At 42.3% G+C, this 144,179-nt stretch overlaps 2 protein-coding genes across 48 annotated transcripts in view; both read left to right on the plus strand.

Moving 5' to 3' along the window:
• Nucleotides 1-1,276: 1,276 nt before the first annotated feature.
• On the plus strand, nt 1,277-86,149 carry NFYC (nuclear transcription factor Y subunit gamma). 46 transcript variants are annotated; one of them, XM_074305273.1, is made up of 15 exons: nt 20,255-20,395; nt 21,190-21,251; nt 21,844-22,091; nt 22,572-22,733; nt 24,421-24,479; nt 48,721-48,887; nt 49,635-49,747; nt 63,168-63,239; nt 65,673-65,786; nt 68,275-68,370; nt 73,916-74,092; nt 77,974-78,132; nt 81,944-82,051; nt 83,929-83,988; nt 85,291-86,149. In XM_074305273.1, the coding sequence occupies exons 7-15, from the start codon at nt 49,643-49,645 to the stop codon at nt 85,408-85,410; spliced, it is 1,011 nt and encodes a 336-aa protein (XP_074161374.1). In that variant the 5' UTR covers nt 20,255-20,395; nt 21,190-21,251; nt 21,844-22,091; nt 22,572-22,733; nt 24,421-24,479; nt 48,721-48,887; nt 49,635-49,642; the 3' UTR covers nt 85,411-86,149. The 46 variants fall into 46 exon arrangements, with proteins under 46 accessions (XP_074161367.1, XP_074161412.1, XP_074161392.1 ...); XM_074305276.1 differs by having other exon boundaries at nt 22,583-22,733; XM_074305279.1 differs by having other exon boundaries at nt 21,844-22,078.
• A 16,758-nt stretch (nt 86,150-102,907) lies between these two features.
• The window catches only part of KCNQ4 (potassium voltage-gated channel subfamily Q member 4), a 73,750-nt gene continuing 32,478 nt past the window's right edge, over nt 102,908-144,179 (plus strand). The window contains exon 1 of one of the 2 annotated variants that reach the window (XM_074305258.1): nt 102,908-103,676. In XM_074305258.1, the coding sequence (XP_074161359.1) occupies nt 103,351-103,676 (326 nt within the window). In that variant the 5' untranslated portion in view covers nt 102,908-103,350. The remainder of the gene's footprint in view (nt 103,677-144,179) is intronic. The other variant, XM_074305259.1, reaches the window with a different exon arrangement.

Consider the following 144,179-nt stretch of genomic DNA (forward strand, 5'->3'; position numbering starts at 1 on the left):
CCTGGGGATGTGAGACAAGAAACAGGAAAGCGGCCAGGGCAGGGAGAGAACTAAGGAGCCGTCTATCAGACCCCGGTGCAGGTGAGGAGCAGGGCCCGGCACTGGGAGGAAGGAGACTGTGACCAGATCAGAGCACTCCAGAGCTCCTAAGCACGGAGGCGGGACCTTTGTGCGTGACCACGGATAGGACCAAGGGGAGGTGGAAGGATGGAGCACAGGAAGGGAGTAGGTGAGGAGGGAGCTTAGAGTGCTGGAGGGAGTATCAACATGTGTGCGGTTTCTAGAGTGAAGTTAGGAGCTGGGGGGTCACATACAAAATCCCGTTTGCCTTTCAGGTCTTTTAACATCTGGAGTTCTCCCTCCTCCACCCCCGTTTTCCTCACCACACTCTGGCCCTCCTTGCCAGGGTTTCCTGACTCCAGACATTTCCTCTGGGAGTGCCTGGAAAGCATTCCCTGGCTTCCTTCAAATCGCAGTTAACACACGTGTTTAAGGAAGTGTTCCCAATTTTTTTTAATTCTAGTGCCTTCTCTCTGGTTCCAGGGCATCCTGTGCGCAGCTTCTTGGTCTGTACTGGGGGTTAGATTGCGAGCTCCTTGCAGGGAGTGTGTGATGCGCCTCCTCCCAGATGCCCAGCGCTTAGCACAGTGCTTAGCACACGTTACTGATTGACAGGGGAGAACAGACTGTGATCCAAGTAAGGAACTCACGGAACTAGTGCAGAGAGAATCTTGGGAGATCTGGATTGCGGGTGAGCTAATCTTAATCTATTTCTTCGTCTGTAACATAAGGTAATTGTTAACAACTTTTATGAATTGCATTATTATGTAATTAGCACGAGTGGCACCTATACAACACATGGAAGGTTATAGAACTATTATAATTGCTGTAAGTTCTAACACGAGCAGGGTGGCTGGGAAGGCGCACCCTCGTGTCCGGTTTTAGGATCACAGGGCGGCGGGGTGACCCTGGACAGGTCTTTGCTACATTCCAGAGAGGGAATTTCCCCAGAAGACCTCAAACAATCCAGTTTCAGTGATTTGATTTCTAAGCATGTCACGTCCCCAGTTCTAGTAATGAAAAGGGAACAGACCGGTTCAAAAGCCTCGGATCCCAAAAGGGAAAAAAGGGAAACAAGGAAAAGGCGGAGAACAGTTCGCCAGGCCCCGCCCCACGACTTCCGTGAAAGGGGCGGAGCCTTAAACATATCTCGCCCCGCCCGCTGCCCCGGATCTCTGCACGCCCCCCCCCAACATCTCGCGAGACTTGATTGCCCGCTTCTGCGTACTACGTCCCTCCAGCAACCAAGGCGCCAAAGGCGGGGGGGAGGAGGGGGGAAAAGGGGAAAGTTGGGGGGGCCGAAGGGGGAGACGGTGCGAACGGCGCGGCCGCCATCTTGTTTGTGCCCCCGCTCCGCGCTCTCTCCGTTCTCCGTCACTCATACACTACCCCCCCCCCCCCGACCCCAAGCCGGACTTCTCCACGGCACCGGGACACGCCGGCGGTCTGAGTCCTCTTCCCGGGCAGCCAACGGCGTGGCGAGTGAGTAACGGGGGAGCGGCGGCGGCGGGCGGGCTAGGTGTGAAGGCGGCAAGAGGACAGGCCTGAAGGGAGGAGGGGGACCCGCCACGGCTCCCGGGGCTCCCAGACTTGGCCTCGAAGGTCCGGCCGTCCCGCTTCCTTCCTCCCCCCTCCCCCGCGCCGCGCGGTGGTTCGGTCCGGCCCCGTCCCGCTACTCCGCGCCGCGCCGCCATGTTGTGTCCTCGCGGGGCGCCGCCGCCTGCGCTCGCGGTGTCCGCGCGCCTTTCGCCGGCCCGCGGGCCCTCTCCCATTGGCGGAGGGGCCGGCGGCGGCGGCGGCGGCGGCGGGGGAGGAAAGGGGGAGCCTCGATCGTGATTGGTCGGTGGGGAGGAGGCCGCGGACCTGGCGCCTTATTGGTCGCGACGGCTCCGGACTGGAGGGGGAGGGGGCTTTAGGGAAGTGATGAATACTGGGGGTTCAAGTTTGCTCTTCCACCCTCTTTGGCTTGGGGCTGTCCTATAGCGGGGAGAGGCCCCCACGGCGCAGGCTTGGGGGAGGCCTTCTGGGGTGAGGGGGAGCTCTAGCGCTAGACATGGGGAGTCTGCAAGCTTTATTGCTTCTGGGATATCCACTCTTGAGGGTGCTGGGGTGAGTGCCAGGCATAGAAAGGTATGGAGTAGGGTGCTCCAAAAGGCAGGCGTGGTCGGGAGAGGCAGAGTGAGAAAGATGCCGGCCTTGTATTGTGGAGGAGGCCGCAGTAACGGGCGGGTACGTGGGCGGCGGGGGGGGGGGGGTTATTGGGTTTTCCAGGCACAGGAAAGTCTCAGTTTGAAAGTTGGTTGGGCCTGCCTAGGCGTCGGGGTATGGGGGGGAGACAGCTGCTGGGGCGGTGCACATCATACCAGGTCTGCAGGCAGCAAGAGCGGAGTTCCAGTTTTGCCTGACTCACGTGGGTGACCTGGGGTCTCGGAACTGGTGTTTGTTGCGGGAATATTAATACCCACCTCATTGGACGTGGCAGATCTTGTAGGGCACTTGACCTGGATCTGGCGGCTTTCAGTGCGTTTCCGAGCACTGGCTTCCCAGACCTGGTTGAGTGTCTAGGAGGCTTTAAGGGGGCTGCTAGGGCTGGGAAAGGTGGGGAATCAGGAAAGCAGGGAGACCTCCACTGGTGAAGAAACACCTGGACTGTTATTTACTACAGGGAGTGAGACTGGGTCTTACAAGAAAAAGCTGCCTATCCAACGAGGCTTAAAGGGAGCCTGTCTCTGAATGGGGCTGGGGTGTAGCATGGGAATGTCCAAGCACCCCAGACTGGGGACTGTGCAGCTTGAAAAGCCATGATAACCAGAAAGACAGAGCAGAGGACCAGCACCTAGCTCTTTGGTTTTCCTTTTTGACAGTCTTGAGCTCTTCCTCCCTCCCTCCCTCCTTCCTTCCCTCCTTCCTTCCTTCCTTCCTTCCTTCCTTTTCCTCCCTTCCTCCCTCCCAGGCAATTGGGATTAAGTGGCTTGCCCAGGATCACACAGCCAGGAAGTGTTAAGTGTCTGAGATCGGATTTGAACCCAGGTCCTCCTGATTTAAGGGCTGGTGCTTTATTCACTTCACCACCTAGCTACCCTTTTTTCTTTGTTTTTAAAAATACAGCCTTAGGAACGAAAATAACCTGACACATAACTTCTCTTCCTTACATAAGAACACTTGACAACAGTTTCTGGTTCATATTTCATGATGAAATATGACTCTCCTCTTCTTCCAGTCCAAAGTTTTAAAACATGGAGCAGGGGGCACATTCCAGCTGCACTGAATCATACCGGCTCAGGTCGATTTCAGAGGACTCATAATAAGCCACAGGGACAGGTCAAAACACATTTGCACCCAACTCGTGAGTTCCACAGGACAGCATTTACTGGGTGGTGCTTTTTCTTCCAGAACAGTTGTAAATACCTGTGCTTTTAGTCCATTTTCAGATGAGATTTCCAGTCTTTGGGTTAACATAAATACACCTGGAATCTGGGAAGGAAAAGGGAATGGGAACTGCAGTACAGTAATAAGATTATTTTATTTTATTTTTGCTCTTTGCTAAGGCAGTTGGGGTTAAGTGACTTGCCCAGAGTCACACAGCTAGGAAGTGTTAAGTGAAGTCATATTTGAACTCAGGTCCCTCCTGACTGGTGCTCTATCCACTTCCGCACCTCCATGCCCCCAGGACAGTAATAAGATTGTATGGATTGGGTCTGTTTCAAGTTTTGCACATGGATTTTACTAAAGGCTGTGTTTTTTTCATGTTTGAGTCTTCTATATGAGAGCATTTTAGAGTTGAACATAATTAAAATTTATAAATTCAGAAAATGTCAATTAAGAGCTTACTATATACTTTGCTCCTTTTAGGAAGAGAGATACTGCTTACAGTATTTCTACCAACAAGCATATGTATGGGAGAAAGGTGCACACAAAAATATTCTATGAGGAGAGGAAACAGGCATTTGATTGGGGTTCCAGAGGGTGAGATTTAATAAGTAAAGGGGGGGGGAATACCATAAGCATAGATAATAACAAAGACAGGGAATTGAAAACATAGGGCATTCATGTGGTGTATTGGTAAATACTGGATCTTTTATGTTTGAGCTGCATTATTAACATTTCCTTCATTGCTTTCTTAAGTCTGGAAAATAAAATAACAAATTCAAATCACGATTTGTACCATTTTTATATTTCCAAGCTTATAATTCTCACTCTGAAAATTTAGTGGTAGTCTCAGGAGCATGTATGAGCTGGCTCTTGTGGTTTTGAACCATTATGGATTCTAAACTGACCCTAGCACCCTGTGTGTGTTCTAAGGACAGAGAATTGGTCTAGGCTGCCTGATACTCTGTGTAACTTAGTGTCCTAGGAAAGGTCAATTGGGAACACATTTAGGAGACCTGGAATCCCTAGCAAAGGAGTTTGAACTTTAGTCAGAGTACACAATAGAAGACAATTCATAAGAAGGCAGAATATAATGGAAAAGCATTTGGTTTGAAGTCGAGACCCCAGTTCCAGCACTTATCCACAGTGTGTCATTGGGCTAGTCATTTCTGAATGTACAAGCTTACAACTGTTTTGATAATTTTTGGAATATCTTGTACTTGCGTAAACAAATATATGTGGATTGAGGCAGCTAGGTGGTGAAGGTGATAAGATTGCTCAGCCTAGAGCCAGAGAGATCTGAGTTTAGATATGACCCTAGAAACTGTGACTTTGGCAAGTGACAATCTCTGCTTTAGTTTCCTCAGCTGTAAAGTATATAATGGAAACCTGGTAGAGTTGTTGTTAGATGAAGTAATAATTGTAAAGCTCTTAATATAGGGGTCAGGCACATAGGCAATACTATATAAATGTTAGCTATAATTTTCATTAAAGGTAGTATGGCAAAGTGAATAAGGGCTGGCCTTGCGTTTGGTAAGATAGGTTCCCCCTGAGGATGGTTATGCATTCTTGGACAAGTCACTTAGCCTCTCAATCCAACTTTCGAAAGATTCTGGATCCCAGACTGATGTTTGTTGACAGAACTTTCCATATTGAAAGCTCCCTACAGTAATGAAATGAAATGACAGATACACATTTCCTTCTTAACCTTAAAAAAAAAAAAAAAAAAAAAGACCATTAATGAAGACATGCTCTAAGAGGAGGTAACCCAACTAAATCTGTTGATTAAAAAAACGTTGGATTGGAAGGAACTGGGCAGGTCCATTATGCAAGTGACTACTGTTGTGACTGATTCCAGAGGGGGCCATAAAGAGAATTTCTAATAAGTAAGAAATAAATACCAGCTGCTTGTAAAATATGCTGATGAAATAGAATTTTTAGGATTTGGGAAGTTAGAGAATACCACTTCCAGAAGCTTGAAGATCAGTAGTGATTCCACTTTCAAAAATTGTGAATTCAAGAAAAGGAACAGTTAGTTTAGGGAAAGAAATAATTAACTTGGTTCTGAGAATGCTGTTTGAGTTCTAGGTAAAAAGATTATAAGATCAGAGCTTCTAGAGCTGGAATAAATCTCAGAGGTTATTAGGATCAACCTCCTTATTTTAAAAATCAGGAAACTAGGTTCACAAAACTAGCGAGGATCCTGCTTAGTGTAGGCTTAGAATGCAGGTTTCTGGATATCCTATCCTTTAGGCAGAGGAAAATTCAGGATTAGAGAAAGATCTGGTAATTATTTATAAAGAAGTAACAGTTCAATGCAGGAGGAAAAATTATTAAGGGACAAAATCTTACAAAGGAAAAAACTTTCAGAATATCCAATTTCAAGGTCAGAAAGAAAATTAACTAAACAGATAATCATAAAAGTAAATAGAGAACCAAGAGAGCTAATATCTCTAAAATCAGAGGAAAGAAACTGGTAGTATCAAAGATACAGAAGCATCACAAAGGATTGGAAAAAATGATTTTTGATAATTTTAATAAATTTGTGGGTGGGATGGAAGCAAGCAGCTAAGATAGAAATGATGAAGTGAATATATGTTAGGAAAATACGTTTGGCAGTGAATGGGAAACAGGTTATATTTTGGTTGGTTTAGAAAGCCTTTTATAGAATTAGGGGAAATCTTAATCCTAAAAAAACATGTTGTCCAGATGGTAATATTGAGATCATGTATAAGATGGAAGTTTATAACTGGTTTTATAAGCTAGTAACTTGGTTTTGGAGGAATCCAAGAAGTCTTGTCTTAGGGCACTAGAGGGATTGAAATAATTGCCTTTAGGGCTTCCTAAAGGCATGGTATGAATTACTAGTTTCTTCATTTTCCTGAACAGGTTGAGTTTACTTTTGAGCTAATACTGAACTCACTCCATCCAACATTTCTTTAAGTGGCCACTTTGTGCAAGGCTGGGCAGCACTTTTTTTTTTTTTCCCTTTTCTTTTCTTTTTCTTTCTTTCTTTTTTTTTTTAATTAATTTTATAATTATAACATTTTTTGACAGTACATATGCATAGGTAATTTTTTACAACATTATCCCTTGTACTCCCTTCTGTTCCGAATTTTTCCCCTCCTTCCCTCCACCCTCTCCCCTAGATGGCAGGCATTCCCATACATATTAAATATGTTATAGTATATCCTAGGTACAATATATATGTGCAGAACCGAATTTTGTTGTTGTTGTTGTTGCAAAGGAAGAATTGGATTCAGAAGGTAAAAATAACCTGGGGAGAAAAATAAAAAATGCTAACAGTTTACACTCATTTCCCAGTGTTCCTTCTCTGGGTGTAGCTGATTCTGTCCATCATTGATCAATTGGAATTGGATTAATTCTTCTCTATGTTGAAGATATCCACTTCCATCAGAATACATCCTCATATAGTAGTGTTGTTGAAGTGTATAATGATCTCCTAGTTCTGCTCATTTCACTCAGCATCAGTTGATGTAAGTCTTTTTAAGCCTCATTCTTTTTTTTTTTTTAAATAATTTTTTATTATATATTTTTTTATAATATTATCCCTTGTATTCATTTTTCCAAATTATCCCCCCCTCCCTCTACTCCCTCCCCCCCAATGACAGGCAATCCCATACATTTTACATGTGTTACAATATAACCTAGATACAATACATGTGTGTAAATACCATTTTATTGTTTCACAATAAGCATTAGATTCCGAAGGTACATGTAACCTGGGCAGACAGATATTAGTGCTAACAATTTACATTCACTTCCCAGTGTTTCTTCTCTGGGTGTAGCTACCTCTGTCCATCATTGATCAACTGGAAGTGAGTTGGCTCTTCTTTATGTTGAAGATTTCCACTACCATCAGAATATATCCTCATACAGTATTGTTGTTGAAGTGTACAGTGATCTTCTGGTTCTGCTCATTTCACTCAGCATCAGTTGATGTAAGTCTCTCCAGGCCTCGCTGTATTCCTCCTGCTGGTCATTTCTTACCGAGCAATAATATTCCATAACCTTCATATACCATAATTTACCCAACCATTCTCCAACTGATGGACATCCATTCATCTTCCAGTTTTTAGCTAAAACAAAAAGAGCTGCCACAAACATTTTGGCACATATATATCTCTTTCCGCTCTTTAGTATTTCTTTGGGATATAAGCCCAGTAGTAGCACTGCTGGGTCAAAGGGTATGCACATTTTGATAACTTTTTGGGCATAGTTCCAAATTGCTCTCCAGAATGGCTGGATTCTCTCACAACTCCACCAGCAACGTATTAGTGTCCCAGTTTTCCCACATCCCCTCCAACATTCATCATTATTTGTTCCTGTCATCTTAGCCAATCTGACAGGTGTGTAGTGGTATCTCAGAGTTGTCTTAATTTGCATTTCTCTGATCAGTAGTGATTTGGAACACTCATGTGAGTGGATATAGTTTCAATTTCTTCATCTGAGAATTGTCTGTTCATATCCTTTGACCATTTATCAATTGGAGAATGGTTCGGTTTCTTATAAATTAGGGTCAGTTCTCTATATATTTTGGAAATGAGACCTTTGTCAGAACCTTTGCTTTTAAAAATATTTTCCCAATTTGTTACTTTCCTTCTAATCTTGTTTGCATTAGTATTGTTTGTACAGAAACTTTTTAGTTTGATGTAATCAAAATCTTCTATTTTGTGATCCAAGCCTCATTCTGTTGGTCATTTCTTTACAGAACAATAATATTCCATAACATTAATATACCATAATTTACCCAACCATTCTCCAATTGATGGACATCCATTCATCTTCCAGTTTCTAGCCACTACGAAAAGAGCTGCTACAAACATTTTGGCATACACAGGTCCCTTTCCCCTGGTTAACATTCACTCTTGCAAAATCTTTTGTGTTCCAATTTTTTTCCCCTTCCTCCTCTCCTAGACAGCAAGCAATCTAATGTAGGTTAAACATGTGCAATTCTTCTAAGCATATTTCCTCACTTATACTGCACAAGAAAAATCAGATCAAAAGGGAGAAAAAATGAGAAAGAAAAATTAAGCACCCAAACAACATCAAAAAAGGTGAAAATACTATTTTTTGATTCACATTCAGTCTCCATAGTTCTCTTTCTGGATATGGATCATCACAAGTCTATTGGAGTTGCTGAAAAGAGCTAAATCCAGGTGATTGTATTTCAAAAAGGAAATAAGGCAATGCTGTAATCTCATCATACTAGAGTTCTCTCTTTGGATTTTTGAACTTTTTGTATAGTTAATTATTGTTTTAGCTTGTAGCCAAAGGGCAGGAAACATGTTTCTTTTCAAACAAATACAAGACCCTGGTGTTGTAGGAGGCAAAGCTTTTAAATTGGCAATTATTAGGTAGACAGAAGATTGTTATTTATGGTGTTATTTAAACTGACTTGTTTCAGTAATACTGAATTAGAGGACTTAAATCCTATTATCCATCCATCATACTGTAATTTGTAGACATCTATGTATACACACGTGTATATGAATATATGCACATATATGTAATATGTGTGTACACACAGACATATGCATATACACGGTGCTTTTGCTTTGCTTCTTCCTATGAGTGTATGATTTGAAGATCTTTTTCCTCATTCATTCAATGAAAGCAGAGGTCACATCTAACAGAAAATTCCAGTTCAGTTCCTAACTCTTAGCCCTTGTTAGAATTATTATAACCTTATATGAGCCTCAGTGTCCTCATTTATAAAAATAATTAATAATACTCACATTCCCTTCACAGGTATTTCTAAGGCTCAAATCTCATGAAATACTACATAAAAGTTAACAAATATAATAATTTGACAAGTGAATGTCTGGCAATGTATTGTACTCCTTGTAAAATCTATTCTTTGGAACAATGACTATTTTGAGAACATAAGTTTCTCTGTCTAAATATTCCTTTCAGAGTTACTTTGGGAGGCTATATATTAAAAACAGCAAAAGTAGTTTAACATTTTTATGATACTCTAAGGTTTTAAAAATATTTTTTCACTACATCCCCATGAGATAGGTAGTTCAAGTATTATTGTCTTCATGTTACAGATGAGCAAACTGAGGCTCAGAGAAGTAAAGTGACTGACTGGCCCATAGCTGTGAGAGAGCTACTCCATTCTCCAAATCCAGGACAAGGGTTTTTTTGGGGAACCCCCCCCCCAATTATTGCTTTAGCTATGCTGCCAGCACACAGAAAATTTTGGGAATGTCTCCACTTGAGAAATTGCTTTCAGACACTGTGATCCTTTTTGCACCTCTGGAATTGCCTTCAGAAGCAGAGGGTGCTCTCCCCACTTCTGGAATCACTTTCAGAGTCTAGGGTACTTGGATATTCTTAAAGGGCGAATTTAATTTTTTGTGAAAGGATCACAAGTCTGATAAATTAGGTGGTGGATGAAACTGGGAAATCCTGTTTTTAAAAAAGCTGTGGCACATGAATTGTCACTGAAGGAATTCCAAGAAAGGAGTTCAGAGACAGAGGTATAAGTATTGACATTGTTGGAATAATTGCCTAGTCTTCACTTCCCCAAAGACCTAATGTTAATCCATCTCAACTAAGTGATTTGTTTGTTTATTTTATGGAGCAGAAGGCACTTAGTTACATAGGAGTACCTGCCATTTGGGAGGAAAGTCTCTATTCATGGTAGCCCAATCATCAGTCTGTATCAGAGTGCTCACTTTAGAGCCTTTAGAAACCTGAAACTATATTATTTTTATAATGGCAGTACTGACTTCTCCCTTCTGGGCCTCAGAAACCGGGTACTTTCTACTGGTGGTTCTTCTAAGAGCACTCAGCCCTAGGTTCTATCACCAGCTTCAGCTGTATTAAACAGTGCTGACAACAAACCGTGGGAACTCATGGAAAAGGCTGCCTTTTTCTGAGGGTTTCATGGTTTTGAGTCTTTTTACAGACTGCCTTAAAGTGGCTGAACTGTTCTGTTGGTTAGAGGGCTGGGCTGGGGGTCAGGAAGACTGTGTGTGAGTGATTTGGGTAACTCAGGCTTGCAGTATGCAGTATGGATCGGGACCAAACAGCCCAACCAGAAACAATTCTGAAGAGTCTGTGCTTTGTAGTCACAACTCTGCCTCCTACACGGGGTATCCCCAAAGTTTTCATTCAGTTTCAAACTACAAGGAACTTTTATGCCCAAGGGAATCTTGTGTAGGTAGTATTGTAATAACCTGTATATTGGTTGCCACAGAGGAACAAGTAAAGTTTTATAAGACCGTATAAATACATAGCCTTCACAGGTCAGATGCAGGTGAAGATAGTTTGTTTATTATTATTATTATTATTATTATTATTATTATTATTATTATATTTTTAAATTTTTAAAAATTTTTAATTTAATTTAATTTTTTTTTTTTGCTGAGGCAAGTAGGGTTAAGTGACTTACCCAGGATCACAAAGTTTGCCAAACAATTTACAGAATTATCTCATTTAAGCCTACAATCCTGTGCGGTAGGTTCTATGGGCATTATTACTCATTTCACAGGGGGAAGAAACTAAGGTTTAATACACAAGTGACTTGTTTAAGGAAGGTTACATAGGAATCAGAAGAGATCAAACTAAAATCCAGGTCTGTCACCTTCAAGACCAGGCTTTTCCCTTTAGACTTGTGTAGGGCTTGTAAATAGGGCACATCCAACAGGCAACTAATGTAATGTTCAGGTTGTATTTTCCAAACAAAGGAGGCAGGGAAAGATGCATCATGTTTGAAGGCACATACAGCGGATGGTGTCTTTGGAGACTTCTTGTGACCCTTGAATGCTACGTTGTGTCAAGGACATTTTCCGGAAGAGGAGCTACAATTATCCAGGAAGGTGGGGCCCTTGAGGACTGGCCAGAAAGATTTGATTGGGGGTAGGGGGAAGGCCAGTTGGAATTGCTAAGATCCCTTAATGGATTCTTGGTCCTTATCAGTGGGAGTCTGGTCCCAGGAGTGAAAGAGATAAGATAATGAGTTAGAAAACAATTGGTTAAGTACTTTCTAGGTGCCAGGCCTTTGAGCTAAGTACTGGGGATACTGTGAGGTAAAATGTAGCACCCATTCTCTAGGAACTTAAGAGTCTTTAGACTACATAAACAACCCTGTACTGATATATAGGATTAATGGGAGAAAATCACCTGAGAGACTATTAAAAGAAATCAGGAAAGGCTTCTTGTAAGATGCGCAATTGTAGCTGACACTTGGAAGAAGCCAGGAAGCTGAGATGAATCTAGACTGGGAGACAGCAAATAAAAATATCTGGAGTCAGGAGAAGTAGTGTCTCATGTAAAGAAAATTAGGAAGGGAAAGGTTATAAAGGATTGTAAAAGCCAAACAGAATCTTGGAAATAATAATGACTTGGTTGAATAATGGTCAAACTTTGACTTTAAGTTCAGTTTGGCAATTGGGTAGAGCTTGCATTGGAGTGAGGAGAGACTTGGGTGGGATGGAGCTGACAAGCATTTACTAAGCACCTACTGTTTGCCAGGCATTGTGCTGATTGCTTTACAAATATCTCATTTGATACTCAAGAACCGAGGTAGATGCTATTATTATTCCCATCTTGCAAATGGAGGAGACTGGTTAAGACTTGCCTAGGATCACACTGATAGGAAATATCTTTGGCTGGAAATGAATTCAGGTCTTCCTGATTCCAGGCCCAGTGTTTCCAATGATTCCAGTGATTACAGGCACTGCATGAGTTGACACCAGTCAGTAGACTATTGCAGCAGTTCAGGCCTGAGGTGATAGGGTCTACACTAGGTTATCATTATCAGAGGAAAGAAGCAGGCAGTCAGCGCGCGCGCACACACACACACACACACACACACACACACACACACGATGAATGGTGCAATTTGAATTCAGGAATAATTTGACTTACTGTTCCACCATTAGCACTTGCTTTTACATTTGTACATATCTTCAAGTATAGACATGTATACAAGGAATATTCACTAAAATTTAATTTGTGCTTTTCTTTAAAATTGTTAAAAATGAATAACAATTAGCATGATTCTTTTTGTGAAATACTGAGGGGAAGCAAATCAGTAAAATACTGGCATGTTTTAGATGCTGAAAAGCATGGTTGGGAGAAGATGTTTGGAAATTTGGCAAATCCTAGTAGCTCTTGGGGGTAGAGAGTGGAGGGAGGAGTTCAGATTTTTTACTTTGGAAATTAGTAGGTAGTAAATGTGCAGTTGTTTTGCCCCCTTCTCTCTAATACCCTTTGATAAAGAGGAGAATTAAAACCTATATTCAAAATGAATGATGTGATAAGGACTGAATACTTTGTGTTCTAAATTTTTCTCCCTCTCATCTCCCTCTCCCCAAGACCAAAGGCAATCTGATATAAGTTAAATATGTGCAATCCTTTTAAACATATTTTCATAGTTGTGCAAGAAAAATCAGATTGAAAGAGGAAAAAAACATGAGAAAGAAAAAACAAACAAGCAAAAAAGGTGAAAATACCATGCCTTGATCCATTTTCAGTCTCCATAGTTCTTTCTCTGGATACAGATGGTATTTTCCACACCAAATCTATTGGAGTTGTCTTGAACATTGTTGAGAAATCCATGTCCATCACAGTTGATCTTATAACATAATCTTGCTGTTCCTGTGTACAATGTTCTCTTGTTTCTACTCACTTCATTTAGCATCAGTTCATTTAAGTCTTTCTGAAATCATCCTGCTGATCGTTTCTTACAGAACAATAATATTCCAGAATATACATATACCACAACTTATTCAGCCATTCTCCAACTGATGGGCATCCACTCCATTTACATTTCATTGCCACCATAGGAAGAGCTGCTGCAAACACTATTGCACATGATCCTTTATGATCTCTCTGGGATGTAGGCCCAATAGTGAGACTGCTGGATCAAAGGGTATGCACAGTTTGCTAGCCTTTTGGACATAGTTGCAGATTGTTTTCCACAGTGATTGGATCAGTTCACGACTCCACCAACAATACATTAGTGTCCCAGTGGAAATATATTTTTAAACAAAAATAAATTTAGTCTTTGTAGGAAGCATGCACACATAACTGATAAAAAAATAAACCCTTTGGTAGCATGCAAAACAAAATGCTTTGTGAGGTCATAGCAGAGACTTCCTTGGACAGTATTTCAGTTGGATTTTTAAAGCACGGTTAGCATTCCTTTGGGAAAAAAGAGAAAAAGAAGACTGTGGTTGAGCAGCAGAGGCATAAAAGTATAGGGTGTATGTTTGTTGGTAACTCATGGAAGGTGGAGTGGGCTAGGCCTGGAAAGCAGGGGACCCCTGCTGAGTGCAGAAACATTAGGAAGCTTAGAAGTCCAATAAGGAAAAAAATGGCATGGTCAGTTCTGTCCTTTAAGAAGAGTAGTTTTTTATTGTGTAAAGGGATAAATTTTGGCTTCAGATTACGGAGATTGAATGCCATTGTTGGAACTGATGTAGTCAGAGTGAAGTTTGGAAGGGCAGGTAGAAATAATAAATTTTATTTTGGAGTAGTTGAGTTTCAGGCTCAGTAGGACATCCAGGTAGAGTATGTCTAGTAGGAGTGTTGATTAGTTTAATATGGAGAGGTGGCCTGAAGATGGTTGAATGAGCCTGGCTCTGGAGTCAGAGGACTAAGCCTCAGACCCCACTTCTTAGGCTTATACCCTGGGTGATCTGCAGTAAGTCAGTGTAATTCTCTGAGCTTCAGTTTCCTCCTCTGTAAAATCAGGAGGTTGGACTGAATACTCTCTGAGATCCCCTCCACAACTGTGATCCTATATACATCCACCTTCTGACAGTCCAGATTCTGTGGGCTTTGGTGAGGAGAGGATGTTGAAGGAAGTAATAGCCAAGTCCAGTTTTTAATGCTTATTTAGTATGGAAATTAATAATGTTTGTAACTAGCGCTTTGTTTTTTTTTTTTATTCTCTCCCTAGTCATCCTAGTTAGTAATATTTTCTCTTCTTTGAAATTACTTTGAATGTATTATGTACTTGTTAAATTTAATTTCTCATTTGACTCCTTACAACAATGCTTTGAGACCAATTAAGTTACCCTAATTTCACAGATGAGAAAACTGAGGTTCACAAAAATGAAATGATTCCACAGATAAGAAGCTAGCTGAGTCAAAACCTAGCTTAGTCCAGGACCAGAAATTTCTTTAATCCAGCACAGCTACTTCATGGTGAGTGTCCTTTCTAAATCCCTATTTTGTTATTGTGAATAACAAAATTAAGACTGATGATAGCACATGTGATCTAAAATTTGTTAACACCATTCATTTATTCCTTTTCCCTGGCTAAGTGATTTAACCTCTTTCTGCCTCTGTTCCCTCATCTGTGAAGTAGGGATAATAATACCTCCTGAAGTTGTTGTGATGATGAGATATTTGTAAAGTGCTTTGCAGTCCTTAAAGTACTATATAAATGCTGGCTACAATAGTAATATAATTATCACTCTTTAAAGTAGATACTTTTGTTGCTATTTTTTATTCTTTATAAAGCTGTTAGCAAGGTATCTTAGAATCATAGACTTTTTTAAAAATAAAATTTTGTTGATGTCTTTTGTTCATACATTGCCTGAGTTATGAGTTACTCCTGAGAGCCATTTCATACAACACACACACACACAGATATATATATGTACATAAACACACTCAAAAAAGTAGAAGAAAAAATAAGTCAGCAAAAATAATCAATACATTGACAAAGGCTGAAAATACACATCATATTTCATGCCCACTTTTGCAGAGGAATAAGGAAAAGGGTTTTTTAAAATAGCTCTTCTTAAACTACATCACAATAACTATAAGAATCACAGAACAATTCAAAGTGAATATTGCAGAATACCATAGAATAAGTACAGTGAAAAAGAACATAGTCTCTTCATAATTGGAAAGAGTACGAGAACTGACCCACTTCTCATCTAATGCAAGAATCCTTTCTTCCACATCCCTGCCCACTAGTCATCTAGCCACTGCCTGACCCCTTGACGGATCCTGCCCACTTTATTGTTAGGTAGCTCTCTTTTGGAATAAAAAATAATTGCCTCAGTGTGATGTCTACTCACTGTTCCTTGTTTTGTACTCTGCATCATGGAGAACAAGTCCTTTTTTCTATTGCAGACATTCCCGCATTGGGAATAGGGAATTTCATTCTTTGTATTTGTATCCCAAATTATGTATGAAACTTAGGTCTTTAATAAATCTTGGTGGTGCACTGGGTCTGGGGTCAGGAAAAGCTAGGTTCAGATCCAGCTCCAAGGCATCACCCAGCTGTGTGACCTTGGGAAAGTCACTTAATTTCTGTCTGCCTCAGTTTCCTTAATTGTAAAAGATGGATAATAGCACCTACCTCACAGGGTTGTTGCGGGGATTAAATGTGTTTAGCACAGTGCCTGATACCTAGTAAGTGCTTAATAAATGTTCCCTTTCCCTTGCTGTAATATTTGAAGACTGATCCTATCTCCTCTAAATCTTCTCTTTAGTATAAATATTCCTCATTACTTCAGCTGATCCTTATGTGACCTGGTTTTCAGTCCTTTCACCATAATAACTCAAATTCCTATAGAAATTTTGAATTTAACAAAGTACTTTATTCACAACAAACCTATACGATTCCCATTTTGTAGATGAGGAAACTCAAAGAAGTGAAACAATGTGCTTAGGTTCCCAATAGCTGGAAAGTGTCAAATATCAGTGTTGGACTAGAATCCACTTATTCTTAATCCTAGTACTATTTCCGCTATATCATACTTCTCAAAAAAAAAAAAAAAAAAGAGTTAAGAGAAAAATATCATTTTTATGATTTGAATGATTCTTTAAAATTTACATTCCATGATTAAGGAAGTGCTTTATTCTAACCTGTTTGCTTTTCCTGTTCTCTCCCTTTCTTTCTCTCTCTCCGTCTGTTCCTGCCTTTCTCCTTCCCTCTCTATCTTCCTCTGCCCTTCCTTTATCCCCCCTTTCTCTTTCCCTCTCTTTCTCTGTCCACTTCCCTTTCTCCATCCTCTTTTCTCTCTTTGTCATCTTCTATCCCCCCCTCATTTTCCCTCTCCTTCTGTCTCTTTCTCCCCACCCTCTCCCCTTCTTCCTCTGTCCCCTCTCCCCCAAGACTCATGGAAGTTCTATTCTAATGTACTTTGCTTATGAACATTTTAAAAAATAAATTTGAATTTTAGTTTTATTAAGCATTTCATTTTTCTCTTTTCTGTGGAGATAGAAAGGGAGAGGGATAGATAGGAGAGAGAGAATAATAAAATTCTTGTAACTCGCAGAATCAAGCAAAAATAAATTCCCATATTGACCATGTTCAATAATGTGTCTCATGTATATTGGTCCATCATTTTTCTTCTATCAGGTGCCCTCTGGAATCATTATGGATCATTTCACTGAAAAATTTTTTTAAGTCTTCAAAACTGCTTATTGTTGTTTTAACAACATTGATCTTAGCCTATAAATGGTTCTCCTAGTTATTGTCTCTCTCTTCACTTTATATCAATTTAACATTACAGAAAATAGTATTATATATCTCTTGCTTAATGAGTAGTAATTGTTTAACAAGACACTTGAGAATTTCGTTTTCTGGGTTAAGGTTGTGGGTGGGTGAAACAACACAGAAGAGGCCGTGAAGTGGTCAGTCCATCAGCTTGTCTTTGTTTCAATGCTGCCTTGATCTTTTAAGAGACTGAGGATGGCATTTTCTGGGGGATTTCCCTAAGAGTCTGGGCTTTTTCAGTCAGATGACTACCTAGTGTAGTTTGTACTTCTTTTATCTCCCACCCCTGGGATGGCCAAACAGCCACAGTCACTTTTACTCTTAGCACATTCCACTTAGAATTTGATTGGAGGCAACTCGGGGAGTGGTTAATGGCTTCTACTGCTAGAGAGATGTCAAGGTTCCCTAGAAACATTAGTGGAATTCTATACAGCCGAAGGGGTTTTTGTTTAATTTAGGCATCTTGACTTGAACCATATTGAAGCATCACCCAGATCCCCCAAATCTATTATCGCTTCTAAAGCTTGAGTAGTTACAGACTGCCTAGGACTGACTATACCTGAAATGTGCACCAAAGCAAGTCAGAGAAGTCTGGCTATCAAATAAATCATCCCCCCCAAACCAGTCTTGCTGCTTCCATTTACAAGTTTGTGGAGAAGTCTTAAATAAAGCTTTAAAAACTAATCAATAACATTTTATAGTGCTCTCTTTTAGATATATATGTATGCACATATATGTGTGTGTATATCTATATCTATATATATGTATCTATCTATCTATCTACATAAATATATATAATCCATCAAAATTTAATGTACTTTTCATGGTGCATTTATATGATTTAGTTCTGTTCTATGGACTTAAAGCAGTGCTGTCATTTATTGAAGCCCCTTTCCCTTGTTTTGTCCTCTTTTTTTTTTTGGCTCTTACAAGGAGTCATGGGATGATGGATTTGGAAATGATCTCATATATCATATAATCCAGTCCATTTTTTTTTTTTTTTATATTAAAGTCCCTGTTTTACTGATGAGGATGGTGAATCTTAGTTTACCAAGGTCTTATAGCTCAAAATTGATGAAGACAGAACTCAAGTGAAACACTTCTCACTCCAAGTAAACCCATTGACTTTCCCCACTATGCCATATTGTTTCAGTGTTCCTACTCTGATAGTTTTGTGGTAGTACTTAAGAGTAAATAGTCATTACATATAGTTTCCAATTATTGTCACAAATAGAGCAGCTTTGAATATTTTTATATAGAAAGGATATCTTTTTCCCCTTTAAATGGTATTTTGGGAATAATATCAATGGAATTGATGAGCCAAAAGGTTTGTGACTGTGTATACTGCTGTATGGTTATTCAAAAAATTTACACAACCCTGCAGCCCTATCAATTGAGTATTCCTGTGTCTCTTTCCTCGTGACTCACCACCTTTGGACTTTTTTATTTTTAAAAAATATAGTTGCTATTATTATAGGTATAAGGGTGATAGCTTAAGATAATCATAATTTGTATTTGTACTTTAAACAAGAACAAAGCCAATTCATTTATTTGTAATTGTTTACACTTAAAAATGAATATCAATGTGTCCATAAAAGCTTATTACTCTGTGTCTGTCTTTTGTCAATCTCTGTGTCTATTTTTTCTTTTATATAATTATAGTGTACAGACTGTCCTTGTTCTGTATTCTTTTCACATTACTTAATATAAGTCCACATTTTTTTATGGGCCTTGTAGTCATCCTGTTTAATGGCACAAAGTGGAACTGTTCTCTGTCCGGATGAGACCACACAAGAGGATATGAACAGGTTAGACTCTGCTCAGAGGAAGGCAGTACAGGGAAAGATTGCTGCAAGGATTGGAACTAGCAGTGTGTTTAACTTAGAAGATTTAGGAGGATTGTGATCCTTGTTTGTAAGTATTTAAAAGTCTGATAATCTGAATTAGATTTAACATGCTTCTTCCCTCCCTTCCCCAATGTCAGTAAAGATCATTTCCCCCCCTCTTCTTGTGGGATTCATAGCTCCCTTCAGAACTCAATTTAGGACACTTCCTCTCCAGTTTTCCACCTATACTAAAATAACTGTATATTTTGTATTTATTTAGCCTGTAGAATGCATGCTCTTTGGAACTAAGAACTATTTTCTTCTTTTGTATCCTGGCTTGTAGTTAGATAGTATAGGTACTTTTGCCTGTTGGATTGTTTGGCCTCTGAGGGGAGTCGTGGAGTGGACATTGCCTAGAGCCAGGCTTAGGTTGGATCTAAAGAATTCTATCCAACGATTAAAACTAGATTTAGTGCTTTGAGCGACTTTCCCTTTATTGGAAATAAAACTTTTAGCAAAAGTTGGATGACTACTTGAATATTTGTTTTATTAGGAATTCTGTTAAGTACAGATGTGATTCTTTGATATACCAGTTTATTAAATTGTTCAGTTGTTGGATATTTAGGTTGTTTATAGCTTTATGATATCAAATAATGTTAGATGTCTTTTCAACATTTCCCCCCCTTTATAATATTATTTGGATGTCCGAGTAAGATTGCTTTTATATTCTGTTGCATACTGAAAAATTGCTCTCAAAAATTGGATCAGTTTTCAGTTCTACTAGTACAGGATTTGTTTCTTTACAGCCCCTTAAATTTTATTACCTTTAATTATTATTGCCATTTTGATGATAGCGGACTAGCATTTTGGCTATTTATTTATTTATTTTATTGCTTTATTCATAAGACCGAATACTTTGTTTACAAAGTCCTATTTTGTACGTTTGTTCGCATCCTTTGAAAAATGAGTTAACATGTAAAGGATTTTTATAAACCTTAAAATGCTTCGTAAATGCTAGTTTGTCAGTTTTATTATTATTAGCCACTTTTTGGGAACAGAATATGCATATGTGTTTCAGTTCCTTCTTGATTTTAGACGTTTTAAGTTTTAGGCGCTGCCTCTTTGGGAACCTCGGTAGGTCTATGTAAAGCAGCTTTGGGCACTCCAGGAGCTGTTGATCCTCCTCATCCCAGGGGGCGGCCAAGCGGGTCGGAGGCAGCCCGGTGCTTCTGCGGGGTCTCTCGGGCTCTCCAGAGTTTTCCTTCTCCAGTCTGGCGTTTAAACTGCGAGCGTAGTTCCCACTGTAACTTTCCAAGGAGAGCTTGCTGGATTCTTGCATAAACTACCCGAAGAGACAGTAATGTTGTCATACAGACGTCTTTGGCAACCAATCAGAAGCAGCGAAATTATCTTCAATTTTTTAAATGGAACTCTGACGACCAATGAGCGGCGCCCGGGCTGGGTGAGGTGCCCACCCCGCTGTATAATTACGAGAAAAGCTTTGCCGCGGCCTGTGTAGCCCCTCGGGGCCGTGCCCGGGGGCTACGGCGCCCGTGCTGGGGTGCTTAGCCAGCAGCCTCGCGGCGCCGCCTGGGGCCTCTCGGCCGGGCCTCCGCCACTGACCCCTGCTCTGCTTCTCAAGGTAACTTTAAAACAGGAAGTGTCCGAAGGAGGGCCCTGATGACGCGCAGGAGCCAATGGCGACGGCGCGGCCGTCTCCGGGAGGGTGGCGCGGCCAATGAGGCGGCCGGAGGCGAGGCTCGGTGTCAAATAGCAGGATAGATTGAATGCCTTTGCCTGTTAAAGTGGAAGGAGGCTGCAGGGCTCCGGCGGAGGCCGCCTCGGAGTTTTTCACTGAGGCAGGGGTCAGCTGAAAGACAAAGAAAAATGGCGAATAGTTTGGTGGGGGGGCCGCCGTTCGCCCTCGCCCCGGAGTGGACCTTCCCGGCTCCTGGCTCGGCATCTCCTGCGCCTTTTGTTTCCTCCGTCCTTGGGGGGGGAGGGCTAGCAGTGACTTAATTTCTCCCTGTCCGAGGAGAGATATAAATAGCTCCATGTAAAATTAATGCAGTTCCCGGTAAGTTTCCTTCTTTGTTTTCTGTTGAAATGATCGAAACTGTTTTGGCCTCGCCGAGTGTAGACAAGTTGCACTGTTTCAGAAAATGGCCCCTTTGCATTCCGTGCATACTTCCCGGCGCACCTCCTGCCCCTGGCTCCTCAGTGGAGCTCCTGCATGCCCTTCAGGAAGGGGAGGGGGGGAGGTGAGATGGTGGGGGGGGTTTAAAAATTTTTTTTGCCTAGTTCAGTGTGAAGAGTAGATCCCTGAAGAAAGATTAATCATTTCCCAAGGAAGCAGCAGTCAAACACTTAACTCTGTGCATTGGGCAAACCAAGAATTAGCTGAACTATTTTCCAAATAATGTTCCTTTGTTTCAGTGTGAGGAAGCTGTGTATATACCATAGAATATCCCGGACTGTCCAGAAGGGCTTTACTGGAGGTGAGGTGTTCTAGAGCTCTGCAAGCCTATAGTTTTCAAACTGGGAAGGGGCTGTTCTGAATTTTTTGGGGGAAAAAATGAGTATTCCTACTTAAGCTTCTGGGTGTCACGGTGAAGGCCTTGAATTCACCCAGAGAAAATCTTTCGGAACTTTGTTTTAACCCACCTGTCCCTTGTTCTTAAAGACACTAGTAAATCTAAGTGGCCGAATTTCCTATTTTACACACATTGACGCTTAGACACATACAGTTCTCTGCTGTATCTTTCCAGTAACTGAATTTGATACATTTCTTTCATATCTTCTTTCCCTCCCCCTCCCCTTTTAAAAAATTTCCCAGAAAGGTTTGTTATACCGCACTAAATAGATTCTGTGATTTTTCTGGTGACTTGGAAAGTTGAGTCTAGGCAACTCAGTCTCTTGTCCTTGCAGAAGCTGATAGATTTTTGCCTGTGAGGGGATGTGAAGCCAGTGCGAGTTGCTAAATCTCACCAGCTAGGTGGATAATGAAATCTTCCATTCTTTGTATAAACCTCCACAAAATGCTTGACAAATATAAGCAACCCGTTGTTTTGTTTCTTATTTGCAAATAAGGAATGAAGGTCACTGGAACATGCCTGCAGTAGAGCAAGCATTACAAGAAGCTGAATACCAGCAAGGACAGTCCCAGGAGAGGAAAAGAGCAGAACTATGCAATTGTCTGGGCCCGAAGAGGGCATTCCCCCTCCTTAAAGTCCGGGACTTAGGACTTAGCCAGAAGGAAAGACCTGGGTTTGTATTTGGGCATCTGTGATTGGAACAGCAGTGCCATCAAAGTTACTGGAAGCAGGCCTCAGACGTTAGTAAGAGTGACCTTGAAATACTGCTGCTGGAGTTAAAGCATGAAGGACAAAGTTTGTTTATACAGCTTTGGATTGAAAAGCTGGATCAAAGATGAAAAGAGAGAGGGGACTTGGGGTGTTTGGATGGAAGGGTCAGTAGGAACAGATTATAGATTCAAATTAGAATTCCAAGTCAGACAGTCATTATGCTTTCAATCTTTTTTCACTTCTCTTTCCCTACCTTCATTACAAAGTCTAAAACTGTTAGATAGGATATTTGAGTGGGCTGCGTAACATAGATTTATTCTTAGTCTATAGAAGTTTGGCCCTGAGTGGTATTTTAAGAGTTCAGAATAGTTTGGTTTATCAAACTTCTTTTGGAGAGTTGGAATGCTTATCTTCACATAAGAAAATGGCCATTCTGGGAAATTAAGTAGGCACTTGGAAACAAGTAGATTTTACCAGGGAGATCTGAAAGGGGTTTTTTTTTTTTTTTTTCAGGGGAGTCGAAGTCTGAAGGTGAAGGAGGGCTTTGGAGTGGGGTGTATTCTAACTCCTTCCAGCAGAAGTCCAGGACTGTTCAGGGGAGTCGAAGTCGAAGGTGAAGGAGGGGACAACGAGAGAGGCCTAGACAAAGCAGCCTACGGGGACCCAAAACTTTGGGTAAGCACCAAAAGATATTCAGTAAGCCTTGTGGGGGAAAGAGTTAGCATTTGGACTTTGTGGTCACTAAAAATCCTTTCCATTATATTTGATAGGCAGAAACCTTTTAAAGAGGGTTCTTTCAACACTCTTGGCAGTCTTTTCCAGACATATAGATAATCTCTCAGGGAACCAGAGCTTGCAGTGGGAGTGAGACTGCCTCCAGAGTCTTTGGAGAGATGGAAGAATTTGTTGTTTGATTTTGACTCTAGCTAGGCCAGGCAGATCTAGTTATTGGAGGTTAAAAGTGTAATTATAGTAGATGTGACTAGATCCAGGCATTTCTCCCAAGGAATCAGGGGAAATCTGGCTGAATTTGAATTCTTTTAAAAGTTTATTAGAATTGGGATTGCTCTTCTTCTCTCCCTCCCCCCAATTCCTATACATCATCACTGGAAAGAGAACAGAGACAATATAGTTTTCAATTCTGTTTATACAGATGTTTCCTCATACTTTTAATTTGAGTTTGCATAGACTACATACTGTGTAAGCAGTTTCCCCTTGAACCATACTGATCTGCCCTTGATAAAAATGAGGGCCGTGTAGTGTAGTAGAAAGAGTTTGGAGTGTAAGCACAATCTGAGCTTGTCTCTCACCGACTTTGCCACATATTGGTGCTCAGGACACCTTGGACATGTTTTTCTCTTTGGTCCTGTCTCTTTTTTTCAAAAGAGGATTCTACAAAATCCCCTCTAAGGACCTTCCCCTACTCTAAATCTAATGATTCTGTGAATAGAAGGGGTTGGGTTTGATGTTGTTTGACCTTGGTTAGTTGTATTATAAACCTCAAGAATTTTTCAGAGGGTGATTGTGAAGAAAGCTTTTTGTAAACCATTAAACACTACGAAAATGCTATTTTGTTGAGGTTTGTAGATCTCGTGGCTCTTGTTTCAGTAGTTAAAGGTATTGTTATATTTTCTACATTCAGACCAAGTGTGGGTGTTTTTTGTTTAGTTTCATTTCAGTCCCTGTATTTATGAGCTTATTTGAGCCAAGTTTAGGATACAGTAGCTATCACTTCTTTGGTTAATGAGGAAACGAACTTTTTAAAGTTGGTTTCTCTTTAGGACCTGAGTATTCTCCCAAATACCTCATCTGCCTAGAACTATGTATCAGAGTAATATGATGAAGATCTGTGTATATATTTTTTAAAAGGAATTTTGCTATTTGTTCTTGGAGTCAGGGGTAGGAGAGTGGTTTATGATGTATTTCACTTCCTGTCCTATTAAGCCACTTCCTATAAAGGCTGGTCAGCTCAGATACCTCCATTCCTTGGCTGGAAATAACTGTTAGGCTGCATGCCTTTTGGTGAGACTTGCATGGGCCTCTCTATAAATTAAAACCCTTTGGATAAAATGGGTTGGGTTAGCTTGGAAATATGTTTTATAAAACAAGATAGAAAGGAGCCTTATTCTCTTTGGAACATTCTGGCATTTGGATCTTGCTCCTGCTATGGGGAGAATGCTACTTCTGTTTACCCTCACTTATCCTGAGAGTGAGTCCAGCTTCCTCATTGTTTCCAGGAGTGATGTCTGTCCAGATAAAGGAGTAAAAACCATTTTTACACAGCTCACATTGAGAAAGTGCTTCCCTCAGAATAAACCCATGAGATACACACTACAAGTCTTATGTCATCTCTGTTTTACAGATGGGGAAGCTGATGACGCTGAGGCTCAGAGATTAAGTGACTTCCCCAAGGTCACCCAAGTAAGTGTCCAAGCCAGTACTGGAAGCCAACCCTCTGCCTTCTCATGGCCCCACCCTGCCCCGCCTCTCAGCCTAGGCATTAAGGAATGGTTGTCCTGGAAAGGGGCCATCCACCACCTGTAAGGCAGCTCTTGTTGGAGGGAATGGGACTGGTCCTTTGTCACAGAACTAACTAGGCTAGCAATCTGGGCCTCTGGAGTTCCTCAGCCTCCTTCTTCAGGAAGCCTTTCCCAGTCTGTCTTCATTCTAGTATCTATGTTGAATATTTCACTGTCATCTTGTCGGGGTATAGCTGTTTGAGCAGGAGCTGTCTTTTGTCTCTCTTTATATCCCCAGTACTTAAGCACCGGGAGTGATCCATAGGAAACAATAAAGCTGATTGACCACACAGGTTTGCTTCCAGTTGTTATACTTGTCATCCACAACTAAAGAATATGCCTGACTTTATTATTTAGGATTTAGGCCTGGAGCCTAGTCACTTTACAGAAGAAACATCTGAGATTTACACCGGGGAAGGAACTTGGTTGAATTTGTGGAAGCCAGGGTCTGAACCAGATTCTAAATGTGATGAAGTTTTACAGAATGCTTTACTGGTGTTCCCATATCAATCTCCCAGCAACCTTGTGATACAGATTGTATTGTAGGTATAATTACTCTCATTTTACAGATTAGAAAAGTTTTGCAGACTTCAAAAAGACAAATGACTTCTTTGGTATTGCAGGGTTGATGAATGATGGGCAATCCAGGAATGTTGACTCCAAGATATGGTTTAGATTTGTAGTATTTAGTTCCATCGACTTATACATGGAAACACTAATAATAATGATGTTAATAATATGCCCATGTTATGTAGGGGTTTTTCAAGTATTTTTCTTATAGTCTGTGAGGTAGGTGATGTAAGGGACAAGATCCTCATTTTACAGTAAGAAAACTGAAGATGATTTCTAAGTGCTTTGTAGGCTGGTTATGTATTGAGAAGGGTGGTGGCTTCCTAAGTCACCTTCCTTCGTCTGGGCTGTTTGTTTCTTCACCCTGACCCCAACTTTTTTTAAGTACAGTTGAACAATGTTGCCTTTTAACTTCTAGGGCATGTGAACAGATGGGAGAATGCAATTAGTAGAAAGATCTCAAGTGCAAGAATCTGTATATTCTCTTGTTAACCTATTCCTGAGGGCAGCTCAGAGTAGTGGGGGATGGCTTGGGAGATCAGGTATGGCATTTGCTGTGTGATACATGGCATCTCCTTTCTTAGCGTCAGCCTCCTCCACTGTAGCACGGGGGCAATGATGTTGGAACTGCTCACAGTGATATTTTAGGGAAGGTTTTGTCAGCTTTAGAGCACTAGAGAAATGGTGAGGTGGAAGGTGGTGAGAAAGAGATGAGATATGGGAAGTGTGTTGTAGAATTCGGGAGGCCTAGACTTAAAACTTGGTACTTCTGTTTGGACTGGGTACTGGAGTTCTGCCTCAATTTCTCATTCTGTAAAATGGAGGTGAAAATATTTGCATTATTTATCTCAGAGCTATTGGGAGAATCTAATGTCAAAATGAATAAGAAGTGCTCCATGAAATATAATTGTGGTTGTTACTAAAATTCTTTTAGATAGCAAAACTCCCCTTCTCCCTCATTTGGGAGTATCCTGGGTTTTAGTTATTTCTTCTAAAATCAGCATAGAGACTAATGGTGACCACCTGGCTGAGATAGCCCAGATGCTGGACAACCTTCTTCCCACCCCCCACTCCCTACCACCACCACTACTCCCCTCCCTCCTTAGAAGGAAGTAGAAAATTTGTGCTTAGGACACCTGTATGGGAATCAAGCTTTATGAATAACACAGTTGTCAGGGAAACTCGTTTGCAAAATCCCTCCTTAAAATAGTCTAATACTGTGAGGCAATAAAAAATTACAATTCTTTTAATTCATTCTTTTATAAAAAAAATGGAGATTTTATTTAGGGAGAGAGCAAGTGCCAAGTACCAATCCCGATAAAGCCCTCTTGAATTGCCCTAGTGAAAAAAACCTTGGGTTTGGAATTGAAAGGACCTAAATCAAAATCCTGACTGATGGGAACATGTCATTCCATCTTTGGAGGCTTCAAGTCTTTAGCATCACTTGTTCTGTTCTTTGGCTTTTCAGAGTAGCTTTGTCTAAAAGTTTCAATTTCTGGTTACTAGAACCTTGAAAGGTCTAGTAACAATTTTATTTATGAAATATTGAATTACTAGTTTGGAGAGCCAGAGTGGCAGAGAGACCAAGAGGCTTATTGTGGAATTCAAAAGACCTAAGTCCAGACTTAACTTCAGCATTAGTAGATATGTGACTTTGTACAGATTGCTTCAGTCTGAGGCTCTTTTTCCTAATTGGTCAAATGAGGGAATTGCAGAGAGGAGGTGGTATGAGTTGACGTAGATGATTTTTGAGATTCCTTGACCATATGGTCTCTAATGCTCCTTTGAGTTTTGTGAAGTGTGTAAACATTGTAAATGTCTGCATCCAACTGTGGTTGTTGAGAACTTAGTGGTATGTCCACAGTTTCCAGAAATTCAATTTGTTTCGCAGTCAATTATTTCAGCTTTCCACTGAGTGTGAATTCTAATTTTTAGAACTTCTGTAGTTTTGTAGTTACAATTTATTCATTTGGTCACTTTCCACTGGTGGTATTCTTATATCTCCTGTTTCTTATGTTTCACCCTTTAAAATCCTGTGATACTTCTGTGGTGCTCGATGGAGTGGTTTTTTTTTTTTTTTTTTTTTTTTTTTTTTTTTTTAATGAAAAGAGTTTGCTGTGAATGCTTGTTATGATTCTGCCCTTAGGAAAAGGGAGATCTGAAGGAGGAGTGGAGGGAGGGAGGCCCTCTCTAGGGTAAAGGAAAGGTAAAATGAAAAAAGCTTGGTAAATGTTTAACTTTTAAAAAGTAATGTAACTTAGCCTCTGACCTTGTACTGCTTGGTTCAAAGGAAGAAAGGAGACTGAAGTGACCAGAGCAAAGAGCATGGGGTTATAGAATGTTGGGACTAGAAAGAATCATATAATGCATTACATACTCAGAGGTGGAAAGGACTTTAAAGATCCATTAGATTCCTTTTTTCTTGGCAGTAATGCTTTCTGTGGTCACATTTCCACAGACACAGTTACCTAAATAAATAATACAGGGAGAAACCATTCTCTGTGCTGAAATATTCAGATTAAGCAGCCAGTTTTCACTGAGAACTGGGGTTGTGTTATATAGTTCTGAGCATGGAGTTACTACTAAATTTGGGCATTTATGTATATAAAGGATTGAGTGCTGAATGCAGAGAAGTGTCAGTTATGTCCCATGTCATGATTCTCCTTTGCAACCAAAGCCTTCCAAATTTCACTTCTCAGGAGAGGTTAGACAGTTTTCCCCTGAGTTTAGAATTAGAGAAGTTTCTCTATACACATCTCTGACTTACAAAGACCCAGCTTTGGGGCTGGCTTGCTTTGAATTCCTGCTATGCTGAGTTGGGGCTGACACTACCTAGGTTAGTCTTCCAAAGCCCCAAACCATAACACTGCACATAAAAATACCTAAAACAGACCACAGGCAGTAATTTCACCACAAATCCTCAGCAAGTAATTTATAGTCCCATGAACAGGCAAACACGAAAGAGTGGCAGGCACATACAGATAGTAAATTACTGGAAACTGGAGGGTTGGTTCCATCCAGGGGATTTAGCAGGGCTTTCAACACGAAGGACTATATTTAGATTCAGAGAAGAACATAGTGCTCATAATATTAATTTCTAGGCTAAGCATTTCATAATTATCCTCAACATCAAATCTGAAATAAGGACAACAGCAGGCTGATGACAGAACAGTGGTGCTCAACTTCAAGCCATGTTATCTGATTGCAGTGACCAAGGCTGCATGACTGTTTCTTCCTCATTAGCTAATGGAACATGCCCATTAATGAAAGCTCTCAGAAAAGGTTGGTTAACCAATATGAGAGAAACAGTCCTAGCTTTGTCTCGGTCCTGCCTCAAAAAACTCAACTAGAAATGGAAGTGGAAGGTATCTTGGGACCATCCAATCTAGTCCACACCCTTCATTTTGAACAGGGAAACCAAGAGCCAGAGGAAAAGGGATTTACCCAGAATTACTCAGCAGAATAGTACAGTGTGCTGCACAGAATGCTAACCTGGAGTTGGAAGACCTGGTTTTTAGTTCCCTTTGTCCTACATACTTTGTAACCTTGGGAAAACTCTTTTCCTTCTGGGACTCTAGGGTGTCGTATCTAGGCCACCATCCTGGAGTCAGGGAGACCCGAGTTCAAATTTGGCTTTAGACTCTTACTTGCTGTACAATGCTTCAATTTATTTCTGTCCACCTTAATTTCTTCAACTGTAAAGTGTAGTTAAAAATAGTACTTACTTTCCAGTGTTGTTGTGAAGTTTTTTTTTTTTTTTAATTTTAATTTTATTTTATAATTATAACATTTTTTTGACAGTACATATGCATGGGTAATTTTTTACAACATTATCCCTTGCACTTACTTCTATTCAGATTTTTTCCCTTCCTCCCCCAACCCCCTCCCCCAGATGGCAAGCAGTCTTATATATGTTAAATATATTACAGTATATTCTAGATACAATATATGTGTGTAGAACCGAATTTTTTGTTGCACAGGAAGAATTGGATTCAGAAGGTAAAAATAACAGTTTACATTCATTTCCCAGTGTTCCTTTTCTGGATGTAGCTGGTTCTGTCCATCATTAATCAATTGGAATTGGATTAGCTCTTCTCTATGTTGAAGAAATCCACTTCCATCAGCATACATCCTCGTACAGTATCATTGTTGAAGTGTATAATGATCTTCTGGTTCTGCTCGTTTCACTCAGCATCAGTTGATGTAAGTCTCTCCAAGCCTCTCTGTATTTCTTCTGTTGGTCATTTCTTATAGAACAATAATATTCCATAACATTCATATACCATAGTTTACCCAACCATTCTCCAATTGATGGACATCCATTCATCTTCCAGCTTCTAGCCACTATGAAAAGGGCTGCCACAAACATTTTGGCACATGTTGTGAAGTTTAAATGAAATAATATTTATAAAGTATTCAGCATAGTACCTAATGCACAGTAAGTATATAATGTTTGTTTCCTTTCTCTCTTCTTGGTCCCCTTTTTCTTATCTATAAAATTAATAGGTTGGTTCAGCTAATGTTTCAGTTACACATCCTGGTAGTTGAAGACTTTGTCTTTGATATGCATATGGTACCTCCCCACTGAATTCAGCCTCATAGGTTGTAGCTAGATTTATAGGGGTTTTGCTGCAGCTCTTCCATTGCAGGTAAATTATTAACTAGTCATAGTACCAAAGCCTATATTTTCTTCAGCTCCCTTGCCACTCCTTTTGATGAGGTGGGCTGCCTGATATAGTGTCTATGTAGACTTTGGAAATTGTCATCTGTTTTATATAAGGGGATTCTGAATCTCATTGGTTTGGTTACTCTTTTAATTGGGCCCATTTATGATTTGTTATCCATTTCTTTCTGTAAATTCTCCCTCCCTCTCCTAGGACCTGAAGGACTTCCTCTAGTTTTTGTGAGTAACTGGCATGATACCTTTTATGCCATATCATTTTTTGCAATTTGTTATAGTTGACTTACTACTACTTTGTATCTTTCTGTTGACCTTTGGGTTAACATATTTTGGTTCTTGGGTTTAAGACAATAATAATAGCTTTTTCATATGCATTCCTTCAGTAAGCATTTAAGTATTGTCCTGTATTCCATACATTTTGTGAGGCACTAAGGTGTAAAGACAAAAACAGTTCTTGCTTTCAAAAAGCTTACATTCTGTTAGGACCAGGGAGAGGGGGAAACATGGACATAGATAAATCAGTACAAAATCTAGATAAAGTATAGATGAAGTAATGTTTTAGGGAGATGGAGAACACTGGTAATTGGGGTAATCGGCCTGTGCAAAGACAGGAAGATGGGAGATAGAGAACATTGTGTCCAGGGAACCTCACTCATGTTGGACATTTTGGCTAAAATGTAGACTTTGTGAAGTGGGGTCATTTGAAACCAGTCTGGAAAGATAGGTTGGAGCCAGAACATGATGGGCTTTAAGTGTCCTGCAGAGAAGTTTGTTGTTGATTCTTGAGGTGATCCAGGAACTCTTAAAGCTTTTTTATTTTTCTTCAATAGTATTTTATTTTTCTAAATATATGTAAAATTAGTTTTTAGCATTCCTTTTTTTGGTAAAACTTTTGTGTTCCAAAATTTTTCCCCTCCCTTCTTTACCTTCCCCTTCCCTAAGACAGCAAATAATTTGATAATAGGTTATACAGTACATTCTTTTCAAACATATTTCCCTATTTGTAATGTGCAAGAAAAATCATACCAGAAAGGGGGAAAAAAACACAAGAAAATACTATCCTTCAATCCATATTCAGTTTTCATAGTGCTCTCTCTGAATGCAGATGGCATTTTTTCATCTTAAGCTTATTGGAATTGCCTTGAAAATCACCACATTGTTGAGAAGAGCCAAGTTCTTCACAGTTAATCATCACATAATCTTGTTACTGGGTACACTATTCCCCTGTTTCTGATCACTTCATTTAACATCAGTTACTGTATGCTTTTCCTGGCTTTTCTGAAATCACCCTATTTATCTTTTGTTGTTGTTGTTGTTGTTGTTGAGGCAATTGGGGTTAAGTGACGTGGCCAGGGTCACACAACTAGAAAGTATTAAGTGTCTGAGGCCAGATTTGAACTCAATTCCTCCTGATTTCAGGGCTGGTGCTCTTATCCACTGTACCACCTAGCTGCCCCTGTTTATCATTTCTTAAAGAATAATAATATTCCATTTCCGTCATATAACATAACTTACTCAGCCATTCCCCATCTAATGGATATCCATTCAATTGTTGTTACAAAAAGAGCTGCAACATAGGTGCTGCCACAAACATTTTTGCACATAGGGGTCTTTTCCACTTTATGATCTCTTTGAGATACAGATTCAGGCGTGAGACTGCTGGATCAAAGGGTTTGCACAGTCTTATAGCTCTTTGTGCATAGTTCTAGATTGTTCTCCAGAATGGTTATATTATTTTCAACTCACCAACAATGCATTAGTGTCCCAGTTTTCCCACATCCTCTCCAACATTTATCATTATCTTTTTCTGTCATTCTTGTCAGAGAAGTGTGAGATGATGGTTCCTGAGTTGTTTTAATTTGCATTTCCTTAATTAGTAATGATTTAGAACATTTTTTCATGTGACTGTAGATGGCTTTAATTTTTTCATCTGAAAATTGTTCATATCCCTTGACCATTTGTCAATTGGGGAATGACTTGTATTCTTATAAATTTAAGGCAGTTCTCTATACATTTAAAAAATGAGGCCTTTATCAGAAACACTGTAAAAATTGTTTTACAGCTTTCTGCTTCCCTTCTAATCTTGGCATTGTTTCGTTTGTACAAAAACGGTTTAAATTAATGTATTCAAAATCTTTTTTGCAATTCATGATGTTCTCTAGTGCTTCTTTGGCCATAAATTCCTCCATTTTCTACAGATCTGATAGGTAGACTATCCCTTGCTCTTCTGATTTGCTTATAAATTAATCTTTTATGTCTAAATCACAAACCCATTTCAACCTTATCTTGGTTTAAGATATTAGATATTGGTCAGTGCCTATTTTCCATTTTTTCTACCAATTTTTTCAAATGGTGAATTCTTATCCCAGAAGCTTGAGTCTTTTAGTTTATCAAACACCAAATTACTATAGTCATGTTTTGTGTACCTATTTGATTGATTCACTACTCTTATTTCTTAGCCAGTACCAAATAATTTCTGAAGTTTCTTGAGATGAACAATCATCTCTGCCCTGTGTTTTAGAAAATAGAACTCTATAGTATTTTTAAGGTATTAAAAATATTGTTCTTGCAACATTATATGAGATACTTTTCTCTCTGTTTTACAGCTAAGGAAATTGAGGCTTAGAGCAGTGAAATAATTTTCCAAGGGGTACAGCTAATAAATAAATGTCAGAGTAAGGATTTACATGTTGACCTTCTGACTCTGAAGTCCTATGCACTTTCTACCTCACCTTGTAGCAATGTCATTAACATTATAGCATGCCAGTGGCTGTGATTTCAATTAATTGTGGAGAATTTCGATTGATGGTCCTTCCTGTGGTGTGCAATTATGGGACTAAGTTGGGTCAAGAGCTTTCTCTGAAGCCTCCTATGAAAATTAAGTGTTGCTTTTCCTTTCCAGGCCCTCTAAGGAGTGAATATGACATATCACATAGCATTAATATCACATAGCTAACTCCTAATCATACCATATCTATCATATAGCTAATCTCCTAGTCAGTGATGCAGAGAGCTTCTTGGCTTTTTGGAAATGTTTTGGAAACAATGTAGTATTGTTTTTTCCAGTACTTCTTGCAGCCTTCTCACTCCAGATTAAGCCCATTTGAAATCTGTAAGAAACATTATCAGAAAATCTCAAGGTATTTAAAGAATTTTACCAACTAGATAATCAGGAAAATCCAATACTCGTGTATGGTACTTGAACATGTTAGATTGGATCTTAGTGATCACATAGTCCAAATTCCTCCTTTTACAGAACTGAAGTTTAAAGGCTGCTTTGATTTGTGTTCCAGGCTGAGCAAAAACTTGAAAGTTGTTATTTTTAGATTACATTCATATGAGAATGGATTGGCCTTTTAGTAGAAGGTAGCACTATATGAGGGGCAAGAATGTTGTGTTCAGTCCTCTCTGACTCCAGATGATCCCATTTGAAGTTTTCTTGTCAAAGATACTGAAATGGTGGCTTGCCATTTCTTTCTCTAGTTCATTGATGAGGAAACTGAGGCATACAAGATTAAATGAGTTGCCAGGGTCATACAGCTAGCTAGTAAAAAGTTTTGGGAACTAGATTTCAAGGCATGAAGATGAATCTTCTTGACTCCAGGGCTTGGGCTCTATTTACTCTGCCACCTAGTGCCCCAAGGGAAGATTACCTACCTGGTTAAAAGACTGTTCTTGCTTGAGTTTGGCCTTAGACTTGATTGTGATTTGAGACAAGTAGAATGTTAGCTTCTTAAGGGCAAGACCTGCAATATGGACACAATAAATTGAAAATATAACTTCCCAAGAATTTGTTTTCTTACCTGGAAAATGGAGATAATAAATATTGCTCTATAGATTCTTAAGTCAGTTAAAAATACCTAAGAAGATATAAAATGTTATACAAATTATATTTATTAGAACTAGAAGGAATCTATAGAGATTATCTTGTCCAACTCTTTCATTATATGTAAATGAGTATAACTCCTTGGTCTTGGAGTCATTTATCATTATTACTGCCTAGTATCTATATGTAACAAGCTTTTTTAGAGTAGTCACTTTAGTTCAGGCATTTATTTGGCTTCTGCTATGTACAAGATCTGGTTGATTTTGGAGATGAAGGAGGATGGGGAGAAGAAACAGTCCTTTAGGGGCTTATATTCATTTAGGGGATATAGCATTTGACTATGCTGATTTTGAGGAGTAAGAGGGAATCAAAAAAGGTGTTAGGAAAGGTGATACCTAAAACTGAGTTTTTAAGGAATTGAAAGATTCTGTGAATTAGCTTATACATTGGAGGGATTTCTTATAGAATAAAAATTTTTATAACTTGGCAGGAGTTTCTGGTTGTCAGTAAATTAAAAACATGGAGAGAGAGAATACTCATTTACATCATTTACTTCTTACTCTATCCATGTTTTCAACTGAGCCCTAACTTTAACAAAGCAAAGTTCTAATACCACAGCAATTTTAGGTAGATATGTTACCCAATTGGCAGAATCCACCATTTTAAAATAGTCCCCTATGAAATTAAACTAGATTGGTGATTTTGTTCTGTAAGGTGGTGGATGGGAGTGGGTGATGGGGAGTTAGGCAGTGGCAAAGAGCAGCTTGCAAAGGAGTGATGAGTAGTTTTATGTTATTACACACCTAAGCTATTATATTTTTCTTTTTTGTTATTTTTATTTTCAGTTTCAAATTCTCCCTCCCTCAAGTTCCTTTTCTATCATTGCTTGTGTTTGTGCTATTTAACTCCATGAGGATAGGAATGTTATTTTTGCTTATCTCCATATGAGAAGGAAGGGATTTCAGCAGACTCCTGAAAAAGAGCCTTTGTCCAGTTAAGCATATGAGTGAACTAATGGGTTTTACTCTTTGTTGTCACATTACAACTGAAGCAAGCTTCTTAAAGAGTTGACACCTGTATAGTTCCAGAAATTTTCATCACATGTTTCATGTGAATAGTCAGGAAACTTCTTTCACACTGTCTGAGGAGCTTGAGTCTTTTAAAACTCTTGAGTGAGCCCCAAAATGGAATATCTTTTTGTCATTTCCCTTGAGGCTGCTATCTCTGGATTCTGCCTCTTCCTACTTCCTCCTACCTCCTCCCACATAGCTAAGAATCCAATTTTTAATGCCACTGAGGGTGAAAGGTCAGAGGGAAAAACAATGGTTTTTATTTCTGCACAAATTAGCTAATTTGATTCTCAACAATCCTTGAGATAGAAAGGTATGGGATTATTATTCCCATTTGATACAAAAGTACACAGAGACTACTAGAGACCTAAGGTCATCTAGTTCAGAACCAGGCATTTGCATAGCTCTCCTGGCTCCATATCTAGTTCTTCCCACTACATTATAGCTGTTTTCACAAATAACAGTACAAGAATTATGTCTGTGGTGATCTTGAGACAACTGGTTAATCACTGTAGCATCCCATTTTGTAGTGTTTTATGTTCTAGGTACTTCTGCCTAGTGTTTTCTACACCATTTATTTTAAATTCCTATGTTTAAATTTTAAAAAATTAAAGTGATAGAGAAATAATTTTGTTTATAATTCAGGGAAAACCCATTTATGTTGTAATATACATTATTTCCATGGGATACAGTCCTCTCCCTGCCTGTACTCTCCTTATTTCCATTAGTTAATGACATCTAAGATAAAGAAGCTAGTTGTGGTGGCCAGAAACTGGAAACTAAGTGGATGCCCATCAATTAGAGAATGGCTGAGTAAATTGTGGTATATGAATACTATGGAATATTATTGTTTCTGGCCACTACAAAGAGGGCTGCCACAAACATTTTTGCACATACAGGTCCCTTTCCCTTCTTTAAGATCTCTTTGGGATATAAGCCCAGTCATAACACTGCTGGATCAAAGGGTATGCACAGTTTGATAACTTTTTGAGCATTCTTCCAAATTGCTCTCCAGAATGGCTGGATATATTCACAATTCCACCAACAATGTATCAGTGTCCCTGTTTTCCCACATCTCCTCCAACATTATCTTTCCCTGTCATTCTAGCTAATTTGACAGGTGTATAGTGGTGTCTCAGAGTTGTCTTAATTTGCATTTCTCTGATTAATAATGACTTGGTATCTTTTCATATGGCTAGAAATAGTTTCAATTTCTTCATCTGAGAATTGTTTGTTCATATCCTTTGACCACTTATCAATTGGAGAATGGCTTGATTTTTTATAAATTAGAATCAATACTCTATATATTTTGGAAATGAGGCCTTTATCAGAAATGTTTTCCCAGTTTATTACTTCCCTTCTAATTTTGTCTGCATTAGTTTTGTTTGTACAAAACCTTTTCAATTTGATATAATCAAAATTTTCTATTTTGTGATCAATAATGATCTCTAGTTCTTCTTTGGTCGTAAATTCCTTCCTTTTCCATAGGTCTGAGAGGTAAACTATCCTATGTTCTTCTAATTTATTTATAATCTCATTCTTTATGCCTAGGTCATAAGCCCATTTTGACCTTATCTTGGTGTATGGTGTTAAGTGTGGGTCAATGCCTAGTTTCTGCCATACTAATTTCTAATTTTCCCAGCAGTTTTTGTCAAACAGTGAGTTCTTATCCCAAAAGCTGGGGTCTTTGGGTTTGTCAAACACTAGATTATTAGTTATTGATTATTTTGTCCTTTGAATCTAACCTACTCCACTGATCAATTAGTCTTATTTCTTAGCCAATACCAAATAGTTTTGGTAACCGCTGCTTTATAATATAATTTTAGGTCTGGTATAGCTAGACCACATTCATTTTGATTTTTTTTTTTTTTTCATCAGTTCCCTTGAAATTCTTAACCTTTTGTTTTTCCTTATGAACTTTGTTATTTTTTCTAGGTCATTAAAATAGTTTTTTTGGGAATCTGATTGGTATAGCATTAAATAGATTAGTTTAGGTAGTATTGTCATCTTTATTATATTTGCTCACCCTATCCAAGAGCATTTAATATTTTTCGAATTGGTTAGATCTGACTTTATTTGTGTGGAAAGTGTTTTGTAGTTTTGCTCATATAGTTCTTGATTTTCCCTTGCCAGATATATTCCTAAATATTTTCTACTATCGGTAGTTACTTTAAATGGAATTGACAGAATGAGTTTTTAACAATAAAAAGCATTTATCAGTTGTGATAAATGGTGAAAGGTATCCCACTAGGTAGTCCCTGCCCTTGTGGAACCTTTTTTAATTTTTTAAAATTAATTTTATAATTATAATTTTTTTTTGACACTACATATGCATGGGTAATTTTTTTTTACAACATTATCCCTTGTATTCACTTTTCCAAATTTTTCCCTCCCTCCCTCTACTCCCTCCTCTAGATGACAGGCAATCCCATACATATAAAATGTGTTACAGTATATTCTAGATACAATATATGTGTGTAAAACCAAATTTCTTGTTGCACGGTAAGAATTGGATTCTGAAGGTATAAGTAACCTGGGTAGAAAGACAATAGTGCAAACATTTTACATTCAATTCCCAGTGTTCCTTTTCTGGGTGTAGCTGTTTCTATCCATCATTGATCAACTGGAACTGAATTAGATCTTCTTTATGTTGAAGATATCCACTTCAATCAGAATATATCTTCATACAGTATTGTTGTTGAAGTGTATAGTGATCTCCTGGTTCTGCTCATTTCACTCAGCTTTAGTTCATGTAAGTCTCTCCAGGCCTCTCTGAAATCATCCGTTGGTCATTTCTTACAGAGCAGTAATATTCCATAACCTTCATATACCATAATTTACCCAACCATTCTCCAATTGATGGACATCCATTCATTTTCCAGTTTCTAGCCACTACAAAAAGGGCTGCCACAAACATTTTGGCACATACAGGTCCCTTTCCCTTCTTTAGTATTTCTTTGGGATATAAGCCCAATAGTATCACTGCTAGATCAAAAGGTATGCACAGTTTGATAACTTTTTGGAGCCTATTTTTTGTAAGGGGGTAATCTGAAGGGTGTTCCAAAAGTCTTAGTGCAGTTTCAAGCTATTAAAGCTTGAACACATAGATACAAATAAGTCAGTCAAATAGAGATGATCAGAAGAGTGGCACCTGAGTTAAGCCTTGAATAAAGAGAAGGATTACCAGAGGGAGAGGAGGCAGTAGACAAGGCAAACATCTGAGAAGGTGGGGACACAGGATGCAGAGTTCAGAGAATAGATGCTCATCCAGTTAGTTGCAGCCTCTTGTGAGTGAAGGGGGATAATAGAAAGTAAATCTAAAAAGGTAGATTGCGAACAAATTTGGGAGTTTTCAGGTGACCCAGGTCTCTTGAATCCAGATCTAGTAGTCTTTTTAACTGAGTATACCTGACTGAGGCAGGCATAAAAGAAGGAAGAAAAGGATGGCCTGGGGGGGGGGGGAGCATGAGAAAGGAAAAATAGGAAGGAGGAAGAGAAGGTGTGCCCCTATTAAAAATTAGCTGTATCACTAATCCTGGCTTTCTATAGCTGAATCACACTGCCCCAGTTGTAGATGCAAATGGGAATTGTGGGCTCAACTGCTTTTTGTAGCTTAAGGACAGGGTTTCTATGTAGAAGATGCCAACTGAGAGTTGGTTGTCCCCCGAATAATGACGAATTTGTACTTCAGAGATAGGTTCTTAAATTTAAGTTTTCCTTTTTAGGCTGCTCTGTTTTCCCTTTTCTTTGGGTTGCCTTTTCTCAGCAGCTGGGGGTTGGGTGAAATCTAGATCCTGTTGTAGTACTCTAAAGCATTTTGCATCTTGGCTTCCCAGAACTATGAAGCTTAAATAAACTTGTAGGAGGAATGGAGAATAATTCATCTTTCTGGCCACTTGCTCTCTGTAAAGCACAAGTCCTGACTCCAGCAAAAATAATAGCACTACCTGTGCCTATAGTTTAAATAGGCTTTCTATGCATATAGAAAGTCACTTTGCTCTTTGATTCCCCAGAAAGTTTCTAGAGTCTAGAGACTTCTTGCCCAATTTTTGTCAGTATCTTGTTGGTCTGTACATTTGCATTTGAACTGATGGTACTTGGTATGATGATGCTACCCTTTCAAAGAATGTGGCGCTTCTACAAGCCTATTCTCCTTCCTTTCCAGTTGGCCTACTCCAGTTTCATTAGTTCTACTAGTTGTGGTGTATTTATTTTTACTAGCTTGATCACAATGGTATGGTTTGGCATAGAGCCCAAAGATGGCAATGGTGAGGATAGTAAGTGGAATACATTTGATGCTTAGGCATTTTTTTTTTTTTTTCTTGTAAAGGTAGGTCAATTGCCAGTTTGAAATTTTATATGCCCTTATGAGCCAATCCTAAACAGAGCAGTGGACTGCAAGCTCAGGCCCTTAGTCTTTGGGGAAGCAGTTTTTAGACCTTAGGAACTTAGGAATGGTTTCCCAGAAGGCAATTTGAAAAGCTAGTTCACATTTAGCTCCTGGGATTGGAGTTGGGTATAGTCTCACATAGAATAAGTGGCATTGATCAGTGACTGAGGAATTAGTCTCCAATAGAATTAAGTTACACAGACACTCTAATGGGTTCTCAGAAAGTGTGGGGAGGTTGTTCTCAGCCATATAATGGTTTGAAAGTAAAAAGGTTTCTGACAATAAGCTTAGCTTTCTTTTGCTTGGTTCAGCAGAAATCTTAACCATCTTTAATTAAAAGCTCACTGAGCTACTGTGTTTAATTCCTCCCTCCTCCCTTTTATTTTTATCAAGTGTCACTGCTTTCCCCTAGCCAATCCTTAGTCTTAGAGTACTCAGGAATCAACTTTCTCTACTAGAGGGCACTTCTTTCCCTTTGGCCTATATGATGAATACAGTTCCTAGGGGAGGCTAAGAGATTTTTGGTAAGTTCCAGAATTCCGAATTGAATCTATGCTTAGAATTTAGTTTGAAAATACCAAATCCAGCCTTGGTTTTATTTTGGAAAAGTTATCCTAGGACAGTGAATTAATGGTTCCTTTCCCAAACCCTTTTATTGGAAGGATCTGACCAAGATTCACATTGTCGTTGTTGTCGGGGAGGGGGAAGAGATTGATTAGGGATCAGATAGATGTTTGAGGCAATGAATGTCCCCAAGACTTGTTGCTCCAATCCCATCTCAGACAGTTACTTACTGTGTGACCTTGGATAAACTTGGATTTGTCTAACTGTAAGAAGCTGATTATCCTAGTCTCCTCCCTTACCTCACAGGGTCACACAGTCACAGGGAGTGCTGGTATTCTTGTAAAGATTCTACCTTTCATTTTTGTAATGCTTCACATCTTTCTTATCATCAGTAATACCCACACATAGAAAGGGCTTTGGGGTTGACAAAGTTTTTTTCACAGCAGCCCTGTGAGGTGAGCTTTAGAAAGGTTATTGACTCTTGTTTTATAGGCTCAAGGCTGACAGAGCCTCAGGGTGCAGCCCAGCCAGGCCAGCATCTTTTCCTTTGGATGAGGGAAGTGGAGGCCCATATAGAGGCTGACTTGCTCATGATTGTGTAGCGGTTACTGATGGAGCAGCTGGGCTCTAGGTCCTCCAACTCCTGCTCACTCAGGTGCCATGTCTGCCCTGTCCAGCTCCAGAGGGACCCGAGATCCGAGAAAGAAGAGTCTTGGCAGAGAAGGAAGAGACAGCATCAGAATTGAGCCCTGAAGGACAGAAAGGATTTCCACAGGCAGAGGGACAAAAACAGTGCTGGTGGTGGCAGATTCTGGGCCTTTGACTTTCTGTATACAGTCTGGAAAATAGTCTCCAAGTGGCCTGGATAGCTGTGGCACTGTGATATGCTCTGTCTCTCCCTTTTCTTTTCTGCTCCACCTGACCTCCTTCTTTTGCTCCTCTTCTTTCTGATGATTAATCTCCTCAATTATCTAAGCCTTTGACACAAGAGGAGTATCTCAGGCAGGCAGTAGTATTCATGGCACATCAGTCTGTCTCATTGGAGCACTTTTTTTGACAACTACTTTTGTTCTTTTTGGTTTGGAGGTATTTGGAATTTGGTGGGAGATCTGTGCATCTCAGAGAGCTAGAGTCCCAGGGTCATAGTATTTGATCTAGAATCATAGTATGTAGATTTGGAAAGGGCTTTTATTGATTATCTAGTTCCTTGTAGTTCTGATTTTAGATGAGGAAACTCTTAAGGTCTTTGGTGCCAAGGTCAACACATAGCTAAGTGGCAGGATGGGGGTTCCAAGTGAGGTTCCAGGAATCTGTGCTTTTGATTGAATATAATATATTTGTGGTGTTTTCTTTCTTTTTTTTTTTAATTTTAATTTTATTTTATAATTATAACATTTTTTTGACAGTACATATGCATGGGTAATTTTTTACAACATTATCCCTTGCACTTACTTCTATTCAGATTTTTTTCCCTTCCTCCCCCAACTCCCTCCCCCAGATGGCAAGCAGTCTTATATATGTTAAATATATTACAGTATATTCTAGATACAATATATGTGTGTAGAACCGAATTTTTTGTTGCACAGGAAGAATTGGATTCAGAAGGTAAAAATAACAGTTTACATTCATTTCCCAGTGTTCCTTTTCTGGATGTAGTTGGTTCTGTCCATCATTAATCAATTGGAATTGGATTAGCTCTTCTCTATGTTGAAGAAATCCACTTCCATCAGCATACATCCTCGTACAGTATCATTGTTGAAGTGTATAATGATCTTCTGGTTCTGCTCGTTTCACTCAGCATCAGTTGATGTAAGTCTCTCCAAGCCTCTCTATATTTCTCCTGTTGGTCATTTCTTATAGAACAATAATATTCCATAACATTCATATACCATAGTTTACCCAACCATTCTCCAATTGATGGACATCCATTCATCTTCCAGCTTCTAGCCACTATGAAAAGGGCTGCCACAAACATTTTGGCACATACAGGTCCCTTTCCCTTCTTTAGTAGTTTCTTGGGGTATAAGCCCAGTAGTAGTATGGCTGGGTCAAGTGGTGTTTTCTTAGAAAGGAAGTGAAGGAAATAGAGTTCGTTCAAGAGTCATCTTCCCAAAAAAGGAAGGAGAAAAAAGAATCTCCTTGCCATCATGGGATGACAGAGCCAAGGTATCGTTTGGTGAAGAGAGAAGAAATGAGCTCAGAGTGAGATTGTGTCCTTGCAGGGGTCCCAGAGGAGACCCTGGGCTTACAATTGGAAGGTTTGAGTTTGGGGGCAGGTTCTGCAGGTGGGAAGCTGTGTGACTTTGGGCAAGTCCCACTCTTTTTCTGAGTCTCAGGCTTCTCACGTTTCAATCGAGGGTATCGGAATGGATGGTCTCTCAGTTCTGGAACTCAGGATGGGAACAACTGGAAAACTTGGGGTCAGTCTCATGCCCTGCTTAGACATTGCTCAGATCTCAAAGGTGCTTCTCAGGAAGGAGCAGTCTGTGTTGTGAGAATTTTGGATACAGCTTAGGCTTGGTGCTCTGACATGGAAAAACATTGTGTGGGTTGGTAGGTGGTGAGGGATCAAGAGAGACAGATCTAAACTGGCTTTTTAAAAATGTCAAAACTGTTCCACATGTGATGGAACAGGGGCATGGGTGGGAACCACCTTCTCTGAGATGTAGAGCAAGTAGTTCATTTCAAGGAATAGAGTATCGTGAAAGTTTAAACTTAACTATTTGTACAATAATTATATTTCTATACAAATCACAGATGGATAGGATATTATATAACCATCTCCTCATTTTTATTGACTTTCTTGATGCAGCAGGCAATGGAAAGCGAAAAGTTTTTAAAAGGGCTCATTAACATTGGCTTTTGGTAGAGAATCCTTTAGATTTATCAAATCTTTCAGAGTTCTGCATTTGTTAGAAACCCTTCTTACTTTTCTATCTTAACTTTGGATGGGCAATTGACTGGGAGGAGAGAATGAATTGGTACTTCTAGACAAGGAAGATTTATCCATCATCCCTCCCCAAAAAAGTCATTTTCTCATCATGACCTTCTCATTACTTTATAAAAACTATTATCATATTGGGCCTGAGTTAGCTAAAAGACATTGGCATGAAAAGGTTATGGCTAGGGCTGGAATGTTTATAGAATCCAGGTACTATAATGTGTATGACTTTTGGTACATCTTTTTGGTGTCTGGGCATGTTAGCATTATGGAGGATTTGATGAGCCTGGAACCTGTCAAAAGCAAAAGCTTCAGAAGTTTCCAAGGGAATCTTTAAAAACTGAAACACTTAACTGCTGATGTGTTTTTAAAATGACAGTTTTAAAGGACAGTCCATGTGTAGTTTGATAAAGTGTTAACTGGTTTGATTTTTGACAGCCAGATCTCCTTCTCTTTCTTTCTCTTGGACTGTTTAAATCACCCCATGTCAAAAGTTCTGTTTCCCTGTCATTTTTTTCCTTCACATTTTCCTGTAAAGGAAGTGTTAAGTAAGATCAGGGGATTAATAGATGAACTGTACCATAAAGATCTCATAGTACAATCCCTTAGTTCTACTGAAGACATAGCGCAGTGGTCCTCAAACTTTTTAAACAGGGGGCCATTTCACTGTCCCTCAGACTGTGGGAGGGCCTGACTATAGTAAAAACAAAAGCTCATATTCTGTCTCTGCCCCTCAGCCCATTTGCCATAACCTGGTGGGTCGCATAAATGTCCTCAGCTGTTGCATCTGGCTCTTGGGCCGTAGTTTTGAGCCCTGACATAGAGGATACTAGAGTCAGAAGACTTGGCTCTAACACTTAGTGATTGTATGACCATGGGCAAGTCCCTTAATATTTATGACTCTCAAGATTCTTGTAAAATGGCAGCAGTGACATTTGTGCTATAGGGTCAGAGGGTTAGGATGAAGCATTTGATAAATCTGTAAAGTGCTTTATAAGTATGACAATAGTGGTAATTATTATAATTACAGAAGATGCATTGGAGGCCAGAGGGTGTAAGGGACTTTCATTGTAACTCAGGTGCTAATAGAATTAGTTGGATCCAGATCCTTTGAATCCAAATTCATTGCCCAGTGTTCTGCTAACCTTCCTTAAAGGAATAAAATGTGGGTCGTCTTCATACTATGGGCTTAGTAGTGGGTGCCAGAGATGATACTGCTTTAAGAAATCCAGCACTAGTGGAAGGAAGTTTGCTTGTTTCTACCCAGAATCATTGTTCCTAAAGAAAGTTCCTGGGACTGCCTCTTTCTGAATATTTATTTCCTCTCTTCTTTCCCAAAAAAGAGGCATATTTTAAGATCTTGCTTCTGCAACGAGCTCATTCCACTCACTCCCCCCGGCATTTTGGCCTCTTGGGAATCTGTGTGTTAGATGCATATCCTGCTAACTTTGACTATCTGAAATGGGAACAGGACTTGAACCCAAGCACTCAAACCAGACAATGCTAGGCTGTTGCTATTACTCTTTAAGATGATCATTCCAGAAGGATATTAACCTATCTCTCTCTTTTTAAAAAGGATTTGTGATTTCATTGCTATAGGAAACTCCCTGTACTAATGTCTGCTGCCACTTGCTCTGCCACTTAAGTCTTAGAAAATTGTCTGAGGCACAAAAAGGGGGTAGGAGACTTGGCAGTGGCCATATAACCAGATGTCAGAGAAAAAAAAGGAATCTAGATTTTTTTTCTTTCTACTATGCCAGTCTGCCTACTACCTCTTTATTTTAAACTTAAGAGAAATATAATATTTTTCTTAATTTTTTTTGCCACTTTTTTTTGTTGTTGCTAAATATTTTAAGAGTTTTATAAATGAAAAAAATTTAAAAAAAACCCATTTTTTAGACAGCTAGGTAGCTAGGTAGAATACTGGATCTGGAGTCAGAAAGTTATGAGTTCAAAACTAACCTTAAATGCTTATTAAATGGATGACCTGAGGCAAGTTACTTAATCTCAATTTCCTCAGGTTTGAAATGAGTATAATAAGAGCATCTCCTTCCCTGTATTGTTGTGATGATCAAATGAAATATTTGCAAAGCTCTTTCTAAACTTTAAAGTGCTTTATACTAATTATTACCATCCCCTCTTTTTTCCCCTTTAAAAAAAAAAAACAAAAACCCTCATAACAAGTATGTGTTGTCCAGCTAAGCAAATTCATACATTAACCATTTCTAAAGTTGCATGTCTTATTCTGGATTTTTTAGTTCATTACCTATCTGTCAGGAGGTTTAAGGGGTGGTCTTTCATTTTTAGTCCTGGAATTGTGGCTCGTCATTGCACTGATGGAAGTTCTAAAATCTTTCAAAATTGTTTGTTATTTTGTTTTCATTGTATGAGCTCTCCTAGAACCATTTGCACCCAGAGAGAGGACTGTGGGGAAGGAGTGTGGATCACAACATAGTATTTTCACTCTTTGTTTCTTGCATTTTTGTTGTTTTTTCCCCTTTTTATTTGATTTTTTTTTTTTTTTTTTTTTTTTGTGCACCATGATAATTGTGGAAATATGTATAGAAGAATTGCACATGTTTAACGTATTGAATTACTTGCTATCTAGGGGAGTGGGTGAGGGGAAGAGAAAGGAAAAAAAATTTGCATACAAGATTTTGCAAGAGTGAATGTTGAAAATTATCTATGCATATGTTTTAAAAATATAAAAGCTTTAGTTTAAAAAAATTAATAAAAACATTAACTAGAAAAAATTTCCAGTTCTCTTCACTTGGTATCTGTTTATAGAATGCTTCCCCGTTTTCCTCTGAAGCTGCCCATTTTTTCATTTCTTATGGTACAATGATATGAACCACAATTTATTTAGTCATTCCATGTAGAAGAAGATTCCGGAGAAGTGAAAATAAAAAGCTTTGAGGTTTGTGAAACATTTTCCTTAGACATAACCTTGTGAAGTAGATAGCATGAATATTATTTCTGTTTGACAGATGAGGATACTGAGTCACAGCAAGGGAAGTAACGTCTAATTGTTGACGAACTTCCAAGCAGGGACTTAGACCTATGCCCTCCTGATGTTGGGGTTAGTGTTTTCTCCACTCCACCAGGATGCCACCACAAAACATCATTTGTGGGATGTCTTTGGCTGTTTCTTTCTGTTAACAAGACACATATGGTTTCCCAGAGCACATGTCTCAAGTGAAAATGTCTTTGTGTGCTTGAAGTTCTGACATACCTTCCTAATCTTTATTTATTTTTTTTTTTTTGAGAGGCAATTGTCCAGAGTCACATAGTAAGCATTTACTAGCACATTACTAGTAGCTAGTAAACATTTAATGTTTGAGGTTGGATTTGAACTCAGGTTCTCCTGACTCCAGAGTGTGCTTGGTCCAGAGATCCACTGTGCCATTTAGCTGCCTCTATACCTTCCTGTCTCCAAAAAGATTTGGTAACTTTGGCCTCTTGTGTGACCCATTTTGCAATAGTGTGTGGCTCTAAGCCAACTGGTTTAGAGTAGTTTATGGCTTCTGAGACTCTCCCACACGTTTTTATGCCATCAGATCCCCTCCAACACATGGAAAACATGGCAGAACACGGAGGAGGTAAAGCGACAGCCTAGGTAGCAGCTGGCCAGACAGGACCAGCAGTGTGTTAGCTCTTATTGAGTGTGGCGATGCCTTTGTTAGATTCCATTGGCCAGAGGGCAGGTTAGAACCTCTTATCAACATCTTCCTCAAAGATTCCATAATCAGAATGTTGTTGGAAACAGTTGTGGGCTATATTTGGTATCCATGAACTGAATGAGAGATCTGAAATAGGCTTTTGTAGAGGTTACTGCTGTTGAATTCATCTTCAAATTCTGGATCCTTTGATAACAGTTGGTATAGGATGCTAGAATTTTTCTTAAAGGCTCAATTTAAGTACCTCAAAACCTAAGGTGGAGGATCTCTTCCCAAATTTTCCTGGGATATTTTCCCAGATTCTCTTACCCCTTTTGCATTCTTCCTTTTGTATTTTTTTTGTGACTTTGCCAATGTAAGCTCTTGGAAGGTCAGTTTCTTCTGTTTTCTGTCCTCTGCATATACTAGACAACTTAGTGTTTTGAGTTATGGGTTGGAAAGCACAAGAGTGGGACCATCTTCCTGACTTTGCTATTAGCCTCTCATAAACTGAATTGGTTACATCATCTTCATCTTCCCTGGCTTTAATATCACAGGTTCAAAGCTGAAATTCAAGTGTGGTTCAAGTTACTAATCTGAGGCACTGTCAGCTAACTTTTCTGATACTACTTCAGTGGTGTATCTTGCACCCATGTGGATGAGAGGCACCCCCACAAGAAAGATCTTGGGCACTGCTTCCTCCTTGAGAATGCTTTTGTTTCAGATTAGGCAAAAGGATGGTTCTTTCCCCACTAGTTGGTTTTGCTGTCTCTTAGAAAGTTACCGAGGAGAAATTTGGTCACACTGCTCAGTCTCCAAGAGTTTTTTGAAATCCAGTCCAGTTTAGAGTAATATTTAAACAGTGTAAATGATAAGTGAACATGCCATTTAGGGCCTTGGCCAGCCATGATCAGTGGTTAGGGCATATCATTATATCAGGAATACACATTTCAGACAAGAGTTGCACTAGGCTAAGAGATTGTCAGAGAACTTGGGTTTAGATTCAAGACATTCTACTTCCTTAATAGTGTGTTTTTGACAGCTTACTTTGGGATGCAATGCTGAGCCTTTTACAGATATCCTCTCATTTGATCCTTACAACAATCCAACTAGAGGTAGATGCTTTTCCTGTCCTTGTTTTCCCATTTGACAAAATTGAGGCAGACATGTTATGTGATTTGCCCAAAGTTACACAGTGTGTCTGAGGCCATATTTATTTGAAATTGGTATTCCTGACTCTAGGCCCAACTCTGTATCCACTGTATCACATAGCTGCCCCTTTGGGTTTCAGTTTCTTGTATAAAATGAGGGATTTGGATCAGGTGAACTCTTGCGGACTCTTTTAGCTCTAAATCCATGATATCTGAGGTCTTTTTTTGACTGGAATTTTGTAAATCAACGATTTTATTTTATTTTGTTTTCCTGAGGCTGGGGTTAAGTCACTTGCCCAGAGTCACACAGCTAGGAAGTGTTAAGTGTCTGAGATCAGATTTGAACTCAGGTCTTTCTGAATTCAAGGCTGGTGCTCTATCCACTGTGCCACCTAGCTGCCCCAAATCAAAGATTTCTTAAAGTGGGATGGAGTACTGTCCTCAGTGTTACCTATAAGGCCAGCTTTATTCACTTCCTACCAGGTATCTATCTCCCACAGACTTGAGGAACTATACTCCTTTACTTTTAACACCAGAAAATGGCTCAGTGGTTTTTCTTATTACATCACCACACACTAATGTCATTCTGTCTGTGCTGAAATTCTTTTAAATATTGGACATTTTCTTCTTTCCCAGTCTTAAACTTTGGGTGAATTAAAAAAAAAAATTGTTTAAGGAATTTAAAAATCAAAACTCATTACTCTCCCTCTATGCAGCATTTCTAGCATGACCCAAGTCAATACATGGCTGCTAATTGTCACTGTTTAATTCTGATTTTGACCCTTGCTGCCTTTCTCCTCCTCCCCCCTTTTTCTCTTCCTCTCCCCCCCAGGCTCTTTGTATTACCCCCCCCCCCCCGCCCCCTCTCTCCAAATGAGAAGGAATTTGCTCAGCATCTGTATCAGTACTTCCTGAGCCTGGAGAACAACAAGTTTGGTCATGTAGCATCCTGTTCTATATAAATACTCAATGCCTCACAAGCACAAGAACACATACCTCCTCTGAATTGAAGCACTTCTTATTAGCTCTTTGCCAGCAGCCTGTCACATATATGAAATCTTTCCAGAATTATTCCCAAATACAGGAACTTTTAGGCATAAATTTCTCTTTTATGTTTAATTAAATGCTATTTATTTATTTGTTTGTTTTTTGGCCATCTAAGTAAGCATTTGCCAGGTAAGCACTTAAACCACCTGGAGCTATTCATTTGTTTCTTAAATATTGCAAAACTTGACAGTCATGTGTACAGAGTGTAACTAATCCATGGCCTCTTGTTCATTTTTCCTTCTTCCAGACAAAAGCAATTGGCCTAGAAGGCTGTCTTTGGTCTTCTGCTGCTGCAACAATTCTCTATTATTTCTTGGTGATCTGAACCTTGAGCTGCTTTGGGATTCTGATACCTCAGTTGTTGGTGTTGGCTTGGTGCCATACAGCAAGATTCAGCTTGGGAAGAGTTTATAGGTTAGTGCCTTCCTCTACCCATTTTCTATTGATAATCCTCAGATCCATTTGATAAAATCTTGAAAATTACTCCATGCCTTAAAACATAAAATCCTTAACTCTAAAAGAGTTAGCCATAAAGTGTTCAGATAGACTTCTTCCATCAAACAAGAACTCTTTTTGAGGCTTTGATTTTTATTGCAGTTAGTTTTGACCAGAGAATGTCTAATGGATTCTTTCTGATTCTCTGGATTCTATGACCTGGTATGGGAGAAGCCCAGACTTCCTCAAGATGGTGGATAAGCCAGGGTAGATTTTTGATGTGATTTTTTTTTTTCCCCCTATAGATTAGAAACTAGAAACCCCAAAGTAATATTGTTTTTTTGGTTTTTTGAGGGGGAGGTAAAGTATTCTAGCTGATATAATACATGATACTTTGTGACTTAGAAGATACTTTATATGTATTCATTTGACCTTCAGCACAGTCCTATAAAGTGCATTATACAAGTATTAATATCCTTTTTTACAGATATAGAAAAGTTAAGCAATTTGCTTGAGAGAAATCTGGACTGTTACAGGGTTTATCTTGTCTGGAAGCCTTGCTTCCTTTGCATGGAAACATGTTTTCAATCTGAGCATATGAGTTAACAAATTCAAATATAACAAAGAAAGAGGAATTTTGGGACCTTATAGAACCTCTTAACAGCTTAATTTTTGCTGTATATTGCTCCTTATTTCTAATATCTTGGATGTATATTTATTCCATAGTTAACAGAATGTCCACAGATGGAGGATTTGGCAGTACCAGCAGCAGTGATGCTCAGCAGAGCCTACAGTCCTTTTGGCCTCGTGTCATGGAAGAAATCCGAAATTTGACAGTGGTAAGGAAGAACAGCAACTTTGTCTTGACAGACTAGAAAGCTAGACAAACTCTAGTGTGATGAAATTTAGCAAAGAGAAAATCCTTCACATGGATTTAAAAACAACAACAAAATTGTTTTACCTGTAAGTAAACGATAGGGCAGCAACTCATGAAAAAGATGGGGGAGATCTTAGTGAACTCTTTACATATTCAACAGCATAACACAGCAACCACAGAAAGGTGATATAATTGTATACTGCATTTTTAGAGATTCACTGTCCAGAAAAACTCAATAGATAGGTCTACTCTTCTCTGTTTTAGTAAGCAGAGCCTCTTTGAAACACTTTGCTGAATTTGAATAGTATGTTTTAGGAATTGACTGATAACCTGAATGGGTCTAAAGGAGAAGAATGTTTAGAATGATTGTAGTGTCTTTCTGTTATATGAAAGATGTTGGGAGGAATTGGAGATGTTTAAGTCCATGAGGGAAAGAAGATTTAGAGAAAGGATTTGATCTTTCTGTTTTCAAAAATTTGAAGTGCTGTACCATGGATTTATTCTGTTAGGCAGAACTAGGAAAAATGTATAGAAGTTGGCAAGAAGGTTGACTTTGGCTTAATGTAAAAAAAATAAAAATAAAAAGCTTCTTAACACATGGCATAGTTCTAAAATAAACTGATTTGATACATTGAGCTTCCTATCACTGGATGCTATTACATGGAAGTTAGGGGAGAATTGTGGATGGAATTCCTGTTCAGATACATTTGGGCCTAAATAGCTTCTGAGGTTCCTCTGAGATCCCATGATAAGTGTTAAAATGTGTATAGTGAGTAGCCTGAAAAAGTATCTTTTAATTTCAAATTTGTTTCCAAAGTATAGCACAAGATAAGAAAGAAAACAAACTATCTTCAACTCTTAACTTTTAGGTAGGAAAATCATAAGCTATTTTAAAGTAGCAAAACCTTTCTCACAATAACCCTGTCAGGTAAGATAATACAAATGTTTTTATCCCTGTTTTACCTATGGGGAAGGTGAGTTTCATACAGCTGAGAAGGGAAAACAATGGAAAAAAGTAATTTGTATGAATTGACCTTTTCCCACTGGAGTCACATGATTTAACAGGGATCATAGTGAATACCGTGGGAAGATTACTGGCTTGGCAGGGCAGAGATCTGGGCCTACATCTTAGTTAGAAAGATCTAGTTAAAATCCAGCTTTAGACATTTTCTAGCTATGTGACTGTGGGCAAGTCATCTAACCTATTTGCCTCAGTTTCCTCAACTGTAAAAAAAATCTTCACGGTTATTGTGAGGATCAAATGAGAATATTTGTAAAGCACTTAGCACAGTGCTGGCACATAATAAGTGCCATATAAATTCTGGGTGCTTTTCATTTTCATCTTAACCTTACCAACTATGTGAATTTGGGCAAGTTTCTTTACCCCCTGATTCTTAGTTCTCTCTTGTATTAAAAAAAAGGTAATAATACAGGGATTTCAAATAAGAATGGAGAGATGCATATGTAAGTCCTGGCTTTGGCTTTCTTTCTCTTCTGCTACTGTGATTAGTCCTTGTTTAGCCATGTTACCCAGGCTTTCCTTGTTTCTGAGAAGCACGTGTAGAAAAACAAATGTAAGTTGTGGAAGGCTCCTGAAGCAGTGTAAGACAGTGGTCATAGCCAGATCATTCATACTAGCTAAAGGATTCTGGCTTCCTTTGAATGATAATCATGGCTTAGATTTTTAGGGGGCTTGTTTCTTAATTTCTTTGCATTTCTTTACTTAGTGAAAAAGATTGGGCAGTTAAGCTCTCTTCCTCTCTGGATTTTTTTTTTTTTTTTTTAAATCTCACAGCTCTGTTTTTCTATTATAAGCAGGATTTACCTCAAGAGCCTCAAGTGATCCTGGATTTTCTTTTTCTTTCTTTCTTAATTCTTTTTTTTTTTTTTTTTTTTTCTGAGGCAATTGGGGTTAAGTGACTTGCCCAGGGGTCACACAGGTGGGAAGTGTTAAGTGTCTGAGGCCATATTTGAACTCAGGTCCTCCTGACTTCAGGGCCGGGACTCTATCCGCTGCACCAACTAGCTGCCCCTGGTCCTGAATTTTCAAAGGTTGCACCAACAAGTTTCAACTGATCTCTCTCCAGCCAGAAAAGCTTCCAGACCAATAAGAGATGCCTAACTCTATTAGGGATCCAAGAATCAGTCTAACAGAATTCAGAAAGACTCATTACCAAAAAGGTGGTGGCTACTGGAAGATAAATTTTTTCACTCAGAGGAACTTAAGATCATAACCATAATTGGACAGATATGTCCTAGTGAAGGGAATGCCCATATCCCAAAATCCCCCAACAAACATAGATGCTTGAAATATTTTAAAGTATAGTAGGCACAAAGAGAGAGAGAGAGAGAGAGATTGAGCACAAGTAGTATTAACCAATCTTATTTCCTTAACTCCTTAACTTGGACCTCGTTATTTTATCTGTGAAACAAAGGGGTAGAACTAAATGATTTTAGTATACCTTCCTACTCTATATGTGATATTGTGAACATTTTATGCCACTTGTGAAAAGATTTTGTTGAAGAAAATATTCCACATTGAATATTAAATTCCATACTTCAAAATCTATATGAAATATAAGTTCAGTCTAAAAATGAGCATTTTTTTAGTTTATTCCTATAATTTTTTTTTCCTTCAAGATCCTGTTTTTCGATGATTGACCTCTATATTCTGGTGAACTAAAAAGTTCTTCAGGACTTTAGATTTTAACTAAAAAGTTCTTCAGGACTTCAGATATCATGTCTATTGTACTTTGTGTTATAGCACTCATTTTCCCTTTCTATGTTTGAAATTGAAAAGGGGCTTAAGTGAAAGAAAGTGGGTTGGTTTTTTTCCTTTGAGATTATGTTCCGAACAAACTGTGAAGATAACTTTGGGTTTCTGAGTTGATGAACTCTGAAAGGAGTTCATCACTGTTACTGGAAACAACCAAGTTAAATTTTTTAGGTCAGATCCTCTGCATTCTTCTTGGTTCAGGATCCTGCTCAGACCTGAAATTATATACTTTGACAATCAGGAATAGGAAAGTGACCAGAGGAGCGTCAGTGTTCAAGCTCAACCCTTTGTTTTCTTCTCTAACTTCTGTCAAGTTTTGTTTGTCATATTGTTTATTTTTTCAAATTTGTTTGCTGAGAAAACATTTCAATATTAACATAGGATTGAGACAGTATGTTAGGTTAAGACTACTTTGGGACATCCTGTTTTTTTGGGGGGGGAGGAGGAGGATAACAGCAGGGGAAAGAGATAATATTTGAATAATTATCAATTGAAAAATGACTGAAATTTCCTTATAAAAGAGACTCCACCCTTAAGACATTCTTCTTTTTCACCTCAGACTCTGTTGCATTTCTAAATCCTTGGTGTGCTGTATTTTGGTAATGGGTATAGTCCAGAAAAGTCATATAAAATTGTTTCTCCTATCTCAAGAAAAATAGTGGTTCTCAGTGTTACCCATTACACTTTTGAGTGAGCTTTTGTTGATATGGGTTTTAACTATCCATATTGATTGCATTAGAAATTAAAACTGATAAATTAAAAAATATTTATCATAAATCATAATAAAACTTATTACATGTTAACATAATATTGTTTGTGAAAGCTATTTTCCAAACCAACAAAAATGTAGTGAAGAAGAGTGGCTGTATTTTTTCACATACTTGATTAAATCTTTTGAGTCTCTAGCTTCAGAAAAGACCTAAGGTCTTTCCTCCCTGCTTCTGCATGTTATCTCTTACAATATGTATTTTGGTTGAAATAGATGAAGAAAAAAAAAAAAAAACATGAAGAAAATCTGGTTTCAAATAGACAAATACTTGGAAAAGGGAGGAGTAAATTTTAAAAGCCTTTTCAAATGTTACATATATTTATATAAAACTCAATTGATACATGGCAAGGCTTTCAAGATTAGTTGCAAAGTGGCATCTGAAATCACATCAATGACCTTTTCCTGCTCTTTTTCCCATTAATATCCATTGATCTGTCATGTACTTTGAATGGTTTTTTAATCTATGCATGATTTTATAACATCATGCATTGATCATTTGGAAAATATTGATTCACTGAGTTTTGAAGTTCTTCTAATTGTTGGCATATTTCATTATATGATATGAAAAAATAGCATTGGGGGCAGCTAGATGGCACAGTATATAGAACACCCTAGAGTCGGGAAGTCCTGAATTCGAATTCAGACTCAGACACTTAACACTTCCTGGCTATATGACCTTGGGCAAGTCACTTAACCCCAACTGCCTTCCCCCCCCCAAAAAAAAATTAGCATTTGAATGTACCCCCTAATCATCAGAACAATTTTTCCAGTGTTTGGAAACTTTCAAGCTTATAGTGGTATGGATACAAGTTTTCCAAAATTCTAGTTTTCACTTGAAAGTTCTAATTTTATCAGTTGCAACAAAAGCTGTCAATGGTTTTCTTTTAGGTGCAAGGTTCATTTTGTTCATTTTCAAGAAAATGCCTGCCAAGTACTCAAATCTGAATAATGAGCGCAATTCCCTCAAGTAAAAATGATGTTCAGTGAAAAAACTGGCCTGTTCAGCTTACAACTCAGTCACCAACATATTTTTTTCCTCAAAACATAATCTTTATATCTTGGTATGCTCAAAAGTGCATATTTTCCATTTTGCCACACAGAATATTAAAAAGACATCCATTCAAGGAACAGACTTTAATAAAAATTAATAATTTTTATTGCTTCAAGGACATCCTTAAGTGAATCTGGTATTTTTTCCCTTTCAGTGGATGGCAGTAAAGACTATAGTGATTACTAGTACAATTTGGTATCATAGCCTGGATTTGTGCTAACACACCAGCTTATCTACTCACACTATCAATGGAATTATCAATAGTCATTCCAGGATAAACCATGAGATTCAGAAAAAAATTATTCAATACTTTGTTTCAGTACTGCTTGTGCTTGTTGCCAAGCATTCACATAAAAGATCTTTTACGATAATTGCTTGGTGGTGACACCAGAAGAATATAAGCACAACAGCAAGTCTCACCCATATCTTTAGATTCATCAATGTGTAAGTCAGAAGTACAGTTCTGCAGACTGAGCTGTTAATTCAGTCTTCATGTTTGCAGCCAAGTCTTTAATTCACAAATCATGTAGCTTCTATACACTAATGAGAAAACGAGAGTGAGAAGGTAAATGATAATCTTAGTATTATTATGAAAATCGTTTTGACTTCAAGGATATACCCTGGCAGGATCTTAAGGACCCTTGGAGATTTTAGGTCACACTTTGAGCACCACTGACTTAGAAGGTCTCCTTTGGAGTGTTTAGGGATCTGCTTTGGCCCTGTGTTGTTTGACATTATTACTAATAGCTTGGGGAAAAGCAGAGGTGAGATCTTTAGTGTGGATGGCTAAAATCAATTGTCTGAGTCAGAGCTAAGAAAGATGTCTGGCATTGGTCAGATAAATAAGGGATTAAATGCCTCACATCTGGGTTCAGAAAATCAGTTTCTCAAGTACAGAGTAGGGGTGGAGATGTCTAACTAGCAGTTCATCTGAAAAATAATTGGGAGTGTTAGTGGATCTCAAACTTTGCACAGATCAACAAAATGATGAGAGTGAAAAAAACTGACATGATCTTTGGCTGCATAAAGAAAGGTTTTCTATCTAGTCCTTGGAAGGAGGCAGCAGTAGTCTACTCTGCCTTGGTCAGACACCACATGGATTACTGTTTCTTTCTGGGAAACCGAGCACATTTGGCCAGAACGTTGGCAATCATAGCATCCAGGAGCTTCTTAGAATAATAAAGGGCCCTTGATCTCAGGCCATATGAGAGTGGATTTAAGGAACTAGGAATGTTTAGCCCAGAGAAGAGAGGATTCTAGTTTAAGGGCTGTTGTGTGTAGGAGAGGGATGAGATGTGTTCTGTTTGGCCCCAGAGGGCAGAAGCAGTAGGAGCAGTGGATAGAAGTTGTAACAAGACTACTAAAAGTAGAAGGGGCTACCTCACACTGTACTTTTCCCTTATCAGGTGTCTTCAAGTAAGGACTGCATGACTTTTTTTGATCTATTACAGGGGGAATTCTCATTCTGGGTATCTGTTAGAATCTCTTCCACTTCTGAGAGATGATAAATCCCCATTTCCCTTGTGCTTTAGGCTTACAAAGTGAGTCCTGTGAAATAGGAAGCACAAAGATCACTGTCCCTATTTTATAGATGAGGAAATCGGCTTAGAGGAAAAAAGCTCATACTCTTAGAAGAATGATCTTTAGAATAGGAGAGGACCTTTGTCTCCAGACCTAAGACATTTTCTCTGGCTGCCCCCCATGCTTAGGATTCTTTCCCTCCTCATTTCTGCTTCCTGACTTTACGACAAAAATCCCACTTTGTACAAGAAGCCCCATATGCTGGCATCTTCTTTTTGCTGCCTGCTTCATCCAGTCTGTAGCTTGTTTATCCATAACCGTCCTTGTTGTCTCTGCCTTAGATTGTGAGCTCCCTGAGGGAAGCTGTCTTCTGGTCCTTGTTTCATCCCCAGTACTTAACACAATGTTAGACATATAATAAGTACTTAATAAATACTTATTGACTGGCTTTAGGACTCTATCATTTAGAGATAGTCCAATCTGTACAATTTTATAGGTTCAGTAATGAAGGCCCAAGAAGTAGCTAACTTTCCTAAGATCATTTAGCCAATAAAGAGTAGTGGGATCCGGCCCCAGGTCCAGAACTACCAAGTTTATGCTCTCGTGCTGCATCTCTGTGTACAATTCGAGTCAAAGGCCTTTGACCTAGGTCTTCTCATTGCCTCCCTACCCCCCCCCCAAAAAAAAAAAATCAGACCTGCATTTATTAACATTTTCTCTTCTAAAGTATTTGAAATTGACAACAGGAAATGCTGATTCTGGTCACTAGGGCCAGAGTGTCCCCCAGAAGAGATTCAACTAGTTAGTCCCAGTTGGCTATCACTCTCCCTTCCCTCCTAACAGCTTTGTAATTGTCTTTAAATCCAGATGGCTTCTCATTTGAGTGGAAATTAGTTAAAAGCCACAGCACACCAAGATTGTAAAGCACTGTCCAGAGATAAGACACTGTATTCTTGCTTGGTTACTGAGAAGAATAATCAAGGGACCTCTTTTTGGAATTGAGCGTTCAGCTTCTTGGACCTCCTGGGACATAGAGAAAAAGGCCAGCTTTGCCCTCTTGTGATTGCTGTTAAAAGCTGAGTTACAAAAAGAAAACATTTCAGAATCTCATTCTTCTGCAGTCTGTCCCTGCCTCTCTCTTTCTCTCACTCTCTGTCTCCCCTTCTGTCTCCCCCTCTGTCTTACTTTTTCTCTCTTTCTCTGTCTCTCTCCCTCTATCTGTCTCTCCTCCTCTCTCATGCACACACACTGAGATATTATATCTTCACCTCCTAATAGATATTTCATTGAAATTGCCTTGCTGTTGCTGGAGTGACAGCTTTAAAGATTTGGTGGTAAGAGGTGGGAGGACCAGTTACCCTAAGGGCCCAGGCCCTTTCCTTAGTTTCTGGAGAAAATGAGTGGCAGTGTTAGAATAGGGATCTCTTAAAGAAAAGCCTTACATGTCTCATCACAATTTGATACTCAGAGGTATTTGAGCACAACTGGGACTAATTGACTTTTCTTTGGCTCATAACTCCCATTTGATTTCATCCAAAAGGTAGTGTCGTGTGTTTAAACTTTGTGAGACTCAGCAGTTTGCATCTCAGGAATGCCATGGCAGCTATTTTGTAGGGGGTGTTCAGATAAGAAAGAATTAACCCTATCTTTACTCCCATTCTCCATCTTTGCTGGCAATTCTTCCTTCTTGAAAACTAACATTAGAGCTTTTAGGTATCCTCAATAGATTAAAAAAGAAGCCCTGGTCTTCTCTGAGCTTGTATCAGAGATAAGGTACTATTGTGTTATAATAGCATTAGTCTTTGTCTTTGTAGACTATGGTCACAGAGATTGGGTGTACAGCATTGCAAACAGATTGACCACCTAAGACTTTAGAAACATCATGGATTAATATTTTGGCCTCGGTTAGGAGTCCTCAACCAACAGATCAGGATTTATCATGGAATGTGGGTTTTTTTGTTTTTTTTTTGCCATAGTCATTTCTCAATATTGCCTTCCCCACCTACCTTCAACACATGGAATAATTTAAAAGAGTACGGAATTTTTTTTTTGACAATTAATTTTAATTTTATTTTTTCTCAATTACTTGTAAACACAATTGTGGTGGTTTTTTGTTTTTTTGTTTTTTAATTTTGAGTTTCTAAATTCTTTCCATCCCCCTCTCTCCTCATTGGTGTAGGTATACAAGGGCAGTAATGCAAAACATTTCGATATTATGTTGTAAGAAAAAAAAATTACATAGACCTAAAAAACCCCTAAAAAAACTCCCAAGAATAATAAAGACAAAATTTTTTAAAAATATGCTTTTGTTTGCATTCAGACTCCATCAGCTCTTTCTCTGGGCATGTTACAGTGTTTTTTTTATCATAAGTCCTTCAAAATTATTTTGGATCATTGCTGAAAATAGCTAAGTCATTTCACAGTTTGTCTTCCTTACAATATTGCTATTACTATGTACAATGCTTTCCTGGCTCTGCTCATTTCACTTTGTATCAGAACATGTAAGACTCCATGTTTTTCTTAAATCATGCTTTTCATCATTTCTTTATAGCACAATAGTATTCCATCAGCGTCATATATAATGACTTATTCAGCCATTCCTTAATTTATGGGTATCTCTCAATTTCCAGTTCTTTGTCACCAAAAAAGAACTGCCATAAATATTTTTGTATATATAGATCTTTGTTCCTTTTTGTTTTTTATTTTTTTTTGAATATAGATTTTGTAGTGGTATTGCTGGTTCAAAGGGTATGCGCCATTTTGTAGTCATTGGGGCATAGTTCTAAATTGTTCTCCAGAATGGTCAGATCAGTTCACGACTCCACCATCATCAGTGCATTACTTACTGTCAATTTTTCAGTATCTACAACATTTGTCATTTTCTTGTTCTGTCCTTTTAACCACATTTTGATAGGTTATGAACTAGTGCTTCAGTGTTGTTTTAATTTGCATTTTTCTAATCAGTCATTATTCAGAAGGTTTTGAATTAGTATCTCAGATTTGTTTTTAACTTATATTTCTCTAATCAGTAGTTTTTGAGACCATTTTAAAAAAATATGACTGTAGATAGCTTTATAAATTAGGGAATGACTTGTATTATAAAATTTGACTCTATATTTGAGAAATGAAGCTTTTATCAGAGATACAGATTACTAGAAAATTCCAACTCCCCCCCCCCAAGTTTCTAGTTTACCTTTTGTAATGTTCTATATATGTAATTGGTCCTAAATTCTTTTCTCATCTATAGATTTGACAGGTAAACTATTCCATGCTTTTCTAATTTGCTTATGCTATCAACCTTTGTGTGTAAATCTTGTACCCACTTTGGCTTTATCTTGGTATACTGTGTAAGAGAGGTTGGTCTGTACTGTTCATGCCAAAATATTTTCCAGTTTTCCCAGAAGTTTTTGTCAAATAATGAATTTTTGTCCCAAAAGCTGGGTTTTTTGGATTTACCAAACACTAAGTTACTATGGTCATTTACTGCTATTTCTTATTTACTTAATGTACTCCACTGATCCACCACTCTATTTCTTAGCCAGTACAAAATTGTTTTGATGATTACTACTTTGTATAGCTTAGATAACCTTCCTTCACATTGTTTTTCTTTGATTCTTTTAATATTTTTTACCTTTTGTTCTTGCAGATGTATTTGTTCATATATTTTCTAGCTCTATAAAATAATTTTTAGTATTTTATTGGTATGACATTGATTAAATTAATTTTGGTAGTATTATCATTGCAATTATATTGGCTCGGCCTACCCCCTTGAGCAATTGATACACTTCCAGTTTTTAAATCTTACTTTGTGTGGGAAATATTTTATAATTGTATTCATATACTTCCTGGGTTTGTCTTGACTTGTAGATAAAATAAAAGTATTTTATATTATCTCCAGTTATTTTGAATGGAATTTTTGTCAAATATAGGATTCAAATTTTTTGAAATGGGTTTGAATTCTGGTTCTGTTGAGATGAATTTGGGCAAGTCATTTAGCATCTCTTTGACTCAGTTTTCTCACCTGTAAAATTGAGGTGGTTGAACATATACCTTGGAGGTCCTTTCTAGCTCCGAATCTGTGATCCTTAAAAAAAAAGAGTTAAGCAAAAGCAACTAATAGAATGATAGTATGTACCAACTGCAGAGACAGCCATGATTATAGTTGTGTATCTTTTTACCAAGAGACAGATTTCTATTCCCTAGGTTTCTCTTGTCTCTCTTCAGAAATCCACACTTTTTAACAGATTAAAAAAAAAAAAAATCGGGGACAGATAGAGCACCAGCCCTGAACTCATGAGGACCCGACTTCAAATCTGGTCTCAGACACTTAACACTTCCTAGCTGTGTGACCCTGGGCAAGTCACTTAACCCTAGCCTCAGGGGGAAAAAAAAAAGAAAGGAAAAAAAAAATCAATAAAGCCAATCAACACATTGGGGAAAATGTGGCATTATATGCAATATGCCACCCTTGTGGCCTGAGCCTCCCATTTGCAAAGAGGGAGAGGTTCTTCTTTGAGGCAAAGTTTACTCTAAATCTGTGTTTTATTTCTCATTAGTAATAACTGATGTTTATGTAGAATTTTGAGATTTTCTCTGGCCTTTACTGCAGTATTGTGAAATAACTACTTCAGTATCATCTCATTCTAGAAATGAAGAAACTTTGGGCATGTTAATGACTTCTTGTGTCATATGGTTGGCAGGTCCCACAGCTGGCATTCAAATCAGGGTGTCCCAACTTCAAAGCCTCATGCTCTTCCCTATGATCTTGAGTAAACCCTTTTCTATTTGTGGATCATTTTCCAATAATGTAAAATAAAAAACTTAGGGCTAGATGGCTTCTGTAATCTTCTCTTAGACACATGTCTCTGAGATATCCAGAACAGTTGCTGATGCAAGGAAGGAAAATAACACTATTGTGAAAATAATATCAAATAAAATAATAAAATGATTAGGTTTGACTTGCTATTAATAATCAGATTTAAGATATTATATAGTATTACACCTTTTAGAGCTGTAAACAAGCTTTAAAATCACCTGGTCCACCCCTTACCCCCCCCCCCCCCCCCCCCCACACACACACACACACACATTTTACATATGAAGAATTTTTGTTCTGGAGGACAGTACCAAGTAGTAGAGCCAGGTTTCAAATTCAGGTGCTGTGGTTTCAAATTTACACTCTTTCCAGGACTATGCTTAGGGTTTAAGAAGTCTTTGAAAAGTCTTCTATTCTTGTGAAAGTTTGACCACAGTATTCTGAGCTAAAGGAAATAATCTTTCTAGAATAGAATAGAAATACCTCTACCCCTACTCATGAGTAATTTTAGTTTTCTTTGTGGAATTACTTTATTGCATGACCAGTGAATGCCACAAAAATGGGAAGATCAATTATACTTTATTTCCGAGATAGATAATTGTTCTCTTCTCCCTTATCTCTCCTTCCAGATTGTCAGAAACTGCCCTTGAATGTATCTTGACAAACTTTGAGGACTAGTTAGAAAAGTCTCTATAGAAAATGTTTGGAACAAAAAAAGATGAGGAATTGCTGTTTACATTTTGTTCAGTTGGGTAGTCATTATATATTATTGTGTCTATCCCAAAGTTATACACAAGGTACAAAGATGTCAGGGGTTCTGGTATTGTATTATTAAATATTCTTCTGGAATCAAACTGATGAAATTGGATAACAATAGTGTAGTGTCTTTCTTTGATCCAAGTTCTGTTTTTTAGGGAGCTTGAAAATATACTCTTATCTGTGCTGGTTAATTATGCTGAGTTTTAGGCATTGGTACTACCCTTATGGGTTTGTGACAAGAATCCCCGAGCTAGCATATTGTGTTTTAATGAGTCACGTTTTTAGCCACTTATAGACCCAATCATTTGACACTTAGTCTCTGTGGAGATTCTGCTGATATTCACTAATCTGTAGCCTTGCTGTTCTTTTTCCCTTGCTGCTCCAAAATTCACAATTGATTTTTTTTTTTTTTTTGGTAGAATTGTATCTGTCACAGGCAAGTGTACAGATGTATATAATTTTTTTTTTAATGTTGTAACTTTAAATACTTGAATGATGCTTGTCAAAAAAGACCTGCTTACATGAATGTGGATACCCACATACGTATTCAGACCCATGCTTATAAACACAGGCACTCCTGAGTCCTTTTCATAAAGTGCAAAGTACCTTCTCCTCCTATTTCTCCTATTGTAAACCTATGGCTCCATACACTCCTTCCTACTTCACTCATCTGTCATCCAGTGCATCGGTAGATGCCCTATCCTTTTCCCTCCGAGTTGTTACCACTCCTTCTTCCACCTCATCCCTAGCAGTCTCCTTTGGCATAAAGGCTCCTCTTCCTCTGCTCTTTAGATCTTCCATTGCTAGGTGCATTCCTGAGGCTTTTCTGGATTGGGAATAGCTGCTAGAGCTGTCACTCTCCTGACAGAGCCTCCGAGAGCCCGGCTCCCAGTCACAAAGAGGCCGTGAGTGGTCCACACTTCACGTAGACTGATATAGTACCTACATTAGCTTAATAGGCAGTTTAACCCATTTGTATTCAGATAAGTCCTGGCCTAGAAGCTAGAACTAGCAATGTGCATCACATGGCATGTTTAACCTGAAGGTTAAGTGGCAGGACCTCCTGATTGACCCATGTGCCTGTTCCTTCCTCCCTTCCCCCCCCCCCAAAAAAAAAAAAAAAAGGAATCTGCAGAGCTGTGATACTTATTGTGGGATTGGATGAGGCAGAAATTAGCAGGAGTTCCTGAAGAACCTGGCCAAACAACCACCAGGCTATTGCAGATGGCCCTTGATACAGGAACTATGGCATCCCACTTGCCCCAAAGCTGAGAGCCATAAAGAAGGGGTAGTGTGGATGAGTATCTCCATCTGTAAATAAGTTGTCTTAGAAAGCTGGGATTTTGAGGGGGAGAATGCAAAAAGTTGTATCCCTTGGATGGGTACAGGGAGTGAAACTCACTACTTTCACACATATACAACCAAATACTTTCATTAGGAAACTGAAGAAAATTTGTCATGATATATATGAAATGTAAGGCTACTTCCAAGGCTTTATGGGTAAGAGGCCAAAGTGGAGTACCAAAGACTTACCTTTTTCTTTTTTTTTTTCTAAACCCCTTTCTCCACACTTTGCCCTTCTCCCCCTTTCCCCAACAGTTTAAACATATTTTGATATCTTCTTTTGTCCATAGTTTTTATAATAGTGTATGTGTGTGTATATATATATAGTCCTCTCTGCTTGTTTCAGAAAGATTTCCGCGTGCAAGAGCTTCCACTAGCTCGTATTAAGAAGATTATGAAACTGGATGAAGATGTAAAGGTAAATTTTTGCATCATGTCACTTCACTTATGACGCTGAACACTTCCCATGGGGGGGATGTATTGCTTCTTTCCCCAGAGTACAAGGTTTAATTAATAACAGTCTCAGATACATTTTTCTCAGTAAGGCTTACATTTTTGGAGTCAGAATGTGAGTTTGATTTATCCTAGCTTTTCTCTCAGGTCCTTTAATCTCATTGAACTTTACCTGCCTCCTGTACTGAGAGGGTTGGACTAAAGTGACTTGTAAGGTCTCTTCTTGCCCATAGTATTATGGCTGGTTCACAAATAGAAATGTCATGCGTCCTGAATTTGTTATGGTTTGAAAAGATGATGATGATAAATTATTTGCATTTGAAGCCTGTAAGATTACTGAGACCCTCAAAATTTGGACTTTTGAATATCCCCTTTCAAGTCAAGCGGTATGACCAGCATTGGGTATCATTTGATCACCTATTTGTTATCTCCAAGACATTGGCCTTGAGAATGATCACTTGGTGCATTGAAGACCCTGGGCAAGTATTTTAACCCCAATTGTCTCATAGAAAAAAAGAGAATGATCCATCATTAAGCATAATAAGCTCTTTATAGACTTCTGGACTAGTTTTTTGGAAGAGATGCCCTGTACTTGGGAGCTTTCTCAGGATTCCTTTCCAACCTAAAGGCCCCTTCCCTGCAGAGGTGGGAAGCTAATGGGAAGAACAATGTGTCTGAGACTCGAACCAAGCTCTTCCATTTATCAACTAGGGGAATTCAAGTATGTTGTTACCATTCTCTGGACATCACTTTCCTTATCTGTGAAATGAAGAGGTTTTAGTCAGTGATCTCTGTGGTCTCTTTTTGCCTTGCATACATTACAACTTTGCAACTCTTATTGGACTGGTCAGATTTCACCTGGAGCATCAAACTCTGTTCTAAACACTAAGCTATAGAATGTTGATAGGCTAGAGCAGTTCCAGTAGAGGAAGAGCACTGGAGATGCCTAAGGAAGAGGAGGCAAGATTGGTGGAACTAGAACTAAGTATATGAAGACTTACCAAGGAAGAAAGATGATTGGTTTTCCTTGTCCTTAGAAGGTACAACTAGAAGTAATGGACACAATTTGTTTAAAAAAAAAAAAAATTAGATTCCTGATTGTTGTGTTTTTATTTAAATTTAAAAAAAAAAAAGCTTCCTAACATTAAGAGTTAATTGGCTTTTTGGTAAGGTTGGTCTTCACAGGAAGCCTAAATGACTATCTCTTTTAAGGGATGTGGTAGGAAAGATTCCAGCTCAAATGCATTATTCTTTTCTAATTCTTTGACTCTAGTTGGAGCTCCGACTGCCATTGGTGGAAATTCTATTTCTCTTTCTACAATATCAGCAATATCAGTAAATCTTTAGACTATTATTGACTATTTCATCCAATTTTTTTTTTTCCTAGAGTAACTACTTAATAAGATTTTGTTGCTGTCCTTTATTGTTTGTTTTGTTTATAACATAGTCATTTCCCAGTATATCCCCCTATCCTTTGTAACAGAAAAAACAGTTAAGCAAAATTGACTGGTAGGGTATTTAACATTCCATACCTGTTATCCTCTGCTGCCCTACCCAGAAGGATGTGTGTGTGTTTCATCATCCTTGTTCTCTACAACCAAGATCAATCATTGTGATTAATCTAAGCTGTTTTTATTTACAATGTTGAAGACATTGTAATACTGATCTCTTGATTCTACTTTTTCATTCTGCATGAGTTCATATCTTCTCAAATTTCTCCAAATTCCTTGATCCATTACTTCTTGTAGTCCAGTAGTATCACATTCATATGCTACCATTTTGCTATAAATGGATAGTTACTTTATTTCATTTTTAAATGTAATTTAATTTTTTTCTTAGATTTTATAAAAAGTATCAGGGCTGGAATCCCTTCATTGCTAGGCTAAATATTTTTGTGCCATTTTGGTTTGGTTTGTCCTGGACTACATATGCTGGGAGCTCTGGAAAGCTTTAGAGTAGTGGCAGCATATTAGTTCTTACTATTTGTCTAGGAAGATCATGTTCTTGACCTACCTTCAGAAGGACATTGATTTTAGGTTGTGGTTTCTAGGAGACTCACTTTTGTTTGCATTTTTTTGCTATCACAGAAAGTATAATGTTACTATTTTTATTATCACATTTTCTACATTTTATTTCCTTATAGCCTCCTTCTTAGATTGGTAGAACCAAGACTTAATTTTCCTTTTACAGATGGGGAAATGGACACAGAAAGATGAATTGATTTTTTCACACTTAATTTCTACCACCCCCTTCCTCCCTTTGCTTCTCAATCACCTCTGCCTGTCCCCTCCCTCCTCTCTAGGCTCTAAATTTCTTCATTAGAGACAGGAGAGGAGGTAAATGGAGCATTAGGTATCCTAGCTATGAGACCTGCAGGGAACCCTGATTTCTCTTCCAGATGATAAGTGCTGAAGCCCCTGTGCTTTTTGCCAAGGCTGCCCAGATATTCATCACTGAATTGACATTACGGGCCTGGATTCACACAGAAGACAACAAACGTCGGACTCTTCAGGTAATTGGCAACTGCTTCTCTAGCCCTAGTGAAATCTGGTATCTTTCTTCCTCTAATCTGCTTAGCTTGTGTGGTTTTGGTCCAGAGGCAGGACATTATCTCTTCTCCTTCAAATCAGTCTTTTGTCACCTTCTTCCCAGGGAGAAGGATATAGTACTGTCAGTTTTCTTGGAAGAATGTTAATTGTTCCCTTTTGCATACTTACTATCATGTAATGACTGCAGCACCTTACCCTTTTTGCCCTTCAGCCAAACAAGGGCTCATAGGATAATAGAAATTCTTATCAAATCCTGGGCTGTCAGTGTTTTGGTGAACTGTCAGATCCATGTGAGTGAATAGCATAACATGGCAGCCAATACTACCATGCAGAACTCATATTTATAAAGCACTTCATGATTTGCAGAACTAGAAAATCTGATGATGATGATGATGATGATCTTAGGCTGCATTTTAAAAAATAACTCATGTCGAACCAGAGGAGTAGGAATCCTTTTGGTTTGTCACCTGTTATACTCCACCTGGAGCATCAAACTCTGTTTTAAGCACTAAGCCATAGAGTGTTGACAGGCTAGAGCAGATCCAGTAGAGGAAGAGCATTGGGGATGCCATTGTAGGGAGATTTCTTGGAGGAACTGCAATACCTAAGGCAGAGGAGGCAAGATTGGTGAAACTAGAACTAAGTATATGAAGACTTATCAAGAAAGAAAGATGATTGGTCCTCCTTGTCCTCGGAAAGGTACAACTAGAAGTAGTGGACACAATTTGTTTTAAAAAAAAAAAAAAGTACATTCCTGATTGTTGTAAAGAAAAGCTTCCTAACAGTTAAGAGTTAATTGGTTTTCTGGTAAGATTAATCTTCACAGGAAGCCTAAATGACTATCCCTTTTGAAAAAAAAAGGGGGGGGGATGTGGTAGGAAAGATTCCAGCTCAAATGCAATATTCCTTTCTAATTCTTTGACTCTAGTTGGAGCTCCGACTGCCTTTGGTGGAAATTCTATTAATCTTTTTCAGTAAGAGTGAAGACTTATTTCCCATCATCCCCAGGAACTAACAACCAGTATCAGTGCTTAATTGTACTACTTTTTAAAAAGCTACAGTCTAGATGTGGGCATCCTAATTTAAGCCACTGTCAGACTAATTCAATTACACCTTCATTTCCCAAGTGATCTAGAACATGTAGAGATAGTTCCTCTTCTTCCTGGTGCCCCCCCACCCCTTTTTTCCTATCTCCTCTTCCCAAATTGTATTTAGAGAGTTGGTGTCACCAAGAATGTGGCCCAGCACTTTCTTTTTACTGAACACTGACAAACACTGTCTGATGTGCTCTGCTTCAGCTTTGGAGAGTTTGTAGCCCACATTCTAGCAAACTGTTTTATCAAACTCACTGTTGGCAAAAGTGTTGGATTGGAGTTTTGCATTTTAGTGGCCTGGGGCCAATCACATTCGAGGGAAGGGAAAAACCCCCCAGAAATTTTCCATTCCCTCCCATCTAGTTAAGAGTCACTGCACCATTATAATGCTGAGCTTGAGGTCAGATGAGGTTTGGGATTCTGTTTTGCTTTTTAATAAGGATACCCAGAAAATGGGCACTTAACCACATGTCTCTAGCCAGATGGAGATTTAATCTACCTTCCAATTGGATGACCTCTCACTCCTGTATTCAGTATAACCTTAGACTTAGGTATTGTATTTACCAAAACCACATACTGTAAATTTAAAAAGTTTTTGTCCAGGTTGGTTGAATAGTTTATGGAAAACATAGAGTGTGGGGTGGTCATTGTGCTGGAATGAAAGGCAGGCAGGATCTGAACTCAAGTTCTTCCTGAGACATTTATTAACTATTGAACTGTAACCTAACTTCTGTGAGCCTCAGACAGTGCTCTGTCTACGGGACTACGGGACTATGGGAACTACGGGAAAGCTGGTGTCTCCATGGGGCGAGGGGCTGGGGGGGAGTTCTCTGCTTGTGACATCATGGGGGCCTGGAAGCTTTGACTTCTATAGACTCCAGAGAGGACTGAACTCTTGCCACAGGATTGTCACTGGTTAGAAGGTTCTCGAACTCGTAGTCCAATTCTTTACTTAGTTTCTAAAAAATGTGCTGGTTTCTTAAAAATATGCCAGTTTAATGTGGCCCATTTGAAGGACTACCTGGCACAAGGTATTTGTCTGATCAAAATGTTTTTGATCTTTTGCTCTTTGGGAGTGGTTTGGAAAACATATGCACCATAAGAATCCATTCCCACCTCACCGCCAAATGTGACTGATTATTTGAGGCTTTGAGTTTTTCACAGGTTAGGTAGTATAGAATAGCATAAAAATGTGGGGATACTTATGAAAACCATTAAACTATAACCTGGGATTGGGCCCTCACCAGTCATTTGTTCTCCAGGGATTCTGGCTCTGGGTATATGTTGGGTCAGTTTGTTCTTAGATTCATGTTTCATTTTCCTTTCCCTTCCCTCCCCTCTTTTCTCATTGTTGCAGAGAAATGACATTGCCATGGCCATTACAAAATTTGACCAGTTTGACTTTCTCATCGATATTGTTCCAAGAGATGAACTAAAACCTCCCAAGCGTCAGGTGAGCTGGAATAGAAAGCATGTCTTTATTGTCATGGGGGGTGTGAGGGGGGTCCAAAGTATTTTGAATTTTCTAACCAAGTAAATTTATTTCCTTCCGAGACCAATGTAGCTAATTGTATTTTTGCTTCTCTGTCCTAAACTGAAGTCACCTTGAAATTTTTTGCCTGTCCTTCTTGCTTTGTTCAGTGCCTGGGTGGTAACTGCAGGACAGAACAGGAGGGGAGAGAGAGAGGGAGGGAGGGAGGAATCAAAGAAATCCAAAAGAAGAATCTGAGGGGTCATTTTGCAAATAGAATATTTGGTATGATCCCATTGTAACAACTAGCTCACTGTTTTACAATTTGCAAAAGCACTTTCCTTAAAACAATTTTAGAAGGTAAGTGGAACTAGTAATATGATGATCCCCATTTGACAGATGTGAAAATTGAGGCTCAGAGAAAGATGAAGTGACTTGCCCAGTGTCACACATCTTAAAACAACTCTCATTTCCGAAGTGCTTTAGGGCTTGCAAACATTTCCCTCATAACAGTTCTTGTGAAAAGATAGTGTTGCTAGAACTATTATCCCCATTTCATAGATAAAGGGAACTGAGCTGTAGAGAATTTTAAGTAGCTTGCCTAGGGTCACATAATTAGGAAGTATCTAAGATGAAGATCCTTCTAAGGGGCTCCAAACACAACACCAAGACTATGGTGCTCCTCAGTGACACATCTCAGGGACTAGAGCTGTTAGGAACTCCTGAGGGGCAGCAAAGGCCCAGAGGGCAGAAGGATGCTTTCCTGTAATCCTAACTTCGGAGTGGGAGAGCAGCCACAGACCCACACCTTCTGACCCCCTTCTGGCTGCTGGGGACAGTGTGTGGCACCAGGCCCCGTCTTTGCAGCACCCCGGAGAACCTGGGCTTTTGCTCCAGAAGAGCTGCTCCCTAAACAATATCAAGAACCAGTGGGCCTACTTTCACTCCCACTCCTTCCTCTGCCCCTTACTAGCTTTTTACCCAAAGGACAGGCATCCTTCATCACCTACAGATCATTCCTTAATATGATTGGAAAGATGCTTTCTTCCTTTCATTTCAGGGGCATAGGAATTGCAGGAGACAGACAGCATGGTGCAATGGAAAGTGCTAGATTTGGAGGTTTAGGACATGGGTTCAAATCCTGCCTCTACAACTTAGTACTTTTGAGTAAATCATTCACTTCTCTGGCCTCAGGGCCTCCCTCGGGAAAATGAGGAGGTAGGACTGCCTCTTAGATCCCCTTAGTCTGTACCTTTGGGGTGAACAATGAAGAGAGACTCAGTGTAAAGAGGACCCAGGTCCTGGATTGGCTCTGTGACCTTGGGCATGTTTCTTTCCCTTCCTCTTGAAGACTCCTTCCCCATCTGTGAAAGAAGAGGCCTTGAGCTCCTTGGCTGGGGCTCTAAGCCTTGATTCTTCCTGTGTTTTTAATATAAAATATTAAGTGTTGGTGTTTAGTGACATGATGATCATGACTTCTGGTCACAGTCACGCTGAATCTGCCGTCTGTCTTAGCCAGTGAGAATAGCAGCCCTGAGTTGGGAGGTGGAGTGCAGAACCCTTCTGGTCTGATACGTCAGCGCCATTGGAACTGAAGGGGCTCTGTTACCCCCAGAGCGGCACTGCTGTGTTCCAGCTCTCTCTGGGCAGTCTTTGCCACTGTAAACATCCTTGACTGGAAGCTGTAAGGTGCTTGGAGGAGCTTTCAGTCGGATGTTTACAGCGGCAGGCTGCCACAGGCATCCCAGCCACAAGTAGGGTGGGAAGCAGTGCTGCCTCAAGGGGCATGGGCATGGGCTTCTCTGGCCCCACTCCCAGGGGACACCTGAAGTAGGTCAGAAACCTGTAGGAGGGGCTCAGTCCAGCTTTCCCATCTTGGGCAAATTAACCCACAGATTCTGCTTTGTTAGAATTTTTTTCTCCCTTTTATATGATAAATGCTTCCTTTTACAGAGAGGTGTGTGAGGACTTCTTTTCCTGCGTCTTTGCCTCTTTGCTCTTGTGGGGCTAGCAGAGTATTTCTTAGACTTTCTGCAGGGTCGTGTCATTCCCTCTTCGTATTTTTAGCTCTTTCCAATACATAGTTGGTGCCTCCTCCCAAGCACGAAGGCCCTGGAGAAGTCCTGGCTCAGGTTCTTTTTAAAGTGCATAGAGCTGAAACAGCTTCTTCCTGCTCAGGTCTAGCTCTTTGTAGCTAGTGGAGCAGTTGATTGGCTTCCCATCCAGGACAGCTGCTGTCTGGCCTTTGAAGGGTTGAGATTGTCGAAAGCTGGCCTGAAATTCCAAGATAGCACTTTTAATCCTCTATGGGCATGAAGCTCTCCTTTGCTCCAAATAGGCTGGCACCTCTTGAGCTACTTTAAAACAGCCAACTCTCCAAATCTTTCTTTCTGAAAGAGGCAGCAGTTTGCATTCTCCAGCAGTCCGGGAGCTGGCCATAGACTGCTGTGGCAGGAGGATGCTGGTGGACAGGCCTCCCCCATTGGCTTCTGAGAATTCAAAAGGGGAGGTCAAGAGCAAACAAAAGTTCCCTGACCTATGATCTTTTATGTGGCCTATGTTTATAAAGGTGAGTTGGAGGATGCTATCTATTGAAATCCCTGTTTTATCAGGCAATGATTTCTGGGGAGCAGTTTCTTCATCTCATTTTGTACATTCCCCCACCCCACATGCATTTACTCAATATTTTCCTCCTTCACCATGATCCAAATGTTTCCAATGCAAAGAAACCTCTGAGAATTCAGTGTTCTTATTTCTGATGCTTCACAACAACTTGGCCCAAGTCCTAAAATAATTCCAGGTAAGGGCTTCATCCTAGAGTGAGAGCAATTCGGGCCTCTCTCCTTGTCATCCTGCAGTCGTGAATGAGGGCCAGGGAAGTCTTTGGGTGGCTCAGGCAAGCCCTCTGCTCACCCCTTTGGGTCTGCCACACCAGAGGAGGCCCACCGCCAGCAGCTGCTTCTAGAAGGAGCTGATTGGGCTGTTTGGGATTATTCTGTCAGGTGCCGGTGCCCAGTGCTAATGAGATCTTTCAGAGGGAGAAGCCCCCCACATCTCTGCATTTCCCCCACAAAAGGCACGGGCTGCTTTCTCAGTGCAGTCCTCAGCTTTAGTGATTTGATGACAGAGTGAGTATAGTTTTTCTTGGTGGAAAAGCTACATGAAGCCTGTTTCAGCAGTGCTGCAAAAATATAGATCACACGGCTGTCTTTTGGCCAAGGCGAGACTTGGTATTTTATCTCTGCCTCCACACGGTCCCAGCTGACAGGTTAATGTCTGTTATTCTGGGGAGAAGGGGGCTAGAGGTGTCACTGTTATGTTGCTTTGGCAACAGAGGCCACAGAGTGGAAATAAAAGACTACACACCTCTCTCTCCCTGGGCCCCAGTATAAACAGGTTCAGGTTTAGAGTTGTTTCTGCCTGTCTGGAGCCTTGTGATACATTAACCTCAAAAGCCCACTTTATCAAGGCAGAAAGCTGCTTTCCTTTGGGTACAAGGGTGTGCTTTGGAATTGCAACTATCCCAGCAGGCTCTTCAGCTGTGGGCCGCCTCCAGCACAGGAGGGAGCAGCCTGCTCTGGGTTTGAAGCTGGTGTTCATGAGGCTGCAGCAGATTCTGTTGCCACAGATCGCCTCAGACCTATGAAGGACAAAGCAGGACAGCTCCTTTTCTGACAGCTGCCATCGTCCCCCAACTCAAAAATTCACTTGCCAGGAGAGGAAAAGGACAGCTTGGATCACATGTTAACCAGGCCAGCCTCTCAGGGTCAAAAGGTTCGTGGCCACCTCCAAATGGACCCTGACTTTGGAGAAAGGTGTGACTTTTCCCAGATTGTAGCTTTTCCTTGTGGGTCCCCTGGGACTCGGGCCCTGTCCTGGTTAGCAAGCACATAATCCATTGCTGAGTAGTACAGAGCCTTTCTTCTGGACAACTTCTGTCATTTGTCAAGTGGGTCCTCTCCCCTTCACCCCATGAAACACATCGGCAGGGAGGTGCTCATTCCACACTACATCTCCCAGTTCTGCATCAGAGCAGGATTTCCTGGAGCCTCTGCCTTGGGAGCAGAGGCAGAAGCAACCTTCAGGGAACCCCCCTCTGTTGCTGTACACCTTGTGTGACTATGTGCCAATCACTTTGTTTCTCTGGGCCTCTGTTTCTAACTTGTACAATGAAGGGGTTGGAATAGATGCTCTCTGAATCCTCAGATCTTCCAAGTTGTGGGAGCTGGCCTTTTATCGGCATCCTTCTTGGGATCCCAGTGTGCCCTCCATTTCAGTGACTCTTAAGGGGAGAAGAGCGGGAGAGGTGCATAGGATTAGAAAAAAAACCAATTAATTTGAAATAAGTTGTCTTTTCCTTAAATCACAGACCCGAGGTTAAGAATACTGGTCTAGAATAAGCTAGTGAATTAATGAGGCTAAAGTCTTTATCTAACAGATATCAGGTAAATAATTCTTTAGTTTGTGTATCTCTGTGATGCTTTTATTATTGCTCTTGTAGGGTCCAACATAGGGCCCCACCTCCCCAGGAGGTGGTGGGCTCTGTGCTCTCTTTTGTTTTCTCAGTGGCAAGGGCATCTCTGGACTCTTCGGGAGACAACCATGATGTAGTGTGTGTAAACATCCTACACTCTCAGCTGTGAGCTCAAGGTGGCTGGGAGAGGGCTGTTTACTCCTTCTGCCATGGAGAACCTCAGATGAACTTCGTAAGAAGACAGCTCTCCCTGTGGGAGGGGGTAGAAGGGCCTGTGCAGAAGTCCTACATGCCAGCAAGGGTGGGTCAGGCCCTGGATGGAAGGAAAGCCATTCAGCAGGTCCATGGGCAGTGCTTTCATGGTTCAATACAGTCCATTTAGTAAATACTTATTAAGTGCTTGCTCCACCATGCAAGCCCCTTTGCTGGAATCAGGAAAGAAATGTGGCTTGTGATTGCCACAGTTTAAAAAAAGTAGCCCAGAGAGTGCACTGCTGTGGGCTGGGCCCTGACCTTGGATTTGCAGAGCTTGGATGGCTGTATGATGGTGACATTGGAGCAGTGGGTGGCACCAGAGCAGTGGGGCTCTGCTATTTTTACTGCACCACATCAAGGCAACACTCTCCTTTGGAGAGAGGGGTAACATGGAGCAGAAGTACGAGGTCTCAGGGCCACGGGGCTTTGTTAGCCCCTCCCAATTAGAACTTTGCTCAGGGAAAGTCTACCTGGTGCATGGGGTTTAGCTGCAGTAATTATTTGCAACTCATCATGAAATGGGTGATTATTCTGTATTTCAGAAGTTTGGCTGGATGTTTTGTGGGGCCTCTGAAATCAGTTATTTTTAGTTTGATTTTAGCATAGCCAGGCTCTTGGAATTCCATTCTCTCTTGGCTTTAGATGTGGAGAGATCAGCATCAGGCAGGGGAATGTGCGAGCGTGTTGGGAAAAGAATGGAAATTCACCGAGGCGGCGGCCACTGCTCTGGCTCTTGCAATTGCTGTTTGCTGAGTATGTCCTTTTTTCCTCTTACCTGAGTGTGCTTCCGCTCTACAGGAGGAGGTGCGCCAATCTGTGACTCCTGCGGAGCCCGTCCAGTACTACTTCACGTTGGCCCAGCAGCCCGCGGCAGCCGTCCAGGTCCAGGGCCAGCAGACTGGCCAGCAGACCACCACCTCAACCACTACTATTCAGTCAGGACAGATTATCATTGCCCAGCCTCAGCAGGGCCAGGTCAGTGAGCAACCATATTTGCTTTGGTTTCCCCGGACTTTAAAGTTAATAGCTGCTATGTTGTTATGGTGGAAAGTGAGCAGAAAGGGAGAGGAAAGATTGGTTTCCCAGACACAAAAGTCACACTAAATCTCAAGTGCAGGAGCGGGGAGGCTTCAAAGGGCAGTTAGTTTAACCTTCTTCTGAGTAGGAATCCCCTCTTAGAAGGTCCCCAGGCCTGGAGAAACCACCCCCCTGGAGCAGTTCATTTTAGTTTTGACAGGAACTTCTCTTCTGCTGAGCTAAAATGTGCCTTTCTGCCTTTTTTACCCATCACTCCTGGTTCTGCTTTCTGGGGCCAAGCCAGTCTGACCCATCTTCCACATGATAATCTTTCAAATATTTGAAAACAGTAATCTTATCCCATGGGTTGCTCTCAGTCCTACCTACTCAGTTCCCCCCTGCCACCCTCTCTTCTTCAGTTTAGATCTGCAATTTAACTGATTCTTATTATGGGATTATTATCCTGCCCCCTCATGATTTTGGAGGCCTCCTCTGGATTGGCTCCAATTTCTTAATGGCCCTCCTAATGTGGTGTCCAGAATTCAGTAGAGGGCCCCAAATGGGATCAGAGAAGAGCAGATTGCATAGGCCTGGCAGGCAAGTTGGGAGGCCTGAGTTCCAATCCTAGCTTGACTACTAACGTTCTGCATGGGAAGAAACCGGGTTAGAAGATCTCTGAAAATATGATGAGGGCCCAGCCGTACTGGCTGTGTAGGAAAATTTAAATAGAAACCCTGTTTTGCTCTTTGGGAGCTTTCATTCTGGAACTGATTCCCAGGGCCAGCCTCCCTCCATTGCCTTGCCCCACTGGTGTCAGGCACTTGGCTTCCTGAGAGATGGCAAGAGGAGGTAGAAGAAATCCCCTCAGCTCCCTGAAGACAGACTCCTTCTGGAAGGAGTTGTTTATTTGGTCATGGAATCTACATGTTGATTTGTTTTTATTCATTTTAAGCTCTTTTTATCCCAGAAAACCTCAGTTCCCTCTAGTTAAAACCTAAGGCCCTGTAGTGGTTGGGGCTACAATTGCCTCTGTCCTTTCCCCAAAATAATTTGTTAAGGATTCTCTAAAGACTGATCTGATCATCCCAAGTAGCTTTCTCAGCAGTCAATTTGACTCAGGCACCAGCACATACTACATACCTAGTAGCAGAATTTACAGGAGATCTCATTTTCCCTCAATGATTTAGATATATGTCCCAAGGCTTCTGGAGAAATTACCATTGATAATAACCAGGCAGTGAGTAGGCAACCGATTGCCCATGGCCTCTACCCCTGATGGCTAAGTGGTTTAGCTTATTGATGGCTAAGGCCCAAAGAGGGTGTCCTCTCTGGGGACCGTTTCCGCTCCTCAGATCTGAGCTCCTTTGGACTTGTGGAAGTTGAACTGCAGGTCTTCTTAATGAACAAAGTAAATGTATTCCTATAGTATTAGAGGCAAATCATTATTAACCCATGTGGCATAGACTTTAAAGTTTACAAAATACTGTCTCTATAATAGCTATGTGATGTAAGTTTTGAGTCTTACCCATTTTATATAGGAAGAAACTGAGCCTCAGGGGAGCTGAATGCGTTTTTCAGGGTCACATGACAAGTCAGTGCACATTCAAGGTTTGAACTTGTTCTCTAAGGTTACTCCACATATACCACCTAAAATTTTAATAAAGCAAATCCAGTTTTCCTACAGTAAAATTAGAAATTATTTTATCTGCTGGAAAATGATCACAATGAATTTTCCCTCTGCCCTTGATGCCATATTTATAAGGTCTAGGACTTCTTTTCCCTTTTCTTGTTTGTGAGTGGGTGAATAAAGGCTCTAACCGCCCTCCAAGGAGAAAGTTTGCGTTATCTCCAGAGGAGGGAAGTACCTTTTGGCTTGTGATGACACTGGTGGAGGGCAATCATGGTAAGGAAAGTGCCTCTGCCACTAGGATGAGAACAACTAATGTTGACAGAACATGAAGAGACTGAACAACTTTCCCCAGGTCTCAGAGGCAGGACTGGAACCCAGGTTTTCTGGTTTCATAAATTTATTCTCTATGTCCCAAACTATGCTGCCTTCATAAGCACAAATACCTTAAAGAACTATGTCATTGTCATTGGCTTCAAAATACATACGACCCTTAAAAGTTCCCATCAAAAATTTTGTAGATCCCCATATCCAAATCCTCCTCTCACCTTACCTCTCGGGAAAGAGGTAGTAGGTTGTGGCATCCAGTGCATCACATGTATCCATGTGGGAATTCCTCACAGTTTATGAAGGCTATGGCAGTGTGGGGCAATGCCCTGGGCACTTGATCAAACTAGTTAACTTCTCCCACCTGTAATCTCTCTAGCTGTAAAATGAGGGAGTCATGCTTCTTAGAATCCTTGCTAGTTTTAAATCCATCATCCTCTGTTTTTGTCAAATCAATTTTGTTAAATGCTTTGCTTGAGAATCCAAGTCACAATTTCCTGAAATTTTGTTTAGTTGGGGCCCTGGATGCTTTGATCCAGAAGGAGCTTTGAAAGTCATATTCCTTCTCCCTCATTTTGCAGAGGAGGGAAAAGGTCTTAAGCTCTGTGCTGTTCACGTTTTATGCCGTCAGCTGTCCCATGAAAATCCAAAGGCAGGGGCCAGTCAGGGATCTAGCCTCTTCCTTTTGCTTCCTACCACATGCCCAAGCTAGAGAAAGCATTTGTGGTGGACTTAGTGGACGGGTGACATTTGGAGTCATTTCTGAGCCAAAGCAATTCTTTCATCCTCTTGGATGAAGTTATTTATGCATTTATAGAATTCTAAATTATCAAAGCTAGATGGGCCTGGGAGAGCATTTAGTCAAATCTCCTAGTTTTTATAGAGAAAGAAACCTTGACCCAGAGACAGGAAAGCAGTCGCTTAAGGCTATCAGGGCAAACAAACCCCAGCTGATTTTCACTGCACTACTATTTGTGCATTCGAGAAGGCCAGTAGATTCTTCTCATGTCCAGTGTTGGAACAAGAATGATATTTTCACTCATCTCAACAGTCAGTAACTCTTCGTTTCTGGGCATAGTTGAGCCCCTGATGTAATCTGGTTTTCCTGTCCTTTGATTCAGTCACTTGGATATTAAAGGAAGACCAAAGGAAAATGCTGTGACACCAGGGATCTGCACATAATAATAGGAATTATATAACAGCAGACATTTATTTAGACCTTCAGGGTCCAAAAGTTACTTTCATTATTTCCCTTGATCCTCCTGCTCAGTAAAATGTTGGCTGATGGCTTGAAATTAAAGGCACTTTTCAACCTAGGTTTAGCTCCCTTTCTTTGCCTGCCCAAGGTCTTATGTGTCCAATGGCATCTGTCACTTACCTTGTTTTTGCCCAAGGGTTCTTGAGCCAGGACAGGAGAAGGAGGACAAGATGCATTTAAAGGCTAAAGTGACTTTCTTTAGAATCTTGTGTTTGAAAGCCAGAATCACAGGTGAGGCAGCTGAGTCCCAGAGGAGCAGCGCCTTTCCTATGATTCCTCAGCTTTGAAGAGGGCAGAGCCATGGGCTAGAACCTGCATCGTCTGACTCTTGTTTCTTCGGTTTCATGTTAGAACGCTTTTCAATTGGGCTCTAGGAGTGGGACCACAAGGTTTAGCCCAGCCTGGAGAGCAGCACCACAGGCTACCTAGAAATTCCTGAGTTGATCTTCTCTGCGCTTCAGGCTAACCTTTCTCTTTAACTCTTTGTTTTTGACCCTTAGTGGCAAGTACCCCAGCAAGGAGAAATGCAATTTAACAAGGAGTGTCTCTCTCATGTTGTTGTTGTTAGCCTTTAGGCCATTTTTCTGGTCCCTCCAATTCAGCTCTTTTCCTGTCCTTTGCCACCAGACTACCCCAGTGACAATGCAGGTTGGAGAAGGCCAGCAAGTGCAGATCGTCCAGGCCCAGCCCCAGGGCCAGACACAGCAGGCACCAAGCAGCACAGGACAGACCATGCAAGTGATGCAACAGATCATCACCAACACAGGGGAAATCCAGCAAATTCCGGTAAGCCTGTCTGCCTTAGAGGCTTTGAGAGGACCAGCCTCCCAGCCATGGAGCTGGCCTGAGGCCGTACAGCCAGCCCTTTGCATTAGTCCTCTAGATGGGTTAGGGAGAGGTGTCTATGGAAGTCCATAAATACACTGGTTGCATATTCATGAGTCAGTTCCCAGTGGAATCCGCAGTAAAGTGTATTTTTGGCTTTCATTTAACCGATCCATTCTTTCAATGTGGACTGATTTTTTTTTTCCCCCCCTTGTGCCATGAGTATCTTATTTCTGAGGAGGATTGGCTTTTTGATTTGTCCTCTCTCTGCTCTTTCCCTTTCTTCCTGCCCTCCCCGCCCTTGTCCCCTTCTCCCTATTCTGTTTCTTTCCTCTCGTATTATTCTTTTTTCTCTCCCCTCTATTCTGCCTATCTTTTTCCCTCCCACCTCCTCCTTTCTCTCTCCTTTTCTCTCTTAACCTCTCTTTCTAACTTCCCCTATCTCCTAGGGTTTTCTTGTGATTTAAAAGTTCGTTGTGTTGCTCATTTTACTACTAAAGGCATTTCTCATAGCAGTGAGTGACTACCTGTAGGGGCTTTTCCGTTCCTTGCCCCTCCAGGAGGAAATAAAACTTATTTCACCATTTACATAGCATTATCCAGACTTTTCTGGTCTTTCATGATCATCTGAGGGTACAGAAATTGGTGACAGTTAAAGGAAAGAGAGAACAGAGAACTGTGGCAAGCCTGAATGAACGATCACCTTTCTTCTCTCTGCATACATGTGACATTTGTCTTGATCATGTTCATGTTAGAACACGTTTCAATTGGGCTCTAGGAGTGGGACCACAAGGTTTAGTCCAGCCTGGGCGTTGTGTGCACAAATGAAGATGAGTGAATGATGTGTTAGCACTTGGAACTTCTACAGTGAGTTTGGCTCCAAAGTGTCATAACCATCATAGATAAAGAGTGAAGTCTCCCGTGGAAGATGGAATGGTGTTTTGGAACAGGTCTCAGAAGGCATTTGATTCAACCCATCATATCTGATTGGCTATCCATCCTCCACTGAGAAATCTTCATTATTGGGAACTCATCTTCTCTTAGGGCAACCTTTTTCTTTTATTGTACAACTCCCCCAATAGGTGCCACTTCTGCTCATTGCTGCTAATCCCACTCTTGGGCGAAGCAGAAGGAGTCTCATCCTTCTTTCCTGTGACAGCTCTTCAAAGATTGGGAGGCTTGTGCTCCTCAGCCTTAGTGTCAGAGGATCCCTTCCAAAGCCCGCTTGTGTAAGCCAGTAGGAGTCATGGAGACACTGCCACCAAGGTGGTATTCAAGATGCTCAGAAAACATTCAGGGCCCAAGGGAAAGTTCAAAGAAGATGAGGCAAGAAGGAAAGCCATCCCACTTGTAGAACCAAGTGTTTCTTCCCTTTGGAGTAATTGAAGGAAACGTTGCCCTGATGGAGGATATAGGCAAGGGGCCTAAAGATTGGGAACATTCCTTTTAGGGAAGAAAATGAGATGGTTTAGACCAGTGGCTTTAATAACAGCCTGCAAAGTAGAAACCAAGAAGAAACTTTCCCTCCAAAGTTTTCAGTTAGAACTTTGTTACATTGGTCATTCTAAAATCACTTTTATCCCAGAATCTCAAAGCTGAAAGGAACCTCAGGACATCTAGTCCTGTACTTGAGCAAGATCCCTTCTTTAGGAACTCTGACACATAGTAGGCGCTTAATAAATGCCTGTTGACTAACTGACTTAAAGCATTCCTTCCCTAAAGGAGTCATTCCATCGACTTAAAGATTTTTAGTGAGGGAGAAATCTGTCTTCCTCAGGAGCCTTTTCCACAATCTTTGTGATAGCTTGAATATTTTGGAGATTTTTCCTTCTTATCAGGTTGGCCCCAATATTCTACACTTGTTGCTCCCACTTCTGTCACCAAGGTCCTCCACCTATAGCACTCTCAGTTATTTTAAGGCAGCTAGTGTTGTTTCTCTGCTTTCTCCTCCCCATTTCTTTAGTGGTCTTCCTATCTTAGGAACTAAAATCCCTTTTGGAGGTCTGTCTAGCCTTCTTCCTAGGGCCACAGCAGGACTTCCATATAATGACCTTATGAATCTTTTCTAATCTTTCATCCCTCATTGTGTGGCCATTCAGCAAGAGCCTAGAAGACCACCCTAACGAGCTGTGTTGCAGCAGGTGAGATTTGCTAAGCCTCCTCCCACTTTACCCATGACTGCAGGAAACATTGCCCTGTCATGATAGCATGCTGGGATTTGGGGTAGGATTTTAGCACTGTCAAGTTGCTGCCCCACAGAAAACCTCCATTCCTTAACCCCTGAAATTTCCTGCCATTGGGCACAGAATTAAGAGGAAGATGACTCTCTGGCCCCTGCTAGGCTTTCTGTTCTTTGAACCAAACAAATAGTGGTGGTGCACCTATGGAAGGCTTCTGGTAAAGGAATTAAAACAGCTTTGCAGGTGGAAAGTTGGCTCTTTCTCTGGCAGCCTTTCCCACTGTCCTCGTCCCTGGCCTCATTGCTTTTTCCCTTGCCCTTCCTTGTCTGGGGCTCACAGTCTCACCTTTCTTGGTGGGGGGAGGCACCTCTTACTTATTTAACCCCACAGAGGACAGCATACAGTGTCACATCAGCACTTTTCCTGTTGAAACTCAGCATTCTGTGGAGATCTTTGAGAAAGTGACATTCCCTGTAGGGGAGTTTGATCCTATAGGGAATTTGGGAAAGCTGCACCACAGTGGAAAAGGCTCTTATATAACAGCCAAGGAAGCTCCCCATCACAGGTGAGCAGAGAGCCCAGGAGTATAAGCAAGCCCAATGTGAACCAGAAACTGAGCACCGTTTGATGTGTCTTTTCTAGGTGCACACATTTCTATTTGCAGGTGGATGTTTAGAACTGTAGAATTAGCTCAAGTAAGGGGTGAGGGTCAGGGCTCCAGGGCTGTTCCCTTACACTGTGACTTCTCTGGCTCCCCATTCCCTACAGCATTAGGGACTGCTGCACAGTTATCATTTTATCACCTGAAACTGCGTCATGAACATGTACAAGTATTTTTCAGGCTTTGGTTGCCCAGGCCACTCTGAATGTTCTGTGGTAGTCTGTTTTTGGCTTTTTTTTTGTATTCACCTCATCATATTGACATACATGGGTAAACCTAGAAGATCCAGGACCCCTAAAAGACATGTCTTTTAGCTGCAGTTACCCCTGTCTCTGTGGCGGTGGCCCATAACACTCACTTTCTGTCTGAAGATATATGGGTTTAGTGAGCGCTAAGGTTACCCAGCAGGGCGATGGCCATCTTTGATTGGGTCCCTGGCAGATATTGGAGCTCTTCACAGTACCAGAGCAGTCAGCACCTCTCCTTCCCCGCCCCCCCCTCCCCAGCCTGTCTTCTCTCTCTCCAGCCCTTCAGAGGAGTAGGCAGCCTCCTTGGGCTGGGGCATGAAGGGAAAGGAGAGGAGGAAAGAAAGCTTCTGGACTTAAGCTTGGGGCAGTGCTGGGGCCTCTGCTGTGGAAAGGGTAGCCAGCTAGTACAGCCTTTCTGGCAAGAGAAGAGATTCTCTAGTTTCATTGAAATCACAAGAATAGCAGTTGTGCTGGGACCATTTTATTTTTTCCAAAGTCAGTGAAACCCTCCCTGCCATGGCCAGTCACTTTCTTTTGCCTGCTTTGACAGCTCAGCCTAGGCGAACACGGTCTGTGTTTCTGGGCTGAGTTTTCTTTGGCTCCAGTTATGGAAATACACACCTTCACATGTTTCAGGTTAACCAAGGTCTCTGTTTGTTTGTTTGTCTGTCTGCCCCATTCAGGTGCAGTTAAACGCGGGCCAGCTGCAGTATATCCGCCTAGCACAGCCTGTATCAGGCACCCAGGTTGTTCAGGGACAGATCCAGACTCTTGCGGCCAGTGCACAGCAGGTGGGTACTGAGGCCTCGAGAGGGTGAGGGCCTCCCTGGGGGTGGCATTCCTTCCCCCTCAAATGAGTTGGGCTCAGGTCTGCTCTTGGCCCCCCCACTTCCATTGTAAATGTTAGTGGGGCAGCCCAGGACTCAGGCTCAAGAGCTGGAGAGCCAGATTCAAAACTTGTGTCTAGAGTTAGAGTGCCACTACAGTGCTTGAGAGACTCAACCCGGTGACCCAGGCTGGCAGAGTTGGGTGCTATGCTGCCCAGCAGCTGGCATGGCCCCCCTGGAGGCCATATCCCAGAGTCATCTTCAACTCTCAGGAAGCCTGCTGAGAATCCTCCCACTTGGATTTGTCCTTAGGTAGACAGGTACCCCTCTGCTGGGAAAACTGTTCTCCTTTCCTCCTCTACTTTGTCTTGGGATTTCTGAGCCTCTTATTTATGGAGTCATGAGAACCCTGTCATAATTGGGGGGCAAATCAGGGTCACGAAGAGTGGGTGGCTTCCCCAGCAAGAGAGAAGCAAGGGTGGGAAAGGACATAGCTTCTGTGGGTAGTGATGATGAAGGGAGGTGGCTGCCATGGGCTGTGGGCCCACTGCTGAGGGAGAAAAGGGACATTGTTAATGGATCCTTTTCCCTTGAACCCAAAAAAAGCAGCAATCGTTTAAGAACTGGACCTGTCTGGTACAATTGCATCTTTGGTGATGCATCTATTGACAGTGGTGACAGGCTTAGGTTTCTAGAGCAGGTCTCCAAAGATCTCATTTAGGGAAATGTAAGGAAGAGCCAAAAATGAGGCTTCCAGGTTCTGAGCAGCCTCTGGGATGTTTAAAGAGCCCTTCTCCAAACTGAGGCCATAGCTTAGCTTTACATCATGTTCTCCCAATTTCCTGAATTCATTCTTCATTCAGGTGTCTGGTTGTGTGTGTGTGTGTGTGTGTGTGTGTGTGTGTGTGTGTGTGTGTGTACCACATATATGTGCACATTGGGGGAGAGGGTATTCTATGCTCCCCAGACCTCGGCATAATAAGAGTAAAGGGAAAAGTGGGAGCACAGTGTCTGAGCACATTTGATGTGGGTGTCTGTATCCACCTCAAATCAAAGGAGGAGAATGGGAAGAGCCAGACTAGGAGCCCTTCACCACCTCTCTGACCCATTTGAGCCCTACACAGAATTCTGGGCAGTGCCAGCACTTTACAGAAATTAAAGGCAATTTAGATTCTCTTAAGGTCATAGAATACCAGAGATGGAAGGAACTTTATCTCTTGATCCTACTTTTTTTTTTTTTTTTTTTTAAATACATGTTAAAATATACGTTAGATCAAATAAAATATGTGGAAACATATTTCTTGCTGCACAAGAAAAATCAGATCAAAAAGGAAAGTAGATGAGTAAGAAAACAAAATGTAAGCGAACAATAACAAAAAGAGTGAGAATTTTATGTTGTGATCCATACTCAGTTCCCACAATCCTCTTTCTGGGTGAAGATGGATTCACTTTCTCACTTATAAATAGAGATCAGAAAATGGACATGGCTTGTCCACAGCTATACACAGCTAATAGTAAGCCAGTCTGCTCAGGCCCTTTGTCATCCCTACGCTAGAGTCAGATGGAAAGAGGGGAGGAAGCATTGCTGTCCCTTTCCACACTTTCTGCCCTCATTTGTATTTTGACTTTGCCTGCAGCCATTAAGAGTCAGCCCTTTATCTCCTCCAACGTTGAGCCCACCCCTGCAGAGTCCTGTCCTCACTATCCCACCCACCACTGTTCTGGCTCGCTGATGCCTTGGCTGTAACAGAGGCCACCTGAGGTCCCTGCAGAGATGGGAGGGTCATGAAGCTGGGTCTCTGCTTGGAGCTCATCCCTTCCCCTCTTGTGATTTTCTACAGATTACACAGACAGAGGTCCAGCAAGGACAGCAGCAGTTTGGCCAGTTCACAGATGGCCAGGTAGAGTCCTGGGACACAAAATGGAAGGGGAAGGGGGGCAGAGGCGGGGGCAGGGGCAGGGGCGATTCCTTGGGAGCGTGGCCGCCTGCTGTGTCCTGGAGAATGAGGGCCATTAGTCTGGGCAGGCAGCTTCAGAGCTGTCCAGGAGTGGAGTGATTACAGCAGCTGGCCTTTCCCTCTGTTAGAAACAAATGGTGGACAGAGATTGCTAAAACAAGGAGAATGTTCCCTGAGGATCTTTAAGAACAGGACATGCATGGGAGTAATAGCTGGCAGGACTTCAGTGATCATCAATCCTAGATCTCACTACTGTGTAGAGGAGGGAACTGAGGCCCTGAGAGGAGGAGGAAAGTCTTGCCTTCTTCCTGAGAGCAGAGCCAGGGCTAGCACCCAGCCTCCTGAACCTGAAGTGCTGGAGGGCTTTCCCCTGGGCTTTAGGCTGTGGGCCCATCCCCTCTCCTCCCCTCTGAGGCTGTAGAGAAGGTGGAAGAGGCAGTGATCAAGGTCCCCCTTGGGCTGGCCCACGCAGGGATTGATGGCCTCTGTTAGGAGCAGAATCCTCAGAGCTGGGAGTTCCCATGGCCACAGATGTTGGTGCTCTATGGTTTGTGAAGTATTTGGTCCTGACAGGCCCCATGAGGGAGTAGGGGGATTATCACCCATATTTTCTGGTCACACAGTTAACAAGGGGCCAAGTGCGGAGCTTGTCCACCCAGACTGATTTCCACCTTTTCTCTGATCCAGAATGTACCACACCTGCCTTATGGGTGTCACTTGAGGAAGCTAAGTGGGAGCAGTGCCCACTGGGAGGCTGGCTCACCAAGTTGTGAGCATGGGCTGGATTTCAAGGTGTGGAGCCTTTTGTGCTTGGAGAAAAGTGGCCCTTGGTACAGGACCCTGCAGGAGCTCCAGTACTTAGACTTGGAAAGGCGAGAGAGGGGTGGGGAGAGTAGGGCCTGTGCCCGAGTAGGAAGGGCCCTCTGTCACTCCAGCTCTGTCTCTTGGTCACTGTGACCATGGCATAGCGCTCCCAGATCTTTCTACTTCCTCAGTAAAGGAGAGAGAAGTCTTGAGTTGAGCCTCATTCTCCAGAGCACAGCAGGAGGCCAAGCTCCCAGTCATCCACAAGGAGCCTGTGGGTCCAGAGCCCTAGGGACGGGAGGGGTGTTTCCTTGGGTGTGGCTGGTGGGGGCAGCTGGTAGCCTGAGGGCAGGGTGCCAAGCCCTAAGGGGTTGGCCCAGGGCGGCCTTTCTGACCTAGTCTGATGTCCCCGGGTCTCTGTTTCCCTTCCCTTCCCTGCAGCAGCTGTACCAGATCCAGCAGGTCACCATGCCAGCCGGCCAGGACCTCGCACAGCCCATGTTCATCCAGTCGGCTAATCAGGCCTCCGATGGGCAGACCCCTCAGGTGACGGGCGACTGAGCCCAGCTGGGGCCTTGCCCAGCACAGCCGGTGCACGGGGCCGTACAGACTCCATTTCTGCCGCTGTGGCCTGGCTTGAGTGTCCCACTACCCCAGAGCCTCCTGCGGGCCAAGACACTGGTGCACATGGCCCTCATTGCGGGCTAGGAAATCGCCAACTGAAAGATGCAATATTTTTTCATTTCCTTTTTGTCTTTTTGGTTTTTGTTTTTTAAAGGAATCAATATTTCAGTATGTTGAGCTGTATGTCCAATGCTATTGAAATGGGAAATATTCAGTGATAACATATTTATATCATTTTTTGAGGTATGGCTACAAAAGTCTGCCCTCCTCATGCCCCTTCTCCCAAGAGCAGCTCTCCAGGCATGGGAAAAGCTCCCAGAACAGCTGCCTTAACCTTTCTCGCAACCTCTGGCAAATGCACCCATCCCTTTAGGTCACTGGGTGGTCCATCGGTCGCTTCTCCCCTGCCCCTGACCAGAGCAAAGCACCTGCCTCTGGAAGCTGCAGAAGCAGTCTTCGTGTTCAAGGATGAACTTGACTCCGGACACAGTGTCTCGTTTCTTCTGGATCCTCCTCTATCCCAGGAAACTGGGGCTTTCCTCTGCCCTCCTTCCACCTGCCCACCTCCCATTTTTTCCCCTCAAGAAGCAAATGAATAATTGTGCTCGTCTCCTCCGCTGCATGGACTTCAAACTGCATGAATTAAATGCAATGAATAAAGCTCCTTTTTAGAGAACTTGGAGTCTTAGGTTTCTGGGATTGGGGGGGGGGGGGGAGAAGTGCTGACTTGGCATGTGTAGAGCCAGTAGGTTGGCAGCCCTTGGGAAGGGAGGGGAACGATGGATGGGCTTTCTTCCAGGAAGGGAAGAGGTACTTGGGGATCCATCCTCCTGCAGATTTGTTTGGACCAGGGCAGAGCAATAAGCATCTGCCTGCCCTAGGGTTACCCCGATTTCCTCTAGACAAGAAATAGCCAAAACTGAGCTGGGGCCTGAGGTAACAGGCCTTTCATAGTTGGGAGCTCCTCTGGACAAACCCAGGCCCGCTCACCTTGCAGAGTTTTCATTGAAATGGGATGGGCTACAGAGAAATTCTAGTGCTCTGGGTTTCTAGCCCCAACTTCCACTTAATGAAATGACTTTGAACAAATTTCTTTCCTTTTTATGGACCTCAGTTTGTCCATATGGTGATGGGAAAACAGGAATGCTTTTTGTCTGCAAGACAAATACATACACACTAAACTTAGTTGTAATAAAATGTTAGCCTAAATAATCCTTTCCCCCTCATTGGTTTCCTGAAAAAGTTTACCCTAACCCCAGGAATATCATCCCTTCTTCCCTCTGTGGACCTATAGACTCCTTCCATAAACCACAAAACATTATGCTGCGGGACAAGTAAATGGACTTCAATGTGCCCTCTCAAGGAGCTTGACAAGGGAGACAAAGGGAAGACCGAGTTGCTCCCTGAGGACTGGCAGAAGCTGCCCGAGGTGGGGCCCTCTGGCCTAGGAAAGAACAGGTCTGCTTTGGGACTTGTTTTGGGGTCTTGATAGAGGATCATCTAAACTAGATTCTTCTTGGACCTCTTCTCAAGTAGCACTCCCACCAGGTACTAATTTTCACTGGGCCAACTCCTGTGCCATCCCCTTACAGGAAAAGGGAGAGGAACTCAGCCGACCAGACGTCACCAGACATAGCTTCTGATGATGGTATATTGTAAAGGCAGGTTTTGGAGTCCAGGAAACCTGGGTCCCAGCTCTGACACTGGTTGGGTGAGCTTGGCCAACTCCCCTTCATACATTCGTGTGTGTGTGTGTATACAGACGTGTGCATGTATGTGTGATACTCTAGCTCTTTTTAAGAAACCATTTTGAAAAATCTAAAAACATAAAAGAGTTAAACATCTTTCTCCTAGCTTCCCTGTTCCAGTTTCTGATGACCCACCATCCTCTGTAGGGTCATCTGTGACTGCACCGTGGTTCAAATGCCAGCGGTTACTACCAGTGTGAATGGGTAAACGATTTCCTTCCCTGGTTTCTTCATCTGTTGAATAAAGGAAGTTGTAGATAAGGGCTGAAGGATATAGAATCCTAACATGGGGCTTCAGGGCAGAAAGTCTAGGTAGATAAAAGAGGGAGGGTTTGCAGCAATCGACAAATCGTCCTCTCCCCAGTGAGTGCAGTTGCTTTGAGTATTGTTTCCGGAGCACAAAGTGGGAAGCCATGGGTAGGAAAAATGTTGGGAAGCAGCAGGAAGGAGCAGCCAGGGAGCCACAGATCTGGGTTGGACTGGAATTGGTTATGATCCAGCAGTCAGCTGTTTGAAATGAGAGGCTAGAGCCCGGCTTAGCTTGAACATTACATGGGCGCAAAGGTGGCAATAAAGTAAATCAAGATTTCCAAGAAGCTTTGATGTAATAAACCAATGAACCCCAAGAACAGCTTAGAAAACACCCCCTCCTTTGCAAAAAGTGGGGGACTATGGGTGTGGAATGTTACATACGTACTCGCCAGATTGTGATGGTTAACTTTGCTGAACTGTTCTTAACAGGAATGATTTGCTGAGGAGGATTGTGATGGACAATCCATATACTGTCGGTTAAAGGTCTTTCGTGCTGCTTGCCCAGGGTACCAGGATTTCTAGTTAGGGCTCAGCTCACTCAGTGGAGCCACGAAGAGGCAGTGTAATAGTGGAAAGGGGGCTGAACCCGGACCCAGGAAGTCCGCATTCCCATGTGCTCCAGGACCAGTGTAAAATTGACCTGACAAGTCTAAGACGTGGGAGGAAAATGCTTTGTTTACTTTCGGACTTTATAGAAATAGGGGCTATTCCCGTCTCTCCAACTCATCTACTGGCTAGTATCTTCCTGATGCACAAATCCAGCCATATCACTCTCCAGTTCAAGGATCTTAAGTTTTTTCTATGGAGGGAAGGAGAGAGGGACATAAGGGGGAGAGAAGGAAGAAAAATGGAGGTAGCAAGAAAGGGAAGAAAGAAATGAAAGGACTTAATTAAATTTCACAGCGAGGACCTGGCAAGCTAAAGTTAAGACATAACAGAGCTGGGGGGCCCCAGGGTTAAGGCAGCATGGCGAGGAGATGCTTGGGAAGGACAGGATAAGCTTCAAGCCCTGGCTTGCCATTCAAGGCTTGTCCCACTCTAACTTTCCTGTTCCCCCAACACGCCCTGCCATGTGCCGGACGCTTCAGCCACAGCCCTCCCTAGAGTACCCCATTCCCTGCCCCTGTCCCCAGAGCGGCGTCTCCCAGCCTCCCTTAGGCCGAGCAAGCTCCAGCTCGGGGTCCTTTCTCCTGCCCCGATGGCCCCCCCGCCCCCAGCTAGAAGGAGCTCTCCTCTGAACAATCATAACTCCTGGTTCTGCAGCCCTTAAGGCTGCCCGAAGTACTTGTAACAGCCTCAATTGCCCATTTTGCAGCTGAGGGAGCAGAGCCCGGCACATTTAGATCTAGAAGTCATGGAGTCCAGCCCTGGGGCTTCCTTACTATTCTTAATGTGCTACCTCTGGTTCAGCCCAAGTCCCATCTGAGCTGTCAAGGACCGCCTCCTCCGGGGAGCCTTTCCTGGTTCCCTCCCCTCTTTCCTCAAACGTCTCTTCCGTACTGTGGGACTTGCAAGGGCTAGGTCCTTGGGGGCTCCGGGAATGGGAGACATTCCCTCGTTATTCTTGAGTTTTAGGGTTCAAAGAGCATTTGGGTGGTCACTGGAGTGACTGTGTAGCTTAGGATCCCCGTTTTACAGATGAGGACACTGAGGTAGAAATGACTCTTCCAGGATATCCCAGGTTGGAGAGCACTCCATATCCTGAGGCAACTTTGAGACAACTCCAGTTGTTTATCCGATCATGCAGTTTCTACCCACTAGGAGGCAGCACGCCATAAGGAATTGAGAGGAAAGAAGGACCTGAGTTCAAATCCTACCTTTGGGTACTTACTCTGTGGCCTTGGGTAAATTACTTCCACTCTCTTGGCCTCAGTTTCCCCATCTGTGAAATGAGGGTGTTTGACTACAGGGCCCTTTGGAGCTTGAAATCTGACCCTGTGGTCCTAGCTTTGCCTTCTAGGGCCATGTTAGAAAAGTCTGCTAAATTTTTGGAGGGATAGCTCTTAAAATATTTGCATACAATCAGACACCACGTCCTCCCTAAACCTGCTATTCCCCAGACTAAACAGTCCGAGTTATTTCCAGCAGGGCCTTTCATCATCCTGATTATTGCCTTTGCACATGCTGTCCCATACCATGAAGCACTCCCTCCGTAGTAGCCGGCCCTTTCTTCTGACCCCCTAAAATTAACTTGTAGCTACTATGTATATTTTCCCGTAACCCAGGTTTCAAGAATGGGGCGTTTGCAAGAGGCCCAAACGAGACTCAGACTCGATCTGAGAACTAGAAGGCTCATTCATCACTCCTCCAGGGAGGGAGGGAAGGAATAAGCATTTATAGATTGCCTACTATTTACTGGGCACTGCGCTTTATAACAACAACAAATATCATTCCATCTAATCTTCAATATAAGCTTGTTTTTGCAATCTCCATTTTACAATTGAGAAAACAGGCAGATGTAAGTGACTTGCCCAAGATCCCCCAGTTAGTGTCTGAAGCAGTATTTGAATCTTCCTGGCTCCAGACCTGTCGCTATTCACCTTGCCATTCGGCTGTCTCAGTTCTCAGATTTTCTTTAGGGAGAGAAATGGGAAAAAGAAGCACTGGAAAAGTAGATTTCTAGTCAGCTGCCTATTCAATACATTCTTCCGTCCCAGCGGCCCCTCTACTTTTTTTTTTTTTTGGTAACTGGGATTAAGTGACCTAGTTGACCTAGTGAGCCAGTCAGTGCCTAGGACTGAATTTAAACTCTTGATTTCAGGGCTGTCCACTGCAGCCCCTAGCTGCCCCTCTCCAGAGGCTTTGGGGAATTTCCCCTTGCATGGGATCGGGGCCATCCTCTTGGTTGAGCTGGGATATTTCTCATTCTCTCTGCATATTTTCTGGCCTATTCAGAACTATAGAATTCCACTGATTTCTCCTTGCTATCATTCCCTTAGGTAAAAGGGCTTTTACTTTTTAACTACTTTACTACTTGTGATATAATAGTAATGCAGTAATAGTGAAGTAACTTTGTGTTACTAGCATGAAAAGATCAAGTGTATGAGTTGTAAGTCTGGGATTATCCAAAATTTATTCCCTTTTACATCCCATTACATTTCCTTTGGAAGGGATAGAGACCAAGAAAGCAGGTTCAGCTTATGTCCCTGGGTGGGAGTTGGGCGGGACAGGGGAGTGATCAATATAATTTTAGTCCTGTACCCCTCCCCAGAGAGAATAGAGTGACCAGTTTTATAGCGGCCTTTTCCAGCAGGAATTAAAATCACCCTCGGAGAGAGCTGGACAAGATTCCTGGGATCTCTATCATTTCCTCTGTGGGAGACAAACCTGCACGGTAGCACACACCTTACATTTTGTATCTATACACACACATGTGTCGTTTCCTCTGACAGAATGTCCTTGAAGGGATTATTGTGGTTTGTGCTTTTGTAATCCAGTGCTTGGCACGTATTAAATGATGGATAAATGCTTGCTGATTGGTTATTTCATCATGACTCATCTGGATGCTCAACGGTTTACTCACGTCCTTCCTAACATGAGGGGCCAGAATTGAACTAAATAAGTCAAATGTTGTCTGGTGAAGACCATCGTCTTATCCTCCTGGACCCCGGGTCTCTCATTATGCAATCTAAAATTTCATTTTTCTTCCCATCATGGAAAGATCATCCTGGTCTTTTTACAGATAAGAAATCTGAGGCAGGAAGTAACTTCCTCAAAATTACGTAGAGGATGAGCAGCAGAAATGTGGTTGAACATAGCTCCTTTTAACTACAAAAACTCAAACTTCCTGATTTCCCAATGTTTTGGCTACCATTTCATATTGTTGGCTCATGCTGAGCTTGAAGTCCATCGAAACCTATAGATCAATTTCAGAGAAGCTGCTCTTCAGCCAAATGGGCCCTATTTTCTAGCTTGAAGTTAAAGTTTTGAACCAAAATTTTACATTTTCCCCTATTATATTTTATCTCATGGTTCTTTTCAACAATGAGATGATTCAGGCCGATTCCAATAGACTTATGATGGAGAGAGTCATCTGCTTCCAAAATGGACTGGGGGGACTGAATGTGAATCACAGCCTAGTATTTTCACCTTTTTTGTTGTTTGCCTTTTTTTTCTTTTTAATTTTTCTTCCTTCTTGATCTGATTTTTCTTGTGCAGTATGATAAATGTGGGGATATGTGTAGAAGAATTGCACATGTTTAACAAACATTAAATTATTTGCTGTTTAGGAGAGAGGGGAGAGGAAGGAAGAGAAAAAATTAGGACACAAGTTTTTGCAAGGGTCCATATTGAATACTATCTTTGCCTGTGTTTTGAAAATAAAATCTATTATTAAAAAAATTCAGTTCAATATTCTGGCCTTTCAAGTTGGTTACTGAAGTTAAATCTGACTCATAGTTCTGAGAAGCAATAAGTCATTTTGAATTTGACCAGGCATAAAATACTGGCATGAATGGAGAATATAGTATGCCTCTGTGATTTGTCTATAAAGAACTGAAGAGGGACAGCTAGGTCGCTCAGCGGATAGAGCTCCAGCCCTGAAGTCAGGAGGACCTGAATTCAAATCTGGTCTCAGACACTTAACACTTCCTGGCTGTGTGACCCTGGGCAAATCATTTAGCCCAATTGTCTCATGTAAAGGGCTAGAACTGAGCAATGCACTTGGATAATGAAGCACGTGAGACTAATTGCCAATTGGACGGTTCCCTATTAACTTGTTTGAAGGTTGACCCTCCCCAGCTGTTCTGTGCTGACTTGATTGGTGGGACAAAGAGGGGGAAGTGACTTGTGTGGGAGGAGTAAGAGAAACTTGGGTGGTGGAACTCACGCTCACTTGCACTCCTGACCTGGCCTTGGAGGGGACGGTAAAGATCAAGAATAAAGATGTTTAGTGATCCTGACTCCAGCTGATTTCTGGGAAGACAGAGTTCCAGCAGTCTCAGAAAAAAAAAAAAAAAAAAAAAAAAAACTGAAGAATTGGGATGAATTTTTAGGTTAATAACTGGGGAAACATAGGTCACAGAACCATTTTTATATACAACTATGGGATAAATGTAACTTGTCAGGTCATAGAAAATGGTAGTATATTAATCATAAGTTAAGGTGTGATCATTTGTAGAGATGAGCCAGAGTCTGAACCCCAAAAGAAAATAGAGAATTAGAGAAAGTGAAGGCAGGGAAAAGGAATCCTTCAAAAGAGCAAAGTTGGAGAAGCTTTTGATGGAAATAAAATAAAGATTCTCACCTTTTCTTAAAAGAGTCTAAGAATACTGTAGGGGGAGATTTTAGCTACAGCTGAAGGGATGTATACTCTATTACTGTTGAAGACTCCATTCAGCTGATTAGAACATAGTTTGGAAACAATGAATTCAATGAGCAACAACACATTTCTTGCTTTCAAGAAACTTACCAAAAGGTGATACACAAACGTTACAAAGGAAACTGTAGCAGGTGCCCGAAGAGAACCAGGCAGGGTGGTACAAGATGGGAAGAGGAAGAGACCTCTTTCAGCTGTGGGTGAGAGGCAGCAGGAAGACATCCTGGAGAAAGCACCTGAGCTAGCCAAGCAAGATGGGGAGGGCATGGCCTGGTACAGCATTAGAGGCACTGGGGAAACTCTGCTGGCCTTGGAGGCGGAGGATCTGGCACTGCGCTCACTGGCTGCATGACCCTGGAAAGCTCCGTCTGCTCTGAGGTTCATTTTTCTCATCTGAAAATGTCCTACAAAGCATAGGGAAAGGGGCAGCTAGGTGGTGAGTGGATAGAGCACCCAGGAGTCAGGAAAACCTGAGCTCAAGTCCTGCCTCAGACATCACCAGTGTGATCCTAGGTAACTCATTTTACCTCTAAAACAAACAAGATATTTGTGAGACTAAAGAAGTGTAGAAATAGGTCTTACACACACACAGCCTCATAGCCAGGGGGTCATGAATTCCCCATCGCCCTCACGCGTCCATCTTCTCCAACCACACTGTTGTAAATTCCTACTGAGTTTACTTGAACAGCACCTCTAGTACATGTTCTTTGCTCCCAGGGCCACCACCCTACTTCCTCCAACTCCTCATCCCCTCTAAGATATTACACTAATTTGCTTATTATTAGTTCATCTCCCATCTAGCTGCCACAATCCTATTCTAAGGCAAAATCCTCTGCTCAAAGATCTCCAGTGACTCTCTGTTGCCTATGATATAAAATATAAACGCTTTAGTTTGGCATTTAAGGGATAGATAGAAGTCCTGCACCTGGAATCAGAAAATCTGAGTCAGATCCAATCTCAGATACTAATTTGCTGCATGACTGTGGGCAAGTAACTCCACTTCTGTCTGCCTCAGTTCCTTCAACTATAAAATAGGAATAATGATAGTACCTTCTAGATTTTTTTGTGAAGAACAAATTCATGGTTTCCCAGAACTCTTAGGAAGTTTTAAAGCTTTCTTAGCTTAGATCAGTTTAGAATAAAATTTAAGTTTTCATCACTTAAAAATTAACTTGGAACTTTGGGGATGTTCTGTATCGATAAACCTTAAAACACTATAGAATGTTAGCTATTATTGTTGTTATTACTTCCTATTACTTTTTCTTTGTATACACTGTGTCCCTGCCAGACTAACTTCCTGACTGTTCCCTAATTTCTTCCTGCTGTCTCTGGCCTTTGTGCAATCATGAAAGCTGTCTCCCGCTGTGAGATATGTGTTTTCTCATCACCTCTGCCTGTCAGCATCCTTCTCTTTCATCAAGGTTCAGCTAAGGTACCGCCTCTTTCATGAAGCCTTCTCAGATTCCCCCCATAGCTGAAAGTCTTCTTTTCATCCTCAAATTTTCTTGGAAGACATTATCTGGATATTTCCTAATCAAATCCAGTCTCATATTACATTTATTTATATGCTGTATCCTATATCTCCTCTTATTAAATCATAAGTTCCTTGAAGACAGGGACCAGGTCACTTTCTATTTTTCTAGCTCCAGAATCCAGAAATATTTGTTGAATGATAACAAAAATGGTGTTAGAAGTACAGGAAATTATTGAACAGCTCCTGTGACACATTTTTAAGATTAATCTGCATTATTCATATTTTCATTACTTTCTTAAGTTTAAACAATCAATAAAGCAATAAGCCAAGCCTTAATTTGTGGCATTTGCTGATTTCAAAGCATAAATGCTTCCTCTGAAAATTTATCAGCTGTATGAGCTGTCTCTAAACATCTTGTAGAAAGAGTCATAATTCTAGCCTCAAGGGACCAGAGTTCAAATCTCCTCTTTGATACCCATGTGATCTTGGGCAAGTCAGTTTCCAGTCTAAAATGGCAGGGTTGTACTTCGAGGGTCCTGATTATGGAGCCAGGGTTCAACAATGATCACTTGGAGCGAGGCTGTTTGTGACAGATCCAGGACCCAGGGCCTTCAGACTCAGCTAAATCCTTTCCTTAGTACCCAATTCTACTGCCTTAAAATTAGTTCTGAACTTCAGTGAAATAATCTTTTTCTGGAAGGGGGAGGTATAATGGAGAAGAAGGCTGGAGAGACATCTGGACCTCTTCTCATACTCATTTCTCTTAACAAGGGGGCAAGGGTGACCCTCAGTAGCCTCGCTCCTGTTCTGCTCAGGGAAAGACAGAGATCCAAGGGGAAGGACTCTAGAAATGCCTCTCAGTATTCCATCTCCAGAAGAGGCTCCTGGACTGAAGCATGGGGACTGAGCACTTTACTAATTTTCAGTCATGAGGACCAACCCTGACTTTGCTCCTCTCTTGTTAGAGAAGTGGGGGGACTATAGGTGTAGAATAATGTTGAATGAGTTGTCAGGTCCAGTCAGTTTCGATATTTTTTTTTGCTTAACTTTTTCTTTGTTGTTTGGGAAGGATCATTGTTGGGGAGGGGGAGGATGAGTACAGTGGGTTAGATCCAGAAATGATCAGGATGTAAAGATTAAAGACATCGACAAAATTTTTTTTAAAAATCACTTTCCTCCCCAAAAACCACCACCACCATCCAAACCCAAATCTCCTTGCTCCCAGTTCAGGTCTTTTTGTCCCGCACCAAAGCTGGAGTGGTGAGTTCCGTCTTTGATGGGAGGGCGCCTAGGCCCAGGTTCCGACCTCCAGCTCCTTCTCCCACCCCCATCTCAAACTCTGGAATCAATGAGGGTTTGCTTTCACGGTCAGTCTGGGTTGCTGATCTCAGCGGGCTGGGGGTGTCACTGATGCTCCCCAGTCACGGCTGTATCAGCAGTTCCACCTCCTTAGAGGCATTTCTCTGCCCCTGTCTGCCCTTGGTGGACTTTGGGGCTGGGGGAGGGCAGGCAGAGGTGAGAGGTGGGGTGGGGAAAGAGCTCTCTCTAGATAGACCATTGACTTACTTACTTGAAGGCCAAGAGATAGATTGTCTGACTCGCGGACATCTTCCTCATCATCCTTTGGGGCTGGGTTGGCATGGGAACCTCAGCTGGGGTAGAACAATTTGATTTCCATGATGATCTAATCATCCTCTTGCCTGAATGAGCAGACTAGACTCTAACAGAGCTGTAACTAGGCCTGGGCAATCAGGACTATGTCTCAAAGAGAGCAGGGACTTCTCTAGCAGGAATCATAAGTATTAAAAAGACAGAGCCAGTATCTGAATTCAGATCTCTCTGCCTCCAAATCTCTTCCCACTCTCACCACACTGCTATGAGCCCTTGTTTTTGCAGATCGGGAAATCAGAACCCAAAGAGGGGGTGTCGCTTATCCAAGTCACATAGGGCAACAGAAACAGAGCTGGGTCATGGTCTTGTAATAGTACTTTCAATATCCTCCACAGTGTGTTCCCTCAGCTTCCCATACAGAAGGATAGCTAGGTGGCAAAGTGAATAGAGTACTGGGGCTACAATCAGGAGTATTCCTCTTCCTGAGTTCAAATCCTATCTCTCAAACTTACCTCAGTTTCCTCATCTGTAAAATAAGGTGAAGAAGAAAATGGCAGTATCTTTACCAAGAAAATCCTAAGAGGGGTCACAAAGCGTCAGAAATGGCTAAATAACAACAACTAAAACTGCCTATACAATCTTCTCTCTCTCCCACCCTCCCCAGCTCTCCTTCACATATTAGGCACATTGTAGCTTTCCTGTCTTTGCTCTAATTTGTTCCCCTCCCATGTTGCAGGAAAGCCCTCTTCACCCACAACCACACTATTCAAAGTTTCCCCTTCCTTCAGGGCCCTGCTCAAGGGTACCTCTCTTCCTAATCATTCCAGCACATATTGATCTCCCGTCCCTGTCTTTAGGAGGCTTTCCACACATGATGGAGGGAGCTGGGTTTCCTCTTCCTGTCTCTCCATCATCAGGAACAGTCCCCAACTAGACACAGAGGAAGAAAAGGAGTATGAAGATAGGATTACAAATCTAAGCATCCACTCTGACCCTTTATTTTACAGATAAGGACACAGAGGCCCAGAAAACTTAAGTTACTTGCTCATTATCACATAGCTAATAAGTGAAAACATCAGAATTTGAACTCAGATCTCTGACTCCCCAGTCAGCACAGTGATTGATGTTAGAAGCACATGAACAAGCCTCTTGCCCTTTGCCAGTTCCTTCTGGAATCCATCCACAAGTCTTTTGCCTTGAACCCCAGGCCTTTTCACCTTTCTGGTCTCTGAACCTCAGAGGGAGGTCCCCAGCCTTGCTGACCTCCTGCCCCTGGGCCTGCTTAGCTTCCTGCATTCAGGGGCCTGCCAAGCCAATCCCTAATTACTTTCCCAGCAGTGTGAAGCAGGGGAAAGAGCATTGACAGAGAATCAGGGACCGAATCCTCCCATTGTGACTTTGTGAGCTTGGGAAAGGAGCATGTCCTCTCTGGGCCTCAGGCCTCTCATCTGCAAAATGGGGGCTTTGGCCAGGATGACTTCCTGATTCTGCTGGACTCTGAGAGCCCACTGCTCCGCCCGGGTCATGGGAGTCCGAGTCTTGCCCTGATTTCCTCCATCCCTTCTCTCCCCCATCCCCCTTTCTGAACACTTCAATGTGCTTCTGAGGTTGATTCACAAGAGAAAACCTAGATTCACAGGATCAAGCCCAAACTCACAAAAGTAACATCCCCAAGAAGGTTCTTTGAGAAGAGGGAATCCCTCGAACTGACCTAGGAAGGCAAAGGGGCTCCGATTTTCTGGGCTCTGTGCTCAACTTCCTCAAATCACACTGGCCAAGTCCATTCTATTCTTGGGGTCCTATTGCCCACTCTTCTCCTGCTGGCTCTCCAGCCCAACCAAGCTCAGTGGTCCATCCTGCCATCCCAGGCTCCCTCTCAGTCAACCAGGAAGCCTCGGGCTTGGCTTGTGGGTTACTAGCTCAGCTGGTGGGTTACTAGCTCATCCCCTATTATCACATAATCACTGCTTATCTCATGCCTTTCTCCACTTTCTCCACTTTCCTTTCTACCAGCTCAGATAAAACAAACAAACAAGGAATCCTGTAGGGATAAACAGTTTACCTCTCACCTCAAAAGGGAATAATCCTACTCAATTAGACTTAATGAGCATTTTTTAAGCACCTATATGTACTGTTAGGCCCCAGAGATACTGGGACCATAATAATAATAATAATAATAAAATCAAGTCCTGCCCTTGGAAACAGGACATAGACCCTACATTGAGACCCAAAATGGTCCTTACAGACCATAGTCTATATCTATAGCTACAAACTCTGTGATTTTTATAGATTAAGAAACTGAGACTCCGAGAGGTTTGACTCCTGATCCCTGGCCCAGGCACACAGAGGATAAATACAAAATAAGGTACTGAGTATTTCTAGGATGGATTGAGATGATGAAGCATGTAAAAATGAGGGTGAGGGGAGCAGAAAAGCTTCTTGTAGAAATCAGCAGCTAAGCCAAACCCTGAAACCAAGTAGAAGTTCCAAGTCAAGTTCTCTGACTCTCTCCCTTGTGCTTTTTGCATGCTTCCTTCCCAGCTCTCTGGCCTTGGACACATCCCTTCCCTCCTCCAAGCCTCAGTTTCCTGATCTGTACAAGAAGGAGCCCGGATTTCCCACTCTTGATATCCTGTGATCCCATGGGATCCCATGGAGGAATGGGACCTCCACCTCATCTCTCCCTGGTGCTCATCAGCCTCTGATTGAAGACCTCCAGTGAGGGAGAGGCTCCAGAGGCAATCACTTCCACTTTGGGTCAGTTTTCACTTTTTTTTCCCTTTCCTGGTTCTTCTGACCAAGAAAGGAGAGAGAGACAATTACAATTACAATAGAGCAGTTGAGAGGTGATGAGCACTTATCCTTTGGGTGGAGGCTCTAGGAATGAAGGGTAGGGGGGACTTCCACAAGATGCTGAGGAGGTAGAAATAGGAAAAGCTCAGTAACTGATAGAATATCAGAAAAGATGGAGAGAGGCTGACAGTGAGCCTGGGTGACTGCAAGGACGGTGGTACCCTCATCATCCTCAGCCTTCAGATCATTCCCTTAAAATGTGTCTCTTGAAAGAACCGGTGCTCCCCACCTCACAGACCCTCTCCTCACTCCTGTTGACCCCCGATCTGGGAAAGACACAACTCTTGAGGAGTCCCTTGTCAAAGCAGGGAGACGTAGTCTCAGGGGGAGTGAGGTTTCCAGCTGCACACCTGAGTGGGAGCCCCCATTCCAGGACAAAGTGGGGTGAGGCGGCACCGATCAGGGAATTCCTCTGCCCTTCTGGCTTGGAAGTTGGGGGATGCTGTGCCTGGGGGTCAGGATCCCCCTTCCTCCCTGCTGAGGTTTTACTGAGACCCTGAACTAGTGTCTCTAAAAGGGAGGCAGTCTCTATATAAAGTCCCCTTGACAGGGATGCAGACAAGTCCCAGACGAACACTGAGGAGTTTGAGAGCCAATGTAAGGATGGAGTTTAGACCTCCCATTTGAAGGGCCCCAGAGCCAGGAAGGAGGCTGGGATGAATGATCTGACCTCTTCCAGCCTGAGGGCCCAACCCCCAGCCCCTTCCTGGGTCTGTAGACTCAGCAGATCAATGCTGGGCCTGCTGACTCGAAGAAACTGCCCCCCCTCGGCTCCCCAGGGAGGGCCTCCTGAAGGATCCACTCAGGCCCTGCGTTGGCTGCAGTTGTTTCTGGCCCTCCCTCTGCCTCAATCCCACCAGACTGTGCAGAGGGAGTGGCTGCTATGGCCACAGTCTAACTGGTTTAGGTGGGAGGGTGGCAAGGGGGTGGAGGGGATGGAGATGGCGGTGAAAACAGGGGAGAAGGCCAGACAGATGGAGGGCAGTGTCAGAGTGAGGGAAGGATGGAAATCCCACAGAATCATAGAAAATCAGAGCTGGAAGTCCATTCACCTTATTTTACAGATCAGGAAACTGAGGCTCAGAAAAGGGAAGGAATGTGTCTAAGGTCATAGAGCAAGCAAGCTGGGAAGGCAGTTTACTAGGAACAGAGGGCTGGCTTCAAGTCTGAGCTCTTCCAGTTGCTATCTTGGGCAAGTCACTTCCCCTCTCCTGGGTGGGTCTTAATTTCCTCCAATAGAATAAGAAGGTTGGATCACAGCAGGGGTTCTTAACCCTTTTTGTGCCAATGGACCCTTACAATAATGCTGCCCACATTTATGATGGAAGAAAATAATAAATTTCAGTCAGAGGTTACTAAAACTGGATGTGTAATTCTCTCTGAATCCAATAAGTTCCAACATCTCCAGGCCCCTTGGTTCTCTGCAGACCCCAAACCAACAAGTCCAATGACCTGAAGGTCTCTAAGAACCCTTCTTCTCTTTCAAGGTCTCACTTCCTCTACACTCTCTCCCTTTACCTTGCTCCCTCTTCAGTCTGCATGCACAAAGACAGCTTCAAGCCTTAGCAAGGCTGGGGAGGGAGAGAGGATGAGGGCAGCCTTTAGTAGCTCTCCTTATAAACTGAGTTGGCCCAGTCACTATAGACTCTCCTCGACCTAGTTCCAACCTGACTCTCTGAGCTGACCTTGCACTGCACACACTCTGACTTCACTGCTCTTGTCCATCCTTCCAGATTCTCTCTAGCCTTGCTCTGTGCTCCATCACTCCATCATGCCCTTGGGGTCCTTTACCTCTCCATTAGGAACCACCCTTCCCAGGAAGCCTTCTTACATGGCACATCCATCCTGCCCCTGAGGTGGAAGTGATCTCTCCCTCCTCAAATTTCTCCATCCTTCTGAACTATTCTTTTCCTTATGTCTCCCACCCTTGTGTTTAATTGTAAACTACTGGAAACCAGAATCTCTCTTTGAACATCCAACCCTATATTACCCCTACACACACACACACACACACACACACACACACACACACACACACACACACACACATACACCCAAGGAATACGCCTGCACACCATAAACAGTTTAAAAATGCTGTAGGGTGGGAGAGCTGCTGAAGGAAGCCTTTCCCCTTGCCGACCTCAACACTGCTCAGACTCCAGGTGTACTTCTGGGTATTTGCATTGAAGGGACCCACAGGTCGCTAACTTAGGAATTTTCTCTGAAAGTGAAGTCGACACATCTGGACTGGATTCTGGTAGAAATAGTAACCAAAAGCATGTGCCTTCCTGTGCCTTTCCTTCTCCAGTTTATTTTACAGATGAGGAAACTGAGGCACACAGGATTAAGTGACTTGACCGGGATCACAACGCTAGTGTTGGAGGCCAGATTTTAACTCAGGAAGAAGAGTCTTCCTGATTTGAAGCCCAGCATTTTATTTTATTTTATTTGTTATATATATTACATCCAAGATGTGTAAACATATTTATACAATTATTTTGTTGCATGAGAAATATCAGATCAAAAAGGGAAAAAAAATGAGTAAGAAAAATGCAAACAAACGACATCAAAGAGTGAGAATGTTATGTTGAGAGCCCAGTATTTTATCCATCGAATCACCCTGGTGCTCCATAAAAGTAAAAATGGCACCCTTCATTCCCCTTCTTCTATGCAAGATGTTGGAAGGAATGGGCAGGCCCCGTTTCCCCAGCCCTCAAGCATTCTCTTCACCTTCTTTTTTCATTTTTTCTTTCTCTCCCAAATTTTCTACTTCCTTCATATAGTATAGAGAGGCTAGAAACCTTAGAAATTAGTTGGTGGCGTTCTGGGAGGCCTGAATGGGAGAAGAGACAGGCTAAGCTCCTTCCTGGAAAACACATGAATCCGCACAGTATACAAGGGTGGACATGTACACAAAGGGACCTCTGTCTGGGCTCTGGAGTTTCCTCCTTTGCCCATTCAATTCAGTCCTAGGGCCTAGAGGACATCGATGGAGAATTCAGAGGAGGGGGTGAAGGGACTTAGGACAAACTCCTCTCCCTCCCTCCTCCCAGCCATTCCTGGACCCAGGGACACATATCATAACATCAGCACATGTGGCAACAGAACATCGTAGTCACCTGGGAAGCAGCTCTACAAGTATACATTAGACACTTCCTTACCCAAAGATGCAAATGCTGGACCCAGTCTCCTATACAACCAGCTGCTACACACTTCTTAGGTGTCTGTCGTGTACAGAGCCCAGTGTAACGATGCTGGGAGAGAGAAGCAAAACGGATAAGAGAGGGTCGCTGAACGGATGCACTTCACCAGGGAGAAAACTATAATTGACAGTATTACCAGAAACGGGCACTGTGTGTCAAGGTCAGTGTTTTTAAAATTCACAGAAACAACCGTAGGTTCTGGACACCATAGGATATAGGACACCAGCCTTAGACACAGACACTCTGATACACAACTGCGCCACAATTTTAGACCCAACCACACATGCAACTGCAACACAACTTGAAATGTAACCCCACTCCAGCCCCAAACTGTAACGCTGCCTTAGACACACTTTCAGAGACGGTTACACAACTTTAGGTACAACCCGATAGACTAGAATACAGCCTCAGAAACAACCACACGCAGACACAAAACCTTAGATACAACCATACTTGGGCACACAACTGTAATACAACTTTAGACACAACCACACATGGACACACAATCTCAACACCGCAACTATTCTCAGACACAACTACAGCCCGCAGCTTTGACAACCACCCAGGGACACAATGCCGGCAGACTGACCAGCGGTCGGGGCACAGGCGCCCACAACTTTATACGTGCTCGCGGGACCCGCACACTCTGCACACACACACACACACACACACACACACACACACTCATACGCACGCACACCCCGCCGTCCCCTCCCCTAGTCTCTCCTCCCTCTTTTCCCCAGGCTCGGGCTCGGACTCGCTCCGGATTTGGGCAGGCGGGGGAGGAGGCGGGGGCGGGGGGAGGGGAGAGGAGGGGAGGGGGAGGAGGCGGAGGCGGAGGTGGGGGGGCGGGGCGGGCGGGGAGGGGGGCCGGGGTGACATGTGAGCGGGAGCGCAGGCAGGTGGAAAGCCGAGCGCCATGGAGCGAGTAATAAGAGAGTTGGAGTCGGAAAGTGCTGCCCCAGTAGCGGGCGAAGCGGCCGGTCAGCGAGCGGGCTCCGGCGGCCCCCAGCCTGCCCGCCCCCGGCCCCGGCCCCGGTCCCGGCCCCGGCCCCAGCGTGGCCCTTAGCGCCCCCTCCTCGGCTCGGCTCGGCTCTCCCTAGGCGCCTGCCCGCGGGGCGCCCACCCGCCCTCCCTCGGGCAGCCGACCCTCCTCGGTCCGCGCTTCTTCTCCGCCGCCAGCCTGTCCCTGCCGGGCCGGCGCTCCCGGGACTCGGAGAAGAGCCGGAGCCGGAGCCGAGCCGGGCCGGGGCAGCCCGGTGGGGCGGGGCGGGGCGGGGGCCGGGGCCATGCCCGGCTAAGCCGGGCCGAGCGCGCCTGCCGTCTGCCCGGGAGCCCAACCCGGGCTGGCCCCCGCCCATGGCCCGGGGCGAGGCCCCCCCGCTCCGCCTGAGCCTGGCCCCGCCGCCCGGCCCCGGGCCCGGGGATGCCCCCCAGCCCGAGCTGGTGGCGCTCACGGCGGTGCAGAGTGAGCGGGGCGAGGCGGGGGCGGGCTCCCCGCGCCGTCTGGGGCTCCTGGGCAGCCCCCTGCCTCCGCAGCCGGGGCCCGGCTCCGGCTCCGGCTCCGCCTCGGGCTGCGGCCAGCGCTCCACCGCTGCCCAAAAGCGCTATCGCCGTCTGCAGAACTGGGTCTACAACGTGCTCGAGCGACCCCGTGGCTGGGCCTTCACCTACCACGTCTTCATGTGAGTCACGCCCCCGGGACCCCCGGCCGTGGGCGCCCCGCCTCGGACTTTTCCTCCACGCCCCCGGCCTCTGGGTCCCGCGGGTCTCCTCACCCCCTTCCCCGCTCCTAGCTCGTCCTGTCCCGGCTCATCCTCTACCCGGCTTCCGAACTCAGCCTAGCCCCTATCCCGTTTTGGGGCGCAGGACTTAGCCTTGATTGCCCCCCCCTTTCTACTTCCCTTTCTGATCTCTCAGGGAACTGAACTGGGCCCCTACCTGTTCCCTTCCCGACTCTCAGCCCGACCCCTTGTCCTCTTTTTGGGTTCAGCCTAACTCCCTTCTCCCTGGCTCTGTCCAGACAAAGTGCCCCCTTACAGATTCTCGGTCCAACCCTAGCCCTATTCCTGTCCACTTCTCTAGCTGCTGGCCTCTGTGTCCTTGTCTCCTTGTCCTCTCACCACCCTCCTCCACCCCCAGTCGGCTCCCTCTTAGGGAGTACACCTGTCCCCCCACCCCCATCTCTAGATCTTCATGCCCAGATCTTCTCCAGTCCTTTCTATGTCTGGTTCCCCAGGAGTATTCCTCCAGTCCCAGATGCCCCGGCTCCGGAGCACAGGGTATCTGCACCCTCCCTGCACACACACACACACACACACACACACACACACACACACACACACATCCCACTTTGGATCTTAGATTACCACTCTTTCCTGCCCCGTTTCCAACCTTAGCCCCAGCCCATCCCCAGTTGTGAGCGCTCTCTCTCTCTCTCTCTCTCTCTCTCTCTCTCTCTCTCTCTCTCTCTCTCTCTCTCTCTCTCTCTCTCTCTCTCTCTCTCTCTCTCTCTCTCTTTCTCTCTTTGTGTGTTTCTCTCTTTCTTTCTCTCCTGTATCTCCTGTCTGTCTGTCTCTGTCTCTTTGTCTGTCTCCTGTGTGTGTGCCTTTCTCTCTTTTTCCTCTGTCTCCTCACACAAATATACATTTGTTTATATTCGAACTTTTCTATGACTGAGACCCTGCTCTGGAGGCCCACCCTGCCCTCCCTCCTCACCCTCTCCCCGGCCCCCCACAGAGACACAACTGGTTGATAATCTCTCCTCTGGCCTTCCCTGCCCTCAGTGGAGATCCCCATCATGGCCCCATTGACCTCTACTAGCTTCTCTCCTTCTGCCCGCGCCCCTCCCCCACCCAGGATCTTTCTTCTTTAATGCCCGGGCTGGCCAGCCAGCGCTGGGGCCTTGTCACCATCTTGTTGTGCCCCATGCCCCATGTGGGACAGTTTGCTGCAGGCTCCAGGGCCGGGCCCTCTCTGGTTCCCCAGCCCTCGCCAGGCCTGGCTTCCAGCAGAGGGAAAAAGAGAAAGAGGAGGCACTCATTTGGAAACACTGACGCTATGCCCTCCCCCTCCCTCGGCCCCCCTCTCTGGCTTCTACAACTTTCAAAAACAACAAACCGGCTTCTTCGAGGTAAAGAATGAATTTTGGCAGCTCGCAACCTTGTGAGCACGGAGTCTGAGGGGATGGAACAGGCCCAGGAAGGAACCTGAGAGGCCCCGCGGGTATCAGTTGAAGGGTTCGGCCTGGCACTGGGGCGGCTGGAGGTGCCCGCTCGGCCTCCGGCTCCCTGGAAAATGTGTATCTATTAATACCCCCTCCCCCGCAGTGAGCTGTCTAGGCTCAGCCCCCAGGCTTGAGAGAGCCCATACCCTTGGAGGTGGGCCTTCCTTCCATAAACGAACTTAGGCTGGCTGAATGCTGGTGGGAGAGAAGAGAGGGGCCCAAAGATGCAGGGGCCCCTGGGGGGGCAGGGAAGGAGGCGGAAGTCTTAGCTGTCAGTGGGCAAAGGCCCTTCCCATGCACACTCCGGGCTGTTCTATGGATCTGACAGAGTCAGAACTCAGGCTGGTCAGGGCAGCTTTTGTGAAGGCTTAAGTCAGAGTCAAGGTCAGGGGTCAGGACAGGTCATCTAGGGTTGTCCAAGGCAAGGACTGATTGTCTGAATCCTTAGTCAGGCTGGGGGTCCCTACATGTTGTAGGGAGGCTCTCGGCTGCTCCCCTGGCACAACAATTTAGGAAGGGCTATGGGGAAGGCTTGGGTGAAGGGGCCATGACAGCCCACTAATTGGGGACTGGCTTAATAAGGCGAAGTTCCCCCTATTCCTTCCCTCCTCCCACTTCCCCACTGATGCTTATACTCCTGGTCTTGGTTCTTGGGAGGAAGTCATTAATCAGAGAGCAGGTGCCCACCAATACTTGAAGTCAGCTGGTGGGCTCCGACGGGTGTTACCTTGGGTACTAGAAGGGCCCCTAATGCAGAACTCTCCCAGCTCTGGACCCCAGGGAATCTTGGTTCAGACCCCACTTCTGCCACTTGCTGTCTGTGTGACCTTGAAGAAGCTGCTTTCACTTCTTTGGACGAGAACGGGGCAGGACTCCTTGTGGGTCTATGCTTTTGGGGTGCTAGGCTCCTTTTCCAATGAGCTTCGACGTCCCTGGTGGGGGGGGTCCCCTGAGCCCTCTGTCTGTACTGCTGGTCACTGCAGGTGAAGGACCCACCATGTCCTTCCTGACCCTAACTCCTGTCTCCGGAAAGGCCTCTGCTCCCTCCTTCCGGGCTAGATCATGGGATAACTTTGCTCCACATCCGCTCTTCCAGGAGATGCCAGGCATGTCTTGGAAAGATGAACAGGTGCCTGGTCTGGGGAAGTCCCCTTACTCTCTAAGGCCTGCAGGGCTGCTCAGGAAACCGGGCTGACCCAGCCTCCCATCCAATCTAGATGGAGGGAGGGGCTTAAAGACATAGCTTTAGTTGCCCCTTTCGGTATCTCACACCTCTTCCTGACAACTGACCTTGATCCGTCCCATTTTCAATCTTGTTCTAATCCTCTGTTGAATTTCTGTCTGTCTTCTGATCTTTTGAATGTCCCGTGAAGGAATGGTGTAGAAATGGAGAGCCCCCAGTCTTCAATCTGCTGGGCCCTTGCCTTTCTGGACCTCAACTTTTTTTCCTCAGTCCTAGGTGGAGAGAATAGAGCTGAGACATCTGGACAAGAGACACTGGGGAAGGAGGAGTCAACCCCCATTAGAGACATGAGCCCCGTTCATTCTTAGGGCTCCTTCTCAAGCAGTCTGTTATATCCTTCCTCCCTAGAGCCAAACCCCCTTCTCTCCATCCTCCCCCTCTCCTGAGCTCCACTCTAGCCAGGCAGCAGCACTGCCCAGCCATGCTCAGAGATTGGAGTGTGTCTGAAGCCTCCCAGGGCTTGGGGAAGCTCATAACTGCTTCCATGGCACGGTGGGAGTCAGAATGATGCTTCCCAGTGAAGTGCTCAGCCCTCTTCCCAGGGCCAGGGGGTTCTAGGAGAACTCTATTGAGCTCACATCTTCCCCTGTGCTCTGGTCTTGGCTGAGGGCTTCCTGAGCCCCATCCTAAGCTAGTTGGCGTTTGGACCTGTTTCCAGGGCACCATAGGGTGATCACATCCTCCCCCTGCACTGACCACGCCCATTGCAAAGACCTATGGATCATTCCTTTTCCAAGCCAGTGGATGCCAAGTCCTTCCCCTTCCTCTCTCTGCTTCAAGCAAGCTCCCTGTTCCCACAAAGAATTTGCTCTGTGTGAAGGTTCAAACTGTTTCCTCCTCCTTCCCCTTCTGCCCCCCAGGAGACCCTCTTAGAGTATATCTTCATCTTTACTGACAGTCAGGACAGCAGGAAGTAGGTCCAGAGAGCAGAGGCAATGGGATCTATAGGGACTCAGGTGGCCCAGACCACCTATGGAGAAGACCTATAAAGAGCCTGCAGATCTTACCCGAGAACTTCCAGTAGCATGGTGGGTTATTAAATGAACAGAATCTTCCCGAATCATTGACTGTCAGAAGCAATGCAGGGTCTTAGAGCACGGAACACAGAACGTCAGAGCTGAGGGGTTGTAGAAGGCGGAGTGCTGGGAACGTCAGAGCTGGGAAGCCTTTTGAACACACAATGTCAAGGCCAGGAGAAGTGTTTGAGATCATCCAGACCTAGCTCTTTTGTTTTACAAAGGAAAAGAGCCTTTGGTAGGTCACACAGCAAACCAGTGATATAAGCAGAGCCCTGATTCTCAGATGAAGGTGAGGTGTATTTTTCCCCCCATAAAGCTAGGCCTTCCCATTAAATTTCTTTGGTTTCTTCTGCTTTTTGCCAAGACAGGTGATCTGCTGCTCCCAATTCTCCCCCACCCCACAGCTTCCTCCCCCAGCTTCCTCTCAGCCTTTCCTTAGAAAGGCACTTCTGTATGATCATAAAAACTGATAAATACAAATTAATGGCCAATAGCACTCCTTCCCTCCCCCAATTCACTCAAACTGAACAGTGATCCTGATCCATAGTCCTCTCGCTTTCTCCCTTCCCTCTTCTCAAACCTGAACTCCCAGCTAGCCCTCAGAATCAAGTGCACTCAGGCAATGGGAGTAAGCAGGAAGATCCTGGGCACTAGGGCTGGACTTGTTCCCTGGGATGCCCTGGTGGCTGGCGGCTTCTCTTTGGAGACACAGGTGAAGCCTCAGGGGCGCTGTGGCGGGTCTGTGTGGTCCATTTGTGTCTGCCTTTAGCAGTTTCTTTGGCAGAGCCATAGCTAGCTCAGGACTTCCGGCAGCTTGGGACAAGGAAATTGTATTCTCCCCAAACTCTACCCTTTCTACCTCCTTGCCATGGAAAAGCACTTGGGAGTCTAATCTAAATTCTTTAGCTTCCATTTTAACTCCTGTCCTGAGGGAAGCATTGAATTCCATAGCTCTTCATTCCTTTGCTCATTACTTTCCACTTTCTCTAAGCCACTTCGGCATGTTAACTTCACTCCCATCCCTCTCTTTTGCCTCTGGTCTCCTTCCAAAATTGAATGTGGGCTGTCTTGGATCACCTCTGTGACCTCTCTGGGTCATGCTTCAGAGAGGTGGTAGAACTTCCCCAAAGCCAGGTCTGGAATCCTATGGATCAGAATTCAGGAGGCCATTATTCTTCAGCCCTTTTAGCCAAGTAGGAGTTGGATCATTGTAAATCAATTTCTCTGGTCCCTGCTTGTAGGATTTTCTTGCCCCTTTCATTCACTTCTAAGTGAAGTGAGATACTTAGAGACTTCCAAGGTCATGTCTCCATGGGTCACACACAGAAAGGTGCATGTGGACACCCATCTCCTTAAAGGGACCTTAATAGTCACCTCCATCATTTTACAGATAAGGAAATCGAGGCTGGGATAGGTTTAGTTACTTGGGCATTAAGTAATAGAACTGTGACTTGAACTCAAGAGTTTTTTCTTTCTTCTTCTTCTTCTTCTTCTTTTTTTTTTTTTTTTTTTAACAGTTCTGTGCTACTTCTGGATATCTAATCCCCATCCCTCCTGCTGTTGTGGAAGTCAGCCACTTCCTCAAGCTGGCTGGCTGTTGAGTACGCTCAGACTTGATTATTCTTGCCCCGATCTCTTGTGTATTGAGCGGGTGATGTATTTAAGACTCCCCCTTGGGAGCTGGGCAGCTAAGGCTGGGGATGCAGCATTTATCTAGAAGCCTAGAGTGAGAGGAAGCATTGGGCCAAGCCCTACTCCTTCTCAAGAGTGCAGATCCCTTAGAGAAAGTAGTAGAGAGCTCTTCACTTCAATCTCATTTCTTATCATCTTCCTCTCCCCTTCCATGTTGCCTTCTGCTAAGTTTGCCTCCCCGCCATCTTTTACCTCTAAGCCACTTTATTCAGGTAAGTTACCTTTATCTCATCAGTGCAGTCACCTCTTGGGAGTGAGGGAGAGTCTCTTCCCAGATTTCTTGGAAAAATTTCCCTTCCATCCCTAACCCACCCCTCCACATTGGAGTGGAATAAGAGCTTCCTCAACCCTTGACTCAGATGTCCCAGTTATGCAAAGACCACCCATTCACCCCTCCAATATATTCTTCTTCACCACACTCTGATCTGAACCTGGGCTGGCATCCTTGTGAGCTTGGGAAAGAGTATGCCATAGCTAAAAGGAGCTATGGTTGGTAGTCACACAGCCTGACTTCTAGCCTCAGCTCTGCGTAATCTTGGCCATGTCAGCTTTTCTCTGTGGGTCTATTTCCCCAGCTATGAAATGGAGGAGACAGTAATAAAGCCTGCCCTGCCTGCCCCCACAGGGTGGTTGTGGTCTGGGCTGGCTGACTGTACTCCAGGCTTGGTTGGGATCAATTCTGAGGGCTGGAGATGACTTCAGGGAACATCTAGGTTAGGATACATGACCAGGAATCCCCTCTTTGACTTCCTTGATGAGTGACCATTCAGTCTGCTAAAAGATCTCCAGCGGCTGTCTCTCAAAATATCTTTGGACGGCAAAGGGAGTTTTTCCTTTTACAGAGATAGAGAGAAAATCCTCATTTTGGGGATTTCTTCCTTCCTTCCCCTAGTTACTTTTCTATATGCCTTTTAGGACCAAGCAGCATAAGCCCAATTTCTCTTCCTCATGATAGGAAGGCAGTAGTGGCCATGCTTTCCCAAGTCTTTTCTTCTTCACACGGCTGCCTCCAGTTCCTATAATGTTTCCTCATGTGGTTTGGTCTCCAGCCTCTTTTTTAATCTGTTTGCCCTCCACAGTAATGCTGTGTTGTTGTTCAGTCATTTTTAGTCATGTCTGACTCTTCATGACCCCATTTGGGGTTTTCTTGACCAAGATAGTGAAGTGGTTTGCTATTTCCTTCTCCAGCTCATTCTATAGATGAGGAACTGAGGCAAACAGGATTATGTGACTTGCCCAAGGTCATACAGCTAGTGTCTGAGGGTGAATCTGAAATCAAAAAAGTGAATCTCCCCGAGCCCAGGCAGGCACATTGTCCACTGAGCCACCTAGCTGCCCACCAAGTGTGTCCACCTTGTACTGCTCTAGTTCATCAATAGTCTTCTCTCGTCATGGCACCCAGGTACCCCAAATCTCCTAAATGTGAACTCACCAGGGCCGAGAACAACAGGATTATCACTGCTCTTGTTCTGAATATTGCTTCTGTTAATTCAAGCTAGGATCACATTAACTTTTGGGGCTGCCTTAGATCCCAGGTCTTCATATGAATCTCCCCCCTCATATACTTATATATTAAATCTTTTGAGCTTAAGTAGGAGCAAGCCTTCTGATTCTTGAGGTTTTTATGCTTTCATGAATTCAAACTCGCCTGCATTAAATGGGTCTTCTTAGATTCTGCCTGTTTAGGATTCCATTCTCGCTATCCTGTGCATTAGCTATCTTGGCCAACTCCTTGTCACTATCACTAGATAATTAGAGCATTTATGTCTTCAGACCATCAATAAAAATGTTGAAAAGCCCAGCACCACGGACAGATCCATGAGGAGTTCCACTGGCATCCTCCTTCCAGGTGGAATCAATTTCTTGGTTCATCTACTTTTATTGTGCTATCATCTAGCCCCCATCTTTCCATCTTGTCCTCTAGGCTATGGTAGGCCAAATCCCTTCCCCTTACCCTCAGTTTATCCATCTTCCAGATGACCTCTGAGGTTCTTCCTAGATCTGTGAGAATGCTGTATCAGTGACAAACACAAAAGCTTAACTAACACTGATGTAGTATGTTCAGATATGCAAAAAATGAATCATTTAAATTTATATTTTAATTAATATCTTTTGTTTTGATATCACCTAGATTTTCCCTGTATCCCTCTTCCTTTGGCTTCTAGAGGTCATCCCATATACCAAGTGACCGTTTTAAAAAGAAAAAAGAGAAAAAGCATCAAAATCTACTAACACATTGGAAACACTTGAAGGTAGATATTCCACTCCCGTGGACTCCCTGTGTCTGCAGAGGAGAGGGGCAAGAGGCTCCCCGTGACTTTTCTTTGGGACCGAGCTTGTTCTTTGTTTAGTTCAGTTCCAATTGTTTTGTGATGGCTGTTTTTCCCATTTACATTGTTGTAGTCATTGCGTCTATTTGTGTCTATTGTTCTGCCACTTCTGCTTACTTTGCTCTCTGAGAAATACCTTGCATCATTATTTCATTTCATTTCATTTCTCTTCTTATTATAATCCTCATTTTATAACTGAGGAAAATGAAACTCTGGGAATTGTGATTTACCCCGAGTAACAGAGTTAGAAAATAGTCAGAGGCTAGACTTGAACTTGGGCCTCTGTTTGCTTAATGACTAGCATGTTTTTTATTGCTCTTCTCCTCGAGCTCCGGACTAGTCACTACTACAGAATAATTAACACCCATTGCTGCTGCCAAAGACCTTGAACCTGGAAAATGAAGAGGGCCATGATTCGCAACAATGTTGCAACACAGGCAACAGTGTTGCAAAGTGACCAGCTGTTCCTCCCTTAGAAACTAATTTTGGGCCGGAAGTCCAGCTGCCCTTGGCCTGAGCAGGGCATCCCTTACTGCCCGGTCCTGATTTGGGGTGTTCTTGGATTCTTGTATCTGAGGGTTGCAGTCCTGAAGGCTCTCTCAGAGTCAGCCCCATGCTGTCCCCCTTAGGGACATTCTGAACAGATTCTTCTTTTTAAAACATTTATTTTGTATAGATTCTTGTGGGTTAATTGTGCAGTCCCAGGCCTTACAAAACTGGCAAGCTGACCCCCGGATTGGTGTCTAGGATGTGGGGTGGGGATGGAAGGGGAGAGTCAGAAGGGCTCACAATCCTAGTTTTTCTAATTCAAACCTTTGGGAACTCCTATGCCTGAAGCCCCAGGACTGGAGTGGGTAGGTAGGGAAGCTGGCAGACTGGATTCTGCCTGCTCTGCCCCTCCTAACCACAGAGCTCCCCTACCAACTTCTGTTTCCTACAATATCCCCGCTGTGGTGCTGCCTCCCTGGGGAGGGGGAGGGAGCCGAGCCTGACTCATTATGAAATGTTGAGGGGGGTGGGGTGGGGTAGGGAAGGAGGGAAAAAGCTAGCTCAGCACAGTCCCCTCCAGCAGGATGCGGGGGGTGGAGGAGGAGAGACTTCTGGGCTCTTCCAGTTCTTCTTCAGGTCCCTTAGATGGGTATTAGCTCTGCTGGGAGGCTTGGGAACTTTTAGTCGATTCTCACTTTTCTAGACTCTAAAGCGAGTCAGTCTGTGAGAGAATGTTTCTCTGTGTTGCAAAAAAGCGGCTTTTAGGTTGATGTCAGGGAACACTACTTAACAATCTGAGCTGTCCAGAAGTAGAATGAGTTGTCTCTAGTTCACTTCCCCAACCCTGAAAGAGTGATCCTCATCAAATAGAGGCTGGGAATGTGTTAGAGGGAATTTTTGGTCAGGAATGGGTTAGAAGACCTTAATGACCCTTCCGGTCTGGAATTCTGGGGTACGTGTGTGTGTTTGTATCTGTCTATGATAAAACAATCTTATCTTAAAAAGATAAGGTTGTCAGGGATCTGATTGGGAGATGAGGGGTTGATTCAGAAAGAAATGTTGGAGCAGAGATCAAAGATTCAACAGCATTTTTAGCCCATTCTGGAGATCTCTCTCTCTCTCTCTTTCTCTCTCTCTATCTCTCTGTCTCTCTGTCTCTCTGTCTCTCTGTCTCTGTCTCTCTGTCTCTGTCTCTGTCTCTCTCTCTCTCTGTCTCTCTCTGTCTCTCTCTCTGTCTCTCTCTGTCTCTCTGTCTCTTCTCTCTCTCTCTCTCTCTCTCTCTCTCTCTCTCTCTCTCTCTCTCTCTCTCTCTCTCTCTCTCTCTCTCATCTCTTCATGTGGGAGAGTCTTTGCAAATGATTTAGGGTGTCAGAAGGAGGGACATTTATCTCCTGGGGTTTTGATTCCTCTCTCTATAGCAAGAATGTTATTCAGTTCCCCAGGAGCCTGGGGAGCCCAAAAGCATATTTCAGATCTGTGGATAACTTCTCACATCACTTTAAGCTTTCCCAATCTTAGAACTGGGGAGGTGACTTCTTTAGGGGCTAAAGTGTCAGAGGGGTAGGTCGAGGATGCTATGTGTATGTGTGAACCCCAGAGCTTTACTCTCCACATTTGTATTTCTTTGCCTAAGGGGATAGATTGAGAGTGAAAGAAAGAAACAGAGACAAAGATAGAAATAAAGCACAAGAAGGGACCAAAAGTCCACATTCTCAGCTAGAAGAAGGAAAAGAGCTATGTAAGGGGTGAAAAAAATCCTGGCTGATGCCCTTCCTCCCCTTCTGTGGGGGCAGTTCTTCAGAGTCCTACTTGTCCGGTCTCCTCACCTACTGGGGGCCCCAGGCTGCCCCCCTCCCCTGGGGGGCTGGCTCAAGGCCCTGGGTAAAAAGAAAAACTGGCCCCAGGCATTGTATTAATTGGGCTGGAAATCTGTGGGTGGCAACTCTGGGAGGGGAAGAAGAAAAACTCCATTTCTTAAGGGAAAACTGGGCATAGCAAACAAGGGGCTTTTTAGCTCTGGGACTGACCTTTTCTTGCTCCATTGATGAAGGAAGAGTAGAGATTCCCTTGCTTCCAGACTCAGGGATTTCAAATGGAATTGGGAGTGAATTCCCCAACTGGCTTTGGTGGAGGCCTTGGGGGCAGGAAGAGCCATGGGACATGGAGAATGCATAGTGAGGTAGAAAGTGCTGCATCTAGAATCCCAAAAGATCTGAGTTTGAATCCTAGCTCTTTTGCATAATGTCTGGGTGATCTTCAGGAAGTCACCTTCGTTTCTCAGCTTCAGTTGCCTCATCTGGAATGAAAGTTGGATGAGATGATCTCTCAGGTTCCTTTCACCTTTAAATTCTATGACCTGGTGTGATCTGACTACAGTGAGAGGGAGTAAGGTCAGTCACAAGGAAGAAACTCCTTGGGGAAGGGGGACTATATTCTTTTCTTTTTTTTTTTAGGGGGACTATTTTCTTGGGAAAATCTGCCAGAATGAGGGAGAGCTCATGAAGCGGGAGGCAGGGGAATGGATGAGATGACCTCTGCTAACCTTGCTACTTTGGACTCTGGAAGAATTCTTTACTTTCTCTACCCATCCGTGGCTCCATCTGAGGGATGCTGGGGTTGAGGAACAGTGGGGAAGGGCAGTGGGAAGACTGCATCTCATCCTTTCTCTCTCTCACCCCCTTCGATGGCTACACAACACATTTTCAGTCTCTGGTTTCAGCTTTTGCTGGGCTCCCCCAGGGAAGGCAAGCCCAAATAGCTAAGTCAGCACAATGAGCCCTCCTCTTCCTGCCGGCTTGAGACTCTACCCTAGCCCTGTGAGAGCCCAGAGCAGCCCCAGGACAGAGGATGCTGGCCAGGCGAGCCTCTCTTAGCTTGCCACTGAGAGGTATGAGCAAAGCTGGGCCTTTGATGCAGCCCCCTTCTCTGAAGGGCAGTCCTTTGCTCCCCCCAATATATCTCTGGGACTGTCTCTCTCAGCCCCAGAATCTGCCTGAGGGTAGAGGAAAAGGCCTGGACTATACTGAGAACCCAGAGTCCTGGGCTGCTAATAGCGCCATGCCCCAGTGTGAGACCTTTGTCCTCAGTTCTTTCAGCTTCCTGGGCTTCCGGCTTGTCTTTAGAGCTTCCCAAGGGTTGTGCCTTCTATCCCTTAGCGAGATGGAATGATAGTAGATTTAGAGATGAAAGATGAGGCTTTGAATCTCAGCTACAAATAGTGACTGGCTGTGAGATTTCTGGCAGGTAGCTCTGAGGCTCTATCTCCATAAAGTGGGAATAATGGTGCCTGCAGTGCTGACCTCATGAGGCTCTTCTTCATGACTTGCCTGATTCTTCTTGGCCCCTGAGCTTGGCTGTCTGCACTCAGAGATCTTGGTGCCCCATCCCCCCTTAATTACCTCATTACTGATGATCATCTCCATGGTATATTTGGGTTTGGCAACTGCTTTACACACATCATTTGGTCCTCACAGAAGCTCTAGGCAGTGGGGTACACTGGAAAGTGTATTGGCTTTGGAGTCAGAGAAGTAGGGTTTGAATTCTTGGGCAAATTAACTTTCCCAACCTTAATTTCCTCATTTGTGAAATGAGGGAACCCAGATTAGATGGCTTCTGAAGTCCTTTCTAGGTCTAAATCTATCATTCTACAGTGCCACAGATATTATCAACCTTATTTTACAGAGAAGGAGACCAAGACCCAGAGAGGGTAAGGGATTGTCTAGTGCAGTAGCTGGGTAGTGAACAAGAACTGGACCTGGTATCAGGAAGACCTGTGTCCAAATATGACCCTAGAAATGCACTAGCTGTGAGGCTCTGTCCAACTCACTTAACCTCTGTCTGACTTTGTTTCCTTATCTGGAAAATGGGAATAATAATAGCACTTCCCAGGGCTGTTGTAAGTATAAAATGAGGCAAGATTTAGAAAGCATTTTGCAAACTTTAAAGCACCATGTAAATGCTATTTAGTAGTAGTAGTAATGGTGGTAGTTGTCCCTTGTTCTCAAAGAGGACCCAAAGCATATTACCATGCCGGAGTCAAGTTGTGTCCAACTAGGATTGGTCAGACCAATACGAACTTAGAGGGCTCTACCACGAGTCGGGCACAAAGAGTTTGTGTGAACATTTGAAGTGGAGTAGTAGGAGAAAAATAAATAATAGTAGCAATAGAAGAAAAAGAAGTAGCAGTAGTAGTAGCGTCAGTAGAAGAAAAAGGAGACATAATAGTAGAAAAAAAAAGGAAGTAGCAGCAGTAGGGAAAAAAAAGTAGTAATAGCAATAGAAGAAAAGGAAGTAATAGTAGTAATAGGAAAAGAAAAAGTAGTAGTAGCAGCAGTAATAAATGAAGAAAAAAATAGTAATAGTAGCATCAGTAGAAAAAAAAATAAATAGAAGTAGTAGTAGTAGCAGTAAAAAGAAGTAGTATTAGTAGTTGCAGTAGAAGAATAAGTAGAAGTAGCAGCAGCAGCAGCAGCAGCAGTAGTAATAAAGTCTTGAGTCACATAGCTAGTAATGTTTGGAGCTCTTGACTTCTAGTCCACACAGCCCCTTTCCATAGCATCTTCCTCTGAGTATATGTGCCTCTGTCAATGTGTATGCTTATGTCTCTTGAGAACTCAACTTTTCTGTCCCACGTCAGGGGTTTGTTTGCCAGCCCTGTGCCTTGGGATTTGAGTTCTCTCTGGATGTTCCCTTCCTACTTTGGGACTAAACCTGTTATTTATGGGACCATTTTGCCGAGTATGCAACCTTTGTGACCAATGTGGTATTGTGGAAAGAAGACTGAATTGGGAATTAGTGGATTGGGTTCAATTCCAAACTTCCCTCCTTTCTATCCATGTAGTCTGGGACTTATTGTCTCCTTATTCAATGAGGTTATTGACCCTTTTAACTCTAAATCAAAAATTCTAGCTGTCTTTCACCAGCACTGGATGTTCAAAATTGGCCTCTGTTTATGACCTCATATGCACCTAGACATAAATGTTCACTTCTAAAGAAATATTCAACGGTCCTGACATTAGGAAAACTTGAGTTCAAATCTGGCCTCAGACACTTAACATGTACGTCCTAGTTGTGTGACCCTGGGCAAGTCACTTAATTCCAAATGCCTCAGCAAAACAAACAAACAAAAGAAATATTCAAATGCAGAAATATCAAACCAGAGGAAGGATGAAAGAAATTAATTCATGCTTGCCATCTAGGAGAGGAGGTGGAGGAAAGGAGGGAAGAAATTTGGAACAAAGGTTTATGCAGGGGTGAATGTTGAGGATTATCCATGAATGTGTTTTGGAAATAAAAAGCTTAATAAAATAAATAAATAAACAAATCTAAGAAAATATAAAACAATCCAGTAAAATAATAAATCTTTACCAAAAGAAAAAAAAAAAAAGAAAGAAATTAGTTCAGTCCCAGACTGAGGGCTGTTTCATTTCTCAAGCTACTCTAGCTTTCCTAAGTTCCTCAAGGAGCTTGGCCCAGGGTGTGGTCCAGGCTGTAGGAAGTATTACAAAAGCCTTTCTTTCCATTACAGTGGAAAGAGTATTTATCTGTAAAGTCAAAGGTCCTGGATTCAAGTGCCACTTCTATATCACATTATCTATAGTTTTGGGCACTTGAACTTACTGGGCCTCAATTTCTTCATCTATAAAATGAGGGAGTTAAACTTCAATAACCTCTGAGAATTTTTCAACTCTGATCTGTGATCTTGTGCATGCTCAACAGCATGCTCCTAGACAAAAATTCTAATATTAAGATTAACTCTCTGGAGTTATTTAAAAATAATGATAATAGCTTTTTTATTTTTCAAGATACATGCAAAGAAAAATACATTATTCACCCTTACAAAATCTCATTCTCCCTCTCTTCCTCTAGACAGCAAGTAATCCAATATGGGTTAAACATGCGCAATTCTTCTAAACATATTTCCAAATATATCATGCTGCACAAGAAAAATCAAAAGGGGAAAAATGAGAAAGAAAAAAGCAAAAGCAAACAAACAACAACAACAAAAGGTGAACATTCTATGCTTTAATCTACATTCAGGATCCATAGTCCTCTGGATGCAGAGGGCCCTTTTCATCTTAAGTCTATTGGAATTGCCTTGAACCACTCTATTGTAGAAAACAGCTAAGTCCTCTAGAGTTCTTTGGACCAAGCTTATTGGTATGAACTCTAACCCCAGGCTTTCAGCTAGTTTGATGGGTCTTAGTACTTTCAACATTTTCCCATACTATGGGAAAAATACCTGCATTCCTCATGTGGGAGCTCACTCCACTTAAACCATATTGCTGCCAGAGGCAAAGAGAAGTTAAATATCTTACCTAAGGTCCCCCACCTAATAAATGTTAAAGGAGAGAATGGTACTGAGTCTTCCTGAGACTAAGTCCAGTTCTTTGTTGTCCAAATACCTAGATAATCTATAGCTGACTAGATGCCATGCCATCCAAATATGGCAGAGGGAATAGTGAAAACTTTTACTCACAAGGATAATTTATCACATCACCTTCACAACAATACACCTTAGTCCTTCAAACTAAGGTTCAAATGCCAGTATGGCCTTGGGCATAAGTGCTTTTCTATTTCAAAGCCTCACTGTCTTCATCTGTAAAAAAATGTTTGAACTGGACAAACTTCAGGGTTCCCTCCAACTTTGACCTTCTCTGAATGCAGGTCACTTAAGAATCCCAGAATCTTAGAATTAGAAAGGGTGTTTAGAAGGCATCTAATCTCATAGCTAACTAAATCAGAATCCTCTCTGCCATATTCTTAACAAAGGCTCATTCATTCTCCACTTGAAGATCTGCTGTGAGGGACAATGTACCAACTTTCACCTTTTATTTTTTTTAAAGTTTAGCATATTATTTTTCCCCAATTACATGTAATTTTTTAACATTCATTTTTTAAACTTTGACTTTCAAATTCTCTCCTTTTCCTCCCTCTATCCCCTGCCCCCTTTGAGAAAGCAAGCAATTCCATATAGATTATACAGGGGTAGTCATGCAAAACATATTTCCATATTAGTCATGTTACAAAAGAAAACAGACCCCCAAAATCAAAAAAATAATGATGAAAGTTTAAAAAGTATGTTAAAATCTGTAACATATTTCTCTGGGAATGGATAACATTTTTCATCATAAATTCTTCAGAGTTGTCTTGGATCATTGCATTGCCAAGAATAGCTAAGTCATTCATGGCTAATCATGTTACAATACTGTTGTTACTTTGTACACAATACATTTCACTTTGTATCTGCTCATAGAAGCCTTTTCAGGTTTTTCTGAGAGCATCCTGCTTATTATTTCTAATAGCATGATAGTATTTAATCACAATCATATAGAACATTTCAGTCATTCCCTAATTGATGGACATCTCTTCCATTTTTAATTTTTTGCTATCAGAAAAGAGCTGCTATAGATATTGTTGAAAATATAGGTATTTTTTCCTTTTGTTTTTATCTCTTTTTGGATACAGACCTAGTAGTGGTATTACTAGGTTGAAGAGTGTGCATAGTTTCATATCCCTTTGGGCATAGTTCCAAATTGCTCTAAAGAATGGTTGAATCAGACCATAACTCCACCAACCAAACATTAATATCCCATTTTCCCCTCATCCCCTCCTACAAGAGGATTTTTTTATGTCCTAATTTCATAGGTGTGAGGCTCAAAATGGTTTTAGTTTGCATTTTTTCCAATCAATAGTAATTTAGAGCATTTCCATACAGTTATAGATTGCTTTGATTACTTCATTTGAAAACTATTCATATTTTTGGGTCATTTGTTAATTGGGGGATTGCTTTTATATTTATAAGTTTGTCTCAGTTCTCACTTGAGAAATGAGGTCTTTTTCAGAGAAACTTACTTCAATTTTTTTTTGCACAGTTACAGTTGCTAACTGTATTTCCCTCCATAGTTTTCCCCCACCCTGTTTGTCCTCTTCTTTCTCTCTTTTCACCCTGTCTTTCCTCAAATGTGTTTTCCTTCTGACTACCACTTCCCCCCAATCTGCCTTCCCTTCTTTAGGGTAATTTAGATTTCTATATCCAAATAGTATACTATTATATCTTCGAGCTAATTCTGTTGAGTGTAATGTTCACTCACTCCCCTGACTTCCTCCATCTTCTCCTCCACTGTAAAAACTTTTTCTTGCTTTATGAAGTAAGAGATGATTTACCCCATTCCACTTTTTCTTTTCCCTTTCCACAGGGCATTTCCCTTTCTCACTCCTTGTTATTTTTTTAGATATCATCCCTTCATATTCAACTCACACCTGTCTATCTATAACTTATCTATCTAGATTCCTTCTAACTGCCCTAAAAAATGAAAAAGTTCTTATGAGTTACAAGAATCATCTTCCCATGTAGAAATTTTAAAAGTTTAACTTTATTAAGTTCCTTATGTTTTCCTTTCTCCTGTTTACCTTTTAATGCTTCTTTTGAGTCTTATATTTGAAAGTCAATTTTTTTTATTCAATTCTGATTTTTTTCTATAAGAATGCTTGAAAGTCCTTTATTTAATTGAATTTCCATTTTTTTTTCTCCCTGAAGGATTATACTTAGTTATGCTGGGTGATTGCTAGGTTGTAATACTATCTTCTCTGCCCTCTGGCATATCACATCCCAAGCCCTCCGAATCTTTAATGCAGAAACTGCTAAATGTTGTGTTATTTTGGCTGTGGCTCCATAATATTTGAATTGTTTTTTTCCTGGCTGCTTGCAATATTTTCTTGATCTGGAAGCTATAAGCTATAAGATGTAGTTGTAATATCCCTGGGATTTTTCATATTGGAATCTATTGCAGTAGGTAATCGGTAGATTCTTTCAATTTCTATTTTGCCCTCTAGTTCTAGAACAGTTTTTCTTAATAATTTCTTGAAAAATGTCGTCTAAGCTCTCTTTTTGATCATGGTTTTCAGATAATCTATTAATTTTAAAATTATTTCTCCTGGATCTATTTTCCAGCCCAGTTGTTTTTTTCCCCAATGATTGTCTTCTATTGTCTTCTATTTTTTCATTTCTTTGTGTTTAATTGTTTCTTGATTTCTCATAAAGTCATTATCTTCAACTTGTTCAATTATAATTTTCTTCAGCGAGCTTTTGTGCCTCTTTTTTCATTTGGTTAACTGTACTTCTTTTACCATTTGGCTCATTCTGTTTTTTAAGTTCATATTTTCACCAGTATTTTTCTGTGTTTCCTTTACCAAGCTGTTGATTCTTTTTTCATGATTTTCTTGCATCACTCTCAATTCTCTTCCCCATTTTCTCCTTTCCTCTCTTACTTAATTTTCAAAGTTCTTTTTGAGCTCTTCCATGTCCTGAAACAAATTCATATTTTTCTTGGGGGCTTTGGATGTTGGAGCTTTGACTTTATTGGGTTTTTTTTTTGGTGTGTGTGTGCCTTGATCTTCCTTATAACCATAGTAGCTTTCTGTGATCAGATTTTTTCCCCCTGTAAGTTGCTCATTTTTTGTCTAGTCTATTTCTTGATTTTAACACTTTGTTAAGAGTTCTTCCATGGTGGAGGACACACTGCCCCAAGCTTTGGGAATTTTGTATACCTGTTTTCAGATACTTCTATGGACCTGTAAGTTTTCAGTTCTTCTAAGATGATATGAACTAAAAAGAGGTGTATTTACTATTTTCCTGGCCTGTACTCTTTCTGCCCTGAAAAGGACCTTACTCTACTGAAGCCCCAAACTCTGAGGTGCTCATGTTCTTCCTTACCCTGGGACTCCCAATACTCTCACCCAGGTGCAACAGACTTTTCCTGATCTTCGAAGTCATCTTTGGCTGGAAAATAATTTCATTCTGTCCTTTTGTGGGTTCTGCCACTCCAGGAATTGTTTTATGGGATTGTTTAAAGGTGTTCAGAGAGATAGGGGGGAGAGCTCAGGCCAGTTACTGTCTTGCCATCTTGTCTCTACCCTCCAAAGCTATCCAATGTACCAACTTTCACAACAGCCCATGAACAGCTTTGTTAGGTTTTTTTTTTCCTCATACCACCTGCCTCTCTTAAGTTCTATCTATTATTTAAATTTTTGTTCTCTAAAGCTAAGCAGAAGTTCAATCCCTCTTCCCAGAGACAGATCTTTAAATATCTAGAGAGAGAGCTATCATGTCCCCACTACAGCTTCTGTTTTCCCAGCTCCTTCAAGTAATTCCCAGATGGCCTGATCTCCAGTCCCCCAATCAATCATCTTGATCAATCTCCTCCACTCCAGCTTGTCAATATCTTTCCTAAAATGTGATGCTCAGAACTGAATGATATCTTTCAGATGTCTGACCAGGGTAGAGAGCAGCAGAACTATTGGCTGTTTCTCTTATTTCTCTTAATGCAGACTACAATCACATTAACTTTTTTGGCTATCAATCACACTGTTGACTCATTGAACTTACGATAATAGATCATAGGTCAGAAATTTAGAGCAAAAATGCCTAATAAGCAATTTTCTAATCTTACTCCATCATGATAGAGAGGACAAAATAACATCCGCTTCTATGATAGGCACTGCCAGCTCTTGGGGCTACAAAAGGGAAACAAAACAAAACAAAACAAAAAAACAAATTGTCCCTGCCCTCAGACAGCTTGTGTTCCATTGATAGTAGGAAAGAAGCAACATGTTTCTAATAAATAAATACAAAAATATAATAAAGTAATTTCGTGGTGGGTTGGAGAGATGGAGAAAATAGTAAAAATTGGGTAACTTGGAAATGAATTTGAATAGAATTGGAATTACATTGGAAGTGAGCTTTGAATTGAACTAAGAATTCCAAGAGATAAGAGTCCATTCCCAGCTTGTTAAAAGATATAAAGAATTAAGAGAAAGAGGATCAAGTAGGGGAATAGGAAGTCGGCCAGTTTGATTGGAACATACATGTATGTCTTCCCATGAATCTCCTCCAAAAGGTTCAGTCACTATTCCAGAGGCAGGAGAATAATATATTGATGCAAATTACTATAATGTGTGATACTTCCTGAATTCTGATTGCTGCTCTGTCCTGGTTGCTCTCCTTTAGACATTTATCAATGCTTTTCCTAAAATGTTGTCTAGAAACACACACTAGGGTAGGCCTATCAACTTTTTATTCCTGCTAAGATCTCAATGTTGATTGCCATATCACACTGCTTTGGATCACTGAGCTTGCATTATGATAAGACAAATCTTTTTCAGATGGGCTATTGTCTAACTATGTTTTTTCCATCTTATACTTGTGAAACTAAACTTTGTGAACCCCATAAAAGACTTCATATTTATTCATATTCAATTCTACGTTCTTAGATTCATCCCAACTTCTAGTCTGTGAAGTTTTTTTGGATCTTGAGCCGAACATTCATGTTAGTAAGCAAAATCCATCCTAATATTGTACTGTCCACAAACTGGATGCTTACTCCACCTTTGATTTTATCTAAGTCCCTGATAAAATAATATTGAACAGTGTAGATTTTTAGAGTGGTCCAGAATTATCTAATTTGTTATAGGTGCATAAAATGACCATTCTTCAGAGAGAACCATTCATCCAGTTTTGAATCCAACTAATTGTTCTTCTCCCATCTTTCTCCATTGTTTCCACAAAGTTAGTGTTAAGAGACTTTGACAAATGCTTTACTAAAATAATAGGTAAACTATATTCCTAGCATTCCTTTGCTGCCTTAGTCCAGCAACTCTCTCAAAAACAAAACAAAACAAAAAAACTAATGAAGTCATGGTGGTTCTTTATGATCACTGCTTCCTTTTCTAGACATTCTTTAACCATCTTTTTAATAATATGTCTAGAATTTTGGCACAAACTTAAGTCAAGGTCACTGACCTAGTTCTTTGTCAAATCATGGGAATGATCATGTTTTTGTGATGAGGATAATACCTGCATTCTCTACCACATGAGGCAGCTTTGAGAAAGCTGTTATGATTATAATCCAAGTCATGGGATCCTAGACCTAGGGCTGGAATATCTATTCTAACCCTTTCATTTTTCAGATGAGAAAACAGAGAGAGAAAAAAAGAGAAGGAAAAGGAAGAAGAAAGAAATAGAAGGAAGGAAGGAAGGGAAGGAGGGAAGAAAAAAGGGAGAGAGGGAGGAAAGAAGAAAGAATGTAAAGGAAGGAAGATAGGCCAAAAAAAAAAAAAAACAGACAGAAAGAAAGGAAGAAAGGAAGGAAGCCCTAGGGAGATGAAGTCACTTGCAGAAGGCCACATAGCTGATAAATTATAAAGACTGTTTCAACCATGGGTCCAAATCTGATGCCTTTTTTCTTAGGTCTATTGCCCTTTGTTTTTGTACCTAACCTTTCCTCCAATATTTCCTTTTCCTCTATCTCCCACACTACTTAACCCTCTCATAACAAAGAAAAACATTTATGCAAAAGTACCTGTTTCTTATAGCAAATACAACATTCTGAACCTGAAATACCCTCTCCACTCCTTATTGAGAGAAGAGAAATATATGGCAATGTTGGTTCTCTGGGACTGAGCTTTCTCTTTGCATTTAATCTGTTTGGCTACCTTTTACGGTTCTTTCCTCTTCTATCCCAGGAGTCAGTTTACTTGAGGTTTTCCTTATTCCTCTTCTTTCACTTTATGTTATACAGATCTTTTCATATTTCTTGGAATTTCTCACTTCTTTCATTCCTTTAAATACAATAATATGGCATTGCACTTATGTATCAAAATTTGTTCACCCATTCCTTGGTGGATGACCACCCACTTTATTTTCAGTCTTCTGCTATCATAAAAAGTGATGCTAAAGATACATATTGATCTTTTCTCTCTGACTTTGACCTTCCTTGAAGTTTATGCCCAATAGGAGAATTGCTAGGTCAAAAGATCTAGACAGTTTAGAGTGAAGTGTTTTTCTTCAGTATAAGCAGGACCAGATAACATCTGAAGTACTTTTCAACTCTGAGGTTTATAATTTTACTGTTCCTGCCTCAGTATCTCTTGTGGCCCAGATTCTTCTCCTAATCCTTGAAATTATTACTGAAGGACATCAGAAATCAGAAAAATGGGTCTTGAAATCATCAGTTCCAACCTTGAGGCAGACAGAAGACATCGCTGTTTCCTTCCTTTCTCTTCCCTCATTTAAGAAGTTCTTCCTGACCCTTGGAAGTCCCCCTGACAATTAATTCTTTAAGGATAAGAACTGGAGAGAAGATAATAATCTACATTGGTAACGAGTTTCCTTACCTAGAAGTTCCCTGTGCCAATGAAATAATACCTAGTCTTTATCCCAATCTCCATCCTTATTTCAGTCCTAATCTCTGTTCCAATACTTCTCTATCCTATTCCCATCTCTATTTTAAATTAATTAATTAATTATATTAATATTTTTTCCAAATATACCCAAAGATAGTTTTCAACATTAACTTTTGTAAGACCTCGAGTCCCACATTTTTCTTTCTCCTTTCTCCACCTATCAACAAGTAACCTTATATAGTTTAAACATGTACAATTCTTCTAAACATATTTCCATATTCATCATGCTGTGCAAGAAAAATCAGATAAAAAGGGGAAAACTATGAGAAAAAGACACACACACACAAGCAAATAACAACAACAAAAAGGTGAAATACTGTGCTTTGATCCATGTTCAGTGTCCATACTTCTTGCTCTGGATGTGGACAGCATTTCCCATCTCAAGTCTATTGGAATTACCTTGAATCACCTCATTATTGAAAAGAGTCAAGTCCATCTCAGTTGATCATCACATAATCTTGTTGCTGTATATAATGTTCTGATCACTTCACTCAGTATCAGTTCATGTAAGTCATGTAAGCCAATCTGAGGGGTATGAAGTGTTTTCAGAGTTTTCTTAATTTGTATTTCTCTAATCAATAAAGATTTAGAGCATTTTTTCATATGATCCCATTTCTATTTCTGTCTTTCTTGACCACTAACTTCTTGTAAGCAGCTACTTCTGTGTTTGTATCCCTAGAATTTAGCCTCGGATCTGCCACACAGCACAGTAGGTATTTAATAAATGCTTAGTCATTGATGGAGTTCCTCCTATGTCTAACTATCTAGGTACAAAACAGCCTTCATTCCCACCTGTGGCCAGGACTTGGCTCTGGGCTGTGTCTCTAGCAAGGATATGGGCTGCACTAAGCTATCCCAACTCCCTGTGTCCCTGAGATTTACATGCTGCCACACGCACTGACACTAACTTGTCCTGGCATCCTCTGGAGACTGTTTGATACTCTTCTAAGCCATGGGGTCCCTTAGGGAAGGGAGTGACCCTATTAGTCTTTATTCTTTCATATCCATCTTCTTCTTTTTCCCAAAACTTATCCCTAGCACAGACCACTCACAGACTAAGCATTTCAGAAATGAGGCTGAATAAAATTTCATGGCCTGGGGCCTGAGGAGTAGAGAAAATCTGATGATGGATCTAGCTCTGTATCTGTAGCTTTCATAGGTTGTGAGTGATCATTTTCTCATTTTACAGAGGAGGAAACTGAGGCCCAAAGAGAGAAAGGAACTTGAAAATGGCAGGATCTATTTATGAGCTCCTTGAGGTCAGAGTTTTTATTTGTCTTTGTTTCCCCAACACTTAGTACAGTGATTGACACATAGTGAGAACATAATAAATGCTTATTTATTGATTAATTGGTTGGAGAAAATATTTGAACTCCTATGTGAGTCTAGGGCAGCTAGATGGTGCTATGCATAGAACATCAAACAAGACAAGTTCAAATTTGCTCTCAGATGCTTACTAGCTGGGTGACAAATTATGTTTGTCTTCTGACTTTCTGGACTTCGTGGTCATTTCACCTGTCTTCTTTGCAATTCCCTACTCTGGGACCTTCTGTCTTTGTATCTCTCTTCTCCCATTGATGAGTTTATCCTAGAAATTCCATTTTAAGACCAGCCATCTTTGGTTCTCAGTTTTGTTTGTTTGTCTCAGTTTTCTCATCTGTAAAATGAGTTGGAGAAGGACATGGCAAATCATTCCAGTATCTCTGTCAAGAAAACCCCAAATGGGGTGATAGAGAGTTAGACATGACTGAAAACGACTAAACAACAACTTGTGATTCCAAATCCAGGATCCTCCCACTGTAATACTTTGGCTTCCCACACCATATGTGTGTGTAGGAGAGACGGCCATTATGGTACAATGGAAAGAACCCTGGATGCTTTCTAATGTCAAGAAACTGAACTTAGTCATTTAAAAATATGAGACCCCACATACATCATTTCTCTCTGTGAACTTCACTTTCCTCTTCTGGCAAATGAGAAAAATGAGCCTTCCCCCCCCCCCCGAAAAGATGAAAGAAAATAAGTTAAGTCATAAAAAGCTGGAGAATTTTGAGCAGTCATTCAATATTGTGATTCTGTATATGGTTCCCTGTGTGTGTGTGTGTGTGTGTGTGTGTGTGTGTGTGTGTGTGTAGAACAGAGCATTTGAGTGTCATGGGATTGAAATCAGAAAGACTTGGTTTCAAATTCCATCCCAGAAACTATCTGTTTGACCTTTCTGTACCTCAGTTTCTCATCTGTAAAAGGAGGGGGTTAAACTTGAAGGTCTCCAAGGTCCCTTCTCTTCACTGCCTCCCCTCCCCAGTCAGTATTCAGGTTTGGGTGTTTCCTTTTCCTGGTCTGATTCTTTGTAGAAGACAGGACCCCTGAGTCCCCTGAGTCCTATCCCCTATTACCACTCCCAGCCCAAGACACTTAGCTGCTCATCTCATGGATTTGCATAACCACTTTTCCTATAAGCAAAGTCTTCAAAGGTTAGAGTCAGGGATTGTCCCTTCCCCCTGCTTCCACTTAGGGAGGGGAATATAGGACTCAGGTTAGAGGAAGGGGGTCTCCATGAAGAAGAGAAAGGAGGAGCTTAATGAAGAGGATGGGGGAGTCAGGAGAGCTCAGTGATGGTGATGTGGGGCCCAGGGAAGGGGATGGTGGCCCAGGAGAAGTAGAAATTTAGCTAGAGAGATGGGAGCTCAGTGAATAGGATAGGGATTCAGTGGGAAATTAGGGGCTCAATTCAGGGTGCAGACTCTTTGGGGAGTCTTGAAGTGATAAGATTGGGGAAATTCCCCTAAACCATTTTGGTTCTTCTCTGCTTCCCTCTGATTCTCTTACTGATGAGGACATTAATGTTCTCTGACCTCCTCACTGATGGGAGACATTAATGTTCTTTGACCCTAATTCGGGCCACATGATGGGGCTAGGCTGGGTTAGGGATTTGATTCCTTCTAATCCTTTAGAGAGGAGACTCCTTCCTTGTTCCCAGCTCAAGTTGGGGGCCCAGGGCTAGAGTCCAGGGACCCCCAGTCTCACATGGCCTGGCTCTGGCTCTGGGCCCGCATCCATTATGACTGTGTTCCCAGGCTAATGATGTATCTAAGTTGGGTCTGGGGGTCACGGGGACTGGGCTGAGGACAGATGGGGGCTGTGCTCAAGATGTATTTGGGAGATATTTGGGTATAATGAAGAGGCTGAAAACATGTTGTGTATAGGAGTGATGAGGACCAGGACCAGGGTGTGTTTGGGATGTATGTGTGTGTGTGTGGGGGGAGGAATTAGGCCCTGGATGTTTGGGGGAGGTAGTGAGAAGCCCTAGTCTGCAGTGTTTTGATGAAGGAAGGGCTATGCTTGGGACGTTTAGGGATTGGGGGACAAGGCAACGAGATTTGAAATGGAGGTAGTAGGGGCTGGGCTAAGGCCTCCCTTCCTGGAAAAATTTGGCTACAAGTCAGGCAGGCAAATGTGCTGGTGACCTCCCCTGTGCTTGGCGGTACACAAGGCCCTCACCATGGAGACTGGCCCAAACAGGGCCTGCTGCTCCTTGTGGTTATTTATACCCCAGCCCCTGCCTCCTCCTCCTCCTTCTCCTTGTCTTCCCTCCTGTCCTCCTGACCCTCACCTCGTCTCACCTTCTCTTCCTCTCCCTTCATCTAGCTGGAAAGAACGTGGGAAGTGTCTAAAGCTCAGCCTCTAACCTGGGCAGGAATTCCTTGGCCTTCCTCCCCGACCGGAGGTGATGCAGCCTCTCCCGGGAGAGCCCCCGGAAAAGAGAGCTCAGTGTCCCTCTCACCAGGCAGCTCCTTATTAGCCCGGCTCTTTGTGTGGTGTCCGCTCTAGCGAGGCAGGTCCTGGGCTCGGGGGCTTGAGAACAGCGGGATCGTTAGCCCCGTGGACCAGCCTGAACCCTAGCCCCTGCACATTCCCAGCCTCTGCTTCGGGCCCGGAACAGCATGGATGTCACTGCCCTCGGGTCCCCACAGCCGGGGCCTGGATCCAGGCTCCCTCTACCCCACCAAGCCGGGGCTCCTTCTGACTACGAGGCAGCCCATCCCAGCGTGGTGCAGCGAAGTGCCCCCTCCCTTCCAGCAGACACTGGCGACCTGGTACTTTCTCCGAGCGCCGAGCACTTCCCTAAACCGCAGCTGGAAGGAGAACTTGAAACAGTCTTTACCCTCAGGGAACTTAGAGTCCCGAGGGCTAGGGGAGGGAGAGCGGAAACACAATAGCTCAACACTTAAGGAAAGAGAAAGTGTATACACAAAAAATACAAAGTCATTGCCGGAGGCCGCAAGTAGATACTTAGTAGCTCTGGGGAGCCTACGGAGTTAGATCCCGGAGAGAACTAGGGATTCTAAGAGGCGGAGGGAGGAAGGACTACTTTCTTTTTCTTTTTCTTTTTTTCTTTTTTTCTTTGCAATTGAGGGTAAGTGACTTGCCCAGGATCACACAGTCAGCACACGTTAAGTGTCTGAGGTCAAATTTGAGCTCAGGTCCTCCTGACTTCACGGCTGGTGCTCTCTCCACTGCACCACCCACCTGGCTGGAAGGACTACTTTCCAGGCAGAGGGGACAGTTAGTGCAAAGCCATGGAGGTGGGAGACAGGGGGTTGGGATATTAATGACTGTTTTCTGTAATCTTTAAGGGTTTCAGAAATGCCTTATAAGGTGGATGATTCAAATATCTCATTTTACAGATGAAGGAATTAAGGTTTACGCAGTCAACATGTCAGATCAGTGACTTAAACCCAGGTCTAGCTAATGTTCATGTAGCATTTACCATGTGTTATGCGCTGCACTAACCACTGCACAATTATTCTCTCATTTGATCCTCACCACAGCCTTGGGATGCATATTGGATAAACTCGATAGATAAAGTAAAAGTAAACCGGGGGCTTGACCCCCCTCTCCCTTCTCCCTGGAGGTCGGTAGATGACATGATATCATAGAATTTGGGGCCAGAAGGATGGCTTTAGTCTAACTCCTGCATTTTACAGATGAGGAAACTGAGGTCCATGAGGAAAGTGACCTGGCCAACGTCACACAGCTTGTAAGGTGAAGATGAGTAGCTGGGATTCAAGGACATCCAGTGCCACTCACAAGCTGGGTTCCTCCCATCTAAGTTGGAGGAAGATGCAACAGGGGAGCAGCTGTGTAGGGGGACCTGCCAACCCCAAGCTCAGCCCCTCCAGGTCTGAGACTTGATCCCTGATCTTCACACTTTCCACCTGGCCCCACACTAGTCCTTTTTCAATTGTTAATTTGGAAACGGAAAAAGAGCCTGAGGGGAGGTAACTGGAGCCCCTGTGCCCTACCCCCCTAGCCCTGCCAGGGGAACTGGGTGTCTGTGCCAGACCCCCCCCTCCCTGATCATCAAGGACACTGCCTGACCCACTCTATTCCTGCCCAGAGCTGCCTTGGTGGGCCAGAGACTGAAAGCAGGAAGGGACCCAAGAGAGCATCAAATCTGCCCTTTTACAGCATGAAAAACTGGGGCTCAGAGAGGGGAAAACACACATGTTCAAAGTCACAAAGGTGGAAACAGTTGGGATTCCAAGCTGAGGCTTCTAACTCCAAATCCTGTGATTTTTCTCTCCATGCCCCTTTCTTTCCCTCTTCTTTGCCAGAACCCCCTCAGTGATAACATCCCCTTCTTCTTTAGTCTGTCGTGGGGTAGACAGCTGAGAGAGAGGGCATTGTACTGACGAGGCCTGCTAGGTCTCCTTGCCAACTTTCTCCCTGCCTCCTGCCCCCATCTGCTTCCCTAGAGCCAGTAGGCTCCTCTTAATTGGATTATCCCCTCTCTGGGCCTGCAAATGCAAGGGGTGGGAACAGGGGGTATTGGGTGACTCATCTAGTTGTCTGTCCACTAAGGAGATGATCTCTCAAAGGCTAGAAGCAAGGGTGGGTGATGTAGCTGGCAGTGAAAGGGGAAAAAGTGGGGCAGGGAGGAGAGTCCTTCCGACCCGAGTCACATCTTGACTACGGCTCACTCCTTCCTCCTAGATACGGGCCCAACACCTACAGGACTGGGTGCAGGAAAGGTCCTTCACATGTTTCCCTACAGAACATGAATTTTGGAGACAGGACTTGGGTTCAAAACTCAGCCCTATCACTGACTCAGGATGTACTTAAGTGGCTCACAAGTCACCTCTAATTTAAACCTTCTCTGGGATTATTTCCTCATTTATAAAATGAGGGGGATGGATCAGCTGACTTCTAATGAGCCTTCCAATTCTAAATTCTATAATTCTATGATCTTATGTTCTGGCACTGAAGAGAGTCAAGTCTTTCTCCTGCCCTCCTGCCAGGTGGCTTATGGGACATAAATGGGGGTCAAGGCCTCCAGTAGTCACTCTATCCTGCTCCCTAGCTTTGCATGGGACAGCAGGCGTACTTTTCCTTAGCCTACTGAAGCAGTTTCTGAAATCTTTAGCCACACAATGTTGGAATCTCTATCCCCATTTTCTAAATGAAGACCCTAAGACCCGGACAGAGAAAGGGGGCCTGTCCAAAGTTACACAGAATCAGTGGCAGGCATATTTCCTTTGCTTCATAATTCAGGACTCCTGGAGCCTAAGCAGGGTCTGTGATCCTCAGGGAGTGGGGATGTCTCCTTCATTCTATCCTCCTATCTTCAATCATATTCTTATTCACAAAGTTTTCTCTAATTCACCTCCATTTCCTTCCTATGTTTTTGCCAGAGAACTGGTGAGCAGAAACCCAGATGGTTCTTTCCTAGAAGGGGTCAACTTCCCAGAACTAAGGCCAGATGTGTCATTGTCAGGCCACTGTTCAATCTGTGGACTACTCGAGGAAGCCTGATTCCATGTTCTCCAGAGGTCCAGCTAGACTTGTTGGTGCAGATCTCTAGAAGCAAGAAGATGCCTGGACAAATTTAGACAGAGCTGATGCTCACAGACTGTTAGAGTAGAAGGGATGTTAGAACAGAGAATGTCAGAGCTAGGAAGGGCCTTAAAACTCAGAGCTGAGAGGGACCTTAGAATGCTGAGAGAGCTGGAAAATTTCTTATAGCATAGAATGTCAGAGCTGGAAAGGACCTTAGGACCGAGAATGTCAGATTTGGAAAGGGTCTTAGAAGAGAGAAGATCAGATCTGGAAAGGACCTTAGAATATATAGACTGTCAGATCTGGAAGGGCCCTTGGACTGGAGTATGTCAGAGTTGGAAGGGGTCTTAGAGTAGAGAATATCAGATCTGGAAGGGACTTAGAATATAGACTATCAGAGATGGAAGGGATCTTGGAAGTTGGAAGAAATCTTAGAATACAAAATGTCAAAGCTGGGAGCGTCCTTAGAACACAATGCCAGAGCTGGAAAACTCAGAATGTAGAATGTCAGAGTTGGAAGGGACCTTAGAACATAGAGATTAGCACTTAAAGGCCCTCAGTATAGATTTCTGAGCTAGAATAGATCATTTACCCCAACTCCCTCATTTTATTATAGGGAAACTGAACCCCAGAGAGAAAAAGTGATTTGTCTAAAGTCACACAGTATGGTAGTTATAGACATAGGACCAGAAACTTGATTTTCCGCTTTCCAGCCTCAGGCTCTCTTCCCTGCATGGAGCTGCCTCCTATTTCCTTGCCCAGCCCCCAGAGGCTCCCAGCATCCCCTGTTCAACCTCTGTCTTGCCCCCAAACACTGCTGTGGCAAAGACTCTCTCCCGCATGAATTATTAATTGAGCCCCAAGCCTTCCCTGATCAACACTTAGTCCATTAACCCCTTCCAGGCCATCCTCTCCCCACCCCCATCCATCCCCACACCAGGTGGCCAGGGGCTGGGGACTGGATCGGATGAACGGGAGCCGGGATCTCCATTAGTGTCAGGGAGTAAGCCTTGGGCCAGAATTCTGAAGACTGACAGGATTTTCCTTTCCTGCACAATAGAGGTATTGATTCTTGCCTTTTTCCAATCTGGCAATCACAGGTAAAGTGGGCCAGGATAGAGAGATTGAGCAGGTAGGTGGTGCATTGAAATAGAGTGCCAGACCTAGAGTCAGGAAGACCTGAATTCAAATCCAGCCAATGATACTAGCTGTGTGACCATGGGCAAGTTAACCCAGTCTGGGTTTCCTCAGTTTCCTCAGTTTCCTTCAACTATAAAGTAGGGATAATAATAGCACCCACCTCTCAGATGATTGGATGGATCAAATGAGATGATATTTGTACAGTGTTTAGCATAATATCTGGTACACAATGGGCATTACATTATTGTAATTATTATCCCTCACAGCCACACAGCATGCCATCTATAGAACAAGAGTGCAGACACTCCATTACCAGGCTCCCACGGGGGCCAGATGCATAGATCCCCATCTCTTAGCCCATCATCCCCACCCCCAATAGGGAATACTCCCCAACTGTCTTCCAAAAGATTTTGCATGTCATTTTCATGCAAATCTACATATGGATGACAAATAACAATAGCTTCTATTTCCACCATGCTTTAAGTTTAAAAAAAAAAAGTGCATTTCTCCCTACAGTACAAAATGGTAGATATTTTAGGTATTATTGTCAACATTTTACATAGAAGAAAGCAGGTCCCCAAGGGAAGGGGTTTATACAAGGTCATATGGTAAGTTTCTGATTCCTTTCCATTACTTCCTGGGTCCCATCCCCACCTGCCCCAAAGTGATCTAACTTCCTAGGAGCCTTACTCCCTGCTTCCTATTCCTGGCTTGTCCCTGTCCTCTATTTCTTCTCAGCTCTCTCTCTCTCTCTCTCTCTCTCTCTCTCTCTCTCTCTCTCTCTCTCTCTCTCTCTCTCTCTCTCTCTCTCTCTCTCTCTCTCTCTTTCTCTCTCTCTCTCTCTCTCTTTTCTGGCTCTGGCTCTGTCTCTTTCTGTCTCTCTCTCTCTCTCTGTCTCCCTGCCCAACATCAGCTCCTTCTCAGCCTCAGCACCCCTGATCACTTTCCTGCCTGTCAGCACCAGCCACTGTTCTTTTTGATCCCTGTGGGAGACAGAGCAGGGCTGAAATGTCCCATATTTGGGGTGGTTTCACAAACTGTCCGCTCAGGTCCCCCCTATCCAATCTCAGAATCTATGGGCTCAAGTTCTGCTGACGGGAAGCATCTGAGTTCCTTGGAGGTGACCTCAACCTATGCTGGGCCTCAAGGTGGAATCCAGAGGAAGTGGTGGGGGAGGAAGGGAGGGAGATCTCTCACCCAGAACCCAAGATCCAGAGACCACAGACCGCTCTCTCAGATACAAGGAGGCAAGAGGGGCAAATAGAAGAATGGATTCTGGGAATCTAGGTCCCCAGGTCTTCCTCGAATGAGGAAACGAGTAAAGTCTTAGCCCAGGAGGTAAGAGATCTGGTTTTATGAAGAAGCTGCTTCTCTCTGGGTCTAAGTTTCCTGCTCTCTACAGTGATGGGGTTAGATCGAGTTACATTTAAGGGCCCTTTCAGATTGAACTATTCCACGGGCTGTATGCACTCCAGGGACTTTTTGCTTTTCTCTGGGACAGTTTGGAGTTCCTCTGTCAAAACCACTACGAGAATCAAAGTAGGGGAAGCTGAATTTCCCAGCAGTTTTCAGGCAGTGCCAAGGTTATATCCACCATGACAGGAGGAGGTCAAAGGCAGGGCCAGCAAAAGGTTCTCACCTTGGAGAGAGCAAGTTTGAGAGTTTGGAGAGAGAGTTTGAAGTAGCAAAAGTATCAGAATGGAGCTGAGTTGGATGGAGGGTGGGGGGACCATCAGCACTGGCACTGGATAAAGTTCTTTGGAGAGGAAAGGTGTCAGGAGCTCTGAGTTTGAGCTGCAGCTCTGACATGCTGTGGGACTTTGGAAAAGTAGCTCTGAGATTCAGTTTCCTTAGATGTGAAGTGGGGAGAATGATTCCTTTTCTATCTCTGTCATGTGAGGATCATAGTGTGATCATGATCATTATTAAAAGAGCCATCCATACTCCCAATTTGGAGGAAATCATAGGTGCAGAACTGAGGGCTTTCAGGGAGCTATTTTGAGGTGAAGAAAATAAGGTTGGAGAAAAGGAGCATGGGGTAAATCTGAGAGGACTTCCCATAGGAATTGGCACTTGAACTACGACCTGGAATGAAAAGAAATTAAGTATACAGAGAAGAGATGGAAAGTGCCTGGCCCATTCACATATCTGGCTTTCCTATGACAGCCTTTCAAATACTTGAAGACAGTGGAAATGCCCTCTTTCTCTTCTCCAGTGCAGTTCACTTACCTGGGAGTCTAGATATGACACTGGGGCCTACAGTTTCTCCAAGGTAGAGCAATTCTACAGGGGTGAAAACTTACTGAGATCCCCCCATATGGGACAGCAGAAAGTGCAGAGCTATCAGAATCCCAGGCATAACATTGAGTCGTGAGGCTTCCAGTATAGAGTGGGTTTTGCTTATGTTTACTTCTAGTGTTTTAGAGCTCCTAACTCTCCTTCCACTTGGAGCATTGATTCTTCATGATATTAGCAATAGGACTCTGGGTTTGGGTTCTAGGTCTTTTCTGGGTTTGGGTTCTAAGTATTTCCTGGGTTAGGTTTTAGGTATTTGATGGTTTTGGATTCTGGGCTTTTGCTATATTCGGTTCCAGGTTTTTGTTGTGTTTGTATTCTGCATCTCTGATAGTCTTGGGTTCTAGATCTTTATTAGGCTTCTAATAAAATATTTGCATGAATAGTTTATGCACCTAATGAGTCTATGCAAGAATTTGAGTTCTAGGGTCTTTGTTGGAATTTTAAGTCTAGATCTTTGAAGGTTTTAGGGATTTTGCTGGCCTTGGATTCTGGAGTTATAGCAACATTTTAGGATTTAGGTAATTAGCTGATTTTAAATTCTAAGTCTTTGCTAAGTTCATCGTTGGGTCTTGATTATAGACATTTATAGGGATTTGGTTCCAGATTGCCATTAGGCTTTGGTTTTGGGTTTTTGTTAAGCTTAGTTTCTAGATGTTTGCTGAGGTTTGGTTCCAGTTGTTTGTGGGAGATCTCTCAGGGATTCCAAAATGTTGGTGTTTCCCCATCACCTTCTTCAGCTGGTATCTAGGTTTCTAATTTGAATAGGCCTTCCATGGTCCCCAGACTCCAAACCTCCATTCACTCAAAGCTCTCAGACCTGCTCAGACAACAAGAAGCATGCCCTTGAGCATGCTTTTTACATCCAAACTGTACCAGACCACACTCTATATTTTTTGGGTCCATTACCACAACAGGAAGATGCTTTTCACTTTCACCTGTGGCCTTAGTCCACTTCCTGTTACTACTTTTGCCCTGTCTAGCAAGCTTTTCTGCCTTTTTATTCTAGACCATCAGTTCCAGAAGTGGAAGGGATGTCTGCTGGCACTTAGTTCAATCCTTAACTGAGTAGGAAACCCTTCAATAGCATCTTCAAAATGTCATTTAGCCTTCACTTAAAGAACTGAAATTTTAGACAAGTCACTACTTCCCAAGGCAGGCCATTTCACTTTTGCACAGCTCTTGTGTGTGTGTGTGTGTGTGTGTGTGTGTGTGTGTGTGTGTGTGTGTGTATGTGTGTGTGTGTGTGTGTGTGTGTGTTATTTGTTTACTTAATGGTTTTTCCCCATTACATTAAAAATTTTATATTTGTTTTTAAAATTTTTGAGTTTCAGATTCTGTCCCTTATCCCCACCCACAGTTAATAAATCACATGTGAAGTTATGTTTTGCAAAACATTTTCATAAAAGTCAAGTTGTTGCACAGCTCTTATTAGGAAGGTGGCAAGTGAATAGAGCATTACTGCTCTATTCTGAGCCCTATTGCTTCTGACTTCAGTACTGCCTGAAGTCAAAAAACTCATCTCCTGAGTTCAGATCTGGCCTCTGACACTGAGTAACTGTGTGACTCTGGGCTGGTCACTTAATCCTGTTTGCGTCAGTTATTCATTTGTAAAATGAGCAAGAGAAGGAAATGGCAAACCACTTCACTGTCTCTGCCAAGAAAACCCCGATGACAAAGAGTTAGAGATAACTGAAAAACAGCAGATCTTATTAGGAAATTTTCCTTTTCACTGACTCTAAATCTGGCTCCCTACACATTCCACCCATTGTCAAAACTCTGTTTTCTAGAACAAAACCAAAGCCATCCACACCAGTCTTTCGATACTCAAAGACAGTGAAAATGCCCCTTTTCTCTTCTCCAGGCTAAGTATTTCTAATTCATTCCAATATTCTCATGTAGTTTGGTCTCCATTCCTATTATGATTCTGGCTGTTTTCTCCATCTGCTAAGCTTGTCAATGTTTAAATTTGGCAAATTTCTTAACCTCTCTCGTTCTTAGCTTCTCTCTCTCTCTCTCTCTCTCTCTCTCTCTCTCTCTCTCTCTCTCTCTCTCTCTGTCTGTCTCTCTCTGTCTCTCTGTCTCCGTCTCTCTGTCTCTGTCTCTCTCTGTCTCTCTGTCTCTGTCTCTGTCTCTCTGTCTCTGTCTCTCTGTCTTTGTCTCTCTCTCTGTCTCTCTGTCTCTCTCTCTCTCTCTGTCTCTCTCTCTCTCTCTCTCTCTCTCTCTCTTTCTCCCCCCTCTCTCTTTCTCTCTCTCCCCCTCCCCCCTCTCTTTCTCTCTTTCCTCTCTCCTCTCTTTCTTTTGTGAGAAAATCTGAAACCATAATTGAACTCAGGTCCTCCTGATTACTCAACCATTACTCTATTCACCATACTATCTAGCTGTTCCTGAGTCTCAGTTTTTTCATCTTTAAATGTGTGCTGGTGTAATTCATGGCTTCTGATGTCCCTTTTATTTTATTATTTTAATTTTTTAAATTAAAACTTTTTAATTTTTCAAAAGATATGCATGGATAATTTTTTGACATTAACCCTTGCAAAACTCTGTGTTCCAATTTCCCCCTTTCTCATTCCCTCTCCTAGATAGCAAGTAATCCAATATATTTTAAATATGGTAAAAAATATATGTTAAGTCCAATATATGTATACATATTTATACAATGATCTTGCTGCACAAGAAAAATCAAATCAAAAAGAAAAAAAAATAAGAAAGAAAATAAAATGCAAGCAAACAACATCAAAAAGAGTGAAAACGCTATGTTGTGGTCCACACTCAGTTCCCACAGTTTTCTCTCAGGATGTAGAGGGCTCTCTTCATCACAAGATCATTGGAACTGGTCTGAATTGTCTTTAAGGTCCTTTTTAGCTCTAAATCTTTTTTCCTATGGGCCTATGAACCATGTGGTGTTTTTCTTCCTGAGTCAATAACATCACAAGATAATGTCTTGACTTGGATTGGATTTAAGTGAGACAGAACTGTACAAAATTGTCAGTCTCACTACTTAATACAACTCTATAGACTTTTTATTGGTACATTCTTTGGGATCTTGGTTCCATGAGGCCATCTAGCTCCTTAAAGAACTTACTGGCAGTCCCTGACACAGAGAATGGCCACCACTCTTTCCCTGTCCAGATCTCTTGAGGCAAATTAAAGTTACAGATAACTTGCCTAGAATATTCCTTATTGTACCAGGTACCTCCTAGAAAGTGCTAAAGTCATGGGAATTTTGTAATCATAGTCTCAGAGCTGGAAGGGACCTCAAAGGGTATCTAGTCCAGCCTCCTATCCAGTGTGGAAACTTCCGCTATAGCCTCCTTTTTTCTTTTATTTGAACACTTCTCCCACTGAGAGTTCACTACCTCCAGAGTTAGTCTATTCCAAAGTAAGATAGCTCTTTTTTTCTTATATGGAGCTGAAATATCCTTCACCTTCTCTCCGACTCTACCCTCATTGGTTTTAATTCATAGAATGATTGGTTCTTAGAATGTTAGAGCTAGAATAGAGACTCTCCTCTCTTCTGCCTAGTAAAATTACTGACTTTTTTCCTTTTTCTTCTTTTTTATTTTTTACTTTCCCTAGTAAAATGTAAAGACAATGTTTAATATTCATTTTTTGAAATTTTGAGTTCCAAATTCTCTCCCTTTCTCCTTCTCCATTCCCCCTTATTGAGAAGACAAGACTGCCTTCTTTCAAAGCACAATTTCTGGGATCTATCCCAAACTTTAGGCCTTTCCTGATCCTCCACACTCCCTCCCCCCACTTCCACCTCCTTCCTGACTCTCTTCCTCTTGAAATGACTTTGCCTCTGCTTACTTATCCACATGTTAGATTCCCTTCAGTAGACTGTAAGCTCATCGAGAGCAGGGACTGATATTTTATCTTTGGATCCTCAGCTCCGAGAACAATGCTTGGCAAATACTATGTGCTTAAAATATGTCTGTGGAAATAAAATCAGATTCCAGCTCCTCATTTTACAGAGAAAAAAATGAGGACAAGGGAAGGAAGGAACTTTGCCCAAAGTTCTACTGTCTGAGGCAAAGCAGAGCACTTATGATGTCTTTTCCCTGTGACAACTCATCAGATAGTAGAAGACAGTAACTATGTTCTCCTTGAATCATCTTCAGTTTGAATCATCTTACTCTGGTTATTAATGTATTATGGGGGAAGGAAGAGGAAGGGAGACAGGGATAGATGCTCTTTCTCACCAAGTACTTCCCAGTTGGATGAAGGCATGGAGAGGTAACAACATTGCTTCCTGTGGAATTATTGGGGTGGGGGAAGGTAAGGACAGGACTGAGGAGGACCTCAATTGCTAAGTTAAGGAGAGTGGACTTTGAGTTGTGGGTAATAGGGAGCCATGGGAAGTTTCTGAGTGACATTGTTAGAGCTGGGCCTTAGGGCTCATTACTGGGGCTAGAATGGATGGGAAGAGGTGTAATTGGAACAAGGAAACCTCTTGGAAGGTTGAAAAAGGAGTCCAGGGGAGAGAGTGTGAGGGACTGGATGAGGTTGGGAGAGGGAGATGTTGGGATTTAGTGGCTGGAGTGACTCAGAGGTTGGGTCCTATGGCTACACCCAGCCAGGCCCTCTTGTTTTGGGGAGCTGGGGGGCAGGACAGGGGGACTACACCCAGTGATAACCTGAGGGCTCTTCCTCTTTCCCTCTTTCAGGAAGGAGCCCCCCAGGGGCCAGGCTCTGCAGTGTCCGTCAGTGACGCTGACAGATGCCCAGCAAGTGGGAGGGGGGAGGAAGGGAGAAGGTTGGTCACGTGCTGCAGCTCCGTTTGCCATATTTAGAATCGCTGGATCAGGGGAAACGTCTCCTCCCGGCCCCAGCAGCCAGGATTCTTGGAGAGAGACGCACACAGACACATACAGTCAGAGAAGAGTAGAAGATACAGGGACAAACAAGAAAAGATGCCTGAAGGGGGATCCTGGGACCTGCGTTACCCCCCAGCCCAGCCTGAGTGCTGCCTTCTGAAACAGACCCCCACTCAATGGGGGAGCAACCTGCTTGTAGACGCACAAATCAGAGCAAGTAGCCAGAGAAGGGGCAGAGCTTGCATACACTCAGAGGGGACCAGCTTAGAGAGAGGAAGGATCCTGGAGCCCAACGAGGCAGAAGCTCTGCCATTCACTAGACAAATAGCTTCAGCCAAGCTACTTCCTCTCACTAGATCAGTTTATCCATCTGTAAAATGGGAATGATCACGTTGTTTGCTCTCCCTAACTCCTAGGACTCTTAAAAGGAAAGTGTTCTGTGAACCAAAAAGTACCATAGAAACAGGAGTTGTTATTTTAAGTATTGTCATCTGACCCAATAAATAGAGTCAAATAAATTAAACCAATCTGTGGTATGAAAGATCATAGAACCATAGCTCAGGATTTGGAGGAGACCTCAGAGGCTATATAATCCAAAGCTTTCCTTATACAGAAGAGCAAACTGAGATCCAGGAAGATTTAATGTTTTGTCCAAGATCAGTTAGTCAATAAGCATTTATTAAGCACCTAGTATTTGCCAGGCACTGGGCTAAGCACTGGAGATACCAAAAAACAAAAACAAAACCCAGTCCCTAGTCTCAAGGAACTTACAGTCTAATGGGGGAGCTACATGGGAACAAGTATATAAATAAGCTATAGAGAGGATAAATAGAAGATAATCAATAGAGTGAAGTCACTAGAAGAGGATGGGAAAGGCTTGTAGAAGTTAGGAGGCAAAGATAGGGAGGGAGAGCATTTCAAGCATGGGGGGGGGGGGGACAGTGAGAGAAAATGGCAGAGGCAGGAGATGAAGGGTCTTGTTCAAGGAACAACCAAGAGGCTGGCTTGGATCAGAGAATAAGGAAAGGGGGTATTAGATTATTATTAATTAGATAATAAGATTAGAGTATTAGATAATATTAGAATTAGAATATTAGATTAGATTAGAAGACTGGATACTTGGGAAGCAGGGATGGATCAGGAAGAGCTTTGAATACCAAATAAAGGATTTTGTTTTCGATCCTGGAAGTGACTGGGGGAGTCACTGGAATTTATTGAGAAAGAAAGTGCCACGTTCAGATCTGTGCTTTAAGAAGATCACTTTGGGGGCTGAGTGGGGGTTGGACCAGAGTGGGAAGAGATTTATGGTAGGTGGGTCCTCTAGCAGTTAGTGCTGTATATTTTACTTATTTTTTTGTACTTATAGTATTTTAATTTTTCCCAATTACTTGTAAAGATCATTTTCAACATTCATTTTTGTAAGATTTTGAGTTCTAAGTTTTTCTGCCTCCTTTTTTTCCTTTTTCCTTCCTCAGACAGCAAGGATTTTGATATAGGTTCTACATGTATAATCATTTTAAACATATTTCTTCATTAGTCATGTCGTGAAAGAAGAATCAGAACAAGAGGGGAAAAAGCAAAAGAAAGAAAAAGCAACAACAAAAAGTGAAAATAGTATTCTTCAATCTGCATTCAGACTCCATAGCTCTTTCCCTGGATTTTGATGACATTTTCCAACATAAGTCTTTTGGAATTGTCTTGGATCACTGCATTGCTGAGAAGTGCTAAATCTATCATAGTTGATCATCACATAATGTTTCGTTACTGTGTATAATGATCTCCTGGTTCTGCTCACTTCATTTAGCATCAATTCATGTAATTCTTTCCAGGCTTTTCTGAAATCTGCCTGCTCACCATTCCTTATAGAACATTAGTATTCCATTACATTTATATACTATAACTTGTTCAGCCATTCCTCAACTGATGGCATCCCCTCAATTTCCAATTCTTTGCTGCCACAAAAAGAGCTGCTATAAATATTTTTGTGAGTCCCCTTTTTTAATGATCTTTTTGAGATGCAGATAATAGTGTTACTGCTGGATCAAAGGATATACACACTTTGATAGCCTTTTGGGTACAGTTCCAAATTGCTCTCCAGAGTGGTTGGATCAGTTTACAACTCCACCAACACTGCATTAGTGTTCCACTTTTCCACACCCCTTCCAACATTTATTATTTTCTTTTTCTGTCACCTTAGCCAATCTAATAGATGTGAAGATAGTACTTCAAAGTTTTGGGTTTTTTTTTTACTCAGCTAGTGCAGTATATATATAGTTCAGTTGGGAGATGATGGGTACAGAATGAGAGGAGATGCTGTCCCACAAAGGATGAATTCTGAGACAAGATTTGAATCCAGATCCTCTGATGGTTATAGAATGAAAGGCATGGGTTATCCTAGGACTTGGTTCCCCTTCCTCCACTCCTAGTCCTCCTATGAATGCTAGACTGCCTAATCTCTGAGATTCCCCTTTCTTGACTGAACAATGACTTAAGGAGAAAGTTGTAAGGAGAGAGCAATAGGATTTCTGCCACCCTCCTAGGGATGGATGATGCTTTCCTATGGGAACTCTGTCTCAACCCTTTCACCTTCCTTTGCTGAACAGAGGAGATATCCCCACCCTAACCCTAGGTTGGGGAAGGCTAAGCTTTCCCAGAGGACCATCCCCTGCTCCCTCCCACGCCCCTGACCTGTTATTTCAGCTAGTCCCTGCTGCTGGCTAGCTGCCCAGGTGCAGGAGTGTGGTTGCCCCCAGCAACTACCAAATAGCTGCAGGGAGCAAGCATCCTCTGTGCATGGTGCCCACTGGGGTGGCAGGCTGACTGAGAACCAGTGACTGAAGGGACATGAAAGACTGCTCACTTTATGGATAAGAAGGTACAGAAGTGAGAAAATGACTGACCTAAAATCAAATAAATATTAAGGAAGGTAACTCAGAATTAGAACCTTTGAAATAGACTATTGAAATTGGAAGGGACTTTGGACCACTATAAATATGGGGAAGTTGAGGCCCAATAAAATGAAGACATTTTAATTGGGGAAAAACTTTTTTTTTTTTAAACGAAGGCATTTAACTGAGATCACATGGTTAGAGCCAGCAGCCTATGAGGGAAGCAGAGGCTAAAACAGAGTCATGACTGTGTCTCTATACAACCAATTCTAACTAAGGAAACTTCTGTGTCCTATAGTAGAGAAATGAACTTAGGCACAGAGCCAATAAGCATCAGACGTGGGACTTAAACCCAGGTCTCTCCTGACTCTGTTTCTCTGTGTCCCAATTTCCTCATTTGTAAAATGAAGATAATTCCTACAGGATGTACCTTGTATGCAAGGTGTGCTAATAATGCTTAAAACCAGTTGCAGGACACACTTTTAAGTTTACCCTATATTATTATTAACACTTTCCCTATTACTCTCTTAAGTGTAGATAATTAACAATAACAAAAAGGAAAAAAAAAAACTATTTGTAGCATTTGCTGACCTCCAAGACATAAATGTTTACACTGAAAATTTAATAACTGGTTCTCCAAGAAATGGGACTCAAATGAGAAAATGTGTATAGAGTATTTTGCAGACTACTATAAAAATGTCCCAAAAATCTGAGTGCAGGCTAGTGTAGTCCAAGATTTTTGGGACCCCCCATCTGACCCAAATACCTCATTATTTCCATCTTCATTTATTTATTTTATAATTTCCATAGTGGTTACTGATGAATATATTCTCAGGGTCATGTGTCACAGGCTTTGAGTTATTTCCTTTATATCCTGCTCTTTATGACTCATTTGGAGTTTTCTTGATAGAGATACTGGAGTATCACTATTCACTATTTCTTTCTCCAGCTCATTTGGCAGATG

The sequence above is a fragment of the Sminthopsis crassicaudata genome, chromosome 3, assembly GCF_048593235.1.
Source record: "Sminthopsis crassicaudata isolate SCR6 chromosome 3, ASM4859323v1, whole genome shotgun sequence".
Lineage (NCBI taxonomy): Eukaryota > Metazoa > Chordata > Mammalia > Dasyuromorphia > Dasyuridae > Sminthopsis > Sminthopsis crassicaudata.

Bases quoted from the DNA above. Each gene is read 5' to 3' on its own strand.
- NFYC (XM_074305266.1), top strand. From the start codon at position 49,643: ATGTCCACAGATGGAGGATTTGGCAGTACCAGCAGCAGTGATGCTCAG. The intron at 63,240-65,672 runs GTAAATTTTTGC...TTTCTCTTCCAG, and splicing joins AACTGGATGAAGATGTAAAG to ATGATAAGTGCTGAAGCCCC. The intron at 78,133-81,943 runs GTAAGCCTGTCT...TGCCCCATTCAG, and splicing joins GGGAAATCCAGCAAATTCCG to GTGCAGTTAAACGCGGGCCA.